This window comes from Pseudoliparis swirei, chromosome 5 (genome assembly GCF_029220125.1).
Source record: "Pseudoliparis swirei isolate HS2019 ecotype Mariana Trench chromosome 5, NWPU_hadal_v1, whole genome shotgun sequence".
NCBI classification, from domain to species: Eukaryota; Metazoa; Chordata; class Actinopteri; order Perciformes; family Liparidae; genus Pseudoliparis; species Pseudoliparis swirei.
Window position 1 is genome coordinate 9213561 of NC_079392.1, and position 124296 is coordinate 9337856.

At 42.1% G+C, this 124296-nt stretch overlaps 4 protein-coding genes across 8 annotated transcripts; 2 read left to right on the plus strand and 2 right to left on the minus strand.

Moving 5' to 3' along the window:
• Window positions 1-30440: 30440 nt before the first annotated feature.
• Window positions 30441-36419, minus strand: LOC130193631 (uncharacterized). Of its 4 annotated transcripts, XM_056414239.1 has the most exons (6): window positions 36319-36411; window positions 35344-35431; window positions 35142-35216; window positions 34871-34942; window positions 34685-34744; window positions 30441-33447 (listed from the first exon to the last, which is right to left on the minus strand). In XM_056414239.1, exons 2-6 carry the CDS (start codon window positions 35428-35430, stop codon window positions 31132-31134), a joined length of 2610 nt encoding a protein of 869 aa, XP_056270214.1. In that variant the 5' UTR covers window position 35431; window positions 36319-36411; the 3' UTR covers window positions 30441-31131. The 4 variants fall into 4 exon arrangements, with proteins under 4 accessions (XP_056270214.1, XP_056270215.1, XP_056270216.1 ...); XM_056414240.1 differs by having other exon boundaries at window positions 30441-33486; window positions 35344-36419; XM_056414241.1 differs by having other exon boundaries at window positions 34871-35025; window positions 35344-36419.
• On the plus strand, window positions 36331-38862 carry LOC130193640 (BEN domain-containing protein 5-like). The gene is made up of 6 exons (XM_056414250.1): window positions 36331-36455; window positions 37072-37352; window positions 37649-37770; window positions 37990-38042; window positions 38235-38442; window positions 38573-38862. The coding sequence occupies exons 2-6, from the start codon at window positions 37162-37164 to the stop codon at window positions 38710-38712; spliced, it is 714 nt and encodes a 237-aa protein (XP_056270225.1). The 5' UTR covers window positions 36331-36455; window positions 37072-37161; the 3' UTR covers window positions 38713-38862.
• A 1216-nt stretch (window positions 38863-40078) lies between these two features.
• adcyap1r1b (adenylate cyclase activating polypeptide 1b (pituitary) receptor type I) lies at window positions 40079-61880 on the plus strand. Its single transcript, XM_056414244.1, has 14 exons — window positions 40079-40160; window positions 52025-52136; window positions 55205-55307; window positions 56944-57057; window positions 57304-57407; window positions 57509-57606; window positions 59082-59214; window positions 59330-59483; window positions 59580-59640; window positions 59760-59829; window positions 59926-60017; window positions 60722-60851; window positions 61129-61170; window positions 61654-61880. The coding sequence occupies exons 2-14, from the start codon at window positions 52074-52076 to the stop codon at window positions 61840-61842; spliced, it is 1353 nt and encodes a 450-aa protein (XP_056270219.1). The 5' UTR covers window positions 40079-40160; window positions 52025-52073; the 3' UTR covers window positions 61843-61880.
• A 4674-nt stretch (window positions 61881-66554) lies between these two features.
• On the minus strand, window positions 66555-113035 carry LOC130194323 (pituitary adenylate cyclase-activating polypeptide type I receptor-like). Of its 2 annotated transcripts, XM_056415280.1 has the most exons (13): window positions 112862-113035; window positions 97516-97624; window positions 84492-84599; window positions 78654-78754; window positions 77581-77678; window positions 76776-76908; window positions 74025-74178; window positions 73848-73908; window positions 72821-72890; window positions 71375-71466; window positions 71161-71290; window positions 70520-70561; window positions 66555-68933 (listed from the first exon to the last, which is right to left on the minus strand). In XM_056415280.1, the coding sequence occupies exons 1-13, from the start codon at window positions 112967-112969 to the stop codon at window positions 68739-68741; spliced, it is 1401 nt and encodes a 466-aa protein (XP_056271255.1). In that variant the 5' UTR covers window positions 112970-113035; the 3' UTR covers window positions 66555-68738. The 2 variants fall into 2 exon arrangements, with proteins under 2 accessions (XP_056271255.1, XP_056271256.1); XM_056415281.1 differs by lacking the exon at window positions 66555-68933 and having other exon boundaries at window positions 70518-70593.
• Window positions 113036-124296: the final 11261 nt, after the last annotated feature.

The window sequence follows — 124296 nt, forward strand, 5'->3', positions numbered from 1 at the left end:
TTTAATAGATTTTATTCAGTGATTACACCAAACTGTTTAGTACCATTATGCAGCTGAGATAGAGGACTACAATTTTACCTAGATAACAATTTAATTAAATTATCTTCATTAAACTAATAATGTGTTATTGCTGGCTGCTGATATTAATTTGTTTGTATTTATTAAAACTGCTACAATATATAACACTACAATGTGTATTATAGAATATTTATATTGTCTATTTATATAGCCTTCTGTAACACATGTCGATGAAACTGCAGTTAAAATGTGGTTTTTAAAAGGCTTTACGCCAACAAATATTGATTGAAGCTGAATATTTTTTTAGAGAAGAACATTTTAATTATGTTGCATGTGTTTTTTAAAATGACTTTTGAATTTTAGACAGAGGACTGAGACCGTAACAAAGACGTTGTGCATGAGCATGTACAACGTCGTGTTGTACATGCGTGTTGTACACGTCGTGTTTCCGTCACGGGGTGAGGTTCAGGTGCAGAGAGACAGGCTGGACTCCAGGTTTGAGTGAAACAAAAAACACTTTACTTCGGAAAAAGGTAAAACATAAAAACTCTGGCTTGAAAGCAACTACAAAAAACCCTAGGAATCACCATGGGAACAAAGACTAAGAATGAAACATCGAAACAAAGACACTACGAGACTGAGATAAAGACAACAAACCGACAGAAGACAAGGGAAAGACTAGCTCAATATATAGGGGGGAAAACACAGGTGTACAGCATGAGACAATCAGGGAGACAGGAGAGTGGCTGAGGGCAGGTGAAGGTAATTAACCAATCAAGGAGAAGGAGGAGTGGCTGAGGGCAGGTGAAGGGAATTAACCAATCAAGACCGAGGAGACACAGGAGTAACAGGAGACACAGAACACAGGAGACAGGAGACATAGAGGAGAATCAGGAGAAACGGAACAGGGCGTTACAGTTTCAGTAAGTTAGGTGCTTAAATACGCGTAGATCTGTTCGTCCATCTTGAACATAACTCGGATTAGCTGTACCTCGGTAACAAGTGAACCCCTGTTATAATACAGAAACTCAGGTTTCAACTCAAAGTTACTTTGTAGTACAGGCTCATTGACAGCATTCTGACCCCAATACATTCTGCATGCATATACTCCTGTCAACGACATACATTTGAACATAACAGGAAACAGATCTAATTTTTGGTGCAAAAAGACTATTTCGTGAAAAAGATGCTAAAATTAAGAATTGGCTTTTTATTGTGATACTAAGATCTGCTAGTGTGTACATCGGCACCAGCATACATTGTGATCGTATGATAACGTGTAGATGTACTGGACAATCCAATGTACCCAGTCCAAATTAGTCTGCATGAATCGCAACTACCATGTTCTTCCTTTTTATTAATCTCAAAACGAGACCATCAAAGACTGAATTTATGGTACATTAATTCACCACTGATAAATGGTCTTACATGGCTTGACACCATTACTGTTGGAGATTTGGCATTCACTCGTTATTACATTTTGTCTGTGGACCAGCACATTTTAAATTTTAAAAAACCATTTACATGAATCCAGAAAGGATGATCTCAGTCCTAAGAATTCTTCAGATTACATGCATGTGATATGCATGTCCATCAAGATCCAGCCTTCTTCTCTGTATGCTGTCAGACAGCGCTCAGTCTACCACTGTCCTTTTCTCCCCACCAGTCTCTCATCCTTCCCCTCCCTGGTGAGCAACACGGTTAGCAGGCGTGTGTGTGATCTGAATTTCAATATCACCGTCTGTCTACCACGCAGACTCCTGGGATGCTGCTTCCCAGAATTCTGGTTTTATCTCCCTTTTGTTATTTCTTCGACTCCCGCCCTGTTGATTATTTTCCCTTTGCAGCTCAAAGCTAGCAGCGTGCAATCACATCATGATTCGGAATTACATTCACTCGAATCGCCATGGTAATGTGTGCGGGCTGTAGCCGACAAATGATTCGACTCCCGCGCCGGGCAAGGAGCTGATTTTGTGAGCAGGGAAGCACGGCAGTGGAAGGGATCTTCGAGATCATCTATTGTGCTGTGCGACACACGTGGTACATGGACAGAGACCTCCAGCTGCTGCTGTCATGGGAACAAAAGCTCAGTTTAAATTACTGATGGAGTCTGGGTTTATGAACCCTTGGAGTCCAGTTAATTTTGCTCTCTCCTTTTATGGGTTTAGTGTTCACGGTTCCTCTCAGTTCAAGAGATATTAGACCAATAGGTGCAGCTCAGAGGTGTGTTATTCCTGGATTTCTGTCGCCGGTACACGTGATTTTACTCCTGCTGGGAAGTGGGAACAGGACGCAGCATAAATCTTGAAAAGAGGCCTAAACTCATTTCAGTCCCCGTGGTACAGATAACAGCAGATTAGTTAAAATAAGTTCAAGCCTCCATATTTGTCGAGGCTATATTTACTGGAGCAATGGGAAAAGATAAACTTTCACATGGAAAGAATTCATGTTGTTTTCAAAGTATTTACATGGATTGTGTGATTGTTTTGACAACTCTTCTCCTGATTATTTTGATGTTTGTGATTTTCCTCTTTTTTCTTCTTCCGCACATTTTTTTTTTTGGGGGGGGGTCGCTTCAACTCGCACGTGCATAATTTCCCTTACATTAAAAGCACATGTGTCTCATAACAGGCACAGATTATGTTGGTCCAAGGCCAAAAACAGCTTTACGTACATGTATGTTCAGGCCGAATTTTGGACATTCCAATAAAGGAAACAATGTGATCAAACTCATTTGGTCAGTGCCGCTCGCTCACATTTCATTCAGTAGGGGCCACGCAGCATGCCAACACTATGCTATGATTAGATGCCACGAGGGAAGGTCTATGAACTTGTTTGCAGGGCTCATCTCTGGTGAAATGTTAATAGCTGGCATCTGTATCGGGTTTACTGTCGGACAGGCTTTTGCACGATTTTGGTTTCAAGTGTAGGCCTAATCCTCTCAATATTCCATCACTCATTGGGCATATTAGTTGCGTTATGAAAATGCACATGCTGGGATCTTGATTATTAATGTATTTGTAAACAAAGGCATTACATTAATGGCAGATAGCAGATTTTTGGAAGTCCTCAAAGTCATCTGTCCATATAAAACCCATGTGAACCGACAACAGGACCAACTGATCTACTTTCTTCTTAATTACAAAGGAGACTGAATGACAGCCCTCTTATGGTTCATGGATATGTTTGCATTAGGGATGCGTTGGATATGTTTGAAAACCTTTCAACTGGAACTGGGAAGTTGAAGGCAACGACACAATTATGGTAATATCACCCTGGATTTTTAGCTCATAACCTTCAACCTTGGATTGAGACTCAGATCTTCATGCAGCAAATGCCATCACAAAGACAATAATACTAATACTCACGAACAATACTAGAACAGAAGATTACAACTGGATGAACCTCCTAAAAAAAGCTTGCAGGTAAAGCCAAAGTTGAAATAAAATATTCTTCTCTCCAGACTAAAAGAAAAAAAAAAATAGTAATTAAAATGTTTACCGAAATGGTTCATGGATATAATGAAACAAATTCAATGCTTTATGATTGACTGACAACATTGGTGAAGTGTTGCATGTTTTTTTTTTTGCTTCCTTATTTATAATTATTTTCCTGCTTTAACATTTTTATTATTGTGTTTCCTTATAGCCCTCCTTGGCCAGATGCATGGTTATTTTTTACTTTATTTTTATGTTTTATTATGATTATGCATGTATAAAAAAATAAAAAAATTCAAGTCAAACTAGGGGTCATACCTACACTTAGTTGTAATTTTAGTCTGCAATATTCCATTGGGTGTTGTTGCAGGGAACATGCGTGGACAGTGTAGTATCAGAGTATATGTAGCTCCTGGTGTGAGTGCACAGTATTACATCCTCCACAGTCCCCAATGTCGCTCCTGTCTGTGCTGCTGTTAGAGTTTCCTCTGCAGCTTGAACAACCCCACAGAGACACACACTGTGGCAGCAGCAGCAGTCGACTGCACTGTCGCCCGAGGCTGAACCGACACATCCTCATCTGGAATGGGATCATGAAGCATCGGTTACACGTCTCCAGCGGGGCGTTAAATGGAAGAGAGGTGATTTTAATCTGTGAAACAACTTCCCAACGCTGCTCCTTCTATTCAAAGGGGATTTATTTCAGAGGTGGCGTGTGTGTGAGGAGTTGAGCAATTTACTTGAGTGTTATGGATATTTTTTAAATGGCATTACATTTTATATGATCAAGATCTTTAGACTCATGTCACACTGATTTCTCTCTTTCAGAGCAGATGCCCATTCAGACTTTAACTATTGGTCTCTTTCTTTTATTCTCACTGCGTATAATAAACTATTCCATCTGTGAGGGCCACTTGTAATATCGCGACGTAAATATTTATGCATAAAACAAGAAAAGATTACTTCTCATTTGTCATGCTAAGTAGTCCAGCAACATGTGTAAAATGTGTGTTTTGATTGTTATGTGCATGCGGCCTTTTTAAAACAAACACAGCAAACAACTTAGTGAGGGTTGGGCCACAAAACTTGGTTCAGGCAGGAGAAGATCGTGGAGTTAAAGTTTGGGTTTTTCGTTTCACGCAGCTGCCTCCTGGATCCATGGCTGCTCTCCGTTTGACTCCTCCCTCTCCAACCGCCCGCCATGTTTGAGTGTGTGTGTGTTTCTTAACAGTCTTTACACTTCCTCAGTCATGATTACGTGGCTGGCATGTGTACGAATTACAGCACTTTATTTTGTTATAGGTATCGCTGCGAACGCTGGATGAGAACACATTCAATGATTTCACTTTTGTGTTTTTCGTCTGATTGTTTGACTTCCTCGGAGACGTGTTATCAAATGTCTCTTAGTCACCTTATTTTACACCGACAAAAACGCCTCGTCAATGCGACGTCTTCACGATTTAACGTCCGGCTTGTCTCAATATCTTCACCAAAGTCAGTTTACATTGGAGTTTTATAGTCTGCTCTCCATGTTTCGAGCCTCGGGGGCTTCGAACTTTGTCTGTCACGGCCGACAGACAAGCGCGGACAATTTAATTCGTCGCACAATCCGACAGAAAATTGCGCCAGCCGAGAGGTGCCTGGTTGAGTTCCAGCGAGGAATCCAGCATAAAATGACTTCCATCACCCGACGAGACGTAACGCCGGCCTCTTCTCATACAACCATGCAAATTAGACTCCCATGCAATTCTGAATCATCCAATACTCTCTAATCAGTATTAATCCATGCCACATGTTCTCTCATCTACAAATTACACCCTTTGCTTCAATGCACGCTCACCCACATTATCATTATTAAGAATGTCATTATAAGTGGTTACACGGAGCATATAAGTGCGGTTTTGGAGGATTCCCTCGACGCCGCAATTGGGAATGACAATTTCATTTCGCAGTGTGCCGTGCATGCAATAGACCGCCGTTGAGGGGCGTAGAGAACATGACGGGCCACGCTCATCCTCAGACCTGGGAGCATCACCTGACCTTTCCGCCAGGCCAGTTCGTCAGTTCAACGGAGGGTGGGGAGGGGGCGGCGGCGGTGTTCTCTTTCACGTGGGAGTGGCTTCAGTGACACCAGAAGAAAAGATTGCGGATTTACAGCCTCGCCGCTCAGAGCCGAGACAGTTCACCCTCCGCTCTCGAGAATGTCAACCGTTTCATGTTTATGTTCGAGCTCAAATTAAACCCAGTCATGAAAACAGTCTCGTCATAAACATCGCTCCATGTCTTGTTCAATCAGTTCATCCCGGTACACCGTTTTGCACGTTTAATCTCTTTAGTAGTGAACCATAACGATGATGTAAAACACATCTCCTTCTTACCGAGTTATGGGGTTGAAAACAGACTGAAAGTATTCTGCACAGTCCATTATCCCAATGAGATTATAGAACAGACAGTCATTATATAACTGCAGCCATGCAGAGTGCATGCTCCCTAACGTACTGCCTTTGATTCAAAGGAAGCAGTCCAACGCTGCAGCAGTACCAGAAAGTGTTACTTTGGGGTACACTGAGGCAAACCACCATCTTTTACTCAACCCAACCAACTAGTGACGCAAAGGCCTACTGAGCATGTATGAGATGAGTTGGGGCAGATGGTTGGTTGTGCTTCATTATCATTCCAGAAAATACGATTGTAGGATACACGAAGCTATGAAACTGTGACATGTTTTACTAAACAGTACTTCATTAATGTGCCAGTCGTGCTGGATGTGTAAGTTGTATCATGACAATATAAGGATAAATACATAAATGGAGATGATACAAATATTGAATATGCAAAAACCCCATTACACCAACAACAGTTAAACCCAGAGGCAGGACTTTGTACGTGTGCATGTGTGTCCTATTGCACATGCCAAAGAACTCCACAGAGAGCAAGCATCGAAACATGTGATACAGCTAGTCTAAATGACTAAAAGACAGGCACTTTACATCCTTAAGAAGAAAGGAATATTGCTTATGTTGTTGTTGGCATTGGGGCTTTTCCTTAACATAAAACAATTAAATTTAATGTTGTTTTACCCTCAGACGTTTATCCTTGAGAGCAATGAGTTGTGCATGAGTGTCACGTCTCGTCGACCCGTGTGTGTTTGCAGTGAGCAGAGAGAGGTAAGTGAGACCTCAGCTGCCACCTGCGCTGCTTGAAACGAGCTGAAATGATTCCAAAGCCCTCAAGTGAGTTTGTTCTGCTGTCGCAGGATGTTGTGCATCCATTTTCTTTTCCCTTTCAATTTCTTCGCTATTTCCTGGAAGCAGGATACAGACCCAGACCACAGCTCGCTCCCTCTATAGGTCTCAGGAGAAAATATTTACCCGTCCAAATGTGTGCCGCCACCACACAGCAGCAGGGTCCAGAGCCTCGGTGCTGATACTGAGGTTCTGAAGACAACTGTGAAGATGGGAAAGAGACTGCTGCGTCGATATTGATGTGGAGGAAGAAGCAGACATAAATTGAACAGGGGACTGAATTGGCCATTTATCATTGAGGGGGGCCAAGGGCAATGTCTTTGGCCAATGGTTTCCATGGTTACCATGACTGAAATATAAAGGGATTCCCTACAATACACTTAACAGTATATGAACACCCTGATCTTGAACCTGAACACACACACACACACACACACACATAACTGTCCAGGTGCGCCATTGGTATGCAGTGCGTTTGGTGAGGTGTGTTCACTTTAGCCCATTAAAGTGGGAAATGAGACGCGTCCCTTAACTATCATTACTGTAATTTGTTAAGTTGCCGCTACATGTATCTCTCCCGCCTGCTGCCAATTTAGCAATGAGAGCAACAACCCCCACTCAAACGACTGTGGAGCTGAAATAACGATGACAGTTGAGTTTTCTCCTGGTAGGAGAAGATAAGAAGTTGTATTTTTATTTTCCTCCCACGCTGACAAACGTCAATCTTAAACGAGCAACATAAGGAACAATATGGTTAGTTTTAGATTATTTTATATGTCGATTTCTCTTCAATGAAAATGACACAAAAAGGGTAGAAACCACACATTCTCATGAATGTTGTGTGGTACCGAAGCGGTACTCGCATGGTCCTGCCAATGGCAGAATGTGGACGTCTCTGAACCCGAAACACATTTCATGAACCCATTCATGTCAGCATTGTATTACTCTTGCTTTGAAGGACACAATGTCACCTGCAAACAATAAAACTACTTGGTTATGGTTAGTAAAAAGACCATATTTGTGTTCAATTACTTAATTTACGCAATATAATGTAATCAGCTCCACCTTTACCAGCTGCAACATTAAAGTGATATACATGCATTGATCTATCAACGATTACGATGGTACTACTTTTTTCAATAAATGATTACCCGCATTGTAAGAGATGTATCTCCCCCCTAGCACCATGAATGAGCATTCACAAAGGATATATTTGGTAATATACTTTATTTCTGCTTCCACATCTGCAGAAAAAAGAAATGTGCAGTCACTACTGCTTCTTTATGGGGACAGATACACACACACACACACACATTGGCTGAGGCCAATTAGACACCCGCTCCACCCACTCTGCAGCCGAGCCTAAACACACCCCGCTGCCACTCCCATAAAGAGTTCAGGGACATTACTCCACTATGTATTTACATAGCATATAGATAAAGCTGATATATTAATGCTCTGAATGTTGCACATGAAGCTTCTCAGCAAATTATCTGACAACTTCTTCGAGCACTAACTGTTAGGGGGCTAAAACAAATGCAGGCTTCATATGCACACACACACACACACACACACACGCACACGCACGTGCACACACTCCTCTCCTCCTACTTGTGAAGAGAGAAGAATAATCTGTGGAGTTCTCACCCCTCCCCTGCCCTGGATTGATTTTATGTAGCGCTCCACAAGGAGAGCAGGATAATGAGATCGCAGCATGCATTGTTCATGGACAGGATGAAAGCGCGACATCCACGCCGCACAGAAACTACATTTCAAATAAACCGCAGCCCAAGTTCATCCCAAACGAAGCTTCGCCCGGCCAAAAGAACTCATCCTCCAGTGTTCTGTCTCTGGAGTGAAGACGATCACCTCGAGCAATGGCAGGATCAACGGTGAAAGAAGAAACACAATGCAAATGTGCCTTATTTTACGCGTCTGATCTGCAGATCAGGATGAAAAGCTGGAGGGCCACGGCCTGCAAGAAATGCACAGATCTGACAAGGTTATTCATTTATCGGCAGCACACTGATTGCGAGGGTCTGAATCTATTCTAGGCAAGAGACTGTGTGGCAGTGCAAGGGGAGACAGTGATTACGCTCTGATGCAGCCGGTGATGTCATTGTGATCGGCAAGTGTGTGTGTGTGTGTGTGTGGCACAGCCTCGAGCATGCAGAGGTCTTGATGTAAAGGCGACCTGCGTTGCATTTCAACACAGTGGCACACGCTCGTCTCTTTGATGTCCGTCGTTGCTTTTCTGTGAGGTTTCTACACTTTTTTTTTTATTGTAGAAGATGGTTCCTGCCAAGTGCATCTCAGTCAACCCATTAACTCCAGACCACTAACCAATACCACAGCTAATCAGCTTCCACTGGAGAGTTCATGAGGCTCTGGAAACCTGTTTTCTTAATCAGCGGCTTATTATGAATGATGAGGTTGTAAACAAGCTCACTGTTATCTACCGAACTCAGAAGAAACTTGTTGCTGTTATTTCGCTGGAGAGATTTGCAATAAGATCTCCAAACTTTAAAATTAAATAATTTTGTCACTGGCTCCCAACATGTTTTTTCGACTGCTTCAACAATGACTCAAGTGAGTGCGGCCGACATCACAATGGCAGAGGTTTAGAAACAAAAACAACTTGGTTGTCGTTGGTAAAAGATGGTGGCCCTGATTCAAGGTGAACCAACAGGGGCGTTTGTAGGATTCAAAGAAAGGGGGGGGGCTAAGCCCCAAGGGTTATGGTATGTTTGGGCGCATATATACCTATTGCGCCGGATATCCATTGTTTCCGAGAGTGTGATTTTGCTCTTTCGTTTTGCTTCATTTAGTATATGATAACACAAGAGACAGAATTTCAGGGTCATAGTGATATGTTATGCTCATTTGAACAATATCACTGAGATAAAGATGAATCTTCCCTTTCATTTGCCTCAAGTAAACCTAAATGTAAGCTGAAGCCCCCCTAAAATAGGCTTAATGACGCCACTGACTTGCATTATATAGGAAAATCATCACGTAGGGACGGCTTTCTTTTACTATATTGGTTTGTAATGTTTCTACTACTTTATTCCTTTTACCATCACAAAAATGTAACTAATAATAATAATAAACATTTCAATGGCATTGACAACTCGTATAAAATGCCATAAACACACATTACATTCCATACCAATTTGACTTCTCTTATCACAGGTTTTCTCTGAACTTGTCTTTCAATTAATTCTTTCTTTAAAGGGATTTCATCAGTGGCGGCTGGTGGATTTTTGTTTTGGTAGGGCCATCCAATAAATTTGAGCAAACATCCCAGTATGATTCAATACAAAAAAAGTATTAAACACGCATTTCTACTTCGTAGTTAAATATTTAAAATGTATTCCAACACTGACGTAATAAGGACATTTTATTCATACAATTAAGTACATTTATATATATATATATATATATATGTGTGTGTGTGTGTATATATATATATATAATAATATTCAGAATAATATATCTAAAATATATATAAAAATATAGTATAATATTAATCACAAGATTCATAGGGGCATCTTAATATATTAACATGTTCTATTAGATTTAATATATATATATACATATAAATATATATTAAATCTATATTAAATATCTATTTGAATTAATATATATATATATATATATATTAGAACATGTTAATATATTAAGATGCCCATCACTTTGACGTTCAGTTTGCCCAATATGGCTGCTTGAGGAGTTATCATGTGTGTCCTGGTGTTCTCATGTATGCTTAATTTTTCCGACAAGTGCTTCATGTCTCTAATATATGAAAGGTAATCCAGTCACATAATGTCAGCCTTAGCATGCCAACAGCACTAAACACAAAGTACACCTGACGATGCCGCTGGAGGGGAAAGTCAGAGGATGTCAGAAGGAGTCCTCCTTCAGGATTACACATGTCTGGAACAGATCTCTATTCACCCTCCATAATTGTGCAGATTTTTCTTGTCTGGACCGAAGCAGTGGACCAACTTCCCAACATTGCTCTCCCTAGAGCCACTACTAGTGTGTAAAAAAAATACCATCAACGAAATGACATTAATTACGAGACCAACGAAAGATTGTAAATATCAAAACCCAGGGATGGGTAGAAACAGGAGGTGACTCTATTCACTGGAATATGTGTATGATATTACTCTACTGTAACTTGTAAATTGAGGAGAAGAATACATTCCATATTAATACAAGTAATTGGTTTTAAAGAGACTGTGGTCTGAGCTCTGGGAGGAATTGTCTGAGGTTTATCCCCCCCCCACCACCACACACACACACACACACACACACACACACACACACACACACACACACACACACACACACACACACACACACACACACACACACACACACACACACACACACACACACACACACACACACACACACACACACACACACACACACACACACACACACACACGCAGACAATGAGAAATGAACTCGTTGTTTTCTGGCCCGTCGAGCCCTCTAGAGATCAGAATTAATGGAAAAGCTGAATGTTTTATTTATCAAGAGGGAATTGTTCCTGGTATTGTTTAGACCGCTAATGTTTAACTCTGTAATCGGCTTGTCTCTGAAGATGGTTGTCAAAGTTAGTTGTCATGCCTCCCCTCCCCCCTCCCGACTCTTTCTCCGGCAAAGACGGATCCTTCTCCGTTGGGTCGCACGATGCTGTGGGTTCGCCAGTTAACGCTGGGTAGATGCTCCCTTCTGTCTGCTGGATGCCTGGGTCACAGAGCTTTAAATAACTAGCTGTCACAACAAATGTGTGCGCCACACACACACACACACACACCATGCTGTCTTGTCGGGGGCTTGGTGTGTTACGAGAGATAATTGGTCACCAAGGCAAGGGCAAAAGAGGCACAGACTGTGGCACGCTTCCAATGAAGTGGCACACTGTGTCTGCTAACCAGCAGTTTTGATTGATTTGAGAATGCAAATATTTTGCAGTGAAAAAGAAGAGTACATTTTAACAATACTAAGAGTGTATGGTCACGCTAACTGCTCTGAGAACACCGGAGAGAAATGTCATTCATTTTACAGGTATTTAGTGATACACTAAATTGTTGGACAAAGTAAAACGCTGACCAGATGACATCATGTTATTACCAATGTCTGCACTATATTTTGTTCCAATAGATTCGATAGTCTGATTCTGGGGAAATCCAAAGTCAGTAAGATGCATCTTCTGGGGATCATGAATGTCTGGACAACATGTCACGTTAAACCATTCAACAGTTGTTGTGTTTCATCGTTCCAGGAACTGGCTTATGCAAATTGTTGCCTCATTGTTGATTTATTGTATACTTTAGAATCAAGATTTCTCTCCATTGGAACTGACAGCCCCAGACCAAATGTACACTGCTGTGTCCACAAACTGTTGGACATATAATGCTTGTCGGTAGTTCCAACTGGTTGAGTATGAGACCTGTTCGGACCTTGCATGCTTTTTTGTTGCGTTTGCTCACTTGCCTTTTGGGACGATCTAGTGAAATTGGTTGTATTCACTTTTCCTCAATGTTAATTGCCTCAATTTTGTTCAATTTAGTTAACCTCTATAATTGAATTTCAAGAGGCTACAATAGTTGCAGGAAAACACCTTCGCAACAGAGCAATAATTAATACTGCCCGACCTTTAAATTATGCTTTGCTTGTGTTATTTCCCCAGTGCCTCGTCACATTTACTTATTATCGTGGTCGGCTTCCTCTGTGTGCGCAACCATCCTGGTCCTCTATTTGCCTCTCGACTCCACTGTCACTGTGCAAACTTGCCTTAAACCTGTTACCCAGCAGACGCTGGGGAAATCTAAAGCCGTCTGTAACGCCTCTCAGAAAGCCGAGAAAATAAATGTTGAACTGTGAAAAGGTGAGCGGCTGGGCGAAAGGAGCGAAGGCCAAGAGCTGGACAGTTGGGCGGGGGGAAAAAAGACGACTATTTCTGTCAGGTCTTTGTGACGGGGTGAGGCTCAGGCGCAGAGAGACAGGCTGGACGCAATATAAATAACAAAAAAAAGCACTCTTTAATGAGGCAAAACAGTTTACAAAAAAACAAGGTCCAAAAGGGACAGGCAGAGGATCGTCGGTGAGGGCAGGCAGGCAGGGTCGAAGCAGGCAGGATCAGATACGACAGACAGGACGACGGGAAAAAGACACGGAACTAGAGACGACAATCCGACAGCAGACAAGGGAAAGACTGAAACAATATATAGGGGGGGAAACACAGGTGTACGACATCAGACAGTAACGAGACAAGAGTGGCTGAGGGCAGGTGCAGGGAATTAAACAATTAAGACAGAGAAGACACAGAGGAGATATAGGAGACACGGAACACAGGAGACACGGAACACAGGAGAAACAGAACCGGGTGTTACAATTTCTTTCATCTCCTTGAATAACTGTGAGTGTGTGTATCCCTGTGGGCCTGTGGGACCACTAGGAAGCGTTGCGTGTCTTTGACAAGTCCCGCCGTGCAGCGCCGGAGTCTCCATGGCAATGGCAGAGCGAGGAGGAAGAGCGGGGAGGTTTTCGAGGACCCGTGTGGAGATCGCCATTGATCTGGACGAGACTCTCGCTGAAGAGGATGAATCATTCACTCGACAAAGGACACAAGAGCGCAGGCTGGTGAGAGAGCACGGGGACAGTTCGGAGCCGGGAGCCTTTTAAAGTCGGCCATGGCGTGTTGGATTCAACCTTTAAGTCACGGATTTGTCAGCGGGGGCCTGAATAAGATATCGCCTCATAATCAGACTGTAGGGCCGTTTTGTTGACACTCATCAATCACTCGTTGCTCTCTTGTCAGCCATGTTCTGTGCAGTGCCGATTTCATTGCCTAAATCCTCTGACATAATAACCGTCGCTGTGTTAACCAGGCGATTGATGGTGGACACATTGAAAAACAAGTGACAAAGATACCAGATGATCAGATTCAACCCTCCTTAGCTTTTTAAACCAGTCAGGTTCCATTGCTTGTGAGCTGCTGGTGTAGTGGGGAGGAAAAGGAGGGTTGGAGTCAGGCACTGGGATTAGGGTGAGGCATGGTAATTTATTCACATCACCAGATGAAAAAAATATTACATTCCTATTGAAGAAGCCCAATGTATAATATATCTTTTGTCACAGGGAGCAATTTGTTTGCATCAAGGCAACCGAGAGAAGGACACATCTTATACGTTTTTATAATGAGGGAAAATAAGAGAAACTGGGTTAATGAGAAGAAGGAAGAGGGGGTGAAGAGAGAGTATGAATCCTGCTGAATGGCTCCCTGGCCTTTAATGCCTCAGACGCTTTTCTTTCAGTGTGTGAAGGTGACGTGTTGTAAATGTTGCTTCCCAGACCTCCATAAATCATGTTTCGTTATGAGGGGCCCTCGCCCTCTTTTCAATTCTCTTTGCCTCGGACTGTCCGACCCTCCTCCTGCCGCTTCTCCACAGCCTCGCTTTCAGGTCGAAATTCAGTTGCCATGGTGATTCCAATCGCTGTTAATGCTACAGCATGATGAGGAGGACCTGCCGGCGGAGAGGGAGGGATGCTTTATATCTTCCATTCACGTAGTCCAGTATTCATCTTCACTGACAGCACGACTACCACTACCTCATTCGATCCCCCCCTAATGGACATGATTACCTAAATGATCAACAGTGTGGCTGCTGGACAATCGGATGGATGTCATGTTGTCTTGTCAACATGTCTTGCAGTTTAAGCCATTTCATGATCAATTCTCTCAGATTGCTGTTGTCAAAAGCTCGGTAATGAATTATAGTGTTCTTGTTGGTGATAAACTAACACTAGACGGGGACCCAGAGTTCTGATACTAAGGGGCACTGACTCAAGATTTAGCGAGATGGCAAAGTCCATCACTCTGGTCCAAACGGAAACATCACAAGATCAAATGCTCAACACCTTTTCACACAAATGCAAACATTGGTGAGTACTCCTCAAGATATGACACGCTACGTACCTGTCTAGCTCAGGTGTCGAAGTGTCAGGGACAGCGTGCCGACATGTGCACAGTGTATTTTCGAAAATAAATGTCCGTCTTCACAGGAAGTTTAAGGTTTGGGCCACAACACCACGTCGTTAGGTTTAGGAAAAGAGCGTGGCTGATGTTGACCCGAATGACTAAGGACTCAAATCCCTATCATTTCGAAATACCGGCCCCAGAAGATCAATCCTTTCGACATTGGGGATCCCCCATTGGTCACGTTTGACTTGGAATAGGATTCAGAGTATTTTGTTTTTGATCAAATATCTGCAAAACCTGGGAGATTAGCGAGTGTTAGCATGCTAAGATGACCAACATGGTCAACGTTATACCCAACCTGCAGTATTTGAGCTTTATCATTGTCAGCATGTGTTACTAAAGCCTCACACAGCTTTACTGCAAAACAGACCGGACATATATTGTCTCCTGCATATTCTTTGCATATTGCAAACATAGCTGGGATTTTTTTGGTCTGCTTTCCATCCATAGTTGAATTACACTAAGTAAAACTGCCTCCGTCTTTTTTTGTCAACATTGTTGTGGAGGTCACATGTTTTGGCCGTGCAGAAAGGTTGATGAAAAGGCAAAGCAGAAGCCCGTCGAACCAAACTGTCTGTCCAGCTTAGAACGGATGAATTCAATTGAGCTGAAAAGGAGTGAGCTGCAGACAAAGCGTGGAAGTGGAATTCAGATCTATGAAAAGCACTTTTATGTATTTTTTAGGGCTGTGAAACGATTAAAAATTTTAATCGGGTTAATCACAGGTTTTTGTGGATTAATCATGATTAATCACATATTACCGATATTCTCGGTATATTTTGTGAGAACATAGAGATTTATGACAAAAGACGGATATATACATTTATACATTCTTCTATACAATGGTGCTGCAACTCAGAAGTTATTTAGCAGTTTTCTTCCATATGGAACATTAATACATCTTCATCCTAAACAGAATGTTTAACCCTCCTGTTACCTTTCGGGTCAATTTGACCCCATTCAATGTTTAATGTCGGTGTTCTTTGGGGTCAATTTGACCCCAGGCTGTTTTTCACTGTGTCAAACATATAAGAAATATCAACTTTTTTATTTATTTAAAGGGCTATTTAGGTAGTCAACAAACAAACATAAAGTACCTCACACTTAAACTTGGGAAGCAATATTAATTCTAATAATTTTCTGGAGGTTTTAATTGCTGGGGTCAAATTGACCCCGAGGGCAAAATATGTTAGTAAATGTAAAGGTAACAGGAGGGTTAAACAGAAAATTGTTCTCGTTTGTCAACCATTAACTCCACCATGATACAGGGCTCTCAAGTCTCACGCATTGAGCGTGAGACTCACGCATTTCAATCTTAACTCACGCACTCCCGCCACACATCGTATTTCTCACGCTGAAAAAAACTCTCGGCTCTTTAATGTTTTAATGCAGGGGTGCTTAATACGTCGATCGCGGTCGCCGCAGAGTTCCGACGCCGGTCTGCGCAAGATCGGGACGGAGCAAAGAAAAAGTCACTAGCACCCCCCCCCCCCCCCCCTGTCCCCCGTCAACAACTCTTCTCGGAGCTCTTGCCTGTCTTCAAAACTTGAGAGCCCTGATGATACAATCTTAAGGCCTCTAGTCTTCCTCTAGCAGCTGCTGAGGCAAACTGACTGTGTGGGTTTTCTTCATGAACTGGGCCGTGATGAAAGGGACGGTGGGGACACCGCTGCAAAGCTGAAACCTCACCGGCCCGGACACGGACAGGTGGACAGATTGACAAGTGACTTTTTTTTTGCTCGGTCCCGATGCGCGCGCACGGAGCTCTGTGGCGCGAGACGGAGATCGATAAGTGTTAACGCAACGCGAAGAGACAGAAATGACATGCTGCTGTGGAGATACGATCAACAACAGACGTTTAGTTTAATAAAAGAACAAATACGTGCTATAGAGAACATGTCAGGGGGCGGGCCAATCTTTTTAATGTCATGCGATCTACCGACACTACGCCGCGATCGACTGGCAGGTCGCGATCGACGTGTTGAGACCCTGATCTACAGGAAGTAAAAGTCGTAACAAGGTTTCCGTAGGTGAACCTGCGGAAGGATAGATGGATAGATATATACTGTAACGTCTCAGACGTTATGGACTGATGACACGGAGACGGGAACGGTGTTATTACTTCTTTATTTGGGGCATCCTCCAACACAGATAGCGTGTTCCTCTCAGCTCCGCAGCTCCAACGTCAACAACGGTTCCCGTCAACCACACTTAACTCCCCTTCTTCCCCAGGTTAACCCCGCCTCCCCTCTACTCCGCCAATCACAGGCACGCCCCCTCGACCAGCACGCACGGCGCCACACTGTGATTGGCAGCCACTTCACAGGGTCGCTACATTACCCTCCCCTTACAAAGTTCCTTGCCCCCAAGGAACAACATTAGTAACAGGAGGAACAACATAAGCGACAGCATGAACAACATTAGTAACAGGAGGAACACATAAGCAACAGCAGGAACAACATTAGCAACAATACATCTCCAAAATAATGGGAAAACAATAAGAACTTTTCCTTTTTTTTTCTTTTCTTTAAAGAAGATCAGGGTGGACTACCATCACTTCCAGTGAGACCAGGGCGCATTCTTGCCCTTTCTGGAACCTACGGTCTCACTTTAACTTATTTCTCCTCCCCTAAGAAACCACAAAGTCTCTGAACCGGCCCGGGGGCCTTCTCTGTCTTCGCGGCTGAGCCGCTTGTGGGGCTGTGTCTACTGGACCAGTGGGGTCCGAGGGGGCCGTCAAACCCGGAGAGCTGGCCAGGGAGTGAGCAGGGAGGGGAGGCTGAGGAGGGGTTCCCCGTGCCACTGATGCCATTGGCGAAGCAACCCCTCTGTACGGGGCGAGTCGGTCCCGATGAAGCACCACTCTCCTTCCCTTAGGAGGTAGCTGTAGCCTGTAAACGACCTCTCCCACCCTCTCCAACACTCTGCATGGACCGACCCATTGACTGTCGAGTTTTGGGCACCGGCCCTTCTTGCGCACCGGGTTGTAGACCCAAACCAGTTCTCCAGCCTGAAAGTGCCTGCCTTTTTCTCTCACGTCGTAGTTGCGTTTTTGTCTCACACCTGCACTCAGTTGCTGTTTTAGAGCAAAAGCATGGGCCACTTCAAGGCGGTCCTGCAGTCTCCTGGCGTACTCAGGCCCTGGGGGGGTGTCTGGGGAATCAGGGGGCCGTCCAAAAGCCAATTCTGCTGGGGTGCGGAGTTCTCTCCCCAGCATGAGCAGCGCAGGTGTACAGGATGAGGTCTCTTGAACTGCAGAGCGACATGCCATGAGCACCAAAGGCAAATGCTTGTCCCAATCGCGCTGGTGTTGCGAAGTGAGGATGGCAAGCTGCTGGCCCATGGTGCGATGGAATCTTTCCACCAACCCGTCACTCTGAGGACGCAGGGGGGAGGTGCGTGTCTTGTGCATGCCCAGGTGTTCGCACATGGCAGCAAACACCCGCGACTCAAAGTTCCTCCCTTGGTCACTGTGAATGGTCTCCGGTACTCCGAACCGGCTGAACATGCCTCCAACCAGGGCTTCTATGACCGTCTCTGCCTCCTGGTCTGGGATAGCATACGCCTCTGGCCATTTTGTGAAGTAGTCTATGGCGGTGAGAACATACCGATTTCCTCCATCTGAGCACGGCAGCGGACCCACCACATCCACGGCCACCCTTTCCATCGGTGCCCCAACTGGAAACTGCTGCAGTGGAGCGTGAGAGCGACCTGGGGGACCTTTCCGTGCCATACAGGGGTCACAACGGCGGCAAAAGTCTTCCACGTCCCTCCTGCACTGGCCCCAGTAGAAGCCCTTCCGGAGACGCCGCAGTGTTTTAGAAACCCCAAAATGTCCAGAACCTGCAGCTCCATGCATGGCTTCAAGCACCGCATCCCGTAAGTCCTTGGGGACCACCATCTGCCACTTTTCCTCTCCCATTGCTGGCTCCTTCCATGCCCGCTGCAGCACGCCCTGAGACAGGCGCAGAGACCCGAACTGAGACCACAGACCTTTGGTTGCTTTGGAGAACACGGCCACCTCTTCCCACGGTGGCCTCCGCTGTGCCTCCAACCACCGTAGTGCCGGCTGTAGGTCTGCATCCTGTTCTTGGTGTTGTTTCCACTCTGCCAAGTCCACCGTCTGCAGCTCTCGGCATACAAACTCCTCCAACCGACGAACTGCAGCACAGTCTCCTTCCTCTTCACGCAGTTCCTTCTCACGAGTCTCTCTCCGCTCGCAGTAGCGGCACTCGCCTGCGGCACATGGCCTTCGGGAGAGCGCGTCGGCATTCGTGTGGCGCGTCCCAGCCCGGTGCTCCACGATAAAGTCAAAAGCCTGCAGCTGCTCCAACCACCTGGCCACCTGCCCCTCCGGCTCCTTGAAGGTCATGAGCCACTGCAGAGCAGAGTGGTCCGTCCTCACAGTGAATGTCTGGCCACACAGATAGTACTTGAAGTGCCTGATTGACAACACCACTGCCAAGAGCTCTCTGCGGGTAACGCAGTAGCGCCGCTCAGCCTTGCTGAACGCCCGGCTGAAGTACCCCACCACTCTCTCCTTCGGGTCTTGCCTGAGAAAGTACTCCCCCGACGCCTGATCCGCTAGCATCCGTGTCCAGCGTGAAAGGTAGGCTAGGGTCGGCTGGGGCTAGCACCGGCGCCTCAATCAGGGCTTGCCGAAGCCTGCTGAACGCCGTTTGGCACTGCTCTGTCCAGGCAAAGTTGCTGTCCTTCTGCAACAATTGAAACAGGGGCGCAGCAGTACACGCAAACCCTCGTACAAACCTCCTGTAATACGAGGCCAGGCCCAAAAAACTCTTCAACTGTTTTTGGTTGGTGGGGGTGGGCCAGTCGGCGACTGCCTGCACCTTCTCCTTCATTGTGCCAATGCCCTCCCCACCTATCCGATGTCCCAAGAAGGAAACCTCTCTGCATGAAGTGGCACTTTTCTGGGTGTAGCTTTAGGCCTGCCGCTCTGATTTTTTCCAGCACCAACCACAATGATGCCAGGGCTTGCTCGAACGAGTTACCGTGAACCAGGATGTCGTCCAGGTAAACCAGGCACTGTTGACGTGGAATTCCTTCCAATACCTTGTCCATCAACCTGACGAAGGTGGCAGGAGCGTTACACAGTCCAAAACTGAGGACCTTGAACTGCCACAGTCCCGTCCGGTGCAAAAACGCAGTCTTTGGCCGGGCCTCCGGAGCGAGAGGCACCTGGTAGTATCCACTGCGGAGGTCCAAAGAAGAGAACCAGGAGGACCCAGAGACCAGGTCCAAAGACTCATCAATGCGGGGCAGTGGGTATGAATCTTTCCTGGTTACCCCATTTACAGGCCTGTAGTCAGCGCAGAGTCGCCAGCCACGTATCTTTTTTGGAACCATGACAACGGCTGCTGCCCAGGGGCTGTCGGAAGGCTCGATGACACCCGCCTGCAGCATGCTCTCGACCGCTTCGTCACATGCCTGTTGACGGGCCAGCGGGAGGCGGCGTGGGCGGCACTTGATAGGACGTGCGTCCCCTGTGTCAATCTCATGCTGCACTAGATGAGTTTGACCTACCTCGTCTTCACTCTTTGCGAAACTGCCTCGGAACTCTAGCAGAAGCTGCCACAACTGCTCCTGAGGGTGTAGGTCGCCACAGTTCTTGCTCCACACCTCCCTCACCGCAATCAACGTCCCATCCACCTCCACCTGGACCAACCCGGACGGGGGCGTAGTTGTGAAGCTCATCGTGTGGTCAGATGAAGCGAGGGTTGCCCCAGGGGAGACAGTGAGGGGGCCTGGGTTGCTGTCTACAGTCTCTACGGTACTCGCTGATGGTGCGGGAGGTCCGGAGGGAGGCAGTGCGGGAGTGAGACTGGGGATCATCGCGATAGCAGGCCCTCCTTGGAAACTCACTGTGCATCGTTGCAGGTCTAACTGGCAGCCTGTGGCCCTCAAAATGTCCACACCCAGAATACATGGGTCCTGTACGGCCGCTATCCACACCTGATGACAGACCGTCACTCCCCCCACCGATATGGTCAGTAGACCTCTGCCTTTCATGGGTGCCAGCTCTCCGGTGACAGTGCGCAGTCGAACAGTGGTGTCGTTGAAACGAATCCAGCTTGGGACCATGTCTGGTCTAACCAGGGTTACCGTTGACCCTGTGTCCAATAGCGCCAAACAGGGCACTCCTTCCACAGTGATGGGGACATAGCACGAGTCTCCCTTACCAGTACGTCCCACTGCCACAACAGGCTCCAGTTCTGAGTCGTCGTCTGCTTCTGGGGGACGTGGAGTCTGGTGCCCCCGGGTGTACTGTTGGGCTCCTGCTGTCGAGACTTGAGGATGGGGGTTTGGAGTTGGGGTCGGGGTCCGCATATCCTCCTCTATGCGAGCCCTGAACCGTTTCCCTGAGACCCGCTTGACTTGGGGCACTCCCTGGCTAAGTGCCCTGGCTGACCGCACCCCCAGCAGAGCCTGGGGCCGGGGCGTGGTCGGTGTGCTGGTTGTAGAGACACAGCTCTAATCAGTTCAGTCACCCATGCCGGTCTCTCTCCCTCTGAGTGACTCGGCATTGCAGACCGTACGGCAGGTGGACCCTCTCTTTGACCGCGTTCAGCCGCTACACCCCACACATTCTCTCTCTCCACGGCCATCTCCAAGGCCGACTGCAACGACTGTGGGTGTTGTAGTTGCACTTGGACCCGCAACTCATTGGGGGAGATTGCTCTGATGAACTGGTCCCGTGCCAGCTCGCTTTGTACTCCGGGGGGCATGTGTACATAGGCCCTCCGTGATAAGCTTTCAATGTCATTGGCTAACACACGCAGCGGCTCCCCAGGTTTTCTGCAGCGGTTATTTAGCTCATTACGCAGGAGCTCCGGCTGTAAACATTGTCCAAACCGCCTCTGCAGGGCCCCCACCAGCGCTTGATAACTCCGCCTGTCCTCCGGGCTCAGCAGTAGGAGGCAGGACAGCGCATCGTCCGTGAGACACAACGCCAGCTGCAGTGCTTTAGTCTCCGTGGACCATCGCCCAGCATGCGATAAAAGTTCAAATTGGGCAAGGAAGGCTTCCCAGGCCGCCTTACCGGAGTATTTCGGCGTTTTTACCGTCGGCGTTGCAACTGAGTGTTGGCCGCAACCCTCTTCCGGTATCGCTACATTCCGCGGAGAAACGGCGCGAAAAGTTGCTGCGGGACTCAAACCCGCGTCTCTGGCCATCTTCGCTGCAGACTCTCTCAGGCGATGCCTCGCCTCCCTTGTAGCTCCCGTGAACTCTCTGGCGATGTCCTCTGACCATCCGCAAGCTCCCTCCTCCTCCATGTCTCTATCTTCTCTCTTTACCTTCGTCCCGCCGACACGATCCATGGCAAACAGTCGGCTAACCGGCTAGCTCTCTCCACGCTAGGTTAGCTCTCCACCGGATTTATCGATCTTGTTAGTCCGAAATCACTTCTGACACCAATGTAACGTCTCAGACGTTATGGACTGATGACACGGAGACGGGACGGCGTTATTACTCCTTCTTTATTTGGGGCATCCTCCAACACAGACAGCGTGTTCCTCTCAGCTCCGCAGCTCCAACGTCAACAACGGTTCCCGTCAACCACACTTAACTCCCCTTCTTCCCCAGGTTAACCCCGCCTCCCCTCTACTCCGCCAATCACAGGCACGCCCCCTCGACCAGCACGCACGGCGCCACACTGTGATTGGCAGCCACTTCACAGGGTCGCTACAATACTTTATTAATCCCCAAGGGGAAATTTGTCGATGAACAGACCGTCTGCATGAGAGCGGACAGAGTTCAGATTGAAGTGGTGTATTGGAAGCTCATTTTGCATGTGACTTTTTTTTCGTCCCAACGACCAACAACAGACGGATTGGAAGCTCATTCTGCGCATGCGTTAAATGAGTTTAAAAAAAATAACTAGTTAAACCTGTAATTGAATTAACTGAGTTGACGCGTTATTTTTCACAGCACTAGTATTTTTGCTCTAGGACATTGCATTATTTAGCATTTGTAAGCCTTTGGGTAGCCGTGTTTTAATATGATAAGCGACTCCAGACCTCTCTAATGATGCATATTTTGTCTGCCAGTGTCTCGCGATTCGGTTACAGGCTTCAGGACACGGAGACGGTGTTGATTTTAGTTTCTCTGACGGGATAACAGTGAGTGTTGATTTAGAGGGTTGAGTCTGCAGCTCACAAGAACTAAATGTCTGTCAATCATTGAGGTGTTTTGTCTTCATGTCGGTGAACTATGAATCAACAGAAGTACCGAGTCAAAAGCTTGAAGTTGAGGGACTGGTGATTGATCCGAGTCCTAATAGCTCAGTCCCTTTAATTGTAACTGTACATTCATTTGTTTTCTTGCGCAAATCAGAGCTCCACTTCTCTGCTCTTCATGTTTTGATGGATGATTTTTTTTGTTTGTACCAATGTCCTTGACGGGTGTTTTTTCATCCGGCCATTGTCTTTCTCTTAACTCTTTCTTTCCTTTTCAGGAAGCTATACAACCCCCCTTCTCCACGCACATCGTTACCCACCAACCCCCCCATTGCCACCTCAACATTCCCAATTTACCCCTCCCTCCTCTCAGCAGCACTCGACATCCCCCTGCATGGAAATGGACCAGTTGCTATAGCAACCATATACAGCAGCATATTATTCTGCTGTCAGAATTTTAAAAAGGATCAATTAGTGATGATGTCATTGCGTCATGCGAAGCACTCACGATTCCTTCAGAGCGGCCAGCCTGTGTATGTGTGTCTTTTCATAAACATACTTATGAGACATATAGTGATGTGAAGGATTGATCCTTCACTCTGCAGCTCGGGGTGGAAGATGAAGGCAGACTTGAGTCACCTCCCCACACTGTGTGGGAGGGCTGAACGGCGGCTGGATCGGGAATACAAGTAGAATGTAAATGACTTTCAGCACAATGGTTGGATGAAAAAGAGAAATCAGATACAGCTCAGATTGTTGACGCTGGAGAGCATCTTCTTCGGAAAAGTCCACAACAGTCGACAAAAACCAGGTAAATCCGGTACACTTTGGGGCATTCCTCCCAGAGCCACAGTGATAAAAAGTGCTGCACACCAAACACAGACTCCACTTTTCCCAGGGCGCAAATAGAATGAGCACACCTCAGACTTTTGTAACCCTGCGGCAACCCGGTCGCCATTTTCCTTCGATCTTCGAGCAGAACACAGAGCACTGGAAACCTCTGAATCCCTTTGGTTTGTGACTGAAAAGACACAATTCATCAAATATACACAATGGAGCAATTTACATATTCCCAGAGATTACGCTAAGGAAAGGTATCAATACATGGTCACGGTGGATTAACGTTTTTTGTTGTTGTGGTGTTCATAGTCCCGGTTGGTACTTTCGTCTGCAAAATATGCCATATCAGGAATAAAACTATTGTTCTTCCTGACTGCTTCCAGTGTTACATTTTGTATTTATTCCACTTGATCTTTAACATTTACATTGTATTTCAGAGTTGTATTATAATATAGATTGTAATTTTATCGTTTATTTTAATCCCATAGATCAAAGCGTAGAGGAACAGCAAAGGAAAATAATGGCCTGCGATAATAGAGATGCCTTTCTTTGTGATCAGCCCGTTCTCATTCCCAGGGCGTCAATTACAATTCGTCAAACCCTTCAGCATCCATATCGACGCACAATGCAGCCGTTATCGTCTTTATGGGCCGTAACGGGCCCTCGAGTAGCTACAGGGTAAACCCATACATGTCATTATTAGACGCTTAGAGAACATTAGAGGACAGAGTATTGTGATGTAGTATGAAAAACAACAAAAGAAACTCAGGGTGGAAGTGTCGAACGAACACAGGACTTTCAACCAGGACACCAATGTTCATGTTCGTTTTCCATACTCATGTTACCTTACGTTTGACTGGTTTCCGTACTCAATCATGATATGTTCCCTTAAAACGGACTAAATGAAGCTCTAGCGTTAAGTTCAGTCAGGAGGACGATACTTGTGCCCGTTTAGTCCCGTAGTTTCTTCCTCATACATCCTCTCCAAATATGCGTCTATCACGATATCAGCTGGTCTGAACTGCTGGTCTCTTCTTTCTAATAAATAGCACGGCGACACAATTGCAAAGTTAGCCTGTCCTCCTCCTGGTGTCTCGTATGAATATGACTGCCTCTATACCTTGAGTTCATCCACGTTGAACTCAAGGTCCCTCCACCTCCCCATCTCCGCCCAGTCTTCGCTGTTCCATCAGCTTCATCAACTCATCATTCTATCAGCATCGTCAGCCACCACCACCAGGCCTGGCTTCCATGGGGGGATTTATATTGTTGCTGATGCAGACGGCCCTCAATTGTAAATCTGTGAGTTGAGTCAAAGCGCCAAAGACCCTGTCAAGACTTCATCATCACCTGTTAAAAATAAACAATGATCTTTTCTTCATCTGACTTGTCTCTCCTAATTAAAATGTATTTCTTTCAATTTTTTGGGGGGTTTCATTCACAGTGTTCACGTGTTCAGAGTTAATCGCATTAGGCCAACTGGTGTGTTAAAGTGATGTCAAGCGAGTTGAGATGAGATCGTGTTTAACATTAAATTGATTTGAATTATTTCTTTCATTTATTTTTCTGGGCGACTGTGTGACAGTGGTTAGCAGGTCCGTCTTTCAATCAGAGGTTCAGCGGTTCCATTCCCAGCTAGCCCTCGTCCTTGAGCAAGACCCTTAACCCTGTAGCTGTATGATTGTAAGTTGTTTGGATAAAAGCATTCGCTAAATGAAATGTAATGCATCAGCATTAATGCTTTCTAGATGCCGATCGTGACTGACTCAGTCGGGAGCAGGGTCGTTCTTCAATCAGAGGGTCGGTGGTTCGATCCCCGCCTCCGCTAGGCCATGTTGATGTGTCCTTGGGCAAAACTCCCAAATTGCTCCTGTAGCTGTGCTTACGGTGTGTGAAGTGTGTGAATGTGTGTGAATGTTCCTGCTGATGTGCAGGTAGAACCGTAGCTCCTCCCATCAAGGGGTGAATGATGTCATATAGTGTTAAAGCGCTTTGAGTGGGCAGAAGACTAGAAAAGCGCGAAACTAGTACAGGTCCATTTCTTGTTTATTTCTTTTCTATAATCGCGTGGGTTTTGTTGTGGTGTGCGATTGTCAAAACAGGTGTGACATAAAATGTTGGTAATTATCTCAGCATTATATCAGCTGAAATAAACAAAATTAGAGATAGCTTTACCAGAGTATTAGTGTTATTTGATGACCACTGCTTGAATTGATTGTAATTGTCTTTCTTATTTCCAGTGGGAAATGCTATTTGTGTGTTTACTCTCTCTTCCCTCATCGTGCTTATGTTTTCACATGTAGATGAAAATAGTTACACATCAATCACAGAGAGCAAGCGAGTAAGATAGAGAGAATATATGCTTAGAGTCACTCTTCTCAAGGCCTCCTCCTCCTCCTCTGTTCATGCATCATACATGTTCATTGTATAAATATTTAGATCCCAAAAAAGCCTTCACAACCTTATTCCTGGAGACTGGGTTGTGCATAGTTTGTGATTTACAAATATGTGACAAATTACAGTAAAAAGCAACATTAGTCAACAGCTTATCTACAGGCCTCCGGAGGAATGACCATCATCTCCCAATACTCCATCTTATGGTGTTTTGAAGTTGGGGTGGGGGTCAGCTTTGAATGTTTCACTACATGCTAAGTGAAGTCGAAGTGAAGCGCATGCCATCACTGCCTCCCTCACCGCTCTCCAAGGGCGGTGTTTCCAATGCAGCGTTTGTGTCACGGTGCTACTAGAGTGGACCCAAAAGCACGACTCAGACAGGAATAACAAAGATGACTGTCTTTGGTTGGAAACAGCCTGGGTCAAAACCGGGAGATCAGTCAAAGAAGCAAACAAGTCCAAAAAGGGGCAGGGCAGAGAATCAGAGGTCAGGGCAGGCAGGTCAGGAATATACTCTAATAACGCTGGAGAACTTGGCACGAAAACACAAGACAATCTGGCAGAGGACAAGTGGAAGTGAGGGAGCTAAATAGTGAGGGACTAATGAGGGGATGGGCTGCAGGTGAGAAGGGCGTGAGGACCAGGTGAAGGGAATGAGGGACTAACGAGGGAGTGATCAGAGGCAGGTGAGGGGAGTTGGACTGACGAGATGGGAAGCAGGATCTGGAATGACATGATAATTCGTGACAGGATAAAAACAACTACTACAAAAAGGAAGGCATGGAGCTAAACTGTTACAGTTTGTTGTTGCAGCACCAGAAAACATACATGTGGAGATAACTTCTCACCCGAGCGCTCACAAGCCTTTGGTTTGAGGATACAGGAGGCTTTGAAGGTGTATTCACCCAGTCACACACTGATGGCAGAGGCTACCCAACAAGACGCCTCCTGCTCATCATTAGCGCTAGATATTCACACGCACACCGATAGCATGAGACATGTAGAGTGCAGGGGTCAGAGACCGAACCACCCAACTTCTGACCAATGCACGACTGCTCTATCTCCTGAGCCAGCCAATGTCAGAGAGCCATAAAAGAGAGATTGCAGGTTAATATCACGCCGCACCGTGCGCGAGGGGTCAACAAAAGTAATTATCGCTCTCAATCGGTGTCAGACAGCAGAAAGTCCATTATGAATTTTGAGGCACATGCGATGAGTCAAGGTGCGTCGTGCATACGCTGCTCTCAACATCTTTCAACGGCAGACAAACACGCCCACTCCACGCTGCAATTGGCCAGCAGTGTGATCTCGCCCCTCCCCTCGCAGCCATTGCGAAACAGCAATATAAACGTTTGCCTCTCTGACACCTTGAGACGACACTCAGTACGCAAACTCGCTTGTTTGAAGCAAACTTGAAGCCTTCGACATGTCAGTCCATAAACTCGCATATAGGTGGTAACATATGATCCACATCACATCCATGCTCTATTCTCACTCTGGTGAGCCTCCTGCTTTGCAGAGGCTGGAGGCATTGTTGGTCTGGAAGAGACTCTCTATCTTATTCATCTTTCTAAAAATTAACAATGAGAAAGAGGAATTCCACCAGGTCATTTGAAGGCTCCTTTCAGCTTTTCTGAATCCTCCACATGTGCCAAAATCATGACAGAATGTTTGCTGGAATAAAATGGTTATGGTCACTGTCCTTGGTGCTGATCTATGGTTGAATATGGTGACCCATGACACTTCACACACACACACACACACACACACCATGCATGATGTTCCACCAAATCACATTCGTATCGTTTTTCTGATTTGAATCTGGAATGAACGGATTATTTAGGCTAACAATAATCGTTTATGTCTCACAACTATCATACAACATTGGATGTGTGCTTCCTCGCGCCCACTCTGGATCCAGAGGTGTTGGCTAACTACAGACCGATCTCTAACCTCCCCTTCCTCTCCAAGATCCTTGAGAAAGTGGTCGCAAACCAGTTGTGTGACTTTCTACATCATAATAGTTTATTTGAGGAGTTTCAGTCAGGATTTAGAAAACACCGCAGCACCGAGACAGCACTGGTGAAAATTACAAATGACCTCTTCATGGCATCAGATAAAGGACTCCTCTCTGTCCTGGTCTTGTTAGACCTTAGTGCTGCATTTGACACCATTGACCATGACATCCTATTACAGAGACTGGAGCAGTCGATTGGCATTTCAGGCACGGCACTAAGTTGGTTTAAATCCTATTTATCAGATCGATCTCAGTTTGTATTTGTAAACAATGACGCCTCGATAACCACCAACGTTAGTCACGGAGTTCCACAAGGTTCTGTGCTTGGACCAATTTTATTTACCTTATACATGTGTCCTTTGGGCAATATTTTCAGGAAACACTCCATAAACTTTCATTGCTATGCAGATGATACTCAACTATATCTATCGATAAAACCAGAGGAAACCAACCAACTAAGTAAAATTCAAGCATGTCTTAAAGACATAAAAACATGGATGACCTGCAACTTCTTGATGTTAAACTCAGACAAAACCGAAGTAATTTTACTCGGCCCTGAGCACCTCAGAGATCAATTATCTGGTGATGTGGTTTCTGTAGACGGCATTGCCCTGGCATCCAACACCACTGTAAAGAATCTTGTCGTTATCTTTGATCGGGACTTGTCCTTTAACCCTTGTGTTGCCTTAGGGTCATTTTGACCCGAATCAATATTACACCCTCCTGTTACCTTTATATTTACTAACATATTTTACCCTTTGAGTTCAATTTGACGCCAGCAATTAAAACCTCCAGAAAATTATTAGAATTAATATTGTTTTCCAAGTTTAAGTGTGAGGCACTTTATATTTGTTTGTTGACTACCGAAAGAACACCGACATTAAACATTGAATGGGGTCAAATTAATCCTAAAACGGGGGGAGGGTGTAATATTGATTCGGGTCAAAATGACCCTAAGGCAACACAAGGGTTAACTCCCACGTAAAGCAAATCTCAAGGACTGCATTCTTTCATCTACGTAATATTTCAAAAATCAGGCACATCTTGTCTCAAAAAGATGCAGAAAAATTGGTTCACGCGTTCATTAGTTCGAGACTGGATTACTGCAACTCCTTATTATCAGGCTGCTCTAATAAGTCTCTTAGGTCCCTCCAGTTGATCCAGAATGCTGCAGCTCGTATTCTCACTAAAACTAAGAAAAGAGATCACATCACTCCTGCACTAGCTGCTCTGCACTGGCTCCCAGTAAAATCAAGAATCACTTTTAAAATTCTTCTCTTAACGTACAAAGCCTTGATTGGTGATGCTCCATCATATCTTAAGGAGCTTGTAGTACCATATTGCCCCACTAGAGAGCTGCGCTCACTAAATGCGGGACTACTTGTAGTTCCTAGAGTCTTAAAAAGTAGAATGGGAGCCAGAGCCTTTAGTTATCAAGCTCCTCTTTTATGGAACCAGCTTCCAATTTCAGTCCGGGAGGCAGACACAGTCACCTCGTTTAAGAGTAGACTTAAGACTTTCCTCTTTGACAGAGCTTATAGTTAGGGCTGAATCAGGTTTGCCCTGGTCCAGCCCCTTGATATGCTGCTATAGGCTTATAGCTGCCGGGGGACGTTTTAGGATGCACTGAGCACCTCTCTCCTCTTTTTTTCTCTCCTTAGGGATGAATTTTCATCTCTCAATCACACGTTACTCACTCTGCTTTCTCCCCGGAGTCCTTTTGACTTCACGTCTCATGGGGTCATCGGACCCTATGAGACGGCATAGATCCTATCTGCCTGATGGATCATCGAGGTCTGGGTCGTGGAATTCCTGCTCCTGACTACGCCACTGCCCTGCTAGAAAAACCAGCATAGACCAGCATACTTTCTATGCTGGTCTATGCTGGTTTGTGCTGGTCTATGCTGGTTTATGCTGGTTTATGCTGGTTTGATGCTGGTCCACCAGCAAGAACTCATAAATGATGCTGGTCCACCAGCAAGAACTCATAAATGATGCTGGTCCACCAGCAGGAACTCATAGATGATGCTGGTCCACCATCAAAAGCCTTAATGATGCTGGTCCACCAGCAAGAACTCATAAATGATGCTGGTCCACCAGCAAGAACTCATTAATAATGCTGGTCCACCAGGGTGGCCTTGCTGGTGAAGCTGGTCCACCAGCAGGAAAGAACTCATTAATAATGCTGGTCCACCAGCTGGTGAAGCTGGTCCACCAGCAAGAACTCAGAAATGAAGCTGGTCATATGTGTTGGTATTTGATTAATCAAGCTCTATCTGCACACATCATATGCCTCATGGTGCCATCGTCGGTATGTATTGTCTTATTTCGTTCTTATCTACACTGCATTATTTTTTTACAATATTATATTTTCTGAAGTTTATGGTAGAAGTTTGCTGAATTACTATTGTTAATGACTGCAGTTGTTCTTTGGCCAGCGAGAGTTCATGAAAGTTAAAACTAGATAAACATATGACTGAAGACATATTACAAGTTTGATGCAATAAATGATGTATAAAGTTAAAATCACAATTGATACGTAAAGCCTGTAAAACCTTAATTCTTGTAAGAGATTGCTTTCATGTATCTACATAATATGCATCTGTACATGTTATAGCAAGCAGAACATACCTGCAAACAAGCAGAGAGAGAATTGATTGTGTTTTTTTTACGATTTAGTTTCACCCTTCAAGAAGCAGACAGTCTTCAAAGTTGTGATGTTTGGATGGTGTTTATCTGGCTGTCAAATGACATATAGTTCAGTACATTACAACAAAGAAAGCACACGTACATACACATGTCTCCACATCACATTTGTACATCCCAGCATAAACTGAGCCTAAACTCCACCTGAGAAAGTATACTTAGCCAACTAAAAATGAATGCAAGCGAGAATGACCATCTTTGATTCAGTCTAGTCAGACTAGTCTCTCTCATATGCATTTGGGAAGTCACAAATGTACATCTGATCACTTGTTTTTAAAATCATGCATTTCTGCTCTAACCTGTCAACTGGAATCAGACACACTGGAGAAAGAAGTGCTCCACTAACGAGTCGGATATGTGTTACAAACCCATAACCTTGTGATAAAGGAAAGGAAGTTTGTGTATGAAGCTTTTTGAACAATACAACAATTTCTGTACCTTCTTCTGAAGGAAGGGATATGATATTCTGAATTTCACCATAAACACCATCGCTGAGCTTTGCAAAACAGTCACTGCGTCTCTTACTGAGGGTGTAGTTTCTGCCGGTATACACCAGTCCTTTATGCACCATTCTCTTGTGCACGACCATTTCGTCTGGTGCTTGTTTTTGTGCAGACACAAAGGCACTCCTCTCATCAGCAGTGGTCTCTGTCACTTTCCCATTGTCCAGAACAGTTGTGTCTTTAAATGTTGTGTATCTTTTTACTCTTCTGTCATTTGTCATATCCAAACAGAACTCCTTCACTTGCTCCCTTACTGCATGCCTGGAGGTTAAGAGAGGTATTGCTCTGTGCAACAGGAATTTGTTCACAATCTGGAGAGCTACACACTTAGTCCCATGAACCAGTTTTAACAGCCCACCATTTGCATTTTCAAATACAAATGCTGAGTGTGCCCAGAGTGGCCCCCATAATTTCACCGACTTTGCAAGGTGAGTTAACAGATGTACATTAAATGTCATTGACACTTCTCCATACAGCAACTGAAACCTTGCAACAAACTCAAACAGCATGTTATCTGCATTGTTTATGTCTTGGAAGGTGACATTCTCTTTCAAAAGAAGAAATACTGCTGCCACCAGAAGGCCTAGGTGCTTCAGATAGCATGGCTGAAGTACACCATTCAGGACAGGCAAGCTGTAAAACAGAAGCCATGTTCTCCACTCGGAGGCTTTCCACTGCCTGAGCTCTGCAAGAGGTCTGGGTAGTCGAGTTATCAGGTGTGGTGGCTTTATGTCCTTCATTCTTTTTTCTAGCACCCTCATAGTGGAGCCATTCCCAATGTAGTAGGGTTGGTCACTGTTGTTTAGAAGGAGCTCTGTGAGTTGTCTGATGACACCAAGTAACACAGCATGCATATAGTCTGGAACAAAGCCCCACACTATATCAAAATAAGGCATGTTGATGAGTGGCGATGGACCTTTCACACCTCTGACACTTTTGTTTTGTGCTACTGCCTGCTCCATATCTGCCAGCACTTGTTTTGCATCTCTGTCAGGATATTCAGTCGCAGTCACAGTATACTTCACTGTTTTCTCTACAAGAGTTCCAGGATGTAAACAGAAACCACAACCAAAGTACCCATTAAACTGTGTTGTGTTTTGCATGGTTGGTCTTGCCTTTGAGTCTACACAACAACATAGTCCAACAACTTTACTATTTACACAGTTTCCATTTTTTCTCCAGCACACACCTTTGGATGCCAGTGTTTTGGCCTGTTCAACAAAAGGTCTGAGAAAGATGGACATGACAGGCTCTTGAGCCCCAAACCACAGACCTGCAAGTACTACATTGTTAAATCTCATTTTGGGAGGAAGCTCGTTTAAATGCAGCTGTATTGGCCATATTGAAAATCTGGAAGACTTGAACACAGGTGAGCCATCAGAATTGAAATTAAACGACACATTGTTTGGATCTGACAGAATTCCACCTGGTTTTGATAAGTTTTGATACTTTTCGCCATCAAAGATGTCAGAGATCACATGATCATTTTGTGGCCTTTGGTGTCTGTAGCTCAAGTTGTCTTGAATCTGAGGAGTTTCTAAAAGTGTCTGAATTTGAGGTGCAATTGGTATGTTGATAAAGAAACTTGAACTGTTCATTGAATCAATTTCAACAGAAGTAGTACAAATTGAACACTGTGAAATGTTTTTGTCTTTTATGTCTCCCTTTGTGCCAATATATACTTTACAGGTTTTGCAATAGTAGTGAAACTCCACGCTGTCTGAGTTGTTTTGAAAGACCTTGTTGAACAAATATTTTGATCTTGGTAGCACCTCTTTGCCAAACAGAGTATTTATGAGTTTTAATAAATCATCAAGTTGTGTCCCTGTTATATTGTGCCTTGCTGCATGACTCATTATCATGATCAGTGCTTCAGCCTTCATTGTTGTACCTGCTGACATGAGCACTGAGTCCATGTCTTTGTGAAAACATGTCTCTCTCACTGGTTCATCCTCTCCAAGATCTTCCAGATCTGAATCGAGTCCATAAACACTGCCTTCAGGTGAGGAAGCCACATCTCTTGGTTGCAGCTAAGAAGTTAGGAGAAAGTGACCAGATGAAGATATTAACTACAAAACAAAAAGAAAACACACATTCATAAGTGCATTTGAAGGAATTGGAGGCAGTGAGGTTGTAGGCTACAACAAAACTGAACAACCCTCACCGTCCCCTTTTAAACATATTGGAAAATCCATGGTGCCTGCAAAACTGGTAATGCTATGTAGAAATGTTTATATAAGTGGGTAATTTTTTTTATTGAGCCAATCATGTGAACCCGGAGGCAAATACTGTATATAATGCGAGGCACCATTTCAAACCAGCCCCTTCACCGTCCCCCACACACACTAACACAAGTTAACGCAACCCAAATAGACATTAGACAGGGGGTTTTCATGGACACATGAAGGATTTAGAGGTTTTTTTTATGGACTAAACAAACCTTGTGTACCTGAGAAAATGTTGCATGTCTTGATTATTTAAAGTAACGTATACGAATGCAATGTCGTTGTACACTCAGAAAACTTAAAAATAGTTAGCGTTACCCGATAAGGCTCACATGATGGACCAGCAATTCTCATTTTAGTGACTATCTCACCGAAATAGAGTGAATTATTATCTGGCTTTGAAATAAAACAGATTATTTATTTTTTATAAGCCCCACCTCCCTTTACCTGCAGCAGAGGTTGTAGCCTAATCATGCCATGTAGATTTGAAATCCTGTGTTATTGTGATTTCCATTTTTATTGAATGTGCTACAAATTAATGTTATTGTTTTTAATGAAAAATTATCTACTACAACTTTTTAGTATGAAATAAGACCTTGGCAAAAATGTTAGATTATGACAATTAGATTTTCCAATTCGTAGAACTAATGGTCTCCATCATTCGGATGACACTAGGTTTGTGATGCAACAGCCTATGATGGTAAAGATTGTTGTCTAATCCTGCCCAAGTATTCTTGGGAGAGGTTCCATTAATTCTATTTCCATGACCAAAAAGTAATTAAAAGAGACCATTTTGAATTACTTTCACTTTTTACTTTATACTTTACGAACATTACTACAGCCTTTAATTAAACTTGTCAAAGTATATTTACATTATTTTGATTTCCCTTTTTCCGATATAATTCAAAGGACATATGTTGGCTGTAGAACTGTGGAAATATTGATGATTTAACTAAGTCTTCATGATTTATAAAACATCTTTTTTTCAATAAGGCTTGCTGGCAATCTTAAAACACCCCTCCAGTATGGTCGGTAAGCTAACCTGGTCGGTTGTGTCATCTGTATCCAGCTGAAGATCAAGATTAACAGGTGCAGATATGACCTGTAGAGGATGCAAAAAATACATTATTATTATTATAATAATTATTATATTTTAGCACATTGACAAAAAAATCCCAGTGAGAAATGTACTGTTTATATGGAATGAAAAAACACATAAATCCCTAACCTCAACATCTGCAGGGCTCAGGTGAGGACTGACTCTGTCCTCTTCATTGATGTCACCAGTGAAATCCAAAGCCTGAGGTAAATTTCAAAATGGTCAATCGTGTCTGTTTGATCATAATGCTTAATAAGTTCGAAATGGCCAGATGGAGAGGTGGTCTAGGACGAAAAAGAGATTTCACAAGCACAACAAAAACAACAACAGGTCTAAATGTAGTAAGGACCTGTGTCAAATAACTTCTCACCACAAATGTAAGAGTATTTTACCATCTCACCTCAAAATCTGCAGGGCTCAGGTGAGGACTGATTCTGCCCTCTTCATTGTTGTGGTCATCAGTGAAATCCAAAGCCTGAGGTAGATTTTAAAATGTACAAAGGGGTTTCAACTATTTTCCATGGTAAAAGAACATAATCAGGTATGATATTTAAAATAATAAAACATGTAATATATCACAAGGGGGTAGCACATTGGCTTACATCCAAATGTCTTCTTGTCAATCTTGAACGAGGTATTTTAGTAGTGTTGTTTGGCTCCAAGTACAATTTGTACTTACGTTTGGACATTCTAAAATAAAGAATAACATGTACATCATTAATAAAAGAAAAAAGAAAAAAATAGTGAATCCAAACCACAAACTTAAAACCACTCAAATACACTTCATTTATAACTTATTAGCCTACTACAATATTTGAATATTTAGTTAAAGTTAATTAGCTATTTGGCAACTACATGCTTGGATTACAGCATCAATATTTAGTGTGATATCAAATCAGTTACATTCAATTTAGAAGTCATGCAGCCTAACAAATCCAGCTTACACTCATATTGTTGAAAAACCTCACGCGCTGCATATAACTTAAAATCCCCTCGCGCTTCCCGCTTTTAACTTTAAAAACATCACGCGCTTCCCGCATATAACTTAAAATCGCCTCGCGCATACTTATGGACGTTTGACCGTAAGACGTTTGACCGTTTGAGTCAGTGACGTTTGACCGTTAGACGGACTCGCTTATTAGCATACAGGGTGATTGACGATGTTTGCCTACGTGAAGTACCTAGACGACGGTTGTAAAGAAATTGTTCCAGCTACTGATATCAAGGACTTTGACAAGAACGTAGGTAACGATCAAAAGAAAATTTACTGGGTGCGCTGGCAGGATGAATTCTTTAAGGCGCAGATATTGCTTCTGAAAGGTAAGTTATACATATTATGTATTTTATTAACACCAGTTCATTAAACGAAACAGCGAACCTGTATAGCAAGCTGTATTTAACGCTACCGTTGGTTAAATTACGGCCACAATCTCATTTAACCGTTAACCCTAATATCTTCAGTTCGTATAGCCTCTAAATGGTCTGTGAACTTTAAAATGCTATACAAACTACTCGTATTACAGTAACTGATATGTATGCAAACATATAGCTAGCAGGTGCCGCTTTTAAGTACTTACATGCAGTGTAATGTCCAGAGTCAAGAGAAGACCTTGAGACGGAGCTCTCAGCTGGGAAGCGGGTCCGTGTGAGGCGGCTGAAGGAGACGTCGCCGGCTCCGCCCCCTTCGGAGAGAAGTGAAGCCGATGCAGCGCATGTAGGTTCACTTCACAATACCAACGAATACATTGTGACCGTTGGAAAATGGATCAATTATTGTTGCATTGTTGTCCTCTCCAACATATAAGTAGAGTTTCTGTGTGGAAATGATTGCCATATATATATATATATATATATATATATATACTATATTTGTAACAATATATATTATATAACTATAGTCTATATCCTATAGTTATATAATATATATAGTAACAAATATAGTATATATATATTACATTACATGTCATTTAGCAGACATATATATAAATACTATATTTGTAACTATATATATGATATAACTATAGTCTATATACTATAGTTATATAATATATATAGTTACAAATATAGTATATATATATTACATTACATGTCATTTAGCAGACATATATATATATACTATATTTGTAACTATTTATTATATAACTATAGTCAATATATATACTTCATTTATATAGTTGTTTGTATATATAAACGTATATATATATAAATATATAAATCATGTGTATATCTGTGTATATATATTAATTAAACCATTCATGTATTTCAATTCCATTTGTAATTTTTGTTGCTAAGTTTTGTATTCCACAATGATGTTCTTATCTGTGTTCAAGACAAATCAGAAAAAAAAAGTTGCAGAGGCCAAAAAAAACAACCTCCTGGCTATTCTTCAAGAGAGGAAGAATCGTAAAAGGAAGTCTCCTATGTGCCCAACTCCCTTAAAGAAAGTGAGGGAGCGCATCCTCTCCGACAGCTTTTCCGAAGAGGATGGTGATGACAATGATGATGGTGGGGTTGTGCCAGAAACACTTTTAAAGGAGGCCAAACAAACACAACAACTTTACCAAAACAAGTTTAAGGAAATGTCCCTACAACTGCAGGACACAAGAAAACAGTGAGTGTTGATCTTTGTCCACTTTTTATTCAAGCTAACTTTGATATAAAACAGACTCATTGACATATGCATCCACTTATCTGAAAGTGTCCATTACTTCATTTGCTATATTATAAATGGCCTGAGTACCACATTCAACCCGGATTTGGTATTTAATGATTAACGAATATTGTTTAATATATACTTCCTGTGGTGTCTATAAATAGCCAGATAGTTTTACTTAATAATAATTGTTTTAAATATTCGTAATATTTATAATAATGTAGTTAGTCATGATATATTTCCTTCTGTTACAGGTTAGAGGATCAGAAGAAAAGAAGAGTAGCAGTTGAGGCTGAAAACAAAACACTTCGTGGTCTCAACATTGAATTGCAGCAACAACTGCTGAAGAAGTTGAAGACCACATCAACCCCAATTGGTACAAACTAATTCCCCCCTGGAGATAAACAAAGTTTATATATATCTATATCCATCTATCGAACACTTGATAATTAGGTTCAGTCATAAAAAATAATGTATTAGGCCCATATTCACTAAACTGGTTTTAATGAAATTGTAGAAGTATAGTTCCGAATTAAAGTGGGTAAAAGTAGGCAAATAACTGCAACTGTGTTTACCTTGTGCTCTGTATTTTCAGAAACTGGATGTGAGAGTGCAGAGGAACCATCTGTATCTCCTTATGGAGACAAGGTACAATATGTGTAAACATTCTTTTACAATATAATATATGTATACATTGCCAAAACCTAAAAAAGAAAACATATAGTATATAGAAGTAAACAAGATCTCTGAAACTGTATTCACTGGTTAATATAAGAACTATCTTTCAATGATTTCTTAAAATCTAATGTTTTGATTGTTTATGTTTTGGAATTCTTTCAGATTAGTTTGGAAGGAGACATTAATATTAGGAAAGAGACCTGGGTCCGCATTAACAGGAACAACCGCGACTCCTTATTTGTGAAGGAATTGGCAGTGGCAATCTGGGGTACTAAAACCCTGGGGGAAAAAAGCCTAACTGGGAAGGAGTGCCCCACCACCAAAACCACCCGCCAGCCTTTAACCCCGAAGAAGCTGCAAACATTGAAAGGTAGGGCATTCTTGATGTAGCAGTAACTATAGGCGATCTCGGATACCACGAACCGGCTTATTTGATTTCAAGTGTTTCTTTGTTCTGATATGACAGAAACATTAATGTTATTTCATACATTTATTTTCAGTCTGCTTTAAGGAGTGGCTCCAGAAAAAAACCCTGGAGGAGACCGAGTTGCAGGCCAGATGGGCAAAGGCAGGGCGTTACATTACAGAAAAAATCATGGACATAAACAAAAAAAACAAAAAAAACTTAATTAATGAGTGACTGAAATATTTTATGTTGATGTTTCAATAGTTAATTCTAAATAGATATGTAAATAGTTCATTTGTTTATGTATCTGTTTTAATATTGTTACCATGTTCTTTATTATGTGTTTGTCCTATTTAATAAATAGAAATACTGTTTTGAAAACTTGAGATTGTAAAATATGAATCAACCTGACATTGTCAAATATACCAGAATCATATGCTGGTTTATGCTGGTTACCAGCAAATCAGCATAAACCAGCATAAACCAGCATACACCAGCATAGACCAGCATATGTTGTGTTTTGGTGCTGGTATGCTGGTTTATGCTGGTGTATGCTTTTATGCTGGTATGCTAGTGACCAGCATACCAGCATAAACCAGCATATGTTGTGTTTTGGTGCTGGTTTATGCTGGTATGCTAGTGACCAGCATAAACCAGCATACACCAGCATAAACCAGCATACACCAGCATAAACCACCATATACCAGCACAAACCATCATACCAGCATACACCAGCATATACCAGCATAAACCAGCATACCAGCATAAACCAGCATACCAGCATAAACCAGCATACCAGCACCAAAACACAACATATGCTGGTGTTGCTGGTCACCAGCTTTGCTGGTCTATGCTGGTTTTTCTAGCAGGGTGTCCTGTTGAGACTCCGCCCACTGTTGAGACTCCGCCCACTCCTCCTCTCTACCGCCATCTGCCTGATGGATCGTGGAGGTCTCCATCGTGGAATAAGCCTACTATAAACTATTCATACACTCTGTCATATTCATTGAATGTATTTTAACTCTAAATCTGTCCTTCTGTACACATTACATCTATTGCACCTGTCCATCCTGGAGAGGGATCCTCCTCTGTTGCTCTCCTGAAGGTTTCTTCCCCCTTTTTTTTCCCCCTGAAGGGTTATTTGGGAGTTTTTCCTCATCCGATGCGAGGTTTTGGGGCAGGGATGTCTATGTGTACAGATTGTAAAGCACTCCGAGACAAATTTGTAATTTGTGAAATTGGGCTATACAAATAAACTGAATTGAATGTGTCGGAGTGTTAGTGTGTGTGTGTGTGTGTGAGAGAGAGAGAGAGAGAGAGAGAGAGAGAGAGAGAGAGAGAGAGAGAGAGAGAGAATGCGTGGTGCATATTCTTCTGTGGAGGGCGAAGCGAGCAGCCATCCGCAGGGCAGCGAGAATTGCCCTAGATTTCTACACCTCTCAAACCTCATCGCGCACTGAGAGGGACATCTGAATTGTCCCGCAGAGAGAAATTCGTCGCGTTTTTGTCCCGGCTGGAAGTCCTCAAACTGCCTGTCGGGTGGAAGTTGTGCTGCCTGGAGGCACCAGGGAGTCCTGTCCCTGCGCAGCCCGGTGAGGGTTGATTTCCCCCCCCGCTGAGAGCGCAGCGGCTCATCGGCCCGGAGGAGGAACAGTTGCAGTTGGAGGAATATCGACCGTATGGTGAGATTGTGCGAAAATGCATGAATTAGAATTGTACTGTGTCCAATTCAGCACCATGCACGAGTGTGCACGGACGTGGACGTATTGACGGGTGTCATGGGAGGAGAATGGCAATGCGCGCTTGCCGGCATCTTGCGGCATGTTGTCGGCTGTGCTCAGTGAGAAGGTGCCGATCTCCCCCCATCCCCCCATCCCCCTCCAGCGGCTCCTCACCGCGAGCAGATTGCACTATTACTGCAACCGCACAATGTGCGCGTCCAGCGGGAGACAGCAGACACACAGTGTGCACAGGGATCAGAGAGGAGAGGACCCGTTGATATACATACAACATGCTCTCCAGCATCTCCACACATGGCGCGTGTGTCCACATGCAAGAGGAGGCTCAGCCTTTCTCAAGTCTGTTGGGGTGGTGACTGAATAATAATGAAGCAGATAAGAGTGTTACATTGTGCTTTGACGGTGACGTTCTCTCAATATCCTTTTTGCATAGAGCCCTTTATGTCATTCATACAATCGTCCATGCGTTGTAACAGGCCTGGATCAACACACAGCAGGCCTGTAACACAGTAATACAATTACAAAACAACAATATGATTCTATATTCGCTTTGTGAATTTGACGATGTCATATTTAGGTATTTTCTATCCATGAAGGTGATGAAATCCAGGCCTTTAAGTAAAAGCTGTGAGTGACCTTGTGATGCATCCGGCTGTCACTGAACTGCTTGCTCTTCTCTGCTGCTTGTGTTTGGATGGTTTGGAGGGTTAAAACAGCCGTCCAATCACAGCCGCTCGGTTTTTAGTTATCTGCTCCCTCACTGTTTGATGCTTGCTGCATGTCTGGCCCAAGAAGAATCTCCTTATTCCTGCAGGTTTTTTTGGTCACCCATATCTCAGGATCGACTCGCTGCAAACTGGTTGATGAAAGTCTCATGTGGAGCTATATCTGTGGACACTTCTGAATGCTCACCTGCAGCCTCATTCATAAAGAGCGATGAATGGGCGAACACATCCGCCACAAATTAGGATGCGAGGCCACAGTGCTGATTTTAAATATGCTTTTGTAAAAGAACAACAGGGAGATCCACGCTCGCACTAAACATCCGTGAGAGCTGTTTTAGAATAATTAAGCAGATTCATCAAAAAAGACAACGCTCTGTTTACTATTCTTTTCTTGTTTAAAACGTGCAGTTCACATCTGGCTCAGTATGAGGCAAACCCCGGGATCCTGTTTAGATTCACGTGGCTCATGGGGACAAACAATGTCCACACCGCATGCCGTTAACAAGCTGCTGCTAAAGGCTTTGGTCAAAAAACATTTGCAGCATACGTGCACAAGTGTGAGGCAAGAGCTCTCTCAGATCTCGGTGATGCTGACATGTAAGTGTCCCTATTAGCCTTGTTGTGTTGGCCCGGCCAGAGCAGCAGAGGAGGGAGAGAGCGAGAGCGGAGAGGACATTAGGCGTCGGGCCCAGTCTCAGCACGGAAACCTTGTAACACAAGTTACAACCAGTATCACGCACGGGCCGAGGGTCATTTAGTCACATCGAGGAGATCCCGTTATGGGTGCTGATGCAAAAGGCTGAAGCATGATATAACATAATTAATAGCTGGTATGTGGGAACATGGTGACATTGTGACAAAGAAGTCAGCCAAGACAGGAAACATGCAGCAGCCAGAGGATCCAAACATCTAAATCCATTTCCTCTTGAGGATTAACATGCTCACTTTTCTCTTTATCTGTGTTGCTCAGGCACGTGCACAGACATTTTGGGGGGCAGGTGCTCGAACCCCCAAAAAGGGCACCCATTGCCAAAAAGAAATTCTGATAGAGTTGAAGCGTCAGCAGCAATACACTGATGATGCTGTCCTCGACCTGCGTTTCCTCTGGGCAGCATCAGACCTCTAGCTTACATTTTCTTTATGAATAAAGATGAATTATTATATGGCAACAACAGTACAAGCGTTCTGATTGGATAATGGGTCGTCATGCCAGCCACTATCGCCTCCTCTCCGGTCTGATATGGATCCGTATTGCCCTCTGACCTCATTTTCAAAATGAGCGATATTGATATACATCAACAGCCAAGAGGAAATTCAGAAGCAGCGAAAATGTGTTGTTGAAAGTGATGAAGACTAGAAACTATAGTTTGAATCACTTGTGTTGTTACTTTACTTTACTGGAAATGAAAACTATTTTAGCTGAGCCGTGTTGTCCGTTTTCTACAAGATTGATCGTTGTAAGACTGGAACAGACAAAACAAAGAGATACATAACACATAAAACAATGAGGCACAAGGATAGTATGACACCGAGAGCTAGCATTGTTGGATTAGTCTCGCTGCTATTTTCTGGCTGTGAATTCTCGTGACATTTCTCAACATACTTTCAATATACTTTCGAAATTGTCTAAATGGCATTTATACAACACAAAGAAGATGCCTGGTGTATCTCTCTCTCTCTCTCCATTAAACATGATGATGATTGAACACATTACATTGTTGAACACATTGCCTTTTCATACCAGCCTATTCAACACATGAGTGGCAGAGTTTTACCGTGTGGTTGTTGCATATGTACTTCTTGCACTTGATGCATGTATATTGCGTCTTTCTGTCCGTCTTGGGTCCACACACTTCGCACCGTTTCTTTTTGTTGCTGCCGGCCGCAACCTAGAATGATGAAAAGATCATGAATTTGACTAAAACCTCTGTCTCGTAAGGTATGAGTGTCAAACATAGACTGCAACAGCATCACACACACTTACCTCAGGCTCTGCAGATGGTGGTTCTGTAGGTTGGGTGGATGGGGCACCAGCATTGTTCTCCTGAATCCTCCTCACGGTGGCTCCAGAGGCTGAGGTTCTCGGAACATGCTGTCTTCTTAGGATTTGTGGTTTCACCAGTGGCTTTCCAAGTTCCTCAAGAAAGAGGCGCCTCCTCTGGAGCTTCCCTCTGTTCCACTCTGGGTTCAATGCCATCCAGATGACAAAGGCGTTGTACGCCGAGATGTCCAGCATGTCAAAGAAAATCACCAGTGGCCAGCGTAGGGTCCTCCTCTTGCAACTGTAGGCAGACACCAGCTTGTCCAAGTTGTCTACTCCTCCTTTTGAGGCATTGTAGTCCATAAGTATCTCTGGTTTCTGATGCTCCAGGACACAGATTCTCCCATCCCTGTGTAGTGTCCTCATTAGTACCACATTTTTGGTTTTCTTTGGCACATATGATACCAGGGATGTGTCAGCCGTGTAGACAAACTTGGACGAGTTGACATGCCTGTTCTTTGTAGGCAGACATTTAGGTGGGAGCTCAGACCTGTTTTTTCTCATCGTTCCAACCATGGTCAGTTTCCTCTTTAGGAGCTCCTGTCCCAGCTTGTACGATGTAAAAAAAGTGTCACATGTGATGTCCACTGAGTCCCTGAGCCATGTCCAGGACAACTCTCATCCCTTGATTTTTTTTCAGGGCGTCCTCCATCAGCTTTCCCAGTGTATACTTGTAGATTCCAAGCATACGAGGAAGTCGCATCACAGGCAGCCCAGATCTTTATACCATACTTGGCAGGTTTCGATGGTATGTCCTGTCTAAAGGGGCAGCGGCCCCTAAATGGCATCAGCTGCTCATCAACGGTGACATTGACACAGCAGGCCCACTCACATACACACACAAACACACACATACTTAGCTTACAGCAGGCCCACAAACACACACACACACTTACAGCAGGCCCACTCACATACACACACGCGCGCGAACACACACACACACACACACACACACACTTACAGCAGGCCCAGACATGAGGAGGACAGACTGAAGGTACACAGGACCAACAATTTCCACACTTTTATTAGCTCGGGTCCAGTAGACCCGAACACCCTGTATGTAATACAAATGTGTAGGGGGGGGTTACGGTGTGCTGTCGATGAAAATGTCTGATATATGTTCTTCGCAGAAAATTAGCCAAGGCCAATAAGTCTGAGTTTGAAAAAATAATTAATCATATTATTTTTGTTTTGATGAAAAATGAAAACGGGTCCCACAGACCCGAATACCATACAAGGGTTAACCTTGACAATAACCAGGTCACTGGCATGGCATACTTAATCCTATATGTTATTAATTACACCTTCCATGCTAAGTCAAAATGTGTGCAAAAGTTCTGATGGCCATTAGTAAAGCGCACGGATTGAGTGATCTTAAAATGCATTCATCATAAGATACATATTGCCATAATAACCCCACTCAGCGCCCTGTGACTGTGAGATGAACAGAAACACGAACCCAGGAGCTTCTATGTTACTAAGTCAATAATGGCCTAACCGTTTTTAAATGGTGCTCTCTCTCTCTCTCTCTCTCTCTCTCTCTCTCTCTCTCTCTCTCTCTCGTTGCCTGCCCAACCAGTAATGCTGATGGGAGGCCACATTTTTACCAGCACTCAGAGGCACAATGTTGCTAGTTACCGCACTTGCTGAGTGGAAATGGGAAGGATGGTGGCCTGGTGGGGACAACCTGGGCTGTACAGAGCGGGTGTCCGTGGCCAAACATGTAAACTGACCCACAATCCCAAAGAAAAACAACAACATGTATTTTGCATATATTTACATTGGCATCCAATTTCCATACAGTCTTGAAAAGTGAAAACCTGCTTCTCTTGATCTTGGTCTCGCTCAGCAGGAGACAACGCCATCTCACCAGAGCCGTCCCGGGTCTGACACTGAGGCATCTCCACCATGCCACCATGCATTGGACGGCTGCAGCGATGGAATACTTTTTTTTGAATGCCCAAATAACCCACTGAGGACATTCATGTATACACATTCTGTGGTGTTGGATGAGTGTCTTAAACTAAACCATACACTGAGTAGTCATATAAATGATGGAATGAGCCACAGATAACACATTTAATGTTACTATCAAACACAGGTATGGAACAAGACGAGTATAAGCCTCACAATGTACCCTCAGTAAGTAACTGTGACCACTTTGCTTCTCCATTGTCTTGGATTTTCAATCAGTCGAGGAAGTAAAGGGAGGACAGAAGGAAAAACATTAGGACGCCACACTGAGGAAAATGGGAAAGACGGCTGGAGAGGATGTGGAGGAAGCAAAGGAGGAAAAGAAAAGGATAAAAAAAGGAAATAAATAGGAGAAGTGTTTTGGAGTAAAGCAGGAAGTTTCCCAAATTGGAAACATTGAAGCGGCTGCTTTGCCATTTTCTACTTTCCAAGGCCACTCAGCTGGCTTGTAAAGCTTTAATTCTGACTTCCAACATCTGGAACATCTGTCCGCCTGTCACTGTGTATTTTGAAATCTATTCGTGATTAACCCTTTCACATGTATCATTCTAGTTTTCAAGGAGGTCTGTGGGTATCTTTCCTTCGCACACTTTGAGAACCACCGATCTATACATCACACTTTCTGGGTGTTGCTGGGAACCATCGGACACGCCGCACAGTCAGTGTGAATATGACTTCATCAAACGAGCAAACGGCGCCATGTGTAGCAGTTGGGGGCGGGGCTTCATGGCTTAGTCGAGCAGCAGGAGGCCTTGACAGGAAACGCAGCTGCAGTTCTCGCTTGCTGCTGGATGCTGGACACACTAACGTCGATCAGCAGCGTTTCCTCCTCACGATGTGAGCGAACATAATCCACACAGCGTTATATTTATAGTAAAACATATTATTACTGGAAAAGAAACTTCAGTGCTGCCCCATTAATACTGAATTTACAACACTACCCCCGGACACCAACAGGTGATTCTCACAGGACAACATGGACCTGAAAGAATTTTAAGGAAAATGATCTCATCAAGAATACATTAAACCATTGTATGAACTCCAATAAGCCTCCCAGTATGTCATCAACCTATTTATATTAATCCAGTTCATCCAGCTTTACCACATTGACTGTCTTCCTCAGGCTCTTACACAAGTTCCCTAAAACATCATCAGTTCTGTTCTTACTTGAGTAAACAACTCGGTTCGTTCCGACGGGATCTGGTTGGTAAGTCTCTGAGGATGATGTGTGATGTTATTTCAACCATCTCTTTGTTTTTGTCCCAAAGTAACATCGAGACGACGCAGCCCAACCCCCAGTGAATTGTGGGGAAAATGGGACATAATGGGAGGAAGAAACCAGGCCGCTTTTAATACTCTCTCTCTCTAGTCTTCCTTCTCTCTTTCTCTCTCTCTCTGCATTAAGTGCACCTCACTCTCACACCCCAAAATAATGAAGACTAAGTCGTGCCTGTGTATATTAATTCCGGCCATAATTCCTCGAGCTAAATATAGAGCGGGAGACATGAGTGACTCTTCACTACGAAGGTTCTCTGTGAATTGGAGCGTCCAGTGCTGGATTTAACACTTTGAGTGATGATTCTTGAAGCAGCGCGGAGAAGAATTCCTTCAGTTTGCTGCGTTTCTTCTGGAGAAACAAGCAGGTGGTGTTGATGTGAAGATGAGAGGCAGAAAGAGAAGAAGCTTTTTGGTGTTAAGGGGTCCGCTTGTGAGTCCAGGGTAGATAAGCCACCGCATGCCTTCACGCTCGGGGCCACAACAGCTGTCAAAGCCGGGCCAGATCACAACTGCTCCCAGTGTTCCACCAAAAGCAAACGGGGAGACTTTTCTCTCACCAGTGCTGCAGCGTTATAGGTGAGTGGTCATACAACTCACCTATAACTGAGTTTTTATAACACCTAAAACTGCTCTTATTTTCATCTTATTCATAAGAGATGTAATTCCTCTTCCTCTCCCAAGATGAATTGTTTCTCTTCACACAAACACATTCCAAAAAAAGCCGCTCTTCCTCTTCTTCTCTCTGCATTTTTTTCCCTCCCTTTTTCATTTCCTCCTTTGTTTATCTCCCCCCCCCCGCCTCTCTTGTGTGCCACTTTGCAACGGGTGTCTATTAGTGCTATCATTAAGCTCAAATGTTTAGTTTGGAGAGTGAACGTGTGTGTGTGTGTGTGTGTGTGCCTGTGTGCTCTTCAGACGGAGCATCGAACAATACTCACACACTCGAGTTGACAGTGTTGAACATAAAAAGCCGCTGAGAATCATTAAGCCACTGATTACAGCTCGGAGACAAGAGTTCCGAGCAGCTGCTTTGCACGCACACACACGCATACACACACATGCACACACCCATAGGCACGCATGCACACAAGCGCTATCATATAATTATGCCCGATATGGAATGACCCCTCGCTACCTCTCAAATCTTCTGCACATTTCTGACAGCAACCGCCGTTTAAGATCCAGTGACTTCATCAGGCTCATCATTCAAAAAGTCTGAACTGTGTTTGGTCATATTTCAAGTTGCGCTGCAAACGACTGGAACTCACTAGAAAACACGCTCAAACCAACAGCTCTCACCTCTCTCAATCAAAAGCTGCAACAAGTCACTTCTCTCTCTCCCTTCCATTTTTACAAAAAACATCCAGTAATCTGCCTTTTTAAATAAAAAAATATGTTTTGTACATTTACCTATGTTGTTTTTCGCTATTTACCTTCGCATTGAAAATGCCGGAAGGTTATGTTTTGATCGCCGTGTATTTATTTATTTATTTATTTATTTGTATGCGTGTTATTCGCAAAACTCAAAAAGTATTGAACCGAATCGCATGTAATTTGGTGGGATGATTGTTTATTATCCGGGGACCAGTTGATTAGATTTTGGGATCGATCGGGTCAAAGGTCAAAGGTCATGAACAGGTCAAAATCTTTCGCAGAACTCAAAAAGTATTGAACCGAATCGCATGAAATTTGAGAGAGGGCGAGTGCAATCACTGGCACCGACAACTCACTGGCACCTCACTGGCAACTCACTGGCACCTCACTGGCACCTCACTGGCACCTCACTGGCAACTCACTGGCACCTCAGTGGCGTGCCACAGACTTGCATAGATAATGTATTTTTAGACTTACTTAAAATATGCATATTGCTGTACAATACTGCTGTACTATATTGAATATTGATATAACACTTATATATTCTTTAATAATAAAAATATATAATTATTTTTTACCATGTCATACTGTTATACCTCCATGAAATTCTCCTTTGAGGAGATGCCACTGTTAGTCTTCATGATCACAGAATGGAGGAAATAGCTAGATACACAGATGGATGTGTGTATATATATATAAAAGACACTAATATATATATATATATATTATATTTAATATTGTTTTGCTACTAATCTATTACACTTATATACCATGATATTGTAACGTCTCGGACGTTATGGCACTGATGACACGGGACGACGTTATTAATCCTCCCTTTATTGGGCATCCACCAACACATACAGCGTGTTCCTCTCAGCTTAGGTCGAAGTCAACAACAACGGTTCCCGTCAACCACCCTTAACTGTTTTCCGACAGGTTAACCGCCTCCCTCTACTCCGCCAATCACAGGCACGGTGCCACACTTTGATTGACAGCCACTTAACAATATTAAATATAGTACAGCAGTAATGTACAGCACTATCGCATATTGTAAGTAAGTGTCTACAAAAGACACTATATATATATATATATCCATCTGTGTATCTAGCTATTTTAGCTATCTATCTATCTATCTATCTATCTATCTAGCTAAACCGCAGCTCCTCCATTCTGTGATCATGAAAGTGATTTCTTCCGCTGTCCGACTAGTAGTGGCATCTGCTGGCAACTGCTGGCAACTGATGGCGCAAGTGTCACTGAGTGCCAGTGCTTAAACTTTAGACTAACAGTGGCATTTCCTCAAAGGAGAATTTCATGGAGGTATAAAAAAAATAATTATATATTTTTATTATTAAAGAAATATCATGGTATATAAGTGTTATATATTACAAACAATATTCAATATAGTACAGCAGAGCAGTGCCAGTGAGGTGCCAGTGAGTGCCAGTGAGGTGCCAGTGAGGTGCCTGAGGTGCCAGTGAGTTGCCGCTGAGTACTGCGCCACTGTGAAATTTGGTCGGATGATTGTTTATTATCCGGGGACCAGTTGATTAGATTTTGGGATCGATCGGGTCAAAGGTCAAAGGTCATGAACAGGTCAAAATATTTCGCAGAACTCAAAAAGTATTGAACCGAATCGCATGAAATTTGGTGGGATGATTGTTTATTATCCGGGGACCAGTTGATTAGATTTTGGGATCGATCGGGTCAAAGGTCAAGGGTCATGAACAGGTCAAAATGTTCTTGAATCGCATGAAATTTGGTGGGATGATTGGTTATTATCCGGGGACCATTTGATTAGATTTTGGGATCAATCGGGTCAAAGGTCAAGGCCAAGGTCATGGAAAGGTCAAACTCTTTTTTTACCATAGCACGATACATTTTTGTCCAATTGGCATGCAACTAATGCCAAAATGTTCATAGTTCAATGCCCAATCTTGTGATATGCGAAGGTATGCGCTCTACCGAGTGCCCATTCTAGTTGCTCATGTGTTTGTCACACTGTAATGTATCTGTGCTGTTTGTGTCACTTTGTGTGCTCTTGGCCAGGTCATCGTTGTAAATGAGAAGTGGTTCTTGTTAAATAAAGGTCAGATATATGTCTTTGTGAGGACCCTTGCTGTAATAATCTTCCAAGCCCCTTACCCAAACCTTAACTTAAATCCTGACCCCAACCCTTACCCTCACCCAAACCTTAACCAAATTCTAACCTGAACCGTAAGGCCGACACTGAACCCTTAAACAGCTGCAGGCCTTTGAAGAAGTGAGGACCGGAAGAAATGTCCTCTTAGTCAAAGCTTACTAAGTAAGGACATGTAAGATAAATAACATAGTCCTCACTGTGTTACAAGAACAAGAACACACACTTCCTGCAGTATTAGGAACTTTAACTATCATAACCTGTGTGTGTGTGTGTGCGTGTGTGTGTGTATTTTGGTGTGTGTCTGTGTGTGTGTGTGTGTGTGTATGTGTGCATGGAGACATTTTCCCAATGATCTTTTGAAGATAAAACTGAAAATCTGAAAAAGTTATTGATGTTTATTTTATATATGATTGACAATTAAAGAAAAGTAGTTGGATCTCAAAATATGTTATTTCCAGTGCAACCATCTGTGCTTTCCACTTTATGTTACCAGAAGTTGGCTGTGTTGCAATTCATTTACTATGGATTTGATTAAACACAACATTAAAAATATTCACCATGTGAGCACAATATTAATATATAGATTCTGAAAATAATTTAAAGATTTTAAATATATTGTTCCTAAATTGTCCTCATTGACTTTGATTAAATGCCTAATACCAGCTGATATGCAGCGAGACGTTTAAGCCTATTAGAGCCTTGGCCTTGGATGAAGGCAGAATTAGAAAGATGTGTCGGTCGCGGTCTGTAAACACAATGGCTTGTTTGTTTCACCTCGCTATAGTTGCACTTTTCCATCTCTGCTTCCAATCCAGTATCTGCTCTTTACATTTTCATATAGGTTGACGGCCAGAAATATCCTGAACGCAGCAAAACAAGCAAATACAGACAGTGGGCCAAGTCTCCGCGACAGACATAAGCCATTATTGAGAGGGATTATTTTTGTTTGAAGCTATACATTATTATTTTTAAAGAAAATCCTTCTCATTCTTTCTTTAAATACTCAAATCAGTTGCATTTTTAAAACTAATTTGTATCATTAATGAGCCCTTCACAATGCGCTTTGTCACGAAAAAACACATATGTGACACTTTGGACACCTAACATCATATCCCTTTTTGCTAAATGGCTAAATGGAAGGCTAATGTGGTCGTACACAAAAGGATCCAATTGAAAGTGTAAAAAACAGTACACTATAAATTCTGGAGAGAAACACAATTTTAAATCACTGGGATAATTTATGAGATTAGCGATGATTCTATCGTTTGGACGTTTTATAGTGCAGTGGGAGGTTAACACAGAAGAGGCAGTATTTCTACATTGAGTTCCGATCGTGCTTCACTTATAGTTTAGCTTATATCTTCTTGTTCTCAAAACACACACACACACACACACACACACACAGTCCCGCATGGGCGTCAGACAGAGGACCGAGTAAATTCACATTGGAAGTGAGGACCACACTTTCTGCTATATTTTAAAAATAAATGAATGTTGCATTTGAGCATACACACACACACAAATCCAACTATGGCAGGTTGAGATACCATCACTATCTCGATGGTTTGTAAAATGTTTCTCTTGTTTTGCGTGTGTGTCCTTCTCATAAAGTCACTCTCCAAAAAAATATATGAATGAAGGTTCTGAATGAATGAACATGCTGAAGTTGAATTTAGTTTTCATGAAGTTTTCAAAGTCTGCCATCAGTTAGCAACCGAGGTCCATGATGACATGTGATGGGATCTATTTTCAGTAGAGCAGTGGACGGAGCAGAAGGAAGTTCCAGGTCCACGCGGGCCAGCTCAGATCCAAACTCAGCAGCTCTCTCAGCTGTTGCTCCTGACAACGGCAGGGGGAGGGGATTGATGCTGGCAGGGTTTTGGTAAAGTAGGATTGCCAGGCTGCCAAGCTCTCCCCGTGGGACGAGGCCCGACTGCTCAGTCCTGCTACTTGGCTTTGCTCATGCGAACCCCCCTGGGCCTGCAGAGTCAGGCTGCATCCATGAGATACATGCCCACAGGCTCATTGCAGACGCGCTACTTGACATGCAAACTAAAGAGCTAAACACACACAGATCCAGATATTTGACATAAACAAGTTCTACTGTTTAAATGGTCTCTGAGTGCTCTTAAGTTTGGTGAGATATATGCAAACACTTAAATAGAGCTTTTATGAAAGACACTCTGCACTATACTGTTTATGTCCCGGTCCGATATAATGGAGACAACATGTACACACACTATGTTGATGTCCCACACTCGTGTTTTTTCAGGTGCGAAGGTGAGCTGACATCCTGCTGAGAGGAAACTGACAAACGCAACATGTCAGCAGCTAACGCCAGCCCGCTGGTCTTCACCCTCCTCCTCCTCCTCCTCTTACCCTCGGTGAGCTCGTTTTTTATGGTGTTTTCCTTCTTTCTTGTTCTCTTTCTTTTGGGACAACATGTCCCATCCACCTCTGGTGTCTGTGTGTGAATAAGCATGCAAACAGACTCTGCAACAGGTGGAGCTTCACATGAATACATTCAGCAAACAGGTGTCAAAGGCCTGATGTTCGTGCACTTGTAAAGTCGTTCACATCGTGGAAGTGAGCGTATGGAGTGTCTGCATCAATAATTCAAGGCTCAGTGTGTGGCTGGAGCGATGGATAAAGATGTGCTCTCATCATTTATTCAACACTATTCCTGTTTGTTAAATCTTTGACAAAAGAGAAGGTCCTCCGTCCTCTCCTCTCCTCGCCTTTCCACTCCTCCCCCAAAAAAAGCTGTGAAGAAAGTAATCTTTTATTACTGATATTAAATGTGAGTCATCACCCTCGAGCTGAAGTGTTGTTTGAGAAATTGAGAAATGAGCTCAAGGGAAGATAGTGGACGAAAGCGACAAGTTGTAATGAAACAATCAGAGAGCTGTATGGATGCACAACGTGTAGGAATAGAAAAATGAACTCAACTCATCTTCTGGTTAAGTCAAACTGAGCGTATTGTCATACAATACAGATGTTTGGTTCAATCAAAGCAGCACATTTGTGAATGTTGAAGTCTTAAAACCCCAGTTAGAAGCGTGTCTTTATGGAACATTTCAGAGGAAAACCCATGAATGTACTTCTTTTAAAATATTTTAAAAAAATTTTTTAAAGCACATGAAAACTGTAACATACTGCCTAAAAACACATGTGCAGAGTTAACCCAGATGTCGAGAGATAGCAGGCTGATGACTCACCATCATGCTGGGTGACGGTCAGTCCTCTCAGCATGCCTAAAGCCCGTAACTCCAGTTAGTTTTAAACAGAACATTCTTAGTTAATGGTGTTAAAAGTTAAATTATTGTCATAACTCTCATACCTTTGTTATACCTTTGTTTTTAAATACCACACATTTGAAGTTTTCTGTCGAAGGTCTAACACCATAGCATAATATAATGTAGCTAAGCAGACGGCCTGGTAATACAATCTTATATGAAAAAGAGTATGTGTACATGTAATGTGAAGCTGAGCATCCAGGCTGTCCACAGTTTGACCCAGTTAGATATCGTGAAGTGATTTAGGGCAGAGCGATACAATATAATTAGTCGCAGGAGATTAAACATGGGAGAAATATACACACACAAACTGCTCTTTAAACTTTGTGAGATTCACACTGTGTGTTCGGCTTTCCTGCCGCTCACACCCATCAATCAGCGACAATTCATACGCACTTAATCTGCATTAACGATCGATGTTCACTGGCAGTGTTCAGCGGCCAAGAATAAAGTAGAGACTTTAACACGAAGCCACGAAAAAAGGGAGGAAGAGGACACTTTGACGTTGGTAAATACCGAAATTGTGATTAATGAATGCGCTCAGCTCTGTATAGTTTAAATTTCAAACCCCAAAACTCATTTATCATTCATAAAACAAACATGTCTCAGCATAATACCACTTCAATTGTGATCCATCAACGCACGGATATTCTTTAAATGTATAACAATGACCGAACTGTTTCAATGAGACACGTCGACGTGTGCTCCTGTAAAGGCAGATGACGGGCACATGGAGTTTGGTGACCTGGTAGAATGTTCTAGAAAGCTCCATCCAACCTAAACCTGATCAGAGTGGACTGAGTGGAAACACCTGTTGTGTTGGACCTTTTTAACAAAGTCATGCCTCAGGGATGCTTAATTTGCCTCTGCAGTTATTGTGTAAACGTGATTCAGAATGTGGATTAGTTTTATTGTGACATCATTTTTCCTCAGGTCACAGGGCTGTTGTACTGCACATACAGAAGTCATTTCAACTATTGAAATATAAAAAAAATTGATTAGTGCAGCTTTAACTAGAATGGGCACTCGGTAGAGCGCATACCTTCGCATATCACAAGATTGGGCATTGAATTATGAACATTTTGGCATTCGTTGCATGCCAATTGGACAAAAATGTATCGTGCTATGGTAAAAAAAAGAGTTTGACCTTTCCATGACCTTGACATTGACCTTTGACCCGATTGATCCCAAAATCTAATCAAATGGTCCCCGGATAATAACCAATCATCCCACCAAATGTCATGCGATTCAAGAAGATTTGACCTGTTCATGACCTTTGACATTGACCTTTGACCCGATCGATCCCAAAATCGAATCAACTGGTCCCCGGATAATAAGCAATCATCCCAGCAAATTTCATGCGATTCGGTTAAATTCTTTTTGAGTTCTGCGAATAACACGCATACAAATAAATAAATAAATACACGGCGATCAAAACATAACCTTCCGCATTTTCAATGCGAAGGTAATAAAGCAACAGCAATATAGACTAGTGTCTCTAATGTCGTACTAACGAACGTCATCACCGGTGCTTCGACCGCCCGTGGACTCGATTGCCTCTGCAGTGAAATCTTCGGGGCGGATTCGTGGAGACAGAGAGTGCGTCGCCACTCGTTCCACACTGTGCCCCCGTAACGACTGCGTCTCCATGACTCTGCTGGATCCTCAGTGCATGAATCTTTTCATCTGGGACTAGATTCTGGACGTGACCTCCGTGTCTTGAGTCACAAGCTCTGGGACTCGGGCTGATCTCTTGGCTTGGAAATTGCGTTGAAGCCGCTGTAGAGGTGCACGTCGCCGCCACAGTGTGTCAGTCCACGGCTGTAAAAGCAGATGGATGTAGCGCCTGGCACGGTCCGGTTTGAAAAGGGCCCGTCTGAAAGGCTTCCCGGCCTTGTTTCCCTCACAATGAGGCCGGGTCAGTGAGCATGGGGCGACTGCCAACCGCTCTGAAATGGTTTGTTTAATTGGTTGAGTGTTTAAACAGATCCCAGAGCTGAGACCTCTTCCACCCGGCGATGTGACCGACGTGGTGAAGCTAATGAAGCAGCCTAGTCCATACCACCGTCGGTCCTCCCTCTGCGCTCTGATGTAATATTCAGCCACTTGACTTTCTCTCTGTGTGCGTGTGTGTGTGTGTTCATGTTGTTTCCCAGGTTTCGAGTCAACAGGTGCCCTTTAACTGTGTGATCAAGATGGAGCAGGAGAAATGCATGGATATGATAGCCTCGGACGATCCTGGGAACGATCCAGGATTTGGTAGGCTTCTTTTGGGGGAGTGTTTGTACAGCCTGTAATCCCCACATTCGAACAACTACTTGATGTTGTAACAACTTTCAACATGGGCTAATTCAAGTGTAAAGAATAAAAAAAGAATAAACACATAGAACATCTTCAGGGATGGCTTACTAATGAGGGGGAGATAGAAAGACTTGAGCATAACTAACGAAAAGCACGGCCAACAGAGAGAAAATACATCCTGATATTTGAATCCACCGTGAGGGAGGAGTTGGGGTTTTAATTGGCAGCATCTCATGATGATGATCCTTCACATGAGAGTTGATCAGAGAGACAGTGAGTGACAGGCGGATGAAGGGAAGATCAAACTGAGTGAGAGGCCGGGTGCCAATTCTCCTTCCTAACCTTGTTTACGAGTCTCTTTTGAATGAACCCTCCACTCCTGCTCGGGATGCAATGTGACGCAGAATCTATGTATTTATTTTCAGTTTTACTCAGGAAGCTTGACTTTTCCATTCCCAAAGAGGGCATCGAAGGATGTCTGACTACACCACGAGTACCAAACATTGTTATTATGTCCAACTGGGCGCTTGTTGTGTTGTACAAGCACAGCAAACTATAGCGCTGTCTTTTTAAAGATGATATTGTTGTTGCAGTTACACATACTACTGAACTAAGAGGAGCTTGGCTCTAAAGCAGAGCTACTAAGTCACAAACTAAATTTGGGAATCAGACCGTATTCTTTTAGCTTCTGCATTGCAGGCATGAGCATTACTGCAAACCCACATGATTGACCTGATATCTCAGCCAAGACTGAACCCTTTATCGTAAAGACATTTTGACCAGCTAACCCCCACAATTGTGTCCCATCTAAATGAATTTCAAAATGTGGGATTTAGTTACAAAACATCATATTTTTAGATAGATAGAAAGATAGATAGATGGATAGATACGTTATTTATCCCCAGGGGGAAATTCCTTTTTAGCAGCAGCAAACAAGGTTACAATATATACAATACACACACACAAAAGAAAAATAGCAGAGCAGGACATATTACATTTAAGATGTTATATACCACAATGAACAATAATTGTTGTTGTGTATTTCATTCAGTCAATCATTGCAATAAAATACAACATTATTCAATATAATATACAAAACAGAAAGACTGAAAGGTATAGGTAGAAGCAAAAATGCATATATATTCCTATCCTAACTTATAATCAAATAAATCAGACATTTTATATATATATATAACAAAAGAAAAATCACAAATAAAAGGCATAACATCGGTTCCATCTGGCTTGTGTCTTTTGAGCTTTCTCTTTCTCAAATGCTTTTCTAAAATTGTATTTGAAATGCAAAACTGCAGAAATAACACCAAAAAGATGCACAGTACGTACAGGTCAGGGAGTAAGCAATAGAATGTGTTGAAATCCCGAAGATGATGTGAATGAAAAAGAAAAAATATTTCTTCATCGTGGGCATGGGAACTGACATTTTCCGCTGGCATATGCCAGTTTCAAGGATCTGTGATTTTGAAGAAATTATGAATGAGCTGCAGGTGGGCTTTTCCCACCCCCCAGACAAATGAACATATGGCTCTTCAGAATCAAACCCTCACTGCTGCGCACTGTCCACCTGTTGTGTTCCCAGGCTGTCCGTGGATGTGGGACAACTTGACGTGTTGGCAGCCCGCCAGGATTGGCGAGGTGGTCGAAGTCAACTGTCCCGAACTCTTCTCTCATGTCATGAGTGAAGAAGACTTTGGTCAGTTGGGACTTCCCCTTTACATTTCGCATCTTCTTTAATCTCACAGTTTTTTTCCGTGATGATACCGTTTTATTTTAAATATACAGGCGCTAACATGGGAAATTGGGATACATTTTCTTTGTTTCCCTTTGACTGAAAACTGAATTATTACATGTACAAGGGTTGGCTTCTCTCCCTGATTTCACTGTTGAAAAAAGTCTGCGTTTGCGTTAATCCGATAAAGTGTCCTGTATGTGTCCACAGAGGTGGGGAAGGTGAGTCGTAACTGCACTGAGTTTGGCTGGACAGAACCTTTCCCTCATTACTACGACGCCTGCCTGTATGAGGAAGGGAACAGCAGCCATCCGGTGAGTGCATTACTGTCTGCAGCTGTGTCAACAAGACATGTTATATAGATATATAGATATATTTAGTTTTAAACAACTTTCCTTGTGTGCTTGTGTCTCAGGACATGTACTTTGTGTCGGTGAAGGCTCTGTACACCGTGGGCTACAGCACCTCTCTGGTCTCCCTCACCGTGGCCATGGTCATCCTGTGCAGGTTCAGGTGAGGCGCTTGGTGGTGGAGGACCATAGTGCAGCTGGGAGGGGTGGCGTTGGGATACTGGGAGGGCTGGTGCTGGGAAACACAAGGTCCATCAGACATGCATGAAGGGGTGTATGTTTTTTCTTCCTTTTAGATATCCATGTCTCTTTTTTATAGGGTAGCAATCAATGTTTCTTATCATTAGCACATGAGGACGATTATGTTAGTTTTTTATTTTTATTAACCGTTTTCAAAGTCATTTAGATGTTTTAAGGTCAATAGCTTAAAGTGAATGGTAAAATACAGAACATTGTTTTGCTTGAGTTTTAGTTTACAAATTGATTAATATGATTAAAGTCCTCCTCAAATGTATAGAAATGTTCTGGTAGGCCTGTCATTTGATATCATACAAAAGCTGTTAGTACTAGTAACACAATTAGTAATACCAGTACTGCTGCGTTTCTTTCACTACAATTATGTTGTGGCAAATGAAAGTGGGCACAGGATTCAGATTTCACACCACCAGCATGGAGCCGTTTTATTACTTTGTTACAAGAATACAATCCAAATTTCCAAAAGAGCAGACTCCCTCAGTGTGAATGATATACACCTGCCTTCATGACACTTTTCCACCAATCAGATTTTAGCAGTCAACCCTGTTCTTGTCCGGGTCAAGTTGACCTCTTGGCTGATCATTAAATGTCCTCTTCAAGTCACGTCATGTTTGTACAATAGATATGGCTCATTTTACATTCTAGCTTATTATTTTACTGGCCTTTGTGCAGATCTAATAAGATCATTTATGCTTATTGTTCAACACGATCATCCCTCTACATCAGGGGTGTCAAACTCATTCTCACCGTGGGCCACATCAGCATCACGGCCGCCCTCAAAGGGTTGTGACTGAAACGTATAAACTACTCCCCAACACAGTGTTAAATAACTCTCTTTGCATTCGATTATTGTTTATTTGAGTGTAGAAATATTGTACATAAGAAATGTTCTATAATATTACAACATAAATCCATTTAATTTGAAACCTTCAAAATAAAAGCACAGGATATTTTTCTGACATTTCTTTAAGAAAAGGTGATTATATGTCTTTCAAGTTGTCAGGGGCCACATGAAATGATGTGGGGGGCCGGTTTTGTCCCGCGGGCCTTGTGTTTGACACCTGTGCTCTACATGATAGTAATATTACAGACTACAACTACTTCTACACATACTACTATTACCACTGCAGGCACTGCTACATCATTTATTAGCACCACCACTAATACTGTTGCTGCTACCACCACTACAGTACTAATACTACTACTACTGCAATTATACTTACTCCAGCTATACTAGTACTACTGCCAGGGCTGCTGCTACAACTACAACTCCAGTACTACCAGTAACCGTACAAAAGTCAGTGCAGAGCTCTCCATGCATGCGGGGCTTGTCTTTGACAAAAGGTGCTCCCACATTCAGTGTTTCATGTCGCTTTTTCACAGGAAGCTGCACTGCACCAGGAACTTCATCCACATGAACCTCTTTGTGTCCTTCATGTTGAGAGCTATATCCGTCTTCATCAAAGACGGCGTGCTGTACGCCAAAGAGGACAGCGAGCACTGCTTCATACACACGGTGAGTAACGGCAACGCGCCTGTACACGACGCTGTCTGATCTCATGTACGCATGCAGCAGAGGATTTGTTCATTACATCTTCATCCTCCCCCCCCCCCCCCCCCCCCCTTTGAAGCTGGAGTGTCGAGCTGTGATGATATTCTTCCACTACTGCGTCCTCTCTAACTACTTCTGGCTCTTCATCGAGGGTCTGTACCTCTTCACGTTACTGGTGGAGACCTTCTTCCCCGAAAAGAGATACTTCTACTGGTACATCGTCATTGGTTGGGGTGAGACGACAACAAACCACCTCACGCACACCAGAGTTTCTATCTGACGAGTGGACCCGTCGTCTCTAATGTCTGTGTGTGATGTCTTGACAACAGGGGGCCCCACAGTGTGCGTGACCATCTGGGTGGTGCTGAGGCTGCACTTCGATGATATCGGGTAGGTTGTGAACACCAAGACGTTCGTGTTTGGGTGTCGGGAGTTTGTCTGTTGATGCACTGACTGTCTTGTTGCGCTCCCCCCCCCCCCCCCCACCTCACCCCTCCACGCTCTCTCAGGTGTTGGGACATGAATGACAATGCCGCCATCTGGTGGGTGATCAAGGGACCTGTGCTCGCTTCCATAATGGTACGTTCATCACTATTACGTTCATAATACAAAAACAATCCGTCAGTTGCCAAAGAATAACACACATCATCATTGCGTTACCGTTCTCCTCTGCAGATCAACTTTGTGCTCTTCATCGGCATCATTGTCATCCTCGTCCAGAAGTTACAGTCCCCAGATATCGGCGGAAATGAATCCAGTATTTACCTGTGAGTCTGTTTACATTGAGGTTCAATTTGATCATTTTGTGCATGTCATTAGAGATATATGTTTTCTAATTATTTCAAGCTGACCGTATGAGCACATATACAACATGTCTGCATTTATTTAAGGCAGTTGTGATTATCACATACAGTATGTGTATATGTAGACTACTGTAGGATATGGATATTTTTCCTTACCCTAATCAAGTAAGAAATAAGGTCAACAAAATGTTTTAAAAAATACTTATTATGGGTCTTGACACCTGATCTTTGTTCTTTATCCATCCCACCACAACCTACCATATACGCATACTTTTCCACTTTTATTTGATGCTAATACTACTGGTATTACTAGTATTACTTCTGCGAAATATGGCTGCCATTTCAGTTCTGAGTCCCTTGAAGTGTTTTTATGCACTATTTAAATGGACTGCCATACTTGTCATAAAAGCTTTGGTATGCTCTGGTCAGAGGTAGGAAGACACTAGTAGTCCATCACTATTAATGATTACTGTTGTAAAAGTTGCAGTACATAAATGTGTGATTTACTAGACGCATGGTATACGGGAGCGGTTTTGCCTTAGACATTTTTAGACCTCCATGAATGGATGATTAAGCAAAGAAAAAGTGCTTTTTAAATTGTATTTTTTAGGCTAATTATAATAAGGACACACACACTGTGGTCTCGTCATGATTGTGTTATTTTGCAGGAGGTTGGCCCGCTCCACTCTGCTGCTGATTCCTCTGTTTGGGATCCACTACACTCTGTTCGCCTTCTCCCCCGAGAACGTCAGCAAGAGAGAGCGTCTGGTGTTTGAGCTCGGCCTCGGATCCTTCCAGGTGACCGTCTCTCCGTCATGGCTTGGATTTAGAAAAGAACAGTCGGTGTGCAAACAGTGGAGAAGCATGGCTCACTGTCACAGGAAGGATGAGGATATTAAAAGTTGGACCTTCGTCACAAAAACGAAGGCTTTAGACCCGACTGCTTGGAAACTAGACTTTGACTTAAAAAAACTCTAATGACAACTTAAAAAATGATTGTACTGCTTTTATTCACATACACACAGAACATATGCCAGAGTTTTTAGTCTCATGCTTGGACCCTCTGTCTCCTCAGGGCTTTGTCGTGGCCGTCCTCTACTGCTTCCTGAATGGAGAGGTAAAGATCCTTTAAAACAATCACTGACACCATTACACCAGTTTTCTGATGCACAATTTTACTAAACTGACCTACAGCTCCACACTTATGGTATGGACAAGGCTCATCATCTTCGGGTTTATATATATATATTTTTGAATCAGGATTTGTGAGAATAAAATAATATTTTACAATGTGTGTTGGTCGCAATTGTTCATCAAGCACTTTGCATTTTAACTGTTCTTCGCAATCTGGCTCAAAATCAATTATTCCCGTTCTCTTTTTTCGTAGCTCAGCTAAAATATTTTGGGTGTGTGTGCGACCAAAACATAAACTTAGGTTTAAACCAACGTGTTCCTTTCAAGAAAATGTTATTTTTCAGTGAGAATCTAACTCTGAGCCTGAGATCCAGCGCAGACAGAGCGAGAGTAAGACAGGGACAGTGGGCGTGTCTCTTTCCGGCGAGGTCCATTAATAATGACCTTGTGAAGTATATCCCTCAAGGTGCAATCGGAGATCAAGAGGAAATGGCGCAGCTGGACGGTGAACAGATACTTTGCTGTGGACCTGAAGCACCGGCATCCTTCGCTGGCGAGCAGCGGGGTGAACGGCGGCACGCAGCTGTCCATCCTCAGCAAGAGCAGCTCGCAGATCCGCATGTCCAGCCTGCTGGCCGAGACCCCGGCCACCTGAGCGGCACCGGCGGGAACTCCGCACCTGACGCCGCCGGACCTGCCACGCCCGCCGTCATACCGATGACCATCCTCACCGACTCGTTCCTCAACCCGTACCCCAACCCGTACCCGGACGAAACCATGACGGAAACCCAACTCGACTCCAGTGACCCAGAACAGCCTCTGGTCTGACGCCGTCCCGCTCCGGAAAACATGATCGGCCCTCAAAGCCAGGCGGCGAATGATCAATCTCGTCGTGTCATCTCGACCTTTGACCTCTAGTTCAGGAGTGAAACACAAACCTGTTCCAGCTGTTCCTGAGCAGCGGCATGTTTAGGAAGTGGAGTGTGTATCTAGTGTCTTGTCGGGCTGTAACAAGCAGAAGAAGCGTGGTTATCTCTCTGTATATACTGTATATACTGTATATATATATACATATATATATATATACTGCGTGTCTGGTGCTGCTTCATAGCACAGGGGACCAGTTAACTACTGCAGCCCTCTCACGGTGATCATTCCAGTGTGTCTGACAAAGCTTTTACCTTTGTCCTCAAGTGTCACAATGTAAGTACACACTGTATTCCTCTTTCCATACAGACGTGGAATGCAGAGGCTTAGTTTCGGACAGACAACACCGGGCGATGTAAATACCTTAAACGGGCACTCCGACTGATATTGCACATGGAGATCAGTTGGTTTGTACTCATCAGGCTGTGATGTAACGTCTTGTGTTGAACAGAAAACCCCCAGAGATGTCACAGCGAGGTCATCCGGGTTATTTATTCTTGGGCTTGGAAACCACACGTTTGATTCTGAACATCTGTGTTGCAAACTGAGGGCCTTGCGTTTGAAAGACGTGGGTGTTTACCAGGCAAGCAGGGTCTATTGAAAAGGCAATCCGCTGCATTATGGGAAATGTAGTGTCCAGTGTTGTTGGAGCTCGCCCCAAACCCCTGGAATAAAACTCAGATTTTCTTGGGCTCTGATGAACAGGAAACACTTTCGACGAGCAGTTTTGTTAAATATGTTGAAGACAATTTAAAGAATGATAGTTCACACTTACATCAGTGTTGAAATTAATTTTTCACCATCAAATCACTGTTATTGATCGTGTTGAGGGTCCCCCGAGTCATATCCAAGATCATTCAGAAAGCTCAGTATTATTTCCCACTACTGGCACAAGCCTGTGTGTGCTGTGTGAACTGTGACTCATGGTAAACAATATAATGGGTGTTGAAGACAACTAGACAGAGGAATGTCGAGGAGTAATCTAACAGGTGGAACTTTGGAAAAGCAGTAATTATGAGAAGGACATATCTAATACATTTATGTAAAAATGCCAAAAACAACGGAGAGAAAAGAAGAAGAGAAAAAAACCCTACCAGGGTTAGATGATGACTCAGCGCTGCAGTTCGCTGACGACGACCACAAACACAAACCTCTCTTTTCAATCTCAGCACTGGGAAGTAGCCGGTAATACAAAAAATGTCAATGAGAATGAACTCGCGACTAAAGCGCTGTGAGTTCAACTGCTTGCATGAAATTGCATTTATTGCCAATGTGGTTTTGTTTCCTTCCCTTGGTGAGAATTCAGTGTTTACTTGAGTGTTTATTTCCTTTTCTCTTCAACTCTCGGTGTCTACGGGGCCGAGGCCACACGCCGTCGTGCTGATTCTCTCGTCCCCTTTGTAAAGCCTCTCGTTTGCTCTCTTGTTGCTTGAAATCAAGCAACTTGAGATAAGCGTTATACTATTGGAGTGGGACTTTTACCAAGTCGTGGAATCCCTCCTGAGTTCGTGCACGGCCGTGCTGATGTCACTGCGGATGTTTCTTTTGGTCTGAATCCCTACGTTCAACTCTACTTTGTGTCTCCAAAAGTGCCTTTTAAGCACAAAACAAGTATTTTCACTTCTGTTGATGATTTAAAAGAAGAAGAAGGGAAAAAAAGAGATTTATCTATTTATTTCAAAACGAAACTGCAAAGTCAAGAAAATGATTGAACAAAGTGCTTTAATGTTGCTTAGGACTAAATCAGTATTTTAAACCCGGAGGCCTTCAGAGTAGTTTAACTTGTCTTTGCTAAAGATGAGCAGAACCTTCGAGCGATTAATATTTTAAACAAAGCAGTGCGACAGTATATCAACTCAGTCAATGTTCAGTGCAGTATGTCACATGCACAACAAAATACATATAATGGACATTAAAAAGTCTCATGTACCTGAACCACAAAATACTTTTCTCTATGATATTCTTTAAAATACGAGACCACTTCATACTCATGTTTGTAAGGGGCTGTATTCTTAACTTCTACAACATGTGACCCAATCTCTAATTTATGGAAGAAGAGAGCTTTTTGAAATGTCTTTAAAGACAAGTGGGAACTGAAGGACTCCAAAAGAAACAATTAGTAGATTCTTTGATTATAATAAATGTGCTGTTTCTTTTCTGGATACACATTATATATGGATCATAATACTAGAGTTATATCTGCTCTGATTTAAGACTGTCGTGACATTTTAGTTTCTTCAGCTGTTTGAAGTCTACAGCAATAAAGACATTGTTGGTAATTTGCAGGTAAAAAGACGTCAAGTAGGGAGTCACAAAACTGACTAGTTATATTTAAAATGCTGAATCATAATTATTTCAAAGACAGAATGAAGAGCAAAATTACTCAAATATAACTTTATTTTATCAACTGATTAGTGGTGATAGAAATAAAAAACTTTGTATGTATGCCAACTGAAAGTAAAAGCCTGTTTCTTAATATTTCCTTTTCACTTAGATTTTTTAAAAAATGTTTTCAGTTTTAGTTTTCAAAATATTTACATTATTTATTTAACTGTTCTCTCATATTTTCTGTAAAATTGTGTGTCAGTACATGGTTTAAATTGTTTAAATGTTGTTTCAAAACCTTTGCCCCGTAGCCAGGAAGATCGTTTTGATGGAAAAGTATTAATAATTTCATCTTAATGGCATTTCAGCTTTATTCTAAATATCAAATGTAAAAATATAGAATACTGTGTCCTCAATGACAGATTAAAACCTAACGAGGTTCGACGAGCCGTTCTGGAGCTTATGAATGTGATCATTATGACCATAATGTTGTGACTGTAGCGAAGTGTGTATTGTGTTCTCAAAAGACCCGAAACAATCATATACTACACACAAAAGGTTAAGACAGGGTCACTTCAGTCACTTTATTGTAATGTCCAAAATATTCTTACTGGACACTGAAATAGGCTGTGGATACTTAAATCTGGAATAATACATGTCTAAAAACTTAAAATGTTCATCAGAATGTTGTCACATCTATGTTCTACTCCAAAAGCACATCTCTTGACCTGCAAACTATCAAACTGACTTATTTCTGGGAGTCCAGACGAGAAAAGAAGGGCTGACGGGAAACTGTGGCGTCCTGTTGTTTTGCTGTGAGTCAATGCATTTTATCGGAGTTCCTTTAGGGGGAACATTCACCACCTCGACGTCGGTTCAGTGGAATGTCCACTCGAGTTCATTACACACATTTTGACAATCTGACCGGGTCATGAGCCAAATTTTTTTGTATATATATATACATATATATAAATGTATTAATGATGTTCTCCTTCAGTGTTAATATGGGAGTTAGAGCCTTATATTGCCAGTACTATGTTGATGTCAGACAAAGATGTTGCTATTATTATAAGGATAAATATTCATCCCAGTCTCTGAACTATGAAGTAGTTAGATGAAATCTTTTAAAGGTCAGTCGACAACCTTCGTGACGAAATAAACTGCAGTTTAAATGTGCGAGACAGAAACGAGCTGCCGACGTTGTACCTTGTAAATGGAGTTCTGTGGTTCAAAGTGATTAACACTGATTGTTTTCATTCTTTCTTATTTTCGTTCAATGATTTTTCTTCATGGTGATCGTGTTTGCTAAAAGTGTAAAGCCTCCTGTGATGCCTGTACTCTCTGCTAGGCTGATGCATGCGTGTTGAATCGTTTTGATCTCATTTGACCAGCAGATGAAATCACAAGGGAGGGTGGAGCTTTCAGCCCATTAAGGGAATCCGAGCTGCGTGCTTGTTTACGAAATGGACGAAGCAATTAATAAGCTAGAACATGAATATTGGGTTTCAACTGTGAACGATTTGTAGCTGTAGTCCCATCAGGACACATTGAATACTTTTCCTTTGAATGTTTATCGTTGCAGACATGAGGAAAAGTAAAGTGCCATAACAACTGCGATACCATTTGTTTTGTTCTTATCGATTTTTACTGCATAGCATGACAAGAAAATTGGTTTCAAATATTTCTCCTTTTGTAGCTTTTTGATGGTGTTTTTTTAATTGTATTATTCATTGTACCATTTGCCTGTTTTTAGTCAGCTAGAGGTAAAAAATAAAAATGGGGCTTTGTTTGTGTACTGATGGCTGAATGTAAAAGTAACTTGCCATTTCGTTGCCTCTGTACCTGTCCTCTAGCAATGACAATACATTCAATCCAATCCAATTTAAAGCACTCTGCTGTGAGCCCACCTCCGTCTGCTCATGAGCTCTCCTTTTTTTCAATTTGATCTCTTTCACTGCACAGTGCACCATTTGATCTCGTTTTGTTGTGCACATTAGACGGCTTTTTTTGGTACATTATGGAAGTATCGACAATAAATGTTTTTAACTTGTTGGCTCAATGTTGCTGTGTGTGGTAAATATTCCCAAATCCTCTGGAGTAAAGAAAAATGCCGAATTCATTCTTTAATTGTTATTTTATTGTAAACAAATCCTCTGAAAAGACAGATGCCAAAAATGTGTTCAAACCTCTGATACTATCCCATTAGCCGTGTCCCTGTCTGTGTCTTTCAGCCCTATTGGCTGCTCCTCCTAAGACTAAAATCTTTAAAATAATTTCATTTTTCCCCCTCAGTGATTTGCTTAAACAGCTGGTAATATTAGTTGTTAGCAAATGTGACTTAAACAGGAATAAATAATATATTTGTTGGCAACTATTGTCAGCGATGGATCCACATGTGTTGCTCTAGTGAGCCTTTACGGAAGCACACAGTGTGAGTGGGATTGAGTCAAAATAAAAACACAGTGATGTCACCAGAGCAACAGTGTTAACCTCTAATCATCAACTCTTTTGAAGACTTGTTGGACAAAGAGTAATACAATGTGTATTAATCCACTGCTGAAAGAAGTTGGAGTAATATTCGTGACAGTGTGTTTTTTCAGGAAGATGTTTTTGAAATATTTTGAAAGGCTCTTTTCTAGAAGATGTTCTTCTTCTAGGAACCAATGGGCTTGTAGCTGAGAGCCGCAGACAGGGTAGGGGAGTAATAGAGAGTACACATTGTTGGATTTGGTCTTTTTGGCGGATGTTGACAATAACACCTAGAATTAGTGCCTTTGGTAATGTCCTGATGCAGTGGATCACTTCATCATGTTATCCTGTCGTAACTAAGAGTAATTTTTCAACACCAAAATCCCCAAAAGTTGATGAAAATGAACACCAGCTGTCCAAATGAAAACAAATAAAATGGCAAATGAGAAACTGGCTTTCGTGGAGTGAACTGGAACCTGTGAAGGAAACATACAAGTCACTTTCTCCAGCAAGAAAATAGAAATAACACTGTCCAGACACGACATAGAGAGCTTACTTATAATTTAAAAAAACATGACATCAAAACAAGCTCATCATCCTTCACTTTTGTCTCTGCACAGCTCAAAGTCAGATGAAAGCTTTGTGCTCTTCCCGTAATCACAATCATCTTGAATCTGACATTGAAGCACTTCTGTAATGCCGCAGAGAAACTTTTGAAGTTCACTGTAGAGTATCACAATCCTAAATATATGATTTTGCGAGACAGGTTTGGAATGCAAAACATACGATAGGTTTAATCCACCTGAACTGAGAAACAGTGAGTCATACTGTACGATAAAGGCACAATAACGGTCTGTAGCTGAGTAATGTTATATATCCTTCTGTGAATAATACTATATATATATTAATTTCCAAATGTACTGTAAAACGTCAAAACACAGAAGAAAGATATGAATTAGATCGACAGCTACACAAGCATCACGATTCGACAACTTGAAAGTAACTCAACTAAAATGAATTCTCAGAGAAAACAGGTTCTGGATTACTTTTAGTAGAATTACTAAAACTATGCTAACAAAAAGGCAAAAATACACTATCGTTTTTGTCCACATTTTTCAATATTACATTATATAAGAATAACACTAACGTACACGTATAATAGAACAAATCTGTTAAATATGCATACCACCATATCTATTTCAAAGTAACTTGTTTGTAATCTATCATTTATGATATTTATTGATTTTTTTGGAGGGGCTGAAACTGCCCACAAACATTCACACAAAGACATAAAAACAATAATTCATCTGCAAATATTGGGAGAATGTCATGTCGCATATCCTTTTGTGGGACCGTATATGAAAACGTATCATCTTAGTATTTTGTTGATGCACATGTTCCATTATGTTGGGAGAATATGAGAAAAAAACTACACAAACACAACATTTTACAAATTAAATTGAAGGACTGCGGCAGAATAAACTAATCAGAATTGTTCCCGAGAATATAAATTAGATCTTTTTTATTTGATATATCTAATGGAAGAAAAGAAGAAAATGGGTGTTTTTTTAAGGGGAGAGACTATTTGGTGGTTGGGAGTAAGATGAGGAGCAGGGACCCCAAATAATATAAGACCTTCCTGTCTGCCCATCCTATATCCTGTACACTTGAACATAACAAATATTATGAGGGAAGGTTTAACGTGAAAGGTCAACAAATGAGCGATTCCGCAGATGATCTGTGCCGTACAAATTGAAGAGGTACGGTAACATTCAACGATCAGGCTTTGTGGTGTTGTGACGCAGCACATGAATCTATGAGGGTTGTTCCTCACACAGTCGACACGTTGCTGGGGGCCAGGGCGTGCGTCTCTGAGGCCGCCTGATCTTTGGAGCTGGATTTGTCCAGGACGGAGATCTGAGTCATCGTGCTGCTTTCAGTGAACAGCGTACGCCGTCGTTTACTGTATCTCAGGTAACTTTGGGTCTGCCACTTCCAGAACCTCTTCTTCATTTCTCCCTGCACCTGAACACGCACATACACACACACAGACACACACACACACATCTTAAATATTAGAAAATGGAAACAAAATGCCTGCCCTAACCCCCCTTTCCGAAATATACCATAAATATGTAGCATGAAGTCATACCTGACATGAAAATCATCATTTATGTATTTACTGAGAGAAGGAATATTTCCCCTGCACACCCACACAGGTGTTTTCACTTGCTTTACTTGATTACACCTCTGCTCTTCAGAGATCTAATCAAGCAGACAAAGTGAAAACAGCTGTGTGGGTGTGCAGCTCTTCGGTTGCTTTTCAGCAGCCCATCCTGAAACATCACAGCTTCTTTCACAAGGGACATTTTGACTTTTTTATTTTTTTATTTTTTTATGTTGGAAGTTCAACCTCTGCTCCTTTAATAAGTCCATACGTTATGTAGCCAAAATACAGATAATGATTCATTATATTATGTCCGGCTTTCTATCTAGACCGCTGACATTTAAGTTTTCACTATATTTCCACCTGATTTAGCAATTATTTTATGTTTGCCCTATTGTTTTCCACAAATAAAACCCCACAAAACAATAATACAAATTGGTCATTGATTAATTCCAGACTGTGAACAATTTAAATTGTTTAAATTGTAAAAAAGAATACATATTTGGTCGTTGTGATTGGGAAAGATGTTGTTTGTAAGATTAATGATAGTTAAAAATTATGTTAATATATAAGACTTGTATGGCAGTTTTTACGGATATTAAGGCAACTTTTAGTAAAACATCGGCATTTGGAGCCCGTGGGCCACACCCCCACTAGAGGGCGATGTTGTACAGAAGCAGTTAAATACTTTTCTCTATTTCAGACACAATAATTGCAAACTCAATTAGTCTACTTCAAACGTCTCAGCTTGAAGGAGTGTACAGACGTGGCATTGAACAACCGCCAGACTGAGGAAAACAGGTACAGGTATGTCCTTGTCAGAATTATAACGTGTGTAAAACTTAAACCCTGGCATTTTTAGATGCATTTTTGCAAGGGAGACCTCCAGATAAGGAACCATGTTGACGCTCAAACATATTTTAAGAGGACACCATTATCCAAAAGATGAGCAGCAGATGAGACCACGGATGTGTCCTGCAAGTCGCAAGGGGTCATAGTACTGAGCTATATTTGTTTAGTTGTTGTTAGAGTATGTTTAAATGTGATACATCTGTGGTAAGTTTGGATTGCATCATTGCATTTTGTATTGTGTTGCCCCACCAGAATTATCCTACTGAAGTCCCCACTGATACTAAGACTACATGTGCAAAACAAGTTGTCTCAAGCTTGTAAATCAATCTAGAAACCATGACAAAATTATTTGGATAATAATATATAAAAATATATACAAAATATAAAAAAAGGAATAACTTGTGGTTGATTGAGTAAGACATGCAATACCACTTGTATTACCACTTAACTGTCAACAAATGTAAACTATAATTCAAGTATGTTGTACAGTGGTAATTATTTCAGATGCATGTTGTCCTCAAAGACCTATTATAATCAAATTAAAATAATTATTAAATATCTAGCCAACAAATACAATAAAATATGTACTTACCTCGCCATTTAGAAAGCAGTAGAGCAGAGCCACAACGAATCCCTTCAGAGCAGAAACATATCAACCCAAACTGTCTGATATTAAATATAAAAAATCCAGAAGACATCCTGAGCAAGCTTGACACTGGGTTGTAAACAATGTGATTTTTATGTATTTAATATATGCATTTTGGATGACAAGAGTTGGTTAAAAGGGAAACTTTTGTTATCTTTCAACCTGGACAACGTTTTTTTAAAGTGGTTATGTATTGAAGAAGAATGCTACAATCGGCATTCGCTAAATGGGTAGCAATGTATTATTTCCACCGTCAATTAACATCCACCATAAGGGGTTTCTGCCATTTAAATGCTCAGATTGATATTATAAGTATCTGGAGTGTATGGAAAAGACCCTCCACAGAAATTTGATTATCTTTTGCCTGATCCTGTCAATTGCTCGAATATGATAACATTGCAGCCCGTTTAGTGTCTGCACCTGCTGTGTACTCCATGAACACTGGACCAATAGGAACAGTTGTTGTCCCCATCAGTCAATTGGACACAACAACATGGGAAGATAGGGTCCAGGTTGAAAAACACAGAAGTGAAGGTTTAATCTACATCTTCTCCTCACTCTAATTGTATCTGTGTTGTGTGTTTTACCTGAAAGGAGCCCAGGCCGAGCTCTATGAATATTCGGGCCTCTGCTCCTGTGTTTTCCGGCAGTAAGGCAAACACCATGTAGTGCATCCCGAACAGAGGGATGAGGAGCAGAGTGGATTTTGCCAGCCGCCTGCACATAGTAAAAAAAAAACAAGATCGTCGGTGACTACATACAGAATGTCACCTCGTGGAGGAATAAGCGTTCTCTTCTCACTTGAAGTGGCTGACGTCATTGCCACCGACACCAGGTGACCTCAGCTTCTGCACCAGAATGCGGATCACATTGACGAAGATGAGGAAGTTCACCTGCGTGAAACAGAACGTCAAAGAGCTGTCAAGGAAAAATGGGAAAGAACCAACACAGTGTTTGTCCGACAACGGAAGCCGTTTTCATCACCGCGTCATACCTGCAGCAACAACGACTTCAGGACTTTCTTTTATTTACCCTTTCAAAGTGGGGAGAAAAAGGAGTTTGGATAACATAGAGTTGCGTTTTATTGAAGCAGAAAACTTTAGGCAATCAACTTCTCGTTCTTAGAATTGCCTGGGTTTCACTTACATGTTAATAGCATAGAAATTCAGGTCCCAGGGGCTTCATTAGTTCTGCTGATCAATGCCTTGAGTCCCCTTCCAATCAGTGGAGCTAATGGAGCCGCTTAATGGAGAAGCTACAGATCTAACACAATAGCTCCACTTACGTTTGACTAAGTACTTCATGTATATGTTACAAATAGGACTCAGCTCTTTGATAGTAAGCAAAGTTTGCCACGGAACTCATTATCGTTATAAAAATGTATTTTTAAAAACTCCAGGGGCAATTGTAACTACCCCTTGAGGATCATAATTGAAAAGAAGCAACAATTTTTTTTTTTTTTAATGGCACAGAGGCTCTGCCTCCACTGCAGAGACGGGGTTCAATCCCCTGCAGTCTGGCTGTACGCGTTGTAGAGTTGTAATGCTTTTTTCGATACACTTGCACATGTAAATAATAAAGTATATGTTTTAAATTAATACAAAAGAAAGTTATGAAAATCGATAAGGAATATTCTGGAGAATGTATTAAGGAAAACATAGGGGACTGTCACTGTATAAGTATGATGATAATAATAATAATAATAATAACTTTATTTATATAGCACCTTTAAAAACAAAGTTTACAAAGTGCTCTACAGAGAATCAAGGCAAAACAAATATAATAGTAAGATACAAATATAAAATTCAAAAATAAAATGTAAATTTAAAGAAATAAACAGACAAACTTAATTAGGGGAACCAAAGAACTGCATAAAAATATGACATCACTTAAAAGCTGTTCTATAAAAATGGGTTTTAAGAAGTGATTTAAAAGAAGTCACTGATTCTGCGATGATCACTGTATAAGTATGATCATTGTATGAGTATTATTCTTGTAACTCTAACACTGATTGTAAGATGTTTTATGGTTATCCTAACTATAGAATGAGTCGGGTATGAATAAAATGTATTGATTTTGGGACGTAGGTTTCCTTTAAGTCATGATTCTGCCTGCCTGCATGGAGGGGGAGGGCGGTGTGGGGGTAATAGCGTGAGTCGCTGAGCACTCTGCCGAGTCCTACAGCTCTGATCCAAGATTGAGTAGTCTAATACATCCTCAATAGCTCCCACTGTAACTGCTACTCACCAGTAGTGATGCAGTTATTGGAGCTTTTATGATCCACCAGATGAAGGCCACATCTGTGTCATCCCAGCACCTGAGACGCACAACGAGCAGAAACGAGATAAACAAGGCAGTCACAGAAGTGCAATTTTGCTCATCTAATCACGACAACAAAACACGACGACTCGCTCGCAGCAGACAGAACGCTGTGTTCCCGGCAGCAGAAGCCGGTCTGTGGTGACGGAGACATCAAAAGCCAATGAGCTAATTAAAGGCGTTTGGAAAATGATTTCCGATGCTGAATTAGGGGGATTTGTTGTGTTCTCTTGGACCTACATTGTAGATGTGTGTCAGTATGTACTTTATCAGTCCTTTTACTACGTTAGTAGTAGAAAGTACACGGGAAAAGAAGGCAGGTGTCCAACGAACACGGATTGTGTGTCCTGTGTGAAGTAAACATTGACCTATTTGACCTTCTCTCTGCTACGTAACTTAACTAGCGGTACCAGGTACTGTGGTGGTTGGATACATAACTTAATGTGAGTGTGCCTCATTACCTTCGCATTGAAAATGCGGAAGGTTATGTTTTGATCGCCGTGTATTTATTTATTTATTTATTTGTATGCGTGTTATTCGCAGAACTCAAAAAGTATTGAACCGAATCGCATGAAATTTGGTGGGATGATTGGTTATTATCCGGGGACCAGTTGATTAGATTTTGGGATCGATCGGGTCAACGGTCAAGGTCAAAGGTCATGAACAGGTCAAAATCTTCTTGAATCGCATGAAATTTGGTGGGATGATTGGTTATTATCCGGGAACCATTTGATAGATTTTGGGATCAATCGGGTCAAAGGTCAAGGTCATGGAAAGGTCAAAATCTTTTTCTTACCATAGCACGATAAATTTTTGTCCAATTGGCATGCAACTAATGCCAACATTTTTATAATGCAATGCCCAAGCTTGTGATATGCGAAGGTATGCGCTCTACCGAGTGCCCATTCTAGTTTCTATGTGGCACTGTCTCTGATATTCTAGTGCAGCAGCTCACCCTTTGTTATCATAGAAGTTTTTAGTGAGGATCCACGCCGTTATGATTGTTGTTGGGAGACCTGGGAGGCACAGAGTGACCGGGTTATTAGGAAAGGGTCAATGCAGAGCTCTAACAAGACACTGAGAGAGGAATGAAGGTAAAACAAGAGACGGGTGACGGATAAGGATCGCGCACCCCAGCCGATGAGTATGTACCACCAGAAGTATTTCTTCTGGAAGACAAAGGTGAGAGCGAGTAGCGTCTGCAGATACATGCCCTCCACCAGCAGCCAGAAGTAATTGGCCAGGATGCTGAACTGGAAAAAGGTCACGGCGGATTTACAGGAGGTCTGTAGGGGAAGAAAAAAACAAACAGCAGAAGCCACGAGTATCAGATGAGTCTGTGGATTGATTTATCTGTAATGGTCATTATGGTGACAGCCTCTGACCTCGTCACCAGGGAATAATGTCGGCATTGTGGGTTTTCGGCAAACCACGGATGCGTTGAATGGGGTCGGATGAAGCGTCGCAGCATGGAGCGTGACCGTTACTGAAGGGAACGTGGTGGGGGAGTTACACGGTATAACAACGAGAATGATGATTGGAATGGGAATTTTTAATTCTTATGAATATCTTATATTCTTATATAGGTCAACTGATTAAAGTAGATCTGATGTGTTTTTTAAATATTGTTTATTTTCTTACTCTTACATTTTTCTTAAATGTAATATGTCCTGCTGTTCCTATTTGATTGCTTTGTATATATTTTGCATTTTTTTCATACTTAATATTCATATATTACCTTTACTCTTTAACCTTGCTTGCTGCTGCTACAATCACATTCCCCCCTGGGGATGTTTTTATTGAGTAAATCTATCAAGGACTTCATTGTGAGACTCGTGGTTTATGCAGCAGCTGCCTAAAGAACATGCACGTCCCGTTTATGAATAACGGGCTTATGCTTATTTGACACACCTATTAGCATATGTGTGTGTGTGCGCTCCGACTACGCTGACAAAGCCCTCCTTGCAGGTTACATGTATGCATCTCTCTGTCTTGTGATTACACCAATAATTACTCCTTTGTTTGTAAATGTCAAAGCAGAATATGCAAATAACAGCAACCAGCCCTGTAAACTGTCCTCATACGATGTGTGACATTCAATCTATAGCGCTCACTTATAATAAAGACTTTAAAGATAAGTTTGGGGTTTTCAGCCTAAAAAGACACCTATAGGTTCCAATGTTGCCACAACATAAACAAGAACATCCACAAAGGATGAATGGGTCAAACAAACACTGGACTTTCACACAGGAGATCTTTGTATCTTGAAGGAAACATGGATTTAACGATTGTTTCGTGATGCTACACAGGAAAATCTTTCGATTATTATTGTTATTTCAAATTTTCACACAAGCCATGATATTTCTTTTTTAACCATAACGCAGTGGTTTTGTTGCATAAAACTAATCAATTCTTTCACCGCGTTAAACATAAGCAATTGGGCTTTCCTGTTAGCGGGATACAAGGCCGACATGAAACATACGTGTGAAACATATTTTGGGTTCCAGAAATATTGACATTCAACGTATCCTATTTCTTCTATATCCTATTTCTCTCTCTCTCTCTCTCTATATATATATATATATATATTTATATATATAGAGAGAAATAGTATACCTATATATAAGTATCCTATGTATATATATATATATATATGTGTGTGTATATATATACATAGATATATGTATATATATACATATTTTGGGTTCCAGAAATATTGACATTCAACGTATCCTATTTCTTCTATATCCTATTTCTCTCTCTCTCTCTCTATATATATATATAGAGAGAGAGAGAGAGAGAGAAATAGTATACCTATATATAAGTATCCTATATATAAGTATCCTATGTATATATATATATATATATGTGTGTATATATATACATACAGTATCTATATATGTATATACAGGACTGTCTCAGAAAATTAGAATATTTTGATAAAGTTCTTTATTTTCTGTAATGCAATTAAAAAAAAACAAAAATGTCTCTCTTTTGGATTCAATCATCAACAATAATAATAGCCTTTTATTTTTTTATATTGCTGATTATGGCACAAGCTTAAAAAAAAAAAATCCTATCTCATAAAATTTTAATAAAAAAAGATTTATAACAGCTGAGTGTTTGTCAAGGCTCAGGAAACCCTTGCAGGTGTTTCGAGTTTAATTACAATTCAAGTGATTTGTTTTTTCATGATATTCTAATATTTAGAGATAGGATATTTGAGTTTTCTTAAAAAATAAATCAGAATTGTATATATACATATTTTTGGTTCAAGAAATGTTGACATTCAACATTTCCTATTTCTTCTATATCCTATATATATATATATATATATATATATATATTCACACCATGATATTTCCTGTCACAATGTCTTTTTGTGAGAATGAACATGTTTGGTTCATCTTCTCTTCTCGCTCACGGCCCTCTCCACCCACACGGGTCACGGTGATGTGCTGATGGTGGTACCTCGGAGCCGCTCAGGAGGGACACTTACCTTCGCTCCAGGCCGCCTGATCAGCAGTAAAATAGGAACACTCATCATTAATGCTGCCACAGGCTCCGCTTAGTCACTCCCGGCATGTTAATCCCACTCCTACTTGCTCTCTGTGATAATAAGCTCTTGTGATAAAAACATTGAGCAATACAGAAATAATGTATTTCCTTATCTCCTTTACAATGTGTTTTCCTTCATCGTCACTCTCAGTATGTCTTTTGTTACATAAGTGCATTTTACTGCGTCAACGTGCTTCTGGGATGGACCAGACTCGTGACATCCATTCCACGTGTGAGCAGTGCTTTGCTTTAGTAAAGGATGTGAGTCCTTCACTGGTGTAAATAAAGACACACTAATGGAGCTGTAGTGCGGTTTCACACTCACAGAAGACATGAAGCAGTGGTCCAGGTTTTCATCAGAAAAAAGCACTCCATCTTTAATGAAGACGGCGCTCGCTCTCAGGATGAAGGAGAAAAACAAGTTGATGTGGATGTAGTTTCTGGTGCAGTGAAACTTCCTGTAGAGCAGATAAAAAAAACGTTCCTGAGCAAAACATTCACAAAACTGTACAGGTGTGTAGTTGAAATCTAAAGGAGGGATGAGTTGGGTAGATATGGGTGTGGTCTGAGTAATCGAGCAGGAAGTACAGGGGGAGGAAGTGAGGAAATCATTACAAATTACTGTTAGAAGTATATTATGGATAGGGTGTAAATAGTACTTTGTTAGGTTGAAAGAACGTATCATCATTGTATTTAATGCTTATCATTTGGTTGTATTTAGTTTGATTGTTTGGTCCTTCCCTCCCTCCTCATTGGGTCCTACTCTTGGAGGGTAGATGTATAAAGATGTGGGAGGGGATGGGTGGGAATGTTGGGCGGGTGTGTATGTGGAAATGGAAATGGATGGATTTGGATGTGTGCTGATTTAATTTTTTTTTAGATATATATTATTATTTTTTTCTCAATGTCAAGGACAAATCTGTTTGTGGAAATGAAAAGAAAAAAGAAAAAAAATTAATTAGTTGCTTCATAATTACTTCTAATAATAATAATTAAAACATATATAGCGCTTTTCTGAATACACAAAGACTCTTGAATTACTGTCCCTTGAGCACATGTCATATTAAAGGCTTTCGTGTTGGGGCTGAGATGAGTGATGCTGTCGCTGCTCTTGTTGTTGACAATGTTACCTGAACACGGTGAAGACAAAAATAGCCGATATAAGCGAAATGAGGGATGTAGCGTAGCCAGCAGTGTACACCTGCTTGAAGTTGGAGAAGTATGTTGTCTGCAATGCAAGAAAAAGAGCGGGGGAAAAAAGGGAATGGAAGAAAAAGAAAAAAGAAAGTTAACATGTATGTATTTACTGTTAACTGCCCCCTCACACTCTTCACACTCATTCATGCAAGTGTTATTTTTTAATGTGTCAACAAGTGTCAAAAAAACATTGGCAATTAACATCTGGCTTTGTATGAAATGTTCAACTTGTAAAGTTCTGAGGTGCGTGTGACGTGTCTGAAGCGACTCGCGGGTGTTTTCTATAAACACCGCTGCAGGATTGCTGAGGCGGACTTGACGTGTTTATTTATTTGCAATGAATTTGGATTTTAAAACTGAAGAAAGGGGGGCTACACCCTGCACGTGCTTCTGTGCCCGAGTCTGTAAAATAAACACAACCAGCCGAGTCTGACATGATGTCATGGAGTGGACATTTAGAGTGTTTCAATGTTGACATCAGTTATATTTGGAAACACCTTGTGCTTGTGAACAACTGTCGATTGGGCTGTCCACACTGCTAATGTGTCTGTCCTGTAATGCCTCATTCTTCATATCCATATTTTCAGGCTTTAAGTCTATTTCCATTTGACTTTTACGTTGCAGTTACTTGAAAGTTTCGCCGTTGTTATTTGTTTCCATTTTTCAATCTTAGAGGGTTCATATTGATGTCTCAGTGACGGAGGGAAATGTCAATCATCTATGATTGCGCCTGCTTTAAATAGCATCTGTCATTTAGCCATAATGAGCAAAATGATGGGTTGTAGTTGCAAGGCTAATAATTATTTTTTAATTGTCATATGGAAAAGTGTGTGCTCGGCGGTCTACAGCGGAACAACTGGTTCTGTCTTGACGAGTCCTCAGATATCCGCCAGGAGATGCTGGAACTGGTAGAAAATATGCTCTTCAACATATTCATGCTCAACACAGACACAACAACAGACACAACAACCCCAATGCGGATGGACACACTGTAGTAAACATCTACCTCTGGCTCCGTCTCGTCGTAATCTGTGAACTCGCAGGCCTCCTCGTATGAGGGGTAAAGGTCGGACCATCCGTCCTCGGTGCAGTTCCTGTAGATGTAACCTGAAGAGACACATCAACCTCTCAGTGGCAGGGACAGAGGAGGAGAAACCAGGGAGGGAACTCTGATACTCAGAGACCGGATATGAATATGTTTCGGCACTTATCAGTCACCTTAGAGTATAAACGACTGACACAAACACGTATACTTCAATGTGAGGGGGAAAGTCTAGACTTCAATGGGACTTCAGATAATTGGCAAGGAGATGTGAACGGAGAGACCGAGACTGAATATTGATTGTTCCCCTCTTCCCTGGGTTTTAAGTCAGGGCTGGATGTGTCACGGCCTGGCCGTGACCCTTCCTTCCTTGTCAGTGTTTTCTGTGGACGCCTCCTTTGCGTTGGTTGTCTGATCCCCTGTTTGTACTCTTTGACTGCGTGTGTTTCTCCCGCCGTGGCTCTCAATCTGCTACCAACCTGCCGTGACCCATCCACTCACCGAGCTCGTGTAGTTCACATACCTCGGCTCTTCACTCCGGTCTTTCTCAAATCAGTCACTCTCAATGTGGCGCAAACGCTACGGCCAGCTAGTTTCATATATATAATATATATATATATATATATATATACACTACCGTTCAAATGTTTGGGATCACCCAGACAATTTCGTGTCTTCCATGAAAAATCACACTTTTATTTATCAAATGAATATAAAATATAGTCAAGACATTGACAAGGTTAGAAATAATGATTAATATTTGAAGTATTAATATTCTTCTACAAACTTCAAGCTCAAAGGAAGGCCAGTTGTATAGCTTATATCACCAGCATAACTGTTTTCAGCTGTGCTAACATAATTGCACGGGTTTTCTAATCAGACATTAGTCTTCTAAGGCGATTAGCAAACACAATGTACCATTAGAACACTGGAGTGATAGTTGCTGTAAAAGGGCCTCTATACACCTACGGAGATATTTCATTAGAAACCAGACGTTTCCACTTAGAATAGTCATTTACCACATTAACAATGTATAGAGTGTATTTCTGATTAATTTAATGTTATCTTTATTGAAAAAACAGTGCTTTTCTTTGAAAAATAAAGTCATTTCTAAGTGATCCCAAACTTTTGAACGGTAGTGTATATATATTATATATATATATATATTATATATATATGCAGTTTATGACCAAAAGAAACAGCAGATTGAAGTGAAAGTTGAGCTGGAGAGAGAGGTAATCCCAAAAAGTCTCCAAATGAAGGATCGTGGATCATTCAGAACATTGTTTCAAGAACAATAATGGCAAACTGCACCTCAGTTGCGTTGGGGGGGTCGTAGCAGAAGTTTAAGAGGACTGTACGTTGCATGGCATGTGGACAACCCTGAACTCATCTTGTTCCTAGCAGTTTGTTCTAGTTTGGACGAGGCCCCTTAGTTCAATAAAAATGTTCTCCACGGTACAAAAAAACACAATTTAGACAATAGTGTGCTGTCCAACTTTGTGTCAACAGTTTGGACAAAGCAACAAAAACAATCGTAAAACGGTGCACAGACAGACCACAGAGTAATAAAGCAGTTAGAAGAGGTTTAAAGTCACGAAGGCAGCGAGATGGATTCCAACAGGACGGCTCTTCTGAGGGCACAGACAGAAAATGTCCTAGACGGGTGGATTGCTAACAGACATTTGATGTAGGATCCAAGGTTATGTGCAGGGTACTCTGGGCACACAATATATAAAAAATGCATTAAATTGAGACCTCCATGCTGGTTTAATGTGTTATCATCAAGACACAGCAGACACAAACAATATGCAAATACGGCATGATGGCTTATCGATGTTCCATTTGTTGCCATTTGTGATTCATGAATATGCAGCTTCTCCTGGTGAAGTCTATTAGTTTCACTGAGACACTGATGAACAAGAAGAACAAAGCCACTCTTCACTCTTATCCCTGCTCCCGCTCTGCATACGCAGCTGTAACCAGTGCTCTTCATTAGGATTCAATGCGCCGCACCATAACTCCGTCTGTCTGCTAATGATGTGAGCGGCTGGAGACACACCTCCTATGAAGAGGACGCACGAAAGAAACACACTTGGACACGCTAAAACACTCTACTGCCATTCAGCAGACCGTCGTTGTTTTTAATTCAATTAAAAGTAACTTCTGTCGCCATCTGGCTGGATTAGTGGAGATGCAATTTCCACTGCAGTGTAAATCGTTCGCGCTTCCTCCTCTTCTCGTGTCTGAAAGAGTCTATGTGAAAGTATGGATACTAAAGTAAAGTACAAATAATCAGTGTGTAACGAACATAAATCATTTAAATATTTTCAGAGATTTACAAGATAAAATTGGAGCAAAACTACGATAAATTAAGATTATAGAGGGAATTCTTTATAGAACGATAGACACCATTAATGGAGCTAATGGTGGAACAGCAGGATACATAATTGAAGGAATAGATATTTGGAAAGAAAATGGACCGGGATATCCTGAAGAACTCTAATGGTACCTCTTTAAAGTCAGATGATGAAAAATGTTGATGAATAATGTGGATATCTTTCATTGTATATTGGACTAAATATGTGTGGCTAAGTAAGGTGAATTTTGTTTTAAATGCATCAAGTATTTACGTTAATTATTTTCAGTGTTATTCATATTATTTCCCTCTGTTTTGATTTATCATCAAACATACTTTCATGCTGTGTGGATGTTTAAGACCTTCTAAGTTTTGTAACACCTGAAGGCAGTATTTATCAAGCTGTGGGGCACTCCCATGTTATGGATTTTTTTCAAGAAGTTTATTGAGATCCTCACATATACACAAGTTCAAAGTACACAGACATAAAACTAAGTCAATAATAAGTACATGGCGAAATGCCTGTACTTGTGTAAATATTTACGTTACGCTGTTAACAGGTTACGCTTTACGATTCTTTACAATTTTCGTTAATATATTATTTGAAAAAGCACAGATGAAGGAGTCACAAAATATTTGTATTTCAATAAAAATTATGCATGGACCATTTTGTTTTAATTTTGTTGGGGCGGTGGAGCATAAACATCGTGGCGTGTGACAGAACAAGTTTGAGTACCACTGAGTTAAGGAAACTGTCCACGTATGACCTTCGTGGTAATACCTTTTATGTAAGAAAAGAAGATGGAAATGTCACTCTTGCCTGTCTTCAAAACTTGAGAGCCCTGCAATGGTAAGTCAAGGAGGCGTTTAACTTTGGTTCCCTGTGTCTCCAGAAGTGTATCATAAATATGAAAGTATGAGGCATTCACTTTGTTCACGTTCCTCAACGCTCCAGGTGACACCGACAGCAGGCAGTGCGGTTGCAGAAGTTGAAAACTTTCTGAATTTGAATGACGCACATTTCTTCTCCCACCATGGCCTGAAGTTAGAACGACGGCGCTCGGCTCAGCTCGCCGGGCTCTGAGGCGGTCATCATGACGCACACAAGGTCATCAGGTTTCCTGCGTGAATACGTATTTGCGAAGACGGAGGACGAAGGATTGACAGTGATGTAACGGATTTCGGTTTCACGCTGTAAATACGCCCGTCCTGCTGATCGGCACAGCCGAGCAGAGTGTGGGTGTTTGAGTCGTGGGTGGTATCGCCGGTATCCAGCTACATTCGCCTCGGTATGCTGTGGCGCGTAGAGCCTGCAGCCTCAGTGGGTGAACGGTTGGATGTGAATGGAGGTCGAGGCTCGGGGGAGGGGGCTGGTGCTCCAACAGGCTTGCTTAACAAGCAGGGCCAACTCCTTCCTCGTGCTCTTGGCTCTTACAGTGAACTCTTCGATTTTCCAATTCATTATTTTCTCCGCACGCATGTTGGATTGGCTGCATCGAGCTGCACCCCCACAGCGCTTGACTTATCCGGGCCTGTGTGCAGGAGGAAATCCAGTGGGGTCCAGGAACCCAGGAGAACTGAGTTATGAGGTCATCAACAGCAACCTCCGCCTCCTGATCCTCCTGAAGTATACTCGTTAACTTTCACTGCTCTCCTTCTCTGCTCCCTGCTGTCTTCCATTTTCACTGCTGCTGGAAATCTGTTTCTACATCCAGCATTACAAAAATGCTGCCCGTGCTCTCTGCCGCTGCCGAGTCTTCTGTGAAAAATAATTCCCCAACACTGACTCAAATACTGGAAGACTCTGGACATCACTGTGTTTTAAGACGGGGACTTTATCAGGGGGCTTTACAGAAACACTTTGACACTTCATCTGTTGATTGTTTCAATTCACTTAATTTATACCTTGTATATACTTTTATTCCATCCGTATATTTATTAATGCTAGTGTTTTTTTTATTTGTCTTAATGTTTCTAACTTTTTATTACTGCGCACCTGCTGCTGTAATCCTGCAATTTCCCAACTGAGGGACTAATAAAGGAGTATCCAATCTGATCTGATCTAGAAGTACATACAGTATAACATGTATGTGTCACGGATGTGGTGGGGCAAGTGCTCCAGCACGGAGGAAGCAGGTAGGACTCCAGGATAAGTGGAACAAAAAATAGAAAAAGTTGAACATAGGAACTCTGGTTGAAAGCAACAAAACACTAGAGCCTAAACACAAGGGGAACTAAGACAACAATCTGCCAGGGCACAAGAGAAAGAATGGGAGAATATATATATGGGAAAAATCACAGGTGTAGGCAATGAGTAATCAGGGAGACAGAGGAGTGGCAGGTGAAGGGAATTAATAATCAAGAGACACTGGGGAGACACACAGAACAGGGCGTTACACTATGGGAGGAAAGAAAGTTGAGAATAGCGATTGAGGCCATAAACTCATCTTTACAATCTTTACTGAGGTAATAAATCAAGTGAGAAGCATAGGGGAATTTTTACAATCAGATTTCTATTTGCAATCAGAGAATTGGGCCTTAAGTTTGAGGGCACTTCCGCATTAGCTTCACTTTTCACACCCGGATGTTGCCGCCAGATTAAACCAGATCCTGATCTGTCCCTCCCCCGATTGATGCGAGAGCCTGAACATAACCATAAAACGTGTAATATAATGCTGTGTTAAATAGTTATGCAACTATATGTGCATTAAAAATATGTAATACAACGGCATTACAGATTCTACTGATACGTACACCAACATTTTATATGAGTCTAAAGTTCTGCAGGTGGTCAGGCTGTCTACAAATGTACGCTTGACTTGTACGGCTTGTCTGGTTTTCATCGTCTGTCTCCCAAATGTCCAGAAACATATATTTATACCATCTCAGTTGCATCTGTATCTCTCTATCATCCATCTGATTTTGTTTTCTTTAGACCAGCCAGCTGGATGAGACCGGCTCCCCTCACTGTGTCAACAGAAAATGAGTCCATGTGATCCGTGTAGAGAAACGTCCAGCCACACATAATTCACTCGGTGAGAGCGTGGAACCGGTCCTAAGAGGTATCTAAATACAACATGGTCGCTTTGTTGATCTGTAAACTTAAAGATGGATGAACTAAGCTCAAGTTTGGCAACTTTAAAAAATGAGAAGGATCTCTTGATTTTCCAGTTTCCCAAACCCAATAGTCAACATGGCATTAAAACAGATGATTGACTGCCAACATCATTGGAAGAAAAATACAGCTGAGAGACAAGCAGGAGAATAACAAAAATGGTTTCAGAATGAGTATCGGCAGGATTATTAATAATTTCTCCACAGCGCCTCAGGGCCGCATGGACACTTGTAATGCACTTCACTCTCACACCGTCCCGGAGGGCAACCTCCCGCGTCAGCGCTCAAGTGGCTGAATGTGAATGAAAAGGTGAGATGAATATATTTACCTTGGTTGTTAGCAAACAGCTGGGAGACATTGGCACAAGAGACGCTGACCACCCGTCCCACCTCGGCACGGTACCAGCAACGGATGTCATCCCACGCTGTCGGGCAACCTGAGACGAGAGGACAACGTTCACCACACGTTCATCACTGTGAGTCTGAGGGACGAGCTCACAGCTCAGGAAGTCCTCAAAAGAGACTGTGCTGTTTTAAATATGGTCAGACACATTTGGTCTAGATGGAAGAACGATAGATGTTTTGGAAAGAGGAGAGGGGTGTAATCAGATGTCTAGATATGAGTTCAATTATGATGTGGAATTTTGTGTTGGAACTGCAACAAGTCTCAAAACCGTATTTTCTGAACACAAGTTGAAGGAAGGTTACTTGTTCAAATGTTCAAGTCCAACCATAAAAGATAAGATAAATTAAAAGGCAGGTGGGCTGTACCAGAATTGAGGATTTTAAGGAATTCCATAAAGTATGTTACATAAGAAAGAAAGGTGAAAATGAACTGTCTTTCAAATAAACAATGAAAAAAATAAATGACATGATAAGAGGGGGAATCTTTATTTTATTCTGATTCAACCATATCTACAGAGAGATCAATCTTCCTTCTCCTCTCTCTTTATGCAGCTCACGCACAATTCAGTTAGTGGGGGGCTTGTTTGACCTTGAACTCCTCGTAATGCTACAGTACATGCTGAGGTACACTCCAGACTCACATCTCTAATTGGGAATAATTGTATCTGTATAGAAACTCAGTCGTCTGGTGTAATCTTTCAAGGGGGGTTGAATGAGGGCCTTTGGAGACACCCTCGGTCCTCCTCCTCCTCCTCTGCCCACGCTTCCCCTCTGCCGTCACTCGACTGACAAGCTCTCTCTCCCCGAAGCCTCCGTCGCTCCGAACGACGGAGGTGTGTAGAGGGGGGCAGGGGCGGCCCTAGCACATTTGGCGCCCTAGGCGAGCTTCACTCGAATCTGCCCCAAACTTCTCGTGCTCGTTACAAGTCACGGCTCGAGTCAAGTCCGACCGGCGTGCCTGCGTCTTCGGTCCTCGCTCATCTGCGCCGGCATCGCGTCTCGCCGGCATCGCGTCTCGCCGGCGTCCCCGGCCGGCGTCTCGCCGGCATCGCGTCTCGCCGGCGTCCCCGGCCGGCGTCTCGCCGGCATCGCGTCTCGCCGGCGTCCCCGGCCGGCGCAGATGAGCGAGGACCCGTTCGACGCTGCTTGCAGCTTTAATGTTTTTTTTGTTTTCTGTTCTGTTAACGGCTGGCATTGCTGTCAAAATATTGGTTGGAGATATAGATGGGGGCACACAAAAAAACTGCCCAGCAAAAAGGCGCATTTTTTTGCGCCCTCCTCTGAATGGCGCCCTAGGCGGCCGCCTATACCGCCTGTAGGAAAAACCGCCCCTGGAGGGGGGTGGGAGAGGGGGGGTTCGATGGAGCATTAATGAGGAGCCCGTCTCGCTCACCACGCCTCGTACATCAACGCCGCCCGGCTCGGTGTCAATTAAACCACCACTCATTCATAATAAAACACTTCGCTTTTGACGATGCCCGAGGTTCTCCGACAAGACAAACATCTCGCCGGATAAATGTGCCGTCGAACTGAGTTTGTTTGCCATGCGTGTGTACAGCAACAGCGAGCTGTAACACTTAAATCTGCTGCGCCCCCCTTGAAAATGTCACGTTATCAGGCCGTTATTGTAAATGCCCTGACGTCTCTGCCAAAGCCCGGCAGAGACACCAGGGCCTGTACACAGGATAACGTGTGAATCCCGATGTGTGGAAGGACCTTTGCAGGTGACAACAGTAAGCTCCTTCATGAGGTGCTCGTGGATGAATGGACTGGTGCTCCACATGTGGTATTGATGATTGGATCTCCTTGTCCCCCCCACCCCCCACCCCCTTCCCCTTCCATTGAATCCTCTCTCTGGAGTGTGTTATCCTGTTTGGATCAGTGGTCTGTGTGACAGGCTTATGCTAAGTTCTTCCACAGCGTCATTGCATGAGAGTCCCACGGCACAGAATCAAACAACAAACAATGAACGTCACCAAAAAATATATATCTTCTTTTGTTTCCTCTGTTGATTTGGTTTTCTATTGTTTACACAGTTACATCACTCTAATATGTTTACCCACACTGCACGGCCTTGTAGTAACACTATAAAAATGCTAATTTAAACTAGGTGTGCTATTTTAATTTGTTTAGCATGCACAGGGTACTTCATCAATGTATTAATACACTTTTCAGGCTATATAGATATGTATTTGATTGCCTTGGTGTAAATATTGTGTTACTGCAGATGTCCCAAACATCTATATACAAACATCTATTCTACTTTAGTGAGACACACACGTCGCATCGTTAGAGCTGCTTGGAATGTGCATCGCACTGATGGCCGTCGCTGGAATATGAGACAAGAGTTCCATATTATCGTCGGTTTATTGAAAAAAATAAAACCTCAGCGGTCTGTCTTTAACCCTTGTGTTGCCTTAGGGTCATTTTGACCCGAATCAATATTATACCCTCCCCCCGCCTTTGGGTCATTTTGACCCGATTCAATGTTTCACCCTCCTGTTACCTTTATATTTACTAACATATTTTACCCTTTGGGTTCAATTTGACGCCAGCAATTAAAACCTCCAGAAAATTATTAGAATTAATATTGTTTTCCAAGTTTAAGTGTGAGGCACTTTATGTTTGTTTGTTGACTACCGAAAGAACACCGACATTAAACATTGAATGGGGTCAAATTAATCCTAAGGCGGGGGGAGGGTGTAATATTGATTCGGGTCAAAATGACCCTAAGGCAACACAAGGGTTAAATGTTTTTGTGTTTGCTGCGTGGCAGTTATAAAATGATTTCCCCCTCTGACACTAATGTGATCTACAGTATCATAAACACCAGGAACAAGTTATGACGCAAGCTTCTTATTTTTATTTCCCAGGGTCAGATGAGATTCGGGAAGGAGTATTAGATTTTCCAATCATAATGTCCTGCATTTCCTCGTCACCTGTACGGTGATCATCTCTCAGTATTTTATTCTCCCGATCACACTGCTTGGCAGCGCTTTCACGGTTCAATGAAACATGCGTCTTCTGTTTGTCATGTAAGATGTTGTACGACAATACATATACCCTTTGAGAAACACTATTATGGGATACGGGAGAAGCACAGGGACACGGCAAAACTCGAAGAAGACGAGGAGGAAGGAGTGGAATTCGAGACGGTGAATGTTTAGTTTACCTGACGTATTATGGAAACATAAAAAAAGGTTTTATGTTCTGTTTAGACGGCAGTATAAACCAGCTCCTGCTTCTCAAACCCAAACTGGACCGTCTCCCACGACCACCTGACACTGACTATCCAAGCAGCGCTGAATGGTGAACCTTGATATAACAGGATCAAACACAGTCTACATTTTTGAGAATATGTATTGAGCACATTGAGAGTGAAGTAATAACGACTCTAATTTACCTGTGCAAGTTGCCCTCGCCCATAGAACCTTTTTTTCATATTCTGATCTTTAAGTGAAAAGATTATGTTTGATGAATGGAAAGGCCTCTCCAGTCCTTGCAAATGAGACGGGGTAAGAGATGAATTAAACTCCAAAGGTGATTTCATATGCTTTTGTGCACCAATCAGGTCCGCTTGTGTATTATAATATAGTATTATTAACACATTTAATACATTATAGACCTCAGATTCCATGCCTATTTCATCACGGTTATGGAAAGAGAAGGAGAATATGGATGAGCAACCCCCGGTATCGCCATGTTTCTAGTCTCTATAAGTCAACTCTTCATATTTTAGAAGCTCGAACCTTCAAAAATGCAGAATTTTTTCGATTTGACAAATGATTGGTCCATTTTCAATATCACGGCTGATTCATGTAGCTATGTTTAGAATGCCTATCCTTTCCACTATGAAATGTACAGTAGCCTACTTTACCTCTGGCATTTGGTTCGTGTAATTAGTTATGAAGATGACAATTGCGAGTGATCACAAAGAGACAGAGAGGGCAGGACAGTCATAGTGTGTAATGATCTGTGGAAATGTCAACGCTGGAACGTGAAAGCTATGTGGAAAAATACCCGGACACACACACACACACACACACACACACAGACACTTACATTCACGAGGCTGGCCGTTGCTTACTGTGGATCTAATTAGAAGTATCCTTTGAAAACGGACAAGACTGTTAATCCCCTCTCACTGTTCACTCCTGTGTTAATTCCTAATTCCTCTCTATCACTGACCTCCCTGCTTTCTGCTCTGATGGATTCTTCTGTGCGACTGGAGGTGTGAAGGTAATTAACCCAAAGGAAGACGAGACATCTGCCCTGTCTCTGTCTCCACAGGGGACAGCTGTTGAGAAAAAAGTGAACGCGAGAGTGCGGTATTACCGGTTTTGGTGCCGTCCTTCTTTTTTGAATCCACTTTACTGGCAAATATAACGAACCACACTAACACCTGCAAAATGTGAAGCCTTTTGTCATTCTGCCCTCACAGAGCCTCAAAATGTCCCAATCACGCCTTCACGAGCCGCATCACACTTTGCCCTCCTCTTTCCATTCCACCCATCTGTGCGTCCCACATTTAGCCACTTCTGATGGGTTATTGATGTATTAGTCGGAATAGATTTACAGGTGAAACGTGTCCCCTAAATGCACCTCTTTGGCCTCATATTCAGGCCCATAACATCTCACTCTCCTCATGTTTTGAGCTACTAGCAGTATTCAAGTGGGTTGCCGGGCTTAGCTATCAAGAGCAGAAGTAGCCGTGCGGTGAAATGGTCCCTTTGACCAAGTTATGCTTTTGGGAAAAAAAATATTAATTGGGATTTTTATACTTACAGAACAGATGAAATAGCTTGGGGGAGTTTTAGCCCACATCTCAAATTTGGTTCCCCGTTGTAGAAACTAGTTAATGTGCATGCTATCAAATGGATAACAGGGTGTGATTATTTATTCATTACACTTGTTTTGATCTTGTGTCTCTTGTTTGTTCATTTGCACTCTGCTGCTGTAAACCCTGCAAATATTCCACGCTGTGGGATAGGGGTAAATTAACAGTATTTATGTTTGTGTATGTATTAGGGTATGCAGATTTGTGCATATATGTTAATATGTTTGCAGGTTTTTTCATGTCTACCCGTAATTATATATATATATTCTCACAACACAACACTGACAACATGATCAGTCAGTGCAACTCATGTAAGTTCAGCTCTGAATCTCGGCCATGGCGCATGCGCAGGAGTTACTTGTAATGCCGTAACGTAAACATGTATACGAAGCTGCAAGCATGTCAACATTTATTTATTGAAGACTTAGTTTTATGTTGGTGTACTTTTAACTTGTGTAATATGTGAAGTTATCAATAAAGGTATTTCTCCATTTCCTCTTGCGCCCCACCTGTAGTACCACTTCCCCCCCACTAGAGGGGCACGCCCCACCTGTCGGACCATTGTTGACCACATTCCCCTCTTTCGGGGCGCACATCTGACAACACGGCTGTGTAAGAGAACCCGTTTTCAGGCGTTCATGAATCAGGCGGAGATCTTTTCTGACGTCGATCTTCCAGTCAGGAAGAAAACATTTCAGGAGACACTTCAGAAAATGGTCGAGAATGAGGAACAATGTGTTTCTGAATTTATTTTCATTTTATCTTGGAGAGCGACAGGGAACTGATATCACATATCATATAATATATCATATAATAATATTCATTACTCTTCCAAAGTGGTTTAAAAAAAAATTCTGGCTTGGTTTTCCCATTAATGCATTTCATTAATCGGGACTACAGAGGAACAATAGCCTCTTGGCTAACTCTGACACATTTACAGAAATGTTTTTTCTGAATATGCACTGTCCATAAGTACAAATAATAAAAAAAGAAAACAATACATGAAATATGAAAATGCAAAAACATAAATGCGCTTGATTCTCCTGAAACAGCAACACCGTGTTGTTTTTTGGTGCACGATTCTTTGATTTCTTGAGCAGTAGCTCCTCCCCCACACAACTCACACGCGTCAGCGTTTCCATGGTAACGGTTACTCGAATCCTCTTTGATGTTACGTCACGGAGCGCAGAACCAGAGTTTGTATATAGAGGTGGTGAACTCAAAAGCAGGGGTCTTATATGCTCCTCCTCCCCCTCTAAGGGGCGGGAGGGGTTTGGGTCGCCTGCTCCCACACCAGAGCGTTGAGTGCAGGTTCAGGAGGAGTTGAGGTTATAGCATTTGTTTGCTGGTTAGCAAAACCTTCACGGCCCCAGAACCTTGAAGCTCTTCATGGGCGGCTCGAATAGTGTTTCGATTAGAATAGAATAGATTAGAATAGAAAATAGAAAATAGAATAGGTTAGATTAGAATAGAAAATAGAATAGGTTAGATTAGAATAGAAAATAGAAAATAGAATAGGTTAGATTAGAATAGAAAATAGAAAATAGAATAGGTTAGGTTAGATTAGAATAGAATATAGAAAATAGAATAGGTTAGATTAGAATAGAAAATAGAAAATAGAATAGGTTAGATTAGATTACTTATACCATAAGTATTATAAGTAACACCAAAAGTCATCCTATAAGTAATACCATAGCTACTACTATAAGTCATACCATAACTACTAAAAGTAATACCATTAGTTATACCATAAAGGATGCTTCATCATTTTGTGGAGGATCATTTTTGTGTGTCTTATCTTGGAATCCCTTTTGACTCCCAGGTTGGGATGTACTTCCTTGTACAGTAAATCCAGGCTGTTTGACAGATAAAACCGTAAGAGCGACATTCAAGATTCAAGATTCAAGATTCAAGATGTTTTATTTGTCACATACACACACAGGGTGTGCAGTGAAATGAAAGTGGCAATGCTCAGCAGGAATGTGCAAGGGCAACAAGTACACACTATTTACAAATAAAAAACAACACAATATTTACAGTAAGTGTGTGTGTGTGTGTGTGTGTGTGTGTGCCTAAGAGGGGCAGTTGTGTGGGTCTATGTGGGGGTCCTGGTGAGGTCGGAGTTCACAATCCTGATGGCCTGAGGAAAGAAACTCCGTCTCAGTCTCTCTGTTCTTGCAGCGTGACTACGGAGGCGCCTGCCTGACCGCAGCAGCTGAAACAGTCTGTTGTTGGGGTGGTGAGGATCCTTCATGATCCTGCCGGCTCTGGTTCTGCACCTCCTGGTGTACAAGTCCTGCAGGGTGGGAGTGTAGTTCCAATAGTGCGCTCAGCCGAACGCACTACTCTCTGCAGAGCCTTCCTGTCCTGAGCGGAGCAGTTGCCAAACCAGGCTGTGATGCTTCCTGTCAGGACGCTCTCTACAGCTCCAGAGTAGAAGGACTGAAGGATCCTCTGGGAAACTTTAAATTTCCTCAGCTGCCTGAGGTGGTAGAGGCGCTGCCTTGCCTTTCTCACCAGAGTGTCTGTGTTTGTTGACCATGTCAGATCCTCGGTGATGTGGACTCCCAGGTATTTATACCCGTTCACCCTCTCCACAGTAGTCCCGTTAATCCCCAGTGGTGAGTACGTCCTCTGTTGTTGTACCTTCCTAAAGTCCACAATCAGCTCCTTAGTTTTGGTGACATTCATGATGAGGCTGTTGTCCTGGCACCAGAGTGACAGATCAGCAACTTCCTCCAGGTAGGCCTTCTCGTCGTTGTCGGAGATCAGGCCCACCACCACTGTGTCATCCGCAAACTTGATGATGGTGTTGAGCTGAACCTGGCCACACAGTCATGTGTGTACAGGGAGTACAGTAGGGGGCTGAGGACGCAACCCTGGGGGGATCCTGTGTTCAGGGTGAGGGGTTTGGAGGTGTCTGCCCACCCTGACCACCTGTGGCCTGGCGGTCAGGAAGTCCAGGATCCAAGCACACAGGGGGTGTTCAGTCCCAGCTCAATCAGCTTGCCGCCAGTCTGGAGGGACTATGGTGTTGAAAGCTGAACTATAATCAATGAACAGTAGTCTCACATAGCCCCCTCTGGCTGTCCAGATGAGAGAGTGTGGTGTGCAGTACCTGGGAGACAGCATCATCCGTGGATCTGTTTGGGCGATAAGCAAACTGCAGCGGGTCCATGGAGGAAGGGAGGAAGGCGCAGATGTAGTCCTTTATCAGCCTCTCAGCATTTCATGACCACCGAGGTGAGGGCCACCGGTCGGTAGTCATTCATACATGCTGGAGAAGCATTCTTGGGCACAGGGACAATAGTGGATCTCTTGAAGCAGGCGGGACCACGGACTCAGCCAGGAGAGGTTGAATATTGTGGTGAACACTGGAGCTAGCTGGTTAGCACAGGTCTTCAGTACTCGCCCAGATATGCCATCTGGACCTGCAGCTTTCCTGGTGTTCACCTCAACAGAGCCCTCCTCACACTGTGCTCGGTCACAGAGAGTGTGTGTTCATCCCCAGCGGTAGAACTCACCTCGGCTACGCTTAACGGTGTTGTTGTTAGCGGCGAGCTAGCGCTGTTGTTGCTAGCCTCAAACCGTGCATAAAATGAGTTCAGGTCGTCCGCTAGGGATGCGCCGGCACTCACCATTGCGCGGGTCTGCTCTGGTAGTTTGTAATAGTCCGTAGCCCCTGCCATAGGCGCCTGGTGTCGCGCTGCTCCATCTGTGATTCCACTCTGTCTCGGTACCTCCTCTTGGCCTCCTTCACCGCCTCCTCAGTCCATAGACCGCTGCCTTGTACTCGTCCATGTTGCCGGATACAAGACCGGAGTTATAGGCAGCAGTACGGGCGCTCACAGCTTCACGGATGGATCTATCAACCCACGGCTTTTGATTAGGAAAGACCCTAACTTTTACCGTGGGGACGATGGTGTCCGCATGTTGCTATGAGGCTCATTGCTACTCCGAACTCGCTGACGTCACTGGAACTGGATTGGATCATGTCCCAGTCGACAATACTCAGAGCGTCCTGTAGCTCAGCCTCTGATTGGTCAGACCACCGCTTACGCTCGTCACTACCGCTTCCGCGATCCTTTGTTTATACTCCGAAGCAGAAAATGGCGGCATGGTCTGATTTCCTAACGGAGGGAGAGAGACAGCCTTATAGCCTCTCTTGAATGGCGATAGCAGTGGTCCAACGTTCTTTCCTCTGGTAGCACACGAATGTGCTGGTGAAAGTTCGGCATGACTTTTTAGGTTTGCCTTGTTAAAGTCCCCAGCCACCACCACAGCCGCGGGATACTTAGTTCTGATGCCGACATAACACATCGTAGGTCCGATAGTGCTACGCCGGTGTCCGCCAGGTGGAATGTAGACGGCTGTGGTGATGACCGAGCTGAACTCCCGGGAAGGTAGAATGGACGGCATGAGATCGCCAGATGTTCCAGGTTCGCGAGCAGGAACGAGAAAGAGTCTTAATGTTCTTGGGGTCGCACCACATGTTGTTCGTCATGAAGCAAACCCCTCCACCCTTAGATTTACCAGACTCTTCCGTTCTGTCTGCACGGAAAACAGAGAAGGACTCGGTTGGACATATGACTCGATCCGGCACCAGCGGGGTCAGCCAAGTTTCCGTCAGACAAAAGATATTACAATCCCGCATGTCCCGTTGGAATCTGATCCTTGCCCTAAAATCATCCATCTTATTTTCCAGAGACTGGACGTTAGCAAGAAGGATGCTGGGCAGAGGTGGACGGTGGGCATGAATGATGACATAAATATCCTCCTTATTTTCCATCAACTCTAAATTAAGTTATGTTATTTTCTATCTCAAAGGGTTATCTGGGTTTTTTCATGTCTACCCGTAATTATATATATATATTCTTTATGTATTCTTTATTTTATTTGTTGTATTGTACCTTTGTATACGTACAGTGTGTACATCTTTTCTTTTGCATGTGCATATCTTGAAAACCAATAAAAGATTTGATCACAAAAAAAAGGATTATCTTATAATATCTTATCCTATCCTTTCCATGCAGGTGTTCAGCGCTGCAACCACAGAAATAGAATGACAGTAAGACCATTTACTAAATCAAAGGCCGCAATGCCATCAGTTGCTGCAGCTCCGTCCATCACCACATCCTCGTTAAGATGAGCAACGTTGGTGCTCACTGATGATTTAATAAAGCTGCAATGTTCATGTATAGCCTATGTTTAATAATGCTCATTAATTCTCCCAGCAGAACTTTTCGACTGGTCAGATTGGTCAGAGCTCCACTCAAAGAGCCACGCAGTCGACTGAACTCAGCGTTCACTCCGGGGTTGAAGGGCTTCATAGCCGCCGCTTCAAAAGACTAATTGTCACATCTTTGCTATGAGTGATCCCAGGAAAGGTTGACAAACGGTGCAATTAATTCTAAGCGACAACAGCTGTGTCATGCACAGGAAGTCCCAGACGACGGTCTCGCCGAGCGTGCAGCAACCTTTCCAAAGTGGGGAAAACGGAACCAAGCGAGAGCAAAGCCTGCCGGCCTGGAATGTCTGTCTCGCAACTCGAAAAACACTTGATAACAAAGGTAATTCATATTACGGGTGTCATCGACATGCTTTCATCCGGAAGCTCCTATAGAAAATGAACCATGGTCCCTCCTGAGGGACGAGCGAGCCGTTCATGTGGCAGCGCCGACTCACCTCCGACCCGAGCTGCACAGACGAGAGAGGGACGGGCCGGGTTGACCAATCAGAGGCTTTAATCCAGGCATCTCCACACCTGATTAGTTCCCCTGATTGTTTTGGCTGCTCAGCCAAGCGAAGCTCGATTGAACAGGAAGTGAATGTCCTCACTACGCTTTTGATTAGAGAGACGCAATCATCAGCCAAAAGAAAGGCGTCGAGCAGCCCGCTGTGTTTGCTCCAGAGAGCTTTACATGACGCACAGTTCAGGACGCAGACTGCAGCTAGCCTCCTCTCTCCTTCGGTATCTCCTCCATTTATTATCTACTCCATAAAAAGATTGTAAAAATGTAAGGCTGTATGTGTGTGTGTGTGTGTGTGTGTGTGAACAATACGTTCATAACAAGTAACTAGCGTGCACTTAGGCCTGCAATGAGTTTGTGCACTGGGGACAGTCTTAACTACCTTACACCTGTATTGTAGTTAAAACCCACTTAACTGAGACCAAGTCAAGACAAAGATCAAGGCCGAGCGAGACCGAATCCAGACCAAGAGTGGCCCGTGCTGCATGACACACTTTCTCTGGGAAATCACAATATTGGTGTTAGAAAAAACAAATCAGACAATCCAGTCATAAATCCAGTCCTCCTTGTCTGAGAACGAACAAAAAAACAAATCAGACAATCCAGTCATAAATCCAGAGTCCTCCTTGTCTGAGAACGAGCAAAAAAAAGCAGTCCAATCAATGTGTGACCAGACTACGACCTTCAGACTGTGACCTTCAGACTCTCCTTGAGAGGAGGACTGATCCTGAGTACTACAGCTCTGCCTCACTCCACTGCTCTAGAGAGGAAGAGGAGGGGGATGGGAATAGTTTCACTTCACCCTCCAAAGATCTTTTACACATTTATGTGAAACATATCAAGTTGCTCACGTAATCAGATTTTAACAACATCCTGGCTCCAACTAAACTACATTTGATACATGATACATTTTAATTTGTGTAGCACTGTAAAAGCCTTAATAAGCCTACTCTCCGTTCAAACTTAAACCTCAGAATATGTCAAATTGAGTCCTGGATGTGTGTAATTTTACAACATGACATGAGTCAAGCCCACTCTGGAATGCGTCTGACGGCTCTCAGATGAAAACTGCCTCCACACAGAGGGCGGTTTTCCAAGAGTAACAGTCTGGATGGAGCTATGGACCGGCTAAGATTGCAAAAATATGAGGAAATAGTTTTGGTCTGAAAACATCATCATCCAAAAAGAGCCCGGGGAAAGAGATCAGAGTCATTTATATTGAAATCAGAATCACATTATTGTTCTGCATTTGTCTTTGAGAGGAGAAGAATGTGTTTCATGAAGTCCTTAGTCAAATTAAGTTGGATAATAGAGGATCACAAAAAAAATTATAATTTTTTCATGGCTCTTGTAGTTTCAAGGTTCAGAGACACCTGATCACGGTAAAGTCAAGCAAATGAGAAAAAAAGAACGGTGAGAAATGAAATTGATCTTGGTGTGGATAATATTTGTGTGGCGATGAGTTGTACACATTTAATCAAATGTAACTGAAACAAGAGACAAACATCCACTGGTTGAGAAGGAGTTGCAGCAACAGATTCATGGTGGAGCATGTTCCCATTGATTTGTTTTGAGTAGTTCCTGGACAACAATGGAGCTTCATGGCACGGAGGAAGAAGACAGATCAGATTTTGTATTCACACACACACAAGAATCAACTCACTGTCGGTTTTAGGCTCTTAGTAAGATATGTGAGACTCTCAGCGAGGCAACTCTGAGGACGTTTATTTCACCAGAGATAACCACTTTATATACATTTTAATCAGTCGATTCAAAGCACATCTAAATATATCAAATTAAGACACCCTAATGAATACGGATTCTCCTTTATACACACATTCTTGGTTTCTTAGTTTTGTGAGGACACTACTGACTTACTATAGTTCTCGGGTGACCTTCACCATAATCACTTCATATCCACACACAGCCCATACCCTCACCTTCGCCAAAGCAGCTTCATTCTAATCGTAGCTCTAAAACCAGGCCTTAGGAATAGAGATGGTTATATATATATATATAGGATATAGAAGAAATAGGAAACGTTGAAGGTCAACATTTCTTGAACATAAAATATGTATATATATATACATATATATAAATGTATATATATATACACACATATATATATATATTTTATGTTCAAGAAATGTTGACATTTCTTGAACATGTATGTATATATATATGTATATATATATATATATATATATACATACATGGGATACTGAAATAGGATACTTATATATAGGTATACTATTTCTCTCTATATATATATATATATATATATATCTGTGTGGGGACCTGATGCTACGAGTCCCTTTAGGTGTGTGTGTGCGTAGAGCAACGTGATGAAGACACACAGACCTGTGCTGGTGGAGCGGTTGCTCTCCTCCTGTTTTAGGATCTGGTAACAATCCTCCTGAGCCTGCATGTGCTGAACCACCAGGGCGCAGTCTGGGTGGATGGCCTCGGTCTAAGAAGAGAGAGCGCCAGAGTTACACAGTGCAACACTCGTCAGTCGTCAGTCACGTGAATGTTTTCATATAGCAATGACAGTAATTATTTTGGAAAAGGTTAGTCTTTTAAGTCTTTGAACAGAAGTATTGTGCCAAAAGTTAGACAACATTGTTACAATTATTAAACCAACATAAAGTCAATATTAGATTATATTAGATTGGATTAGATGTTCCTTTTTTAGTCCCACAGTGGGGATATTTCAGGATCACAGCAGCGGTTGCATATGAGAGCATTAATAAAAGATAAAAATAAAACACAAAACACTGCTAAAAAATAATAAATATACAGAGGAAATAAAATATTTACACAAGGCAGTGACCAAAGTGAATTTCAGCAGGTTAAAGTGTCCAGGAAAATAAAGTACTGGATATGGAACAGTAACTATGTATACTTATAGAGCAAAAACAAACTATAAATACTTTTAAATATATATAACTCAGGTGTAAAACAGGCAATATCTATACAGTGTTTAGCTAAAATTCATGAAAACATTATTTTATTTGTTGTCATCTTTGAGGTCAAGTGTAAACTCTTCAATACACTGACCCTCTTTGACCTCTGTGTTTTAGTTTTTCCCCCAGAATAATTTGTAATTTCACTTTATTCACACATTAAAAACAACACACTAATGTAGAGAAAATCTAATAAAACAGTGTACACTGATAATGTAGCTGGTACACACATTCAACTACTGAATAAGGATCTGTCTGATTCAACATAATATGGGTTTATAAAACCTTCACACTGGGAACAACCAAGCAGAGAAAAGGGATTCGGTAAGGGTTATGGGTATGAATCTTAACCATATTACTCTGATATAATTATGCATCTTACCGTAAGATGCATCATTATATCAGAGTTATATGGATCCTGTGAACACTGATTGTGAGCAAAAACAGATTGAGGATGGTTCACTGCCACAAACATGTCTGCAGTGAAATTGTGACTGTATTTAAAGAAACAGAATACCCTTTGAATCAATATATAATATTAAGCAGTGTTTGAAAGTCGATTATGAGGCTATCAATCTATAAATGTTTGCGCTTTAAGCTTATATGAGTATAATCTAATCCTTGTTGAATACATATTGTTGCTGAACATCTCTCTCTACTTTATAGCTGGTGGTTCTCTTGCGGCGATGAACCTCAACAACTAACTCTTAAAGCCTTGACATCTACTGTCAAGGCTCCTCCGTCTTTTTTTCGCATTTCCTCTCACGCCTTCTGAGCAAGAAGAGGCAGAAGGACAGAAACCTGCAGACACATGTTGGTCGATAATAATTTTTGGAAATTACACGTGTGATTAATATGCCGAGAAAATAAAGATTCCCTCAGTGCCGATCCCCCTGCGGTCAAATCAATGATACGCTATTATGGCACGAAATTGATCTGTAACGCTGCCAAATAAGAAATTCCATTCCATAATCTGAACCACTTATCCTATTTAGGGTCGCGGGGAGCTGTAGCCAATCCCAGTTTACATTGGGTGAAGGCAGGGTTCACCCTGGACAGGTCGCCAGTTTATCTCAGGGCACACATAGAGACAGAGAACCATTCACACTCACATTCACACGGGCACTTTAGAGTCTAAATAACACAAGTTGCATGTCTTTGGACTGTGGGAGGAAGCCGTGCTGTGAAGCGACAGCGCTAGCCTCTACACCACCGTGCAGCCCCAAATAAGAGATAATTAAATGAAATAATTGCTTTGAATTTGTCTCGTTGATTTCTCTGATTCATGTTGTTTGTATGAGATGTGGGACGATCGCTGGTAGAGACCACCTGCCAGCTGGACAGATGGAGACTTCACAGGTGACGGTGACCGTTGACCTCTGACAACTCAGTGCCCAGGATTAACACGAGAGGAGACGCTCATTGCTATCGAGCGGAACAACAGCTGCTCGGCCGATGCAGGACGTCTTACCCTACAGCTGTCAAGTTGTTGTTCAATCTGTGTGTGTGTGTGTGTGTGTGTGTGTGTGTGTCCACTGTGTTTTTGTTGGCAGTCTCTACTCTGAGTTCAAACTAGGCAAAAATAAATAATGATTTGATCAAATTAAACTCTGTTTTATATCAATCAATCCATCAGATTAAAGTGTACAATTATTACAATTATTAAATAATGGTAATGGAGAGAAGTAGTCTACTATACTCCAAATGAAGTTGTGATTTTTTTTAAACACTGAATTAATTGATTATGGTAAATCAATAAATTTTTCAAGCCAAATTAGAGCCAATATAAATAACATACATATTAAACCTAAAGTATAAAAATCTTGATGATAGGCAATAATAATAAAAATACAATTATAAAACGCTACATGAAAGCCAGAGTGAATAGATGGGTTTCTAGTTTCGGCTAAAAGCAGCGTCAACAAATCTTGTTGTTCTTCTTTGAAAAAGATAAGAGTCAGAGGATCTCTGAGGGTCTTTGCTGGTCCATGAACTAAAATCCTTTCTGGGATGAAGTCTCGTGCAAAGCCATGTAACACCTTGTGTAATAAAATAACTTGAAAATCAATACAGGTTCCCAGTGTAAAGATGTTATTGATATAATATGTGCTCTCCTCTTGGTCTTATGCTCTGGAGCAGTGGTCATCAACCTTTTTGAGCCTAAGATCCCTGACCTCCGCCTTCGTGACAGGCAAGATCTATCTATTGAGGCGTTGAGAGAAAACGACTGTCCAGACTGGACTTACAACTTGGGGCTTTTTATTTGTCCTGATTGTAATTGAATGAAATCAAAACACTTTGGTCCAGCTTGATGAGACAAGGAACACAGAATTTAAGTGCAATATAAAAAGTAAATTATTTTTTAACCGCACACAATATGAACAAGAAAAAACACATTTACAATGAGCAGCTGGATGAACTACCAATATAAATGTTGTTTGTCAACTGACGTCACAACACAACACTGACAACATGATCAGTCAGTGCAACTCATGTAAGTTCAGCTCTGAATCTCGCCATGGCGCATGCGCAGGAGTTACTTGTAATGCCGTAACGTAAACATGTATACGAAGCTGCAAGCATGTCAACATTTATTTATTGATGACTTAGTTTTATGTTGGTGTACTTTTAACTTGTGTAATATGTGAAGTTATCAATAAAGGCATTTCTCCATTTCCTCTTGCGCCCCACCTGTAGTACCACTTCCCCCCCACTAGAGGGGCACGACTCACCTGTAGGACCATTGTTGACGTTCCCCTCTTTCGGGCGCACATCTGACAACACGGCTGTGTAAGAGAACCCGTTTTCAGGCCTTCGTGAATCAGGCGGAGATCTTTTCTGACGTCGATCTTCCAGTCAGGAAGAAAACATTTCAGGAGACACTTCAGAAAATGGTCGAGAATGAGGAACAATGTGTTTCTGAATTTATTTTCATTTTATCTTGGAGAGCGACAGGGAACTGATATCAAATATCATATAATATATCATATAATAATATTCATTACTCTTCCAAAGTGGTTTAAAAAAAAAAATCTGGCTTGGTTTTCCCATTAATGCATTTCATTAATCGGGACTACAGAGGAACAACAGCCTCTTGGCTAACTCTGACACATTTACAGAAATGTTTTTTCTGAATGTGCACTGTCCATAAGTACAAATAATAATAAAAAGAAAACAATACATGAAATATGAAAATTCAAAAACATAAATGCGCTTGATTCTCCTGAAACAGCAACACCGTGTTGTTTTTTGGTGCACGATTCTTTGATTTCTTGAGCAGTAGCTCCTCCCCCACACAACTCACACGCGTCAGCGTTTCCATGGTAACGGTTACTCGAATGTCTTTGATGTGACGTCACGGAGCGCAGAACCAGAGTTTGTATATAGAGGTGGATGGCGAACTCAAAAGCAGGTGTCTTATATGCTCCTCCTCCCCCTCTAAGGGGCGGAGGGGTTTGGGTCGCCTGCTCGCAGACCAGAGCGTTGAGTGCAGGTTTGGGAGGAGTTGAGGTTATAGCATTTGTTTGCTGGTTAGCAAAACCTTCACGGCCCCAGAACCTTGAAGCTCTTCATGGGCGGCTCGAATAGTGTTTCGATTAGAATAGAATAGATTAGAATAGATTAGAATAGATTAGAATAAAAAATAGAAAATAGAATAGGTTAGATTAGAATAGAAAATAGAATAGGTTAGATTAGAATAGAAAATAGAATAGGTTAGATTAGATTAGAATAGAATAGAATAGAAAATAGAATAGGTTAGATTAGAATAGAAAATAGAAAATAGAAAATAGAATAGGTTAGATTAGAATAGAAAATAGAAAATAGAATAGGTTAGATTAGAATAGAAAATAGAAAATAGAATAGGTTAGATTAGAATAGAAAATAGAATAGGTTAGATTAGAATAGAAAATAGAAAATAGAATAGGTTAGATTAGAATAGAAAATAGAAAATAGAATAGGTTAGATTTGATTACTTATACCATAAGTATTATAAGTAACACCAAAAGTCATCCTATAAGTAATACCATAGCTACTACCAGGCACGTGCACAGACACTTTGGGGGGCAGGTGCTCAAACCTAAAAAAAAAGGGCACCCATTGCCAAAAAAAAAATTCTGACAGAGTTGAAGCATAAGCAGGCGTTGAGAGAAAACGACTGTCCAGACTGGACTTACAACTTGGGGCTTTTTATTTGTCCTGATTGTAATTGAATGAAATCAAAACACTTTGGTCCAGCTTGATGAGACAAGGAACACAGAATTTAAGTGCAATATAAAAAGTAAATTATTTTTTAACCGCACACAATATGAACAAGAAAACACATTTACAATGAGCAGCTGGATGAACTACAATATAAATGTTGTTTGTCAACTGACGTCACAACACAACACTGACAACATGATCAGTCAGTGCAACTCATGTAAGTTCAGCTCTGAATCTCGCCATGGCGCATGCGCAGGAGTTACTTGTAATGCCGTAACGTAAACATGTATATAAGCTGCAAGCATGTCAACATTTATTTATTGATGACTTAGTTTTATGTTGGTGTACTTTTAACTTGTGTAATATGTGAAGTTATCAATAAAGGCATTTCTCCATTTCCTTGCGCCCCACCTGTAGTACCACTTCCCCCACTAGAGGGCACGCCCCACCTGTAGGACCATTGTTGACTACGTTCCTCTCTTTCGGGGCGCACATCTGACAACACGGCTGTGTAAGAGAACCCGTTTTCAGGCCTTCGTGAATCAGGCGGAGATCTTTTCTGACGTCGATCTTCCAGTCAGGAAGAAAACATTTCAGGAGACACTTCAGAAAATGGTCGAGAATGAGGAACAATGTTTCTGAATTTATTTTCATTTTATCTTGGAGAGCGACAGGGAACTGATATCAAATATCATATAATATATCATATAATAATATTCATTACTCTTCCAAAGTGGTTTTTAAAAAAAAATCTGGCTTGGTTTTCCCATTAATGCATTTCATTAATCGGGACTACAGAGGAACAACAGCCTCTTGGCTAACTCTGACACATTTACAGAAATGTTTTTTTCTGAATGTGCACTGTCCATAAGTACAAATAATAATAAAAAGAAAACAATACATGAAATATGAAAATTCAAAAACATAAATGCGCTTGATTCTCCTGAAACAGCAACACCGTGTTGTTTTTGCACGATTCTTTGATTTCTTGAGCAGTAGCTCCTCCCCCACACAACTCACACGCGTCAACGTTTCCATGGTAACGGTTACTCGAATGTCTTTGATGTGACGTCACGGAGCGCAGAACCAGAGTTTGTATATAGAGGTGGATGGCGAACTCAAAAGCAGGTGTCTTATATGCTCCTCCTCCCCCTCTAAGGGGCGGGAGGTTTGGGTCGCCTGCTCGCAGACCAGAGCGTTGAGTGCAGGTTTGGGAGGAGTTGAGGTTATAGCATTTGTTTGCTGGTTAGCAAAACCTTCACGGCCCCAGAACCTTGAAGCTCTTCATGGGCGGCTCGAATAGTGTTTCGATTAGAATAGAATAGATTAGAATAGATTAGAATAGATTAGAATAAAAAATAGAAAATAGAATAGGTTAGATTAGAATAGAAAATAGAATAGGTTAGATTAGAATAGAAAAGGTTAGATTAGAATAGAAAATAGAATAGGTTAGATTAGATTAGAATAGAATAGAATAGAAAATAGAAAATAGAATAGGTTAGATTAGAATAGAAAATAGAAAATAGAATAGGTTAGATTAGAATAGAAAATAGAATAGGTTAGATTAGAATAGAAAATAGAAAATAGAATAGGTTAGATTAGAATAGAAAATAGAAAATAGAATAGGTTAGATTAGAATAGAAAATAGAATAGGTTAGATTAGAATAGAAAATAGAATAGGTTAGATTAGAATAGAAAATAGAATAGGTTAGATTAGAATAGAAAATAGAAAATAGAATAGGTTAGATTTGATTACTTATACCATAAGTATTATAAGTAACACCAAAAGTCATCCTATAAGTAATACCATAGCTACTACCAGGCACGTGCACAGACACTTTGGGGGGCAGGTGCTCAAACCTAAAAAAAAAGGGCACCCATTGCCAAAAAAAAAATTCTGACAGAGTTGAAGCATAAGCAGGCGTTGAGAGAAAACGACTGTCCAGACTGGACTTACAACTTGGGGCTTTTTATTTGTCCTGATTGTAATTGAATGAAATCAAAACACTTTGGTCCAGCTTGATGAGACAAGGAACACAGAATTTAAGTGCAATATAAAAAGTAAATTATTTTTTAACCGCACACAATATGAACAAGAAAAAACACATTTACAATGAGCAGCTGGATGAACTACCAATATAAATGTTGTTTGTCAACTGACGTCACAACACAACACTGACAACATGATCAGTCAGTGCAACTCATGTAAGTTCAGCTCTGAATCTCGGCCATGGCGCATGCGCAGGAGTTACTTGTAATGCCGTAACGTAAACATGTATACGAAGCTGCAAGCATGTCAACATTTATTTATTGATGACTTAGTTTTATGTTGGTGTACTTTTAACTTGTGTAATATGTGAAGTTATCAATAAAGGCATTTCTCCATTTCCTCTTGCGCCCCACCTGTAGTACCACTTCCCCCCCACTAGAGGGGCACGCCCCACCTGTAGGACCATTGTTGACTACGTTCCTCTCTTTCGGGGCGCACATCTGACAACACGGCTGTGTAAGAGAACCCGTTTTCAGGCCTTCGTGAATCAGGCGGAGATCTTTTCTGACGTCGATCTTCCAGTCAGGAAGAAAACATTTCAGGAGACACTTCAGAAAATGGTCGAGAATGAGGAACAATGTGTTTCTGAATTTATTTTCATTTTATCTTGGAGAGCGACAGGGAACTGATATCAAATATCATATAATATATCATATAATAATATTCATTACTCTTCCAAAGTGGTTTTTAAAAAAAAATCTGGCTTGGTTTTCCCATTAATGCATTTCATTAATCGGGACTACAGAGGAACAACAGCCTCTTGGCTAACTCTGACACATTTACAGAAATGTTTTTTTCTGAATGTGCACTGTCCATAAGTACAAATAATAATAAAAAGAAAACAATACATGAAATATGAAAATTCAAAAACATAAATGCGCTTGATTCTCCTGAAACAGCAACACCGTGTTGTTTTTTGGTGCACGATTCTTTGATTTCTTGAGCAGTAGCTCCTCCCCCACACAACTCACACGCGTCAACGTTTCCATGGTAACGGTTACTCGAATGTCTTTGATGTGACGTCACGGAGCGCAGAACCAGAGTTTGTATATAGAGGTGGATGGCGAACTCAAAAGCAGGTGTCTTATATGCTCCTCCTCCCCCTCTAAGGGGCGGGAGGGGTTTGGGTCGCCTGCTCGCAGACCAGAGCGTTGAGTGCAGGTTTGGGAGGAGTTGAGGTTATAGCATTTGTTTGCTGGTTAGCAAAACCTTCACGGCCCCAGAACCTTGAAGCTCTTCATGGGCGGCTCGAATAGTGTTTCGATTAGAATAGAATAGATTAGAATAGATTAGAATAGATTAGAATAAAAAATAGAAAATAGAATAGGTTAGATTAGAATAGAAAATAGAATAGGTTAGATTAGAATAGAAAATAGAATAGGTTAGATTAGATTAGAATAGAATAGAATAGAAAATAGAAAATAGAATAGGTTAGATTAGAATAGAAAATAGAAAATAGAATAGGTTAGATTAGAATAGAAAATAGAAAATAGAATAGGTTAGATTAGAATAGAAAATAGAAAATAGAATAGGTTAGATTAGAATAGAAAATAGAATAGGTTAGATTAGAATAGAAAATAGAATAGGTTAGATTAGAATAGAAAATAGAAAATAGAATAGGTTAGATTAGAATAGAAAATAGAAAATAGAATAGGTTAGATTTGATTACTTATACCATAAGTATTATAAGTAACACCAAAAGTCATCCTATAAGTAATACCATAGCTACTACCAGGCACGTGCACAGACACTTTGGGGGGCAGGTGCTCAAACCTAAAAAAAAAGGGCACCCATTGCCAAAAAAAAAATTCTGACAGAGTTGAAGCATAAGCAGCAATACACTGATGATGCTGTCCTCGACCTTCATTTCCTCTGGGCAGGATTAGACAGCTATCTTACATTTTCTTTATGAATAAAGATGAATTATTATATGGCAACAACAGTACAAGTGTTCTGATTGGATAATGGTCCGTCATGCCAGCCACTATCGCCCTCCTCGCTGGTCTGATACAGATCCGTATTGCCCTCTGACCTCATTTTCAAAATGAGCGATATTGATAGACATCAACAGCCAAGAGGAAATTCAGAAGCAGCGAAAATGTGTTCTTGAAAGTGATGAAGAGGAGAAACTATAGTTTGGATCACTTGTGTTGTTACTTTACTGTAAATTAAAACTATTTTAGCTGAACCGTGTTGTCCGTTTTCTACAAGATTGATCGTTGTAAGACAGGAACAGACAAAACAAAGAGATACATAACACATAAAACAATGAGGCACAAGGATCGCATGACACCGAGAGCTAGCATTGTTAGAATAGTTTAGCTCCTATTTTCTGGCTGTGAATTCTCGTGACATTTATAAACATACTTTCAAAATTGTCTAAACAGCATTTATACAACACAAAAAAGATTCTCTATCTCTCTCACTCAAACATGATATCAGTAAACAGCTGGACAAAGCTTTGAAATCATGGATTTCTGAGTTTTTGTTTTTAATTTTTTTTAGGAAACGTCGGACCAGTTGTGACGTCATGTTTTCAGCAGCGCTAATGTTGTGGTTGATTTATCACAAAACAACGTCAGGGGACAAACACCGTCATGACCTGTGTGTCTGATGCTGCTGGTCAGAGGAGAAGGAGGTGCAGCCGTTTGGTGGCGCGAGGAGCACTGCGCGAGCACTAAGTGGAGGAGGAGGAGGGAGGGGCGCGGCGGGGGGGGGGGGGGTCTCGTGAGCGCCGCGGAGCATGTCGGGGTGAAATTCTGACAAGAACTCAAATAAATGCCCCGTCGGATATCAAATCACATTTGGGGGGAGTTTATGACAGAGAGAGTAACTTTTATTCTTAAATACGGATGAATACAAAAAATGTGTCTCGACCAAAAAGGGCACTTTTTTCATCCAGGGCAAAAGGGCTGGTGCTTGAGCACCACTAGGGCTCTATCTGTGCACGTGCCTGGCTACTACTATAAGTCATACCATAACTACTATAAGTAATATCATTTGTTATAGGATGCGTCATCATTTTGTGGAGGATCATTTTTGTGTGTCTTATCTTGGAATCCCTTTTGACTCCCAGGTTGGGATGTACTTCCTTGTACAGTAAATCCAGGCTGTTTGACAACGAACCCTGTCTGTCTTTACATAACACAGATAAAACCGTAAGAGCGACATGAATGATGGCATAAATATCCTCCTTATTTTCCATCAACTCTAAATTAAGTTATGTTATTTTCTATCTCAAAGGGTTATCTGATAAATACACAATGTCCCCCAAACACAAAGCTGTACATGAACAGAATTCACAAAGAAAAGTTTTATATATTTCAACAATGTATTCATACTGGGTGGTCCATAAACATTGACATCTGGCCGAGTGCAGTCATATCTGTCCTGGAGGTTTATGGAACAAACCTCCTTTATAAAAGCAAGATAGTAACATGATTATGCTTTCTTATGATGTGCCTTTTGAAAAAAAAATTACAGTTTAGTGACGTGTGGAGAATCTGCTGAAAGCCATATGAAGAGGTGCAGATCCTTGCACGGTTTTCAAGTTTCACAGAATTATAAAATCTGTAAGAAAGTGTGTGTGTGTGTGTGTGTGTGTGTGTGTGTGTGTGTGTGTGTGTGTGTGTGTGTGTGTGTGTGTGTGTGTGTGTGTGTGTGAGAGAGAGCTGGAGTGTCATTTGAGCATGCACTTTCATTATTGCAACCTTCGATCCAGAATGGCAGCAGTTTATGTGGCTGCGATGTCATTTTAATTGAATCACTGTCTTAACCGGGTCATGATTGCAGGGCGCCGATAGCCTCCGGCAACCTTTACCGAGGTGCCATCATTTACATTCAGAATTTCACAGTGATACAAAGGAAAGGCAGTCGCCAGGTCTCTTATATCAGTAATGTGTGTGTGTGTGTCTATTATTGCCCCTTTAATGTTTTCATTCTCATCTAACCTCCAGGTCAAGTGATTCGCAATATTCATTTCCATTTCGATGCTGATGATACAACGTTATCTTGAACCCATCAGACCTCTTGTCTAACTCACATACTGTCTTACAGACTTTAAAGGAATAGTTTGACACTTTGGGGAAAAGCCCTGTTCGTTTGCTTTATACTGTTTCTTTTTATACGTTTTAATACTAACATCCATCTGATTGACGCACAACATCTATACACAAACATTCATGGTTCCAAGGAGACAAATTCTTCCGACAAAAAAAAAGCTGTTAGTTGTAAATAGATGTGTAACAAAACAAAGTCAGCTCACAGGCATCTCTAAAATAGCATCACTTAATTTCCGGACACGAAAACTCTTCCTGCCTTTGATTCCAGCAGCTGGATTACTGTCACTCGTTATTCGCCACAAAAATAAAATAACATTCTCGAACTGGAGCACATTCCCTCCACGATGAGCTCTCTGGCCTTTAGAAATTATTGAAAGGTTTTACGTCTTGTTTTTTAAGGTAGGGGCTCGGCCTGCCTCAGGCTGATGGTACTTTATCGAGATTTAACATACAAAACGTATGCTGAGTTTATGACTGATGAACATTGTTTAGCATTAAACTACCCAACAGTATCTAAAAAGCTAGCTCCACCAACGACAACAACAAAAGACTGCGGACACATATCACAACTATATAGTTTGATGCTCGCAATGAGGCAATTGTTTAAGAGCACTTTTACTTTTGATTCATTACGTTTGTTTTACTAATGTTAATCGCATACTTTTACTTGTAAAAAAGACATTCAGTGTTGTCTAACCAGAGTGTATTGTGTGTGTGTGTGTGGGGGGGGTGCTTTAGCTCTAAGATGTCAAATCCATTTCCTTCCTGATACATTTTCAAATCCAAAATGTACTAAAAAGATTGAAATATGCATGCCCACTCATGAATAAACAACACTTTTGGGTTAAGAGAGGTCTCGACCTTCTCAGGAAATATTTAGGACTGTACCACTCAATAGTTATATATAGCAATGAATTAAATGGTGGGTAAAGGGAAATGTGTTTCTCGTAGTAACATACCGGCTGAGCATTAGAACCCGACTCTCAACTCTCTGAACATTTTAGTTTCTTTACATTAATAGTCTGGGTTTCTTACGACCCACAATGCTAAAAACAGAGTGACTATTGGACTTACGTTCATCCAGCTTCAATTATCAATCTATCTCTGGATGTGTAAATAGGAAACTGTTTGCTATGACATTCGTTGCAACACATTTGTGAGGTCATATTGTGTCAATGTTGTATTTGCAGCGTCTTTGGCCGCCCATAAAGGGCAATAAACAATCTGTTACTGCAGCTTTAAGTAATGTTTTGAATGCGGCTGTGGAAAAAAACCGCTCATAAACGTCTTCTGCTTCCCAGATTTTATAAGAGGAAAAAACACATTTTGGCCCACTTAAAAAAAATCTATATCAGTTTATAAATGTCGACTAAATTTAGAATATTTGCACTGGCTTGCCTTTCATCAGACAGCCCTTACCTACGGGTAACTCAAACAGTGATATGCTGTCTTCAAATCCATCACACTCTATTTTACATCATATATATATATATACTGTATATACTGAATATAATGTACAGTATATACTGTATATAACTATATCTACCTCCATCTACCTGATGGATTGTGGAGGTCTGGATCGTGGTCCATGCCGACTACGAACTATTCATACACTCTGTCATACTCATTGATTGTGTTGTAACTCTGTAATGATTCCTTCTGTACACATGACATATATTGCACCTGTACATCCTGGAGAGGAATCCTCCTCTGTGGTTCTCCTGAAGGTTTCTTCCCTTTTTTCGCCGTGAATTTTTTTTCTATTTCTTGGGAGTTTTTCCTGATCCGATGTGAGGTCCTGGGGCAGAGATGTCGTACGTGTACAGATTGTAAAGCCCTCTGAGGCAAAATGTGTGGTATTGGACTTCATAAAATAAACTGAATTGAATTGAATATATACAGGACTGTCTCAGAAAATTAGAATATTGTGATAAAGTTCTTTATTTTCTGTAATGCAATTAAAAAACAAAAATGTCATGCATTCTGGATTCATTACAAATCAACTGAAATATTGCAAGCCTTTTATTCGATTTAATATTGCTGATTATGGCTTACAGCTTAAGAAAACTCTAAAATCCTATCTCATAACATTTTAATATTTCCTCAGACCAAGTAAAATAAAGATTTATAACAGCTGAGTGTTTGTCAAGGCTCAGGAAACCCTTGCAGGTGTTTCGAGTTAATTAGACAATTCAAGTGATTTGTTTAATACCCTACTAGTATACTTTTTCATGATATTCTAATATTTAGAGATAGGATATTTGAGTTTTCTTAAGCTGTAAGCCATAATCAGCAATATTAAAAGAATAAAAGGCTTGCAATATTTCAGTTGATTTGTAATGAATCCAGAATGCATGACATTTTTGTTTTTTTAATTGCATTACAGAAAATAAAGAACTTCATCACAATATTCTAATTTTCTGAGACAGTCCTGTATACTACATAATCTCATGCATGTTTGTCTTCATATTTTTTTCTCAATCTGTTTTTTAAATATGATCACCTGTTGTGGACCGCATTAGACAAAAAAAAACATTTTATATCTGGTAATGAATTTGCAATTGGCAAACAAGTTTTTGAGAATTGATGACTAAAGATGCAATTAGAGAGTTCAATAAGTGTCATTAGACGTCCATTCTGCCGTCACCAGTTAGAACAATTATCTATAATGAAAAGGCAGAGAGGATCATGGAGCATCTTCCCAGTCTGTGGAGGACGGAGCAGCAACAATGCTGCAGGAATGAGTCCTAAAACACGGAAATGAGTCACGGTTTTGCCACACGTCTCAAAGTCAATGTTTTTTTGTTTGAATGGGTCATCGTTTAGATGCTTGAAATATAGTCTGTGGTTAACACAGGCTTAGGAGATGTTAACCTTTTGTTATATGATCGAAAAGATATAAGTAACTACACCTATTGTAAATAGTGTCTCTAAATGTTATTTGCTAAACAATGTCTAAACATACCAGTAAACATCATCCTGCCAACTACTCCGCCTTCACAGACCTTTTATGTATACTCAGTGCTCATGTGACTCTGGTGTTGTTTATTTAACGTTGGCTTTTCACTCCACGTTGCTCATTTGTAAAGATTATATTGCTTCAGGAAACCTATACGTGTCTTGACGAATCACATTGGCTTTTTGTCAAGGGAGCCAATGCGACGCTAATGGCGTTTCAAAAATATGTCAAACGTGCAGCACTCTTTAGAGCACAGGTGTCAAACACAAGGGCCACATCATTTTATGTGGCCCTTGATGGCTTGAAAGACATATGATCACCTTTTCTTAAAGAAATTGAATCAAAAATATCCTGTGCTTTTATTTTGAAGTATTCAAATTAAATGGATTTATGTTATGATATTAGAGTACAATAGTATGTACAATATTTCTACACAATAATCAAATGCAAAGACAGTTATTTAACAATATGTTTAAGTAGTTTATATGTGTTTCAGTTACAAACCTTTGAAGGCAGCCAAGATGCTGATGTGACCCACTGTGAAAATGAGTTTGATACCCCTGCTTTAGAGGGTCATGGACAGCCTTAAAGACCAGGAACCCAAATCCTTCATCACGACGTATACACTCTGATGAAGCCTCAGGTGAGCACGCAGTATATGGAGGAAAAAAAGCCTCGTTGGTGGCTTCAATTCCAAGTTCAAATAAGGATGAAATGGAATTCTTTACCCTGAATTGTATGCATTGTGTGCATATGCTTTCTTTTTGCTGATGTTTGTCTGCAGCCAAGGGCTGCAAAGTCAAGTGAGCGTGCAGTGTTAATGGAGTCACAGGAGACATCACTTATTTTCTTTTTTTTAATTTAATATTTGTTTTAAGGATGCCTATGTGTGTGTTTCTAGAATATCAAACCACCATAATAGACAATAATGGGGTTAAAACAGTAATTGTGAAATCACCACCCAAAACAAATGTATAAGATTATAGTGTTCGGAATTAATTAATAAAATAAAGGAATTTAAATGTAATTAAATGTACATGTAAATGTAAACATAAATGGCTTAAAAACTGCTCATGACACTAACACTATGACAGTCATGACACATATCTGACATTGTCCCCCCCTTCTGTGACCCTCGTTATGTAATTAAACATGACTGCACATTTACAAACTGACTATAGGGAGCAGCACGTGTTTAACACAAGAAAGAAGAACATGTGAATAAACAAATAAAGAAATGAACTAAGCAAGCACACAATACATTATGTCATCAAACTTACTCACCAGGCAGATCATCTTATTATCAATGTGTATGGGCGGGACAAAATGAGGACAACATAATATGTCGACCTCATGTCAGACCTTTACCCGCAACATGCATGACTTGTTCTGTGCACGTGGACGAAAGGTATATATCCTACATATTTTTTCAAAATAAATAAGTGTGAAGTGTTGCGCGTGGACTCACCGTCTCCCACACCGCCGGCTGCAGGAACAGAACCACGTGAAACAATGTGGCCATCCATCTCAGGCACGAACACCCAGAGATAAACACACTGTGCAATAACATGTTCATGCGCGTTCACTTTGAAAACTATACGCGCAACAACAACAAAAAGTCAAAATATCCAACAATCCATGAAGTGAGACGCTTGGTGTCCGTTTCCCTCCCCCCCCTCCCCCGATGTGGGTGCTGCCTCTCCGGTGTCCGGTGCAGGAGAAGGTCCGCATTACGCGCGGAGGAGACTATAAGCCGAACAAGGTGCGCTCCTCCCTGAAAAGACACAGACGGAGCGGAGCGCACAGACGCTGCGGCGGCGCAGAGCGGCGCGAGGACATGCGCGCGAGGACAGGACGTGGACACCTGCACACACACTGGAATCACTCATAAACCTCATACATAGACCCGCTGAACACTATTGAATATTCTGTGTGACATAAATCTATATATGGTATACATCAAAATGCCTGTTATCCTATACATCTTTGCGATATAATCCTTTTTAAAAGTATAACAATATTAAAATATTGGAGGCTAAAATAGACATCGCTAAGAACAATTGTTTTATGAAGCTCTAGAAACATTTCAGTAGATGGACTTTGAGTCAAACTGCTGATTCTAAAATCCATAATTACTGTAAAAGACCTAAACTATGGTTTCATATAAAAACATGTGTCTACCTCTGTGGTCAATTTCTCTCACAAAAGAAAAAAATTGTAAGATGAAAAATCGCTTTTTTTTACTTTACAAGAAGAATAAACTGTAGAGGGTAATGTTGAGTATTGAAAAATTGTCATATAATATTTATTGAAACACAACATGGTTCAATCAAACACACACCTTTGTTTTAAAGCCCCACCGACTGGATCCAGCGCCTCATTCAGTTCTATGCAAGTCGCTCAGGGGTCAAGTTAGACTCTGCAGTGTAAAATTACCCAGATCTTCTTGGCCCAGATGAGCAAGTGCACTATAGCGTCTCCTCAGAGCCTGGGGCTCCCACCTGCCACACAGGGCAGGTGGGAGTGCTGCAGGATGGGTCAAACAAACGCAGGACTCTTGTTCCTAAACATGTTGTCACGTGGTTTCCTATTGTCTTCTGGTGAGCCACTTGAGTCGCCAGTCGGTCAAGTTTGCATCACACACACTCGTCTCCTTGCGCGCTTTTGTTGCCTAAATCTCACGTCCTTTGAAAACTGACACGCCCACGAGCTGATACGAGAGAGGGAACCTCGAGCATCGTAGTCTGAAGCTGAGAGCCGCTGTCAAAAGCCTCGGTTTTCAGCCTCAGGAGTGAGAATGTGATGGATGTTGACCAACTGATGATGGATCATATTCGGTGTGGCTTTGTTTTCTCTTGTGTAAATATATGGCAGCGACTGAGTCCATTCAGACCATTTGCAGGCCACACATCAAACAGACAAGATATTTACTTTACGTGTGTGTGTGTGTGTGTGTCAGTGTGTTTGGTCCTGTGGTACAGTAGCCCTGTCCTTGCAGTTAGGGCACTTCAGATACACAATTAGAATAAACAGAAATTGTGCAGGTTGACAGAAGCCAAAAGCCCTCCTCCGCCCACCGTTCGGCAAATCGGACCACCGCTCCATCCAACTACTCCCCGCCTACAGGCAGAGGCTTAAGCAGCAACCAATCGCTGTGAAGGAAGTGCAACGCTGGTCGGACCAATCGGAGTCTATGCTACAGGACTGTTTTGAACGTGCTGACTGGGATATGTTCAGGGTCGCGTCGGACAACAACGTCAGTGAGTACGCGTCCTCAGTCACCGGGTTCATCAAGAAATGCATAGATGACGTTGTTCCTACCAAGTCGGTTCGGATTTATCCCAACCAGAAACCGTGGATAAATGGCGATGTTCGCGCTGCACTGCGTAACACCGCCTTTGACTCGGGAATATGGCGGAATACAAAAGAGCCCGCCACGACCTCCGAAGACCATCGGCTCTGCCAAGCGGGAGTCCAGGAACAAGGTGGAGGAAAAGAACAAGAGCCATGACGTGATAGGTGTGTGGAAGGGCTACAGACAATCACGGACTTCAGAGGGAAAACCAGCGGTGAAGAGAACTCCTCTACCTCCCTCCCAGGCGAGCTAAATACATTCTTTGCTCGGTTCGGCGTGAACGGCAGCCCGCCAAGGCAGCGCCGCCGAGGAGACCAGCCTGCTGATCATCTCAGAGGCTGGCGTGCGCAGAGCCTTCAAGCGGTGGACATCCGGAAGGCGGCAGGTCCCGACCACATCCCGGGCGCGCCTCAGAGCATGTGCAGACCAGTTGGCAGGAGTCTTCGCAGACATCTTCAACCTCTCCCTGTCCCAGGCTGTTGTTCCTGAGAGCTTCAAGATGTCCACCATTGTGCCTGTCCCCAAACACCCCAAGGTAACCTGCCTGAATGACTGGAGACCCGTAGCCCTCACCTCGATTGTCAGTAAATGCTTGAGAGGTTGGTCAAGGACTTCATTTGTTCCATGTTGCCTGCCACGCTGGACCCATGGCAATTTGCATATCGTCAAAACAGATCCACCGACGACGCATTGCCATGGCACTTCACACCGCCCTTTCCCACCTGGAGGAGGAACTGTTGTGTGCGAATGCTGGTTGTGGACTACAGCTCAGCGTTCAACACTATTGTTCCCGCCAAGCTCGACACCAAGCTCAGAGGTCTAGGCCTGCACTCTACCATGTGCAGCTGGATACTGGACTTCCTGTCGGGCCGCCGCCAGGTGGTGAGGATGGGCGGTACCACCTCAGAGCCGCTGACCCTCAACACGGGAGCCCCTCAGGGATGCGTGTTGAGCCCTCTCCTCTACTCCCTGTACACCCACGACTGCACGGCCATGCACAGCTCCAACGTCATCATCAAGTTTGCTGACGACACAACAGTGTTGGGGCTGATCACCGACGACGACGAGACAGCCTACAGGGAGGAGGTTGGATCACTGGTACAGTGGTGCCAGGAGAACAGCCTCGTCCTCAACGTCAAGAAGACCAAGGAGCTGATCGTGGACTACAGGAAGCGGAGAGGAGAGCACACCCCATCTCCATAGACGGAGTTGCAGTAGAGAGCGTCAGCAGCTTCAAGTTCCTCGGCGTGCACATCTCCGAGGACCTCACATGGACCACGCACACCACTCACGTGGTGAAAAGGGCCCAACAACGCCTGTATTTCCTTAGGCGACTGAGGAAATTCAACATGGCCCCCGCATCCTCAGAACATTCTACACCAGTACCATCGAGAGTGTTCTGACAGGTTGCATCACCGTCTGGTACGGGAACTGCACCGCCCTGGGCGTAGGGCACTACAGAGGGTGGTGCGGTCGGCACAGTACATCGTTGGAGGTGAGCTTCCTCCATCCTGGACATATACACCAAGCGGTGCGTGGCCAGGGCCAAACGGATGATGAAAGACAATAACCACCCGGCCACAAACTGTTCACCCTTCTACCGTCAGGCAGGCGATACCGCAGTATCAAGTGCCGCACAAACAGACTGAGGGACAGCTTCTTCAGTCAGGCCATCAGGCTGCTGAACAAGGACTGAGACCCTCATTAACACTATACACCAGAACATATTCTGTGAATATCTATGGCCATGGTGTATATTTTATTACATTGTTTATATATATATATATTGTATATATATATTGTATGTATATACATATATATATATATAGTCTCAACAAAAGTGTATATTTTATTACATTGTTTTATATATATATATTGCCATGATGTATATTCTATTACATTGTTTTATATATATATTGTTAATACTTTCTTCTTTTTTGTGTGTGGATATTGTATAGTTTATTCTCATTCTTATTCTTTTTTTAGTCTGCTACTGCTGTCGGGTGTTTTGCACATAAGAATTTCACGAACCGATTATACTTGTATAAAAGGGGATGTGACAATAAAAAAAAAACTTGAAACTTGGTTGGGTGCGTGCGTGTATGTGTGTGTGTGTGTGTGTGTGTGTATGTGTGTGTGTGTGTGCTGGAGCCCCTTTGTACCTTGTAGAGGTCGATCGATGACAGACGGTGCCTTTTTTTCCCAAGCAGACCTCCAACAACGAATCTCCCGCAGCGAGCAGCACCTGTGAGTGGGGTGGCTCTAATATAGGGATTAGCCTGCGTGTGTTATTCGCCACGAATGTGCTTCAAGAATATTGCCACATTGCATTCTGGAGCCGGACCCAGACTCAAAGCAATGCAGTGTGGTTTTATGTGTGTATTCATCATGTCGTGGAAACAAACATGACCGGTGCCCAGGGAATAATATCACGGTTTCTCAGTATTCCATATCGAGGACTTTTGAGCTTAAAGGTTGTGATTCTGTCAAGGTTATCGGATAAACCTCCAGGAACTCAATGTGAAACGTCTTCAGGAGTATAGTAGTATAAGTGTGTGTGTGTACGTAAAGATGTATCTGATTCCTTGACTTGGGGACAAACTGTCCTCCTTTCTGTTATTCTCTGCATCTGATGTGCCAGTTAATTTTCTTTTTCAGCCACGACAATTTATTTGCGTTATGAAAAAAAAAAACCACTGGAGATTTTTTATTTGTGTGTAAGAGGGGTTTTAGTCAAGTTCGACAAGACAGAACACTGATGCAATGCTGTATCATTAGAAAACAGCCTGAGAACACCAAAACAACCGGAGGGAGAACACTTTTATAAAATATATAATTCACCCTAGAGTACAGATTTTCTTTATCGACTTTTTCTCAGAAATAGTTATATTGTACAAGAAATGAAACTGTTTCACACTAAAAGAAAAAGTAAATTTTATTTTAGAGAATATAAATAAATAAATAATAATAATTACAGGTTATAATTACAGTACATAATTACTGGACTCAGTGGCTTCCTACTGTACAATCAGCATAAAACACATACAGTTAGTGATTTAAAATGACATTTCAAGTCAGGTCACTTAAAGTTGCATCTCCAAATCAAGGGTTTGGCTAATCTGGACGAAAAATATATCTAAATATATTTTTTATATACTGTAATTTAATAGTAACCTGTGTAGACTTGACCTCTGGTGCTATATCCCTTTTTTTTGGAGCGTGTCCTATTTTAGTTTTGTGTTCCTTGCAGCGCATGTGACGCTCACCAGCCCACCGATCTACAGGCAAGGGGAGTGTGCCAAGAAATGAGCAATGAGAAGTGCACCAGCGAAGACTCGGAGGAAGAAGACTGCTTGTACACATGGATGTCAACTAACACACAAAATCCACTTTGACAATGTTTTATAAAGAGAAAGAAAATACTGACGAGTTTGTTGGACCTTAAACTCATCAGAACTAATTTAACCGCAACTTTTGTTGGTTTCCAAGAAAAATCCTCAGTGCACCTTTAATATGGAAATACATATATGAGAGTTTAAAGAAGACTCCGTATGTCAGATAGATCAGTATGAATAGGAATAAAGAAAAAGTGTGACAGTGAGAGTTAAAAATAAATAGTAAAGATATCAGATGTGGTGTCAACAGACATCTCTGACCTTTGACCTGGACCCGTTGCTGCTGACCTCTTTTCTGTTTGGCAAAATCAGTCCCTTTGCGGATTGTCGCTGGCTTTCATGATTTCCTCTGTACAGTGTGTGTGTGTGTGTGTGTGCGTGGGCGTGTGGGTCATTGCTGGTCACCTGCTGTTTGCAGCTGCATGTCCCCAGACATCCCACTGTGAGGCTCTGCTCTAAACAGAAAGTGATGGAACAGATGTGTCACGTATCAACTCCTCCCCTCTGGGATTGCATCACTACTCTTATCTGATTGGGAGAAACGGAGCAGAGAAGTTGTTCTGTGTCACTTGGCGATTAGGTATGGATTTAGCCAAGTAGCTGCTCCATCACTGAAAACCAAAGCGCTACCTCCGCCATCGATTTCTTTACAGCGCTCCATAATCGGTTCGTGACATGTTAATATTACACATCTTACTGAGACACATCAAGATCAGTGGATATGGTGCCCGACAAGATTATTTATATTTATTGAGAATTATCCAACATTATTTTTTCAGAATGATCCTTTATTATTCTTTTTTTAAAGATTTCTTTTTATTTAAAGTATTTTCTTTCAGAAATAAGATTTCTTTTCTTTTCTAAATTATCCTAAAATAGGATATAAGACTTTCTTTCACTCTTTTGGCAGTGCGCACAGATAATGTTTGACCATTTTTCAGTCGATGTATCCATATTACTAAAGCCGCTGTAGGCTATGATTTTCTCATTGACAACGCGGTTATAATCGTGCAATAAGCATTGCATGCTGCTATTCTAGAAAACACAGGATTCATACGGAATCGTTACATTTTCTACAAACATAAACCGAGAAAACATGTTTATTTGTGTACGATGGAGTAGAAAAAACAGCATTGGTTGTCTGGTTAGCTGTGTGAATTAGATGAAAGAGGAAATGAAATGCAGTTGTTTCGAGTGAGTGCGGAACGATGTTATTCAGTAGAATAAAAAACGTGATTTATCTTTGTTGATGGAGTCTACAGTCGGGCTCGTTGCCTTTGTGTCACAGGGCAGAAGTTTATCTGGAAAATGAAAGGTCACTCCACGCCGAGTCCCTCCAGTTCGGGAATGAGAATCACCTCGAATGTGATCGGAATCACGTTGTGTGTGTGTGTGTGTGTTTGTGTGTGTGTGTGTGTGAGCTTAGCTGCAGTGAAGCTGCTCTCACAACAGCATCATTAAAAAAGAAACACGCTCATCTTTCCAAAGGCCGACAGCAGCAGCGGGTCTGTCCCCGCAGACTGAGAGGAACCCTTCAGAATGAGAGGTCCGTTTCCTGCTCCCCTCAGTGGTCTCGGCCGAGGTCAGGAGTCAGGACGGACCGAGAAAAACGCTGAGCAAGCAAACAGACGCATAGGAAAGATGTCCGCCTTTTCACTTTTGAATAATTGGCACCACACAAAAAAGAATATTAGATGAATATAGAAGATTTTAACGCTGATTGTCTTCACCGACAAATTATTAGGACCTTGGCTGACCCCCGTAGTTTTTATGAGCTTTATTTTAGTTGAACATATGCCGACACAGTTTTTGGTGAATGTAACGCTAGTTTATATGACAGAGAGTTACGTTGTTGTTCTTTTGGTTAGTTTGGGGAGAGGACGTTAGTGAGTGACAACAAAGTTAACAGGTTTACATGGAAACTGATAGAAGAAGAATTCTTTAACAACTATTTATTTCTAAATAGAGGATGTTAAGAAATATGCTACGCTTTCTTCATAAAATGTCATATTTCTAAAGAAGAATATAGAATATAATAGAATATACACTTTTATTTATCCCCAAGGGGAAATTAGTTCTCTGCATTTAACCCATCCTTAGTTATTAAGGAGCAGTGGCAACTGGGGGGGTGCCTTGCTCAGGACACTTCGACTTGCAATTAATGGAGGATCGAACCTCTACCCACTGACCCCTAAAGCTTGCAACCTTGGAAATTTGGCATGTTTTTGAAAGTATGACAGAATTGTTTTAGTTTAAGGGCATTCACAGACCTTTTGTCCTTTGAATGATTATATTTAAAAAAAATGTTTTAAAGCATTTGTTAAATTTCAACCGATTTATTTCATATTCCAAATAAACTGATACTTTCTATATTTTATGATTTAATACACATATAAAAATAGCTCAACCTGAACCCACAGCTTATTGTCAGACCTGTGAGTCATCACCCACATCTCGATGTTTTGGGTACAAACCAAATGAGTTCAAACCAAACTACCGGTACCCCCCAACCCCCCCAGTGTTGAACAGTACAGCTTCTCTTCGGCCTGACTTAATGAGCAAGACAGGCCGGAGACAGGCGGCTGGCTCCTAATTATAGCCTCATCCAAAGCTCGACTCGTGTGCCTTTTAGAGAGGCTCATTGATCTCCTCTGTTTACATGTTGCTTCCCTCAAGAATGGAGCCGGGTTGCTATCGGGTCCCGGAGGCCTCTCTCTAATCAGATGAGCGAGCCGAAGCGTGCGCATTTCCTCCCTTTCCGACGGCGTCCCGTAATTGAACACTCGAAGCCTCGCATTAGTCATCATTATCTCCACAAGTACGTAAACACCGTTCGCATTCTTTCCATCGGGGTGGCTGACATTCATCAAGGTGCTTTCTTCCTTGATTAATGTGCAGCGTCAGATTCAAGACCAAGTCGCCCCGGACGTTTAAGTCCGCGGAAGTTCTCGATGCAATCGCACTGAATGCAACGATGAGTTCATGTCTCCAGGTAGCAACGCCCACACACATTTACGCTCCTCATTTTTGAGGTTCACGGTGGTTCGTCTGTTCGGTAATGAGCCTGATAATTGCCATTTTGTCCGTTCATCCATTGGATCACTGAGCAGTGATTCAAATGTACCTGGACATCTCAATAGAACTATTGAACAGCTTTCTGTGAAAGGAAGGTGAAGGAAGTCGGGTCATGAAATAAGAGAACATTGTGTTGGTGTTCTGGAGGGTTCGCCCCTCCCCCCAACTCCTATTTCAGACAACATAATGATGAATACACAATAAGACCCTAACCCTAACCCTTTTTCGACGGTGTCGTTCGATGAAGAAATGTTGAATAATTTTAAATTTCATGTTGAACGACGACGTCCGACACGATGACGCTATGAGACGACCGACGAACTTCTCGCCGTGCGTATCTGTGGCAAACGATACGGTCATGCCTTCCACAGCTATCGAGATATCTCACTCTGAATTACAGATGTTAGCCTCATGATGGAGCTCGGCGGGAAAAAAACAGGAGATCGCCAGTCGGTAGGATTCGTCCTCTGGGGACCACGAATGTACGTGAACAACTTCACCCAATCCATCTTGTAGTTGATGAGATATTTCAGTGTGAAACAAATTGATTTATCCTCCGAGAGGAAAAGCGTTAGTATTGCAAAAAAAAGTAAAAACACACAACATCCACAGAGGTTCTCATACAATGACAACACATTTAGATTATCCTGCAGTCAGACGACTCTGGACTTTACGGTAGAGCTGAAGAGACGTTTGTGGCTCTGCTGTAAAGACACAAATGGAGCTTTGGGGAAGTGACTGCATGTTTCTCAAAGTGCCAATATTAAGGTTGCAAATCAGTGACTGCAGAATCCAGGATACATAAAGCGGAAGGAAGCCTGTGGGGGAATTGATCAGCGGTTTCTCACTAAAAGCTATGACTCATGGGCCCAATGTGGTGAAACTCATCTCTCTTTATTGTGATGGATCTGCCGCCATCCCTCGGGCAGCTTCACGCTGAGCACGACAACAGGCAGCCGTGCTTCATTATCCATCATAGCCAACTTCTTCTTCTTTAGAAATGTTCAATCGCACACACTATTCTTCCTCATTCTCAGTCTCAGCCGGCCGGGGTACCTGGCTGCAGCGTCGAGGAGAACATGGAAATATAATAAACCACTCTGGGAGAAACTTTTGAAGCTGCAAATGAGACGGCGTTAACCTTTACGGAGCTAAATTATGCAGATTTTACATTGGCCAGCTGCCCTCTTTGTGAACACTTCCCATGGAGCAAAATGCTCATCATGGTGGATGTAGATCCCAGTCCCACAAGAGCTGATGACATAAATATCCAAAGAATATCCACAGATTCACCTCAGCCTGAAGCGAATTCAGAGACATATTTGAGATATAAGCCACAAATAGCCCTGTAAAGACAACTGTAGTAGCCCAGTTTGAGTGCTTTAATGAATTTTATGAGCACTAATACTGACAGGTAATTGAAAGAGCACATGGCTGTATGAAAGTCATAATTCTCACAGCGTGGAGGGAGGGGGGCAATAAATGCCTCGACTCTCACGGGAGAAGAGGAACTTTTTTTTAAATGTGTCTCAATTGATTAAAGGATTCAGAACAGAATGGAGATGTCCATGAAAGATTAAATTCATGCGTGATCTTTAATGCAAATTGATTATTATAAGGAAAGTGGTATCGGAGATGAGCCCATTAGGAAGTTTTAAAAAAAATAGGAAAAGGTTTGAGAAGAGAAAAAGTTAACCTGAATTACAGTCAGAAATAATAATGTCCTTATAAATAAAATGATTAACTAGAGAAGCGTTGCCTACTCAGTCGAGTGCAGATCTCCGCCAGATGGATCTCATTCAACAGAGTGCTGCAGCGATGAGTCCTAAAACCAAACCAAAGGAATGAGTCACCATTTATATTTGTTTTGCCCTTCAGGTTCCCTTGTTATAAGCTTAAGTTATGTTTAGATTTTGTTCTACGTTATAAAATATATCAGTAAATAGCCCTCTGGTGAGTTTTCCACCTTTATCTTAGTGCTGATGACGTGCGACCGTATCCTGGAGTTCACTTATATTCTAACGTTGCTCCGGAAGTCATAAAAGTGGTGTTTGCGTGACCAAAAAACATGCACGTTTCATGAAACTCAAGGGTGCGTTTGCCACAGTTTATTTTCTGCAATAATCTTGTTTTTTTTCGAGAGATTGGTGCAACGCTCACTTCGGCTTCAGCGTAGTCCCTCAAGGCTCCCTCGCAGTCAAAATGGTGGTGGACATACACAAACAGGGGATTTATTCCTCTCATATCGTGCCCTACTTTAATGGGTCGTGACATCAATCGGCTGTGGAATCAATCTGCGTGTTCACAATGACACCGAGATTGTCCCCTTTAAAAATCCAGCTCAGATCTGGATTGATTTGTCAGTCACCGTGACTTCCCGTCCATCAAGACTGATAGATAGTATATTTGTTCCCCTTCCTCCTGGAAGCTTCCTGACTGCACACGGTGAGGACGAATGTGTTCAGATCTGAAAACGGATAACGAGGACACGCGATGTATTACGGAGCGGTATTTCGAATTTGTAGGGATCGGCAGGGGGGCGGATCCATTATTAGTGTTACACGGGTGCAACTTTTCAATATTTGCATATACTCTCCTTTGCATGACATCACCTTTCATGTATGTATCCTTATACATGTGCATACATATTGGTATTTTATGAAGAAGAAAAAAAGAAGAAAAAAGATGACTTTCTTGTTTGTATTACTAATTCATATGAATGGGACATCCACATTTCTAGCATTTAAATATGCAATCTACAACAAGATGTGTATTACTGTGTCAGGGACAGCAGACTCAGAGATTATAGCGAGATGCCACGTGGACACGTCTTCTTTCAACACACCACAAGTTAAACTCTCGCCGTAGCTTTGTAAACACACACACACATGCGGGATACTTATTTTGCGTGATGATGAATATGCTCGGAAACGCTGAGCCGTTCAGATTACAGAGGCAGGGCCGCATATATTAAAGACAAGGCCAGCCGTGCCCTCGGGCGTACAAAAGAACCCTCCTCATCACCGGGCTCAGCGCGGCCCTCCTGACGAGCGTAGAGGTCATCTGCAGTATCCAAAT

What these genes read in the sequence shown, in the direction of transcription:
- LOC130193631 (XM_056414239.1), bottom strand. Translation starts at nt 35,430, where the DNA reads ATGTCCAAACGTAAGTACAAATTGTACTTGGAGCCAAACAACACTACT. An exon ending in TGAGCCCTGCAGATTTTGAG is followed by an intron (nt 34,943 to 35,141) that starts GTGAGATGGTAA and finishes AATTTACCTCAG; the next exon opens with GCTTTGGATTTCACTGGTGA. An exon ending in CAGATGACACAACCGACCAG is followed by an intron (nt 33,448 to 34,684) that starts GTTAGCTTACCG and finishes CTAACTTCTTAG; the next exon opens with CTGCAACCAAGAGATGTGGC.
- LOC130193640 (XM_056414250.1), top strand. Translation starts at nt 37,162, where the DNA reads ATGTGCCCAACTCCCTTAAAGAAAGTGAGGGAGCGCATCCTCTCCGAC. An exon ending in CTGCAGGACACAAGAAAACA is followed by an intron (nt 37,353 to 37,648) that starts GTGAGTGTTGAT and finishes CTTCTGTTACAG; the next exon opens with GTTAGAGGATCAGAAGAAAA. An exon ending in GAAGCTGCAAACATTGAAAG is followed by an intron (nt 38,443 to 38,572) that starts GTAGGGCATTCT and finishes ATTTATTTTCAG; the next exon opens with TCTGCTTTAAGGAGTGGCTC.
- adcyap1r1b (XM_056414244.1), top strand. Translation starts at nt 52,074, where the DNA reads ATGTCAGCAGCTAACGCCAGCCCGCTGGTCTTCACCCTCCTCCTCCTC. An exon ending in GTCATCCTGTGCAGGTTCAG is followed by an intron (nt 57,607 to 59,081) that starts GTGAGGCGCTTG and finishes GCTTTTTCACAG; the next exon opens with GAAGCTGCACTGCACCAGGA. An exon ending in TCGGCCTCGGATCCTTCCAG is followed by an intron (nt 60,852 to 61,128) that starts GTGACCGTCTCT and finishes CTGTCTCCTCAG; the next exon opens with GGCTTTGTCGTGGCCGTCCT.
- LOC130194323 (XM_056415280.1), bottom strand. Translation starts at nt 112,969, where the DNA reads ATGAACATGTTATTGCACAGTGTGTTTATCTCTGGGTGTTCGTGCCTG. An exon ending in TTTGTCTTCACCGTGTTCAG is followed by an intron (nt 76,909 to 77,580) that starts GTAACATTGTCA and finishes TCTGCTCTACAG; the next exon opens with GAAGTTTCACTGCACCAGAA. An exon ending in CAATAACTGCATCACTACTG is followed by an intron (nt 71,467 to 72,820) that starts GTGAGTAGCAGT and finishes TGTTTCACGCAG; the next exon opens with GTGAACTTCCTCATCTTCGT.